The sequence below is a fragment of the Rhipicephalus microplus genome, chromosome X (genome assembly GCF_043290135.1).
Source record: "Rhipicephalus microplus isolate Deutch F79 chromosome X, USDA_Rmic, whole genome shotgun sequence".
Taxonomy (NCBI): Eukaryota; Metazoa; Arthropoda; class Arachnida; order Ixodida; family Ixodidae; genus Rhipicephalus; species Rhipicephalus microplus.
Genome location: NC_134710.1, coordinates 323,687,638 through 323,831,816, shown reverse-complemented (window position 1 = coordinate 323,831,816; position 144,179 = coordinate 323,687,638). Strand labels below are relative to the sequence as shown.

Here is a 144,179-nt window from a genome sequence, read left to right as displayed (position 1 = left end):
CCGGTGAGCGCCGGACAATTCCGCCAAACTCCACGAGGCAATTTTCTCCTTTAACTGATATTAAAGGAAATACACAATTTATTCAAAATGTTACTCATACATTAATGTGGCACAAAACAACAACACTGGAAGCACACCGAACCCGAAAAAACCCTGGACAGCCATGTCTTCAACGTTTTCAAACAAGTACACCTAAAAGAGTAAAAAAAAAACAATCACTAGCCCTTGTCTAGGTCAGGAAAAAAAAATATACCAGAGTTCTCGAGACATCCTCTCGCGTCAGGGGCATCGACTCAAGCCATCAGCGTTGCCATGAAGTACACCCTTTTTGTAGCGTATGTCAAACGTATATTGTTGCAAAACGAGGCTCCAACGCAGCAGGCAGCCGTTCTTAGAGGACATGGTCTGTAGCCAGGTGAAAGGACAATGGTCCACTTCCACAATTAACTTGCTTCCGGCAATATAACAAGCCAGTTTCTGGACTGCCCAAACCAAGCACGCACATTTCTTTTCGCTAGCGCTGTAAACCTGCTCGCGAAGGGTGAGTTTCCGGCTAACATAGAGGACGGGATGCTCTTCATCCCCCTCATCCCTTTGACTAAGAACTGCCCCCATGCCTCTATCACTAGGTTCGTATTGGACTATGAAAGGCCTCGAGTAGTCCGGTGAACTAAGCAAAGGTTGGCTTGACAAGGCCGCTTTCAAAACGCGGAAAGCTTTTTCTTTCTCCTCATCCCAGTCGACCATTTGGGACTCGGTCTTGCGCAACGCGTCAGTAAGAGCGCTGGCAATGTCGGAATATCTAGGGATGTACCTACGATAGTAACCAGCTATTTCAAGAAAAGCCCGAATATCGGTTTTCGTTTGGGGCTGGGGAAAGTCTCGGATAGCTGCCACTTTCATTTCAGAGGGACGGCGATGCCCTCGACCGATAACATGCCCGAGATAGAGTACCTCTGCTTGTGCTAGCTGACACTTGGGCGCCTTTACCGTTAAACCTGCTTCGCGTAGGCGTGTCAGTACTGCTCTCAAATGCGCCAAGTGTTCTGACCAGGACGAGGAAAACACGGCGACGTCGTCCAAGTAAGGCAATGCGAAGTCCTCTTGACCCCGCAAAACCTTATCCATTAAGGTTGAAAAACAGTAAGGCGCGTTCTTTAGGCCGAAACTCAGCACTTTAGGGTGGAATGTCCCCAATGGTGAAATAAATGCAGCGTACCGGCTCGCCCTCTCGGTGAGCGGCACCTGCCAGTAACCTCTCACTAGGTCTAGCGTTGAGATAAATTCCGCGCTGCTTAACCTCTCGACGCGTTCCTCAATGTGGGGTATTGGGTATGTCTGATTCTTAGTGATGAGGTTTAACTTACGATAGTCTATGCAAGGACGCAGATCTTTGCCGGGTACCTCCACAAGAATTAACGGGGAAGTGTAATCACTTTCACACGGCTCAATCACGCCCAATTCCAGAATCCTGTTAACCTCTGCTTTTATTAGCTCAAGCCGGCGAGGTGACACCCGATACGTCTTAGATCTTACCGGTTCCGACGAGGTAAGCTCTATGTCACGAGTGAGGACGGACGTCCGGCGTGGCTCGCTTAAAAATCTGTCCTGAAACTCGGTGAAGAGATCATGCAATTCCTGTTTTTGCTCCGTCGTCAGCTGCGCCTTCAGAACTAAGTCATCGATCTTTTGCTCGACTTTGACTTCACCAGATTCTGAAACAAATTCAGGAAATTCTGGTGGAACTTCTTCCGGAACATTCAACATCATGTTCACGATTGCCTCCCGTTCTTTATATGGCTTGACCAAATTGCTATGATACACATGGCGCACCTTACGACTTCCTGGTAATTTTACCACATAGTTGGTGTCAGACAATTTTTGAGTAATTTTGGCTGGGCCAACCTATTGCACTTCAAGCTTATTCTTTTGGGAGGGCCTCAGCAACATGACCCTGTCTCCTACAGCAAAGTGTCGCGCTTTAGCTGTTCGATCGTAGTAAAGCTTAGCCTTCTGCTGTGCTTTGGTCATCGCACTCTCGGTAAGTTCTTGGGCTTTTGTTAGACGATCCAACAAGCTGAGGACATATTCCACTACTACAGGATCATTACCCTGACCTTCCCACGTCTCTCTCAGCATACGAAGAGGAGATCGCAGTCTGCGGCCGTAAACAAGTTCCGCTGGCGTAAACCCTGTTGTCTCATGTGGTGCAGTTCTTAGTGCAAACATCGTTGCAGGTAAGCACATTTCCCAGTCAGTTTTTCGTTCAAAACATAAGGCTCTCAGCACTCGTTTCATCACGGAGTGAAGCTTCTCTGCCGAGTTTGATTGTGAATGGTAGACTGAACTGTGTATTAACTTTATACCACACTTCTCTAGGAAGGTTGTAGTTAAGGCACTAGTGAAAACGGTGCCCTGGTCCGACTGTATCTCTGCAGGAAAGCCTACACGGGCAAACACGGACAGAAGTGCGTTTACTATTTCTACGGAACTTAGCTCTTTTAGCGGGACCACCTCCGGAAATTTAGTAGCTGGGCAGATTACTGTCAGGATATGACGGTAGCCCGAGATTGTCTTGGGCAAGGGACTTACGGTGTCAATAACCAGCTGACGAAAGGGCTCCGTGATTACGGGCACCAGCTTCATTGGAAACTTCGCCTATCCGCTGGCTTACCCACTCGCTGACAAGCATCACAAGATTTTACAAATCTTTCTACATCCTTAAAACATCCGGGCCAATAGTACTCCTGCAAGAGACGACTTTTCGTCTTTACTCCTAAGTGGCCTGACCATGATCCTCCATGCACCAAATAAAGTAGGTCCGGGCGATACGCCTGAGGTACAATCAGCTGATCAAACTCCACTCCTCTCCTGTCCAGATATTTACGATAGAGTATGCCACCCCTTTCTTGGAATTTCACGTTCCGTTTGGCGACCCCTTCTTTCGAACTGTCTTGGAAATTCTTTAGAATTAGGTCACCCTTTTGTTCCGCTATTAAGGAGGAAGTGCTCACGCCCAGCAGCCGATTTAATTTATCCGATATTGGCGTGACACACAACTCCTTTGTATTTTCTTCCACTTGTAAGGGGTCACCCTCTGTGCTATCCTCTGTGCTACTAGGAAGTGGCTCTGTTGCCACGGCAACCTCTAGTTGCTCTATCATCGGGGTGTCAACCTCCACATCTAACTCTGGACTGGGTTCATTGTCGGTGTGAGGCTCGGTTGCCTCCGTGACTGTGGCTTTCGCGGCCAGTTCTCTCGCCTTTGATCTGGTTAGTGCCTGTACTATGCCCTCTCCCGACGTGAGGCCTTTCTCTATAAGCATTTGATCCGACTTATTTGAGAACAAGTAAGGATACTGAGGTGGGAGATTGGGCGACACCGCGTCTTCCGTCTCCAATGTGCCAAATGCAGCTGTAAGGACCACTTTAGCTACGGGAAGGCACTGACTGTTTGCCTCCACGGCTTGCCTAATCCAGGCACAGTCTCCGGAAAACTGCCCGGGTTGCACAAATGATGAATGAATGACGTCCATAGTGGCTGCGGAGTCTCTAAGAACCCGACACTGCTTGCCGTTCACGGTGAGGTCGTACATATAGGGCTCCAACAGTTTCATGCTCTTGTCGCCTTCATTTAAGGAGAAGAAAACCACTTTTGTCTTCGTGCAATGTACCGCAAAGTGCCCTGTTCCTTGGCAATTGAAGCAAGCTCCCGATTTCCTTGCCTCAAACCTCTTCTTGGCCTCTGCCGACGCCCCATGGTGAGGTACCCTCTTACCCTCATTCTTAGAAGTTTCCGCGAGACTGTTCGGCTCCTTTCTGAATGACGCCGCCTTTGGTCGTTGAAATCTTCCCTTCAGTTCCCCTCTAGGCTCTACGCTTGCCCCGAGAGCGCGGCGCCTAACGAATTCTTCCGCGAGGTCGGCGGCTTTCGCCACAGTGTTCACGTCTGGTCTGTCCTGTACCCAGAACCTCACATTTTCTGGCAATCTTTGGTAGAATTGTTCCAGACCAACACACTCAAGCACCCTGTCATGATCCCCATACGCCTTCGCCTTCTTAAGCCATTCCCCCGTGTTGGCCATTAACTTGTAGGCAAAATGCGGGCACGACTCACTTTTCTCATTTACGGCATCTCGAAACTTTTGGCGGAAGCCTTCAGCCGACAACCTATATTTCTTAAGAAGGCTCGATTTTACTTTACTGTATTCGTCGGCCTCTTCTTTCGTCAGGCGCGCGATTACTTCAGATGCCTCCCCCGGAAGTAGGTTGGGGCCATGTCTCCTGGTCAAAACCTTGCCTTTCGCAAGTTCTCTCAAAGTTGACGAGGAACAGCCCAATGTCTTCCCCTAGCTTGTACGATCTCATTAGGTCCGTCATATTGAACCTGACCCGCTCTGCTGTACCGGATACCTCGCTGCCTCCTGCTCTACTATTAGGGCTAATCTCTTGCTCGAGGTGCTTCATTTCAAGCTCGTGCTTTCGTATCTTATCTGTCTCGGCTTCTGCCGCTTTCCTTTCGGCCTCCGCCGCCTTTCTTTCGGCCTCTGCCGCTTGCCTCTCCTAAATCTCCTCAACACATTCTGACAGCTCGTCATTCTCCGCCCCCAATGCGAGAATCGCCTCTATCAGCTCTGGCTTTCTTTGAGAGTCTGACACCTCCAGATTCAACTCCCTTGCAAGTAGCAACAACATGGACTTTCGCAGGGATTTCAGATTCATGGCTGCCTCCAGTACCGCTGTCTCTGTTCCACAAAGATTCCTGTCCTGCAACTAATTAACCTTGACGGCAACGACAGCTCTAGATTCCTGCTTTGCATCAAGTTTTCCGTTAACTTAGTCTACAAATAAAGCTTCAGAAGCTCTTACACGCAATCCTGCCCTGTCACTGTTAACCTTGACGCCACTGACGGAAAGAGCTTAAACAAGCTATCACACAATTTCTGCCTGACGCAAGTTACCTGTTAATCCAATCACCAAGACAGCCACTCTCTACCAGCTTTTACTTAACACATAGAGTAAATGCCTGGTAAAATTTAACAGAGAAAGCCGGCACTCACCCAGTTAGCAGTCATGCCTTCAGCGTCGTGCCTCTCAGAAGTGCCGTTCGGTTCCCTCTGGAAGTCGATGAGCCCGTGTCATCCTTCTCCTGTCGTCCCGTTGTTGGACTTCGGGCTAACTCCGTCCAGTGGTCGCTTTCAGGGTTATCGGCATCCCACCGCTGCCACCAGTTGTTGGGACTCCGGGTCCTGCTGGTCTCGTTTTCGGTAGCTGACCCCGTCGCAAGATCCATCGTCTGACAATTCAGCGAGAAGAGGCGCCCGAAGGAACAACAGAGATTTGTTTACATGTTGAGAAGTAATCAACTGATCCAAAGAGAGAAGAGAGAGACATACAAAACGTCTTCGGAATTTTATAGTGCCGCGTTGCCAACACTGCGCGCATTGTACGCATCGTCAGCCAATACGGTGGCCCCGGCACCTCGGCCACGAGGGAGGGGAAATACACCTCACAACACATGGAGGGGCACAACCTAACACGATGCCCAAATATGGTCACGACGCCCTAAAAATGCCCAAACATGGTCATGAACGCACAGCACCATTGCGTTTCACACAGCAGATTCCGGAATTCTCCCGGCGAGGGAGAAGAGCCTGAATGGGGAGGTGGGGGTCGACGACACAGTCGGTCAGGAACCAGTTCTCCCCGCAACTCCTCTTGCTCGGTTCCTTAGCGAAAAACCAGTGCGTTGACCTTTGTTCTCGCTTGGCTGCAAGGCCGTCTCAGGTGCAGGCTATCCCGGGAATGCGTCGACGATCTCCCAGAGGGTTTCGCAAACCTTCGGAGAATCCCAATGCTGGGGCCGGTCGTAACAGTCTCTCAGGTGCAGGCTATCCCGGGAATGCGTCGACGATCTCCCACAGGGGTTCGCAAACCTTCGGAGAATCCCAATGCTGGGGCCGGTCGTAACAGTCTCTCAGGTGCAGGCTATCCCGGGAATGCGTCGACGATCTCCCAGAGGGGTTCGCAAACCTTCGGAGAATCCCAATGCTGGGGCCGGTCGTAACAAGGGTCACAACTTCGTGACGAGTGGCTTTGTGTGGAAGCCTTGGGTGAAGAAAGTCACCGCCGACATCGAGATCTCCGTCACTTAAGTAAGATGCGTAAATTATTATTTTTTTGCCGTGCATGCTAATATTTGTTTCTGTCCAGGTATAATCACTCCCAATGCGTTAACAAGCCCCGATTGACATCTAGTTCATGGCCAAAAGTGATGGCGAGGTCCTTGCCGGGCATTGTACACGCATGACCGGGAACGGCGAAACCTGCTCGCCTTTCACTGTGCTGTGATTCTACGTGGAGTACGGCGTACGTGCACGAGAAGAGCACTGCTCAGTTTAACACGTCTTACTTGAGTGACGATGATCACGGTGTCGGCGGTGACTTTCTTCACCTGCGGCTCTCACACCCAGTCACTCGTCACTAAGTTGTGGCCCTCGAAGGCCTTTGTCGACCTCAACTGCTCCAGCGTAATAAAACTCGTTCTCAGAACAAGAAATTCGTGACCATCGGAGCTGCCGACGCGTGGTCACAAGTCCGCGTCCCTTACACAGTCACCCGCACATAGCGTGAATGGACCCACTCAGCGAATTCTCGCCTCTTCTCACCACTCGAGGTCTTGGTACAGCGTTGCAGTGTAGTCTACCAGGGACGCTAACATCGTGCACGACACTCATTGGAGTTAAATTTGCGTTGCACTCGCACTCTATCACGCTTGCAAGCTACGCCAACGCTCGCAAACGTGACTGCGCTGGTGCACTCTCCGGCCGCCTATGAAAAAAAAAATGGCTGTGTATACTCATAGTGCATAGCCTCGCCACCGTTCGTGCAAGCTCCATATATGTATCAAAATATTGTACACTGGCATACGAGAGAAGTTCGGTGGATTAGCAGAATATTCTGTTGCGCACGCGTGTGTGTGTGGGCTGCATGTGCGTGTGTGTTTAGGTCTTAGCAGAACGTGCGAAGGTTCAACAGAAATGTTAGTCTCTGGCTTGAGCATATCTTAGCACACGTTCGAAGAGTCGCACCGTGATATGCTTGAACTTGGCCTATCAGACCTTGAAACTGTGTTTGTCTTTTGCCATTAAATTGAACGTCAGCCTTGTGAAAATTATTGTTGTGATCGACACCGGTGAGATCTGCTCCGGCGGGTACAAGCACGGCCGCTGGATCAAAGCGCACTTTGTGTTAGAAAAACTAGCCACCCTATTTACGAGGTGTCTCCTGATGGGAAGAGTATTGGAGCACGGCCGCTGGATCAAAGCACAATTTGTTCTCCATCTTTCAGCAGATCTGATGTTACCTGATCCTCACCAGCAGCTTTGCCTCTTTGCATGCTCTCCAAAGCTTTTCTGACTCCTTCTATCATTACTGGTGGGGTGTCATCTGGGTTACTGCAAGTTCTTATAGTATTAAGGTCGTGGTTGTCCTGGCTACTGTACAGATCTCTGTAAAACTCCTCCGTTATTTTAACTATCCTATCCATATTGGTAGTTATTTTGCCTCCTTTGTCCCTTAGTGCATATATCCAATTTTTCCCTATTCCAAGTTTCCTCTTCACTGTTTTGACGCTTCCTCCATTTTTCAGAGCATGTTCAATTCCCTCCATGTTATACCTTCTTACATCGAATACCTTACGCCTAGTAATCAACTTCGAAAGTTCTGCCAGTTCTATTTTGTCTGTTGTACTTGAAACTTTCATGCTTTGACGCTCTTTAATGAGGTTATTCGTCTCCTGGGACAGCTTGGCAGTGTTCTGTCTAAGTACCGTACCTCCAACTTCCACTGCACACTCCATAATGATACTCTTCAGATTATTATTCATTGCGTCAATGCTAAGGCTGGTTTCCTCAATAAGAGCTGAGCACCTGTTCTGAAGGGAGACTTTCAATTCCTATACTTTCCCTCACAGTGCTAGCTAATTGGTTCGCTTCTTGCGCATCAGTTTTTGTCGTTCCTTCTTCAAGTCTAGGTGAGTTCGAGACCGTACCATTCTATGGTCACTGCATCATACCCTGCCAACGACTTCCACATCTTGCACGATGCCTGGGTGTGCACTCATTATAAAGTCTATTCCGTTCTTACTTTCCCCATTAGGGCTCCTCCATGTCCACTTACGGTTTCCTCGTTTTCGGTAGAAGGTATTCAAAATCCATAAATTTTTGCGTTCTGCAAATTCTACTAGTAGCTCTCCTCTGGCATTTTTAGTACCGATGTCATAATCTCCTACTGCCTGGTCTCCAGCCTGCCTTTTCCCTATCTTTGTATTAAAGTCTGCCATCAGTATAGTATAGTGTGTTTTTACCTTACTCATTGCTGATTCCACGTCCGTCTTCATAGAAGCTTTCAACTGATGCGTCATCGTGGCTGGACGTAGACGCGTAAGGTTGTATCACCTTCATCTTGTATCTCTTATTGAGTTTAATTGCGATACCTACCACCCTTTAATTAATGATATAGTATTCCTCTATGTTTCCAGCTATGTTTCTGTGAATTAGGAACCCCACTCCCAGTACTCTTCTGTCAGCCATGCCTCGATAGCAAAGGACGTGCCCATTCTATAGCACCGTATAGGCCTCATCTGTCCTCCTAACCTCACTGAGTTCTATTATATCCCATTTAACACCCTCTAGTTCCTCGAGTAGTACAGCTAGGCTTCCCTCACTAGATAAGGTTCTAGTGTTAAACATTGCCAAGTTCAGGTTCCAATGGCGGCCTGTCTGGATCCAGAGATTCTTAGCACCCCCTGCTGCATTGCAGATCTTACCACCGCCGTGGTCAGTTGCTTCGCAGCTGCTGGGGACTGAGGGTCGTGAGTAAATTGACGTATGCATGTGGGAGGTAGTGGCCAGATACTGCACCAGGGTGGCCAACCCATCTCTGGTGAGAACCCTCCCCCCCCCCCCCCCTTAGCTCGAGTCCGTGGTGTCGCTACACACCAAACGCCTGCTTACGCAGACGCTCCTGCGTGTCCACTATGCTATGTAATAAACCCTGGAGATTTAGGAATGTAATATAAGCCACATTTATGTCCTGATGCATCTGAACATTGACTAGCTGAATGGCGTCTATTCTGCCTATCTTATTATAAAAGCGTTTTCATCTGTTTTCACTCTTGAAATGGTTACTCCTTTTCGAATCTTTAGTTCATTTCATAATTTATCTATTCTATGCAATAAATTTGTAGTCATCAGTAAAGATGGTATTTTTTCTTTAATTACAAACAATAAAAATGCTGCAAGTACGTATCTCCTTGTTTTTAGCCAAGATATAATAAAAATATATTTGGGAGTATTTTTGAAGCCTTTACTGCACTTTTTTTATTGATCATTATCCTTTTGCTGCATTCCTCGTGACTGGTGTGAAGCCAAGTTAGGCAATGTTCTAATCAGGCACCTGCCCTGATTCTCTAAACTACAGACCCATTCCTTTCACTTACACCTTTTCTAAGCTCCTCGAAGGCATCATTCAAACTCAAATAAATAATTATTTCAAAGAACATCAGGTTTAAATAGCACAGTTTCTGTAAGGAATGTCCTTGTGATCATCAGCTGACATAATTTACTCATGGCTTATTAATAGACACTGGCTTTCAAGTTGAAACCTTGTTTCCCAGTTTTTTCGATGCACTGATTGGGTCTCCGACCATAGGCCTGTATTCAATAACTATCCTCGGTGTTACCTCAAGTTTTTATTATCGGTTGTAAGCCTTTATTGCGCTTGATGTACAAAGTTGGCCAGTATTCGTGAACCAGTCTTGTTGTAGTTTTTTTACCTCCTTACCATTTTTGTGCCTTTATAACACAAGTAGAGAGTACAGAAGCTTGAGGAAAACTCGAGGAAAGGCCAAGGTTGGTTTGTGAATACGGGCCATAGACTCAGTAGTTAAAACAACTGAACATTCACACACACATCTTAGTATACGAGGGTTCCTCTGATATCGCAGTCAATTCACCTCTGTTAATGGCTCTAACTCTTCGACGGCTCAAGTAACATCTTGCACTCTGCAGGGAAGTTTCCTTGGTCCCCTGTTCTTTTCTAATATTTGTTAATGATTTGCCTAAATGTATTTTTTCTCAAACAGGACTTTTTCACTGATGACCACATTTGTAGTGTACTGAGCCATGAAAAGTAACTCTGGCTATCAGTTATTATAAAGCAACCTCTGTTCAATTAAAACTTTGTGCTAATCATGGCTACATTTCTAAATAAGTGTAAGGCTAAACTTGTCACGTTTACAAAAAGTTTCATGCTGCTTTCTGAACTTCACATACTCCTAATGACATAAATGTTGATTGAGCTTCCACTGACAACTATTTAAATGTTCATTCTATATTTGACCTGACATGGAACCGTCATACCTATTCCGCTTTGTAGTTGCCACTAACTCTCTGCCTCTCAAATTGTAATCTACAACATGCTCCTGCACAGATGCATAAACTCACCCACTTTACTTCAATTCATCCTAAAATATAGAGTATACTTCATAGATGTGGCACCTGGATTAGGCCTACATCATAGGTAACATCGATCTCTCCAGAAAAATGCAACAGATTTTATTTTTTTTCTGATTACTACCATTTCATTAGTGTGTCAGTCCTAAAGGCTTGAGCTAGTCTTCATAACCTTTACCATCATTGTACACTAGTTTGTTAACCTCTTTTTTATAAAATATACTGCCACTCAATACTTCATTGTTTTTCCAATCATATTTCCACATCACCATCGTCCTTTCAAAATTGAACACATAGCTTGCTGAACTTCCAACTTTGCTAAATCATTCATCCCTAAAATCATTATCGAGTTGAACTGGCTGCCTCCTTATATTGCAACTTAAATTAATACACTTAACTTTAATAAACTTATTAAAAGTATTACCCATTTGTAGGCTGTCTCACTAGAGCTTTTCTATTTTCGGAATTGCATATTTTGTATATTTTGTTTGTTATGTCACACCTTTTTAGGTGCTTGTTTGATGAGTATTGTTGTTCTGCTTTTTATTGATGCTACAGCTTATCTGTTTTTCCTTCCTCCTTATGTAATATATCCCTACAAGTAAGGGCCTTGAGGCGTTTCTTGCAATAAAATCAGTAAATGACAATTCTAGTGTACCAAAGTCTCCTTCCCTTTTAAATGAAACCGCTTTATCAATTTTTAGGCTGGTTAGTCATTATAAATAAAGTTTGTGAAGGTCTTTTTTATGCCATTTCTAAGCCTGAAGAAAAAAAAAGCAAGAAAATACTTTAGCCACAAAAAAATCATTTTTTATTCAAGAGAAGCGCTTGCATGTATAGGCTGGTGCACATGTATGCACTTATATTTTCAGAGGTGGTGCCGCTTCAGTGGCTCATACAGCACTCGCCTACTCGCCCAATAGATGCAGCTTTGATTAATCCAGGCACCACGGTTGGATTTCTGTAGAAATGAAATGCTAGAGAACCACGTCAGGTGGAATACTAGAGCACAATAAAGAACCCAATGGGGTTCCAATTGTCTGGAGCTTTCCAATACACTGTCTCGAAAAGGTCGTACTACTTTGTTAAAGTCTGTAAACTTAATTTAATTTAGAGGCAAAACTCTAAAGTAAATCATAACAGTACACTGATGAATTCATGCAATAAAAGTTTGGACACAGCATGTTAGAGCTGACGTGTCAGAATTAATGGTGCGAAAGTATTTGAAAAGTGCAAGTAATATTATGCAGTACAATTCAATTTGGTCTTTTGTTTGAAAAACTCTAGGGGAATATTTTATATTGTTTAAAATACAGCAAAATCTCGATAGTATCAAACAAACACGAGATAAAGGTATGATAAATATAATCCGCAATGCCAGAATTTATTAGATATAGACAGCAATCACTTATACTTTTTAAGGAGAGTCACCAGATATTTTAGGCCCATGGCAAAGTAGCTCCAGTGCGTTACATGCCACAAAAGTGCTACTGACATTCTTTTGGGCCCCAAATCTGAATGAAACATCGTAAATAGTGTAGTGCACATGTACGAGTGCATGTGTTATGTATTTATCACTGCATATATCATAGTTATCACCCAGTATCTGGAGTAACATGTCAGGCAAAAAGCCAGACAAACATCTCCAACTCTCCACTAAAATGATTCTCACCCTCCAACAACTTTTTGCAAAATCTGGCTTAAAAATCACCACATTTTTCTTTGTGTTTAAAACTTGCTCTTCTTGCTAATTTCTGTAGACGAAAACTTTCCTGCCTGTTCGTGCTAGTTTATAGCTTTTCGCCGACTCAGCTAGAGAGTATCAAACAACAATTTTCATTCAAAAGATGTCTACAGGATGCACTCGATAAAATGGTGTTTATGGCAAGCTAATGAGATAATGTAACTATAAATAAATTACTTTTTATGTATATAACCTCATTAAGGAATTTGGGCACGAGCCAAATTGAATAAATTTGTGAAATTCTATATTCACTGTAGAAGCATGTCAAAATAAAATGGCACAAATAATATGTCATAGCAGCCTGTTCAACATGCTATGAATTAAAAACAGTTAAGGTGCTCAAGATATATTGCCTGAAAAATAAATTTCAATTTCGCTTTTTTTTAAGAAAAAAGCTCAGTGTTCATTGAAAACCAACTTTGCTGGTCCCTTAGTGGACTAAAAGTATTCATAAAGTTATATATATTAGCTAAAGATATGTGAAGTATAGGGAAGTATTGTTTTTTGAACTCGAGAATACTTTATTTCTTTCAATTTTGTAACACTGTAAACTTTTCGACGATGTAATGCAAGTGGCAACACGCGTTCGCAACAGCAGCCTTCAGCCCAAGCTCACTGATCTGGGATGTAGGCAGTAAACTTGGCACTGTCTATGAATGAAATGGGGTTATCATTGGCATTTTATATCCAACAGAGGCAATACAAGCAATGTGGTCAGAGAGTGACAACATCCCAATGAGCCATCCAGCCATTACAGATTTACGATCATAACATGCTACTTTCTTCAGAGGGTTCTGCAAATGAAACAGGTGTGTTTTGTATAATTATATAACAATAAATTAAATAATATGCATTTAATAAGCCAGATAGAGCACTGGTTCCATTCACACAATATACTAATAAAAGCTGACCTTTTACAATTGTTTAACTTCAAATGCAATGCAATTCTTAGTGAACTTCTATGACTTTGAATCAATCAATCATAAAATCAAACAATCTCTCTCTTTCTCTCTCTCTCTCTCTCTCTCTCTCTCTCTCTCTATATATATATATATATATATATATATATATATATATATATATATATATATATATATATAGAAATTGGCTTGAGTGGACAAACGTGCGAAAACTTTTATTGCTCCTACGTTTCGGCCGGGGTCCGGCCTTCGTCAGGGAATCCCTGATGAAGGCCGGACCCCGGCTGAAACGTAGGAGCAATAAAAGTTTTCGCATGTTTGTCCGCTCAAGCCAATTTCTATTCATCACTGGATTCACAGAAGACACTCGCTGGATATATATATATATATATATATATATATATATATATATATATATATATATATATATATATATATATATATATATATATATATATATATATATATATATATATATATATTATATATTTATATATATACCTATCTATCTATCTATCTATCTATCTAGCCACCTACGACCTTGTGCACTCCTTACCATTTCATTAAAGAGATGTACACCCAAAAATTGGTATACATACCGTTATACATTGATTGGTACACTCGCTGCAGTTTCGTTATATAGATATACGCCAAATATGATATGACGAGATATTTTTGTACAAATAACATAAATTAAGGGTGTTGTATTGGGAAAACCATGACATGCATGTCACGAATGGGCTCACATACATGTCACGCTCTTGGTGTGCTTGCGGTTATTTTGCTATAGCTTGGTTTATACCAAAATTAATATGACGTGACCATAGGTCAGCAAAACTTATGCAGCTCATTCAGACTGAGGCTCACGGCTTGATCTGAGTTTGATTGAGTCGACTCGTGGATGAGTTCGTCAACCTATGAACGTGACTGCATGATGAACATAAAGAGCAAATGGTAACATGTAAATTATGACATACAATCATGCACCACGTGATTTACATGCCGGGCTCTTGGTGTGCTTGCGGCAATTTCGCTATCTTAATATACAGCGAAATTTGCATTGCATACCACTGTATGATGACCATAAATGACATTTCCCAACATGCAAATCATAATATTTACGTCTTAATTGTACAGCATGGTTTCCTCCTTCCTGGCGTCTTCGCATTATGCATCAATTCCTGTATACTGTGCATGGGATCTGCCTTTTCTTTTTCTTTTCAAGTAGAGCATCCTGCTCCTTGAGAGCCAAAGAATGTCATAAAACTAAAATATAGTCTAGCCTTATGACGCTGTTGTTTATGTTACAGTAACATGATGCACTGCGAGTGTCAACGAAAGCTACTGTGCATGCTCCTCACAGCAGCCAACCCATCAGTGGGGCCATGTGCATGTGTCAGGTTGTTAGAATGGCGTGTATGAATTGCTGTGTGAATATATATATAACAACTATATATATATATATATATATATATATATATATATATATATATATATATATATATATATATATATATATATATATATATATATATATATATATATATATATATATATATATATTTATATATATATATATATATATATATATAAATAAATATATATATATGCACCTGCAGCAATGTTTTTCAGTGTTCTGCTGTAACAATGCTTCAGAAACAGGCGGGAACTCTGGATTAGTGTCACCGTGTAAATTTACAGGTGATTTTGCGGGCACATTTATAAAGTACATGTAGCTATAGTTCGTAGTATGCTTCATGTAAATTAACTGATATTATTAATGTGCTGATCCGAATGGCAGCCGGTAATGTGATCTAGAGTCTGCAGTCTACATTTCTTTGTCGGAAATTCTTCAACCGCAGATCCAGCAATTTTCTCTCGTACACTGGGGCCATTTTAGATGCCAAGCATGTTATGGTCGAGTTCAATGCTGTGTGCGGCGTGACCACCTTTGCTGCGCATGCGCGTCCCCTCCCTGTCTCTCTTCTCTCCTACACTCGATCCCCCCTCTCTCGACTCGCACCACCGACGCAAGCAGCATCTGATAGCGAGTTCCTTGATAAAAAAAATGACTGCTAGCACTGCACAACCGTACACTGACCACCCCGTATTAGGTACTGGATATTGACCTCCAAGGTAGTGCTGGTGATAGATTTCTCTTGTGCGTTGTTGAACAATGAAAATGAGCAGAGTGCGCGTTATACTTAGTTAAAAGTGTACTGAGGGTCTCTGCATTTAATAAGAGTCTTGTGTCTCTCACCCATTAGCAGTGATTGGCATGTTACAGTAAGAAACATCGATCTATCACTGCGTGCTTAGCGCCTCGTCCCCAGGTTGATCTCCTGCGCAACGCCACGATGAGAGCCAGCGTCCACGGCGCCGCCTGTGTAAGCGTTAGCGCCCGCTGCTTCACACGTATGCGTGGTTCCCTTTAGTGGGAGAGAGTAATTTTTCTTCCACCATCAGTTTGTCTATCGGCGCAGATCGCAGACTGCGCAGCTCGTAAGCAGGAGCCGTACATTAGGAATAAGCCCTGCATGCCTGACCAAATGCATCGCGTACCACGAGATTTTAAATATTTATTCCCCATCTGCAGCAGTTAACCTAAACAGCACTGCGCGCGCAATCAAAGCCACGCCACGTCAATCTATCTATATAACTCTGTGACAGCTAAGACATCATGTGCAAAGATGGCACGTGGCTAAGTTATTCAAGGACTCATGCAAAATCAACTTGCGATCAACCAGCTATAGTTGATTGATTTGTGGGGTTTAACGTCCCAAAACCACCATATGATTATGAGAGACGCCGTAGTGGAGGGCTCCGGAAATTTCGACCACCTGGGGTTCTTTAACGTGCGCCCAAATCTGAGCACACGGGCCTACAACATTTCCGCCTCCATCGGAAATGCAGCCGCCGCAGCCGGGAATCGAACCCGCGACCTGCGGGTCAGCAGCCGAGTACCTTAGCCACTAGACCACCGCGGCGGGGCCAACCAGCTATAGTTTCCAAAGTGAGCAATTAAATTAATGTAACAGCTATTATCACATCATGTATTGCCTCTCACTCACATAATAGCCTGCCAAATGTGAGCAGCTTTAATACACCAACAGGTCGGTACGATGAATAAGGCATATATCCTTTGATTGCTGCACATCATTTACTTATAGGCTTTACCGCAATGCTTTCGCAATGCAGAGAAGCTTAATCATCTTTTGCTAATTGTCTTTTTGTCTGTTTGAAAATGACGCACCAATATGTATATTTGGTCTGAGCAGTCGCAAATGCTTATGTTTGTTTGATGCACAAGTGGCCTGTGCATGCGTTCATTCGTATCATGTAATGCTTTTCTGCTCACGCTGGCTTTACCGCAGTGCTTTTTTGATGCAATGAAGCTTGATCATATTTTAGTATTTGTCCTTTTGTTTGCCTGAAACGGACGTGCCGAGATGCACATTTGGCCTGAGCAGTCGCAAATGCTTATATTTGTTTGATGCACAAGTGGCCTGTGCATGCGTTCATTTCGTATCATGTAATGCTCTTCTGCTCACGCTGGCTTTACCACAGTGCTTTCACAAGGCAGTGATGCTTGACCATACTTGCTTTTATGTGTATTGCGACTTATCAAAGTTTTGTAATAGCTCAACTGTTGACGCTAGAAGTGATGCATTCTATGTGAAAGTTTTATACTAAACTTCGGGGATTCATGCTTTCATAAAGTTTTCACAATATATCAGTAAGGTCGAGTTGGAAACTATGCATTCTTGGAAAACGGCCACGAACACGACGGAGACACGAGATGAAAAAGACTCAGTACTTCGCCTTTGTCTTGTGCCTCCGTCGTTTTCACGTTCATTTTCAAAGTATCTATCAAAATGCTGACAACGCTGTTTCACTGCCACCAACCTTTGGCGTGTAAGAAAGGGAGCTAAATTTTCTCTCAGCTTGTAAACCAAGCAATCGCGGCTACTTGATGTGCGATAAATAAAAGACCAAAATTAAGAATGACCAGCTGATATTGATAACAGGTGCTCATAGCAGCACTTTTTTTGCTGTGCACTTGAGTTTCTGTCTTATGTAATGTTATGGTTGGTGAATACACAAGGACACTACTACAACCAAGAAAAATTTTACTAACATTTATTTGTAAAATAACTGCTACAAAATAGAATTCTGATCCCCTTCTTAGTAGTTGCATAATTTAGCTGGAAGAAGACAGCGCCATCCAACTTCCTGACGAATTGACAACAGGGTGAGTCCGCAATGTACTGGACCTGTACAAGATGAAGAAAACATACAAAAAACAACAGATAAATCAAAGAGTCTAAAGAATGGCACCTGAAACTTTCAACTTGCCCATCACAGCAGTGAAAAGACTCCTGTTGTCATATGTATTTTCTGCCTGTTGGTTCGCGGGCACAAGTGCCAGTCTTGTTTATTAATAGAAGCTGCTTAGCACCACTTCATTGCAAGACTTTTCTCTATACGCCACCCGAGAACGCGCTCTGTAGCAGTCAGGCTCCGCCTTGAGACTTATGGCAGTTTGACGTTAATGTGGGCAATATATACACAGACTTTGGTTGCCTAATTTGTAGCAAACTCATTGTGAGCAAATTTCTTAATTAAATTCATAAAATATTTGAATGTAATGTAACACCAAAATTCTGAGGTTTTAGAACATTACAAACTCAGCCTGCCTACATTAACAATCCCAATGCCACAGGCATGCAAGAACTGCTTGCATAATCATGAATCAACTAAACCATTTTGATATATTGACAGGTTTTCAAAAATGACTATTTTTGAAAATTTGATATTCATATTTTTCTCCTAAAGGGCAAGTTACTGTTGCTGAAAAGAAAAAAAAAGCAAATCATATACAATGTCTGATACTTTTTTTTACAGTTTACAGCTGCACATGGTAAAAGGCTGCATGCATGAGTGTTTGTTGTGCCATTCATAGTATTATTTCCGAAATCCTTATTCAGTTGACATTTTGCGATCAGCCTGTAAATTTTCTTGTTTTTTTATTTTTCATTCTGTGCATTAGATATGAATATATTTTAGTTCAGGAAAATTTGCTCAACGAAGGGAAGTTTTTCTACTTTTGGCAAAAAAAACAAAACAAAGCAAGAACAAGATCTAGAACTTTTATGAAAGAGACAGGTTTGAGGTTTGACGTGATGAGAAGTCAATAAAGAAGGAATGCCAAAAAAAGGATTCTCTCAACAAAGGAATTTGGTTCGTCGGGGTAACATACATTTGGCAATGTTTTTATGTACTCCTAGTTAACGCTCCACCACTAGCTTACAACAAGGGAGAAAAATAAGGTGGTGCATGCAGAAAGTTAACTGGTCACATAACGTGAAAATTTGACCCAGAACAAGAGAAGGAACAAAGACGAGTGCTCACCTCCAACAAGATTCATCTTGAAGAGCAAACATATATACTCTTAAAATGGAAAATACAGACAAATCATTCAAAAAGCCCACAACTGCCATGCACGAAAACCTTACATCCTCAGGAAAGACAATTCGTTTTGACAAATCCTTAGAGAGCGAGTGAGAGAAAGTACTGATGTAGTTCAGCTCTAGTCTACAAATCTTTTCCGCCATGACAATTTCTCTTGGTTTTTTTCCCCAATAATAATGGTGTAACACAAATATGGTTTGGAGCCACACCTGCTGCAGTGCAAGGCCAAGAAACAATTGCGACCATTCTTGAGGTTACAAGCGTGTTCATTGCAGCACGTGTGGCAGCAAAATGATTTTGCACGACATCATTATTGCTGGAAGAAAAAACAACAAATAAAATGACAAGAGAAATTATCGAGGTAAAGAGGATTTGTAGACAAGAGCTGAACTGCGTCAGCACTCTGTCTCGGGCTTTGTCAAAACAAATTGTCTTTTTTGAAAATGTAAGATATTTGCGCATGGCAGTTGTGGGCGTCTTGAATGATTTGCCTGATTTTCACATTTCAGGAGTATATATGTGTTTGCTCTTCAAGATAAATCTTCTTGGAAGTGAGCACTCGTGTTTGTTTCTTCTCTTGTCCTGGGTCAAATTTTTGTGCTATGTGATCAGTTATGCATTACCAACATGCCTAACTTCATACTTTCGATCCCTGAAGTGAGTCCTTAAAAGGCCACTCACCAGGTCCCATAACAAATTTTAGTTAGACTGTGGAAGTTGTTGTGTATCTAACGGAGAGCACTATACCACAAAAAGTTTTTCAATCGGTTCATTACGAGCTGAGAAAACAGTTTCTTCTTTTTTTAACAGCAGGAAACAAGGATGAAAGGAGGCAAGCTCAAAACCCTTGCCACTCCCCCGTGTAGCCTTCACAAGCCAAATCTCTTTCCTACCCTCTCCAGCATCCAACCAACCAAGAGGTCACGTGCACATGACTTGCTCAAACAAGCCCAACCCTCGAGCGCGCGAGCGGTGTTGTTTTGTTGACCAGCCTTGTTTTGTGTCTACTGCCTGTTTTTGTGAGATTGTTTGGAAACGCTGGCTTTGATGCGGTTGAAAAGATGATCATAATGAGTGCTCGAATGCGCAGGACCATTAATTTCTTTTCCAGGACAGGCGTCTGCTTGATGCAGTAACCGCGGAGACACGAACGCAAGCGAAACGCCAGCACATTATCTTGTCGTCTCGTTGCGATTCACGGGGAAAAGAAATGAAAAAGACAAACACATCCTCCTATTGCGTCTCAATATGTATCCCAAGTTTTATTAATCTCTTCAAGCAACAAATTACATTAACTATGCATGTCACGTTACATAATTTCCGCCATGTCACGTGCCACTGTTGGCAGCGTCAGAGCACAGTCGTCTACATAGAGGACCAACGTCACTGCACTGCTGTGTATGTAGGGAGATTCATACGTGCACATCATACCCTCATTTTCTGGGGGTGCGACCCGTAAAGAAAGGGGGAGAAGCGTTCGTCTTGAAATCTGACCCATTTCCGCGGCGCATAGAGTTGCAATGTTTGGCAGACGTGACCATAAACTCCCGATGTACGCATTGCACGTCAGCTCAAAATCGTCAAACCCGGTGAGTGGCCCTTTAAAGAAAAGCAAAAATTATAGGAGGAAACATGAAGAATAGTTAGAAATGTTGCCATATGTCTACACCAAAATGGAATGCTATTATTAATTAGGAGAATGTATCTTTTCCTTGGCAACCAGCAAACATGATTTAGAACACACGAATACTTTTTTGTCCAAGTTAGCTGCTAAAGAGCCGAGACAAGCTCCGTGAAATCCTCTTGAACAGCCTGCACAAGTAATGTCCAATACTACCCCACTATATTATGGTTGCCGGCAGACACAATGTAACTTGTAAATACTATCTCTTGGCTGTACGCGAGCAGTCATGGAGTTTATGAGGGGAAAGTCTTCGATCATACCATTCTGTATGCATTGCAGCAAATGTTTGCGTAGCATAACTTGGTAAAGGTTTAAAGTTTCTGGTTTTCTGCCTGACGCTATATAATACATGTTAGCAATTGCAAACAAGCCACAGTCAAGTGTGTTGCACTGGTTTCGTGCCTACATTGTTTGAATGGGTAATGTTGGCGATTGTAATTTTAGAATATGACAGATTTGCCTAACAGCGTCAGGAGGGGTATTTTGATCAATTGAATCATATATGAAGACTGTGTTTTTTTCCGCACCAACATTTGTTACTGTAAGCCAATGATTGGGGTTCTGAACATGCAAGGTTTGAACGAAAGGGCCTTTGATTTGAGTGAATTGTAAACATCGGCCCAGTAAGACATCTTGAAAGCCGACACTAGTAGGATATTTTTTCGGAATTAAATACTGTGCGACATTGATTACGCTATCTGATATGGAGGTGCCCTGTACCAGAACATTTAAATCTGCATCTGAAAGAGAATACCATTTGTAGACATTTAGCATGTCTACTTTAACCGTCGCAAGGCCTACCTTTTTTACTTGATTTGGGAAAAATTTACGCTTGACAGCTCTCACTTTTTTTGGCCGCCCCTTCTTGCTTTAACCAAAGGTACCACAAGTTTTGTACTGTTAGAATGCCCAAGATAACTTGTGGCAGTAGTTTGTGCTAACTAAGCTGGTGCAGCCTTTATGGCTGCTGAAGTTTGGTTACGAGGAAATGTGGTTAAATTTCTGAAGAAAGCCTCGCAGGACAAAAGTTTTTCCATTAACTCCTTCTCAACACAATTAGAGAATACGTTAGCCACGGTTTTCGACATTTCGCAAAGGCTTCTATTAGCATAAGTATACTTCTCTTGTGCAGTGCCAAGCTTCACACAGGGTGGTGACTGAATGCTGCCTGTTACCACTGGTGTGGCACTAGTGGTTGTGCAGCTGTCACTCAGGAAATGATCCTTGCACCACCTGTCTGGTATGCAAGCCTTGTCGAAAATATCTTGCTTAGTAAGGTCGCGCACTGCTAAAATATGTGCACAAGGCAGAGTGTACTGGTTGTAAAAAGCACATGTGCAAGAAGTCAAGCACAATGAAACACTGTACTGTGATCTTGGTGAAACTACAACAAAAGAATTAAAAGTGGAAGTGACTTGATAACTTACATTTTTAAACTTCTCATACTGCTCTAGTACTTAACTTGTAGCCTCAGAAGTGCAATTACGGGACAATTCTAGCTGAAATGGGTCATTGAAATCATTTATGTTTAGGTTCAGCTTCATTTCTTTAAGCTTAGAGAACTGTAGAGATAAAGAATCATTATCAATGTACCCTACCAATGCTTCTATTGCTTGAACCAAATGCATGCTTGAAGAGAGATAATTTTTAATTTTTTGATTGTGGCACTCAATGCGATTATTAGTAATATTACCAAATGTAGGAAGGGCTTGCCGATATGCATGTACCCACATTTCCTTACACAAGTGCCAGTTATGCATATATTAAGAAATGAAATCTGTGCAAGTCATAGCTTGGAGGTCAGCAAGCTTATCGAAGTAGTCTTGCTCAGTGGGGGAATAAACTAAGCTTTTTTAAGAGAGGAAGCAACTGATCACGTTGCTGTCTAGCTTTTTCATTAACCTTTTGCTGGAAACAATGCAACACATGCCACATACACAAAAGTATGATAGAATTAGGAAGAATACTGGTTAAAATGCGCAGTTCATTGAGATCTTTATCAATCATCACTACTTCGCAAGCAGACACAACAAATGGGTTGAAATCTACAAACTTTGTGAACATGGGCTCAAGAATTTCAGTCATCTCATTTCGTAAGAAGGCATAACACACAGGTCTCCCACGACCACCTTGAACTAATATAGAGTAAAGAATATAACCCTCAATATTCACTTTATACGTTCCATCAATAAATAGAATCTCTGGATACTTTTCCAAAATCTCACGCGTGTGCATCATTTGAAGAAGTATGAATTGCAGGTTATTATTTTGATTCATTTCATAGTAAATAACCCAGTTTGGATTATTTTTAGCAAGGTCTCTACCTTCTCTAAAACCATTTCGCCAAGAGCCTGCTCATTGCGGATAGGAATAGAAAATCGTTGCTTGTAATTATTAATGTCCTTTGTAGTTAACTTCTTAGAAGATTTCCGCTCGACCAAGTTTTTAAAATTCTTTGTGCCAATATTACATTTAGCTAAGTCAAAGAATTCTTTTTCTCCATAATTCAGGAGCCTCTTCTGAGGATACAAATCATAACATTCTGTGGGATGGTTATGCTTAGCCTGTAGTTTAGTTATCTTGTAGTGCAGAGTAGGCGATTTACATAGGCTTACCGATACCAGAGTCCTTCCGATACTGTCATTTCACAGCCAGTACCATTGTAAGCTTGCTTTGGTCGCTTTCCTATCCCCCTGGGCTTCATTGTGCGATCGTGAATGCAGCTATATTTGATCCTAATATACTCGAAGTCCTTATCTTCTGATGTGAATGGACTTTTATTACTCTTATTTATCATGACGACATGCCTGCCCTCCCTGCACCACTCATCAAAGCTTTTCTTAAAAGAAAGAAAGTTATGAAATGTTGCATTTAAATAAACTTTGCTACCCCCCCATATAGTGTATTTACTGGGTTATTGAGGACAGTTGGGTTGGCACCAGTGTTTACACAAATAGCCTGGGCACCAGGGCTGGCAGGCCTGCTTCTGGATGTCAAAGCAGCCTCACAATACTTGTACTGCACAGCTGCAGTGCACCCAGCTTCCATAGGGTCACCAGCCTCTGTGCCAGGATCGCGCTCAATTCGCATGCAATCCCGAGTCAGTGCTGGTAGATGGCTTTTGCAGACTGAAACCTCGTTCACAGCGTCATTCGTGACAGATTCACAGTGAGTCACGGAACTAACTGAGCAGTCTTTCAACTGCTTGCTAGGAACACGCTGCACCTTTTTAAAACTATCACGAATGACGTTGTGCGAGACACTGGCTCGTCCTTCAGGCTTTCTACCACAGACAGCGGAAGAAGCAGACTGAATCTGTTTCTGGCTCACAACTGCTGTCATAGGTGAAGTGGACCTGATGGACTTAGCAGCTGTCACAGCAAGAACTTTGCCTTCACTGTCTGCACACAGTTTAGAGCTCTGTTCTTGCTTGTGCAGTGCCGCAGCCTTCCGCCGGCTCTTCTTTGACTGCACCAGTTTCCACTCACCGTCGCCACACTGGCCGACAGCCTGTGGCACAGCTGCTTTTCCAGCACTGGGCTCCTCTTCCCCCACAGAAGAGCGCACAAGAGCACTCTCATGCTCCTGTGAGGCTCTCCTTATTTTCCTGTCACAAGTGGTGCTTGCACCTCGACTAGGGATCATTGGCTGAACAGGCCTCTCCTCAGTGTTTCCCTTGCATGGTACACTTGTGCCATGAAAAATGGGGGAAGGCAGGCTGTCCCAGGTCCACCAAGCCTTGCTTCGCTTGCAGCGAACGCGGACACCGCCAACGAGCGTAAAGCCAATACCATGAATGGTACTGGCCAGTTGGTCAGTGTCGTGTCTCTGCATGAGAGCACTGCTGGTTTTCCAGACAGGAGCTGGTGCAGTGGAAGGTCCACCTACTGCTGGAGAATATTGAACTGCATGCATACCAAGTGCAGGAAAATCGACTTCCAAGTTGATGGCAAAGTGCTCCTGCCGAGCCCCCCTCTTCCATGCAGATGCCTTGGACTCCTTGTAGGACTGTTGGATGCGTCTCCTCTCTAGATGGGTGGACAAGGCGCAGGCCTCCCGGTGCAGGAAGTCTGCCAGCACCTTGTTGCCAAGCCGGCTGCGGTGGACATCATCCCTGCTCAGGAATCCAGGCCAGCTGTCCACAAGACCATCCAGGATAGTGAAGCCCCTCTCCAGGCAAAGCTGTGCGAGTGCGGCATTCACATTCCTGTAGTGGTTATTCAAATGACCAACATCAGACAACTGTTCCCCTTCGCGGTACAGATTCTGCCCCCGAGGAAGAATGGCAGAAAAAGCTACATGCAACATGGGATTGCTTTCGATGATTCCCTGAGCGAGCTGGCGATATTTGTCCATGCACATGTTGACACTGTCAACAGTGTTGTTTGTGCCAACATGTACAATGACAACATCAAAACTGGCCAGCTTGTCAGCAATCATTGAGAGCAAGTGCTCAATCCTTATTTCTCTGTGTGCGGCAACGCTAACAGACCCGCCACGGCGCGATGGAAAATACTGGTGTAATGGTTAAGGACGTTCGTCACTATGTTTGTTTATAGCGGACGAGAAAGGATTAACATGAACAATTTATTTGATGGCATGGGTGGAACGGCTGACGGCGCACGGATACGCTATCGTGTGCAGCGCCGTTGAGTCGGACGTCGCGGCCAACCCAGCAGTCATGGTCGCAACTCTTGAGGTCCAGGATCAGGCCACGGCTCACGAGGACCACACCCGGTAGGCCTCGCCCGCGAACCTGCTCCCGGCCACTGCACCCAGGCAGGAGCCGTTCAGCAGGCCCCGTCCTTGGACCTTGTACAAGCCGACGGACTCGACCCCAAACAGACACACCGGAGCTCGACCAGGCCGACACGTATGGGTCTCACGTCCGGCCCAGGAACGCTGCCAGGAACTCGTCCTCTCGAGCGGCGCACCGCTTCGTCTGCCTTCGTGGCCTCAACCCTCGAGTTCTTTTTCACCTCCCGTGCGTAGCCGTTCCACGTGTGGGTTCTGGCCAGCCCTGCACCGTCTGTGCCGTGCTGAAATACTGCTTGACACAGCTGTGGTCCAGCAGCTCAGTCACCGGCGTTCCTCGCCTTGGCCAGAGCACCGCCAGGTACCCTTGGGTGCACAGCTCATGAGCTCGCGGCCCACGTCCGAGTCTGGCGCGTCGCTCGGTACGGCTCGGCACCACTCGGCGACCCTCGATTCAGCCAGAACTCCCCTGGCAACTGGATCCTCGGCCACCCTGAACCTCGCCCGGCTCCGTGGTCCTCCGTACACACGCTCGCGTCTCGCCCGGCAGAACGTCTCGCTCGATCCTTGCCGATGTACGCCGCTCTGGTGACACCGGCGCTTGATGGCAAGGGTGCGGCTACGGAGCAGTCAACCCGCGTCGGAGACGCGATGCTCCATGCGGGGAATGGCCATCCCGTCCAGCGAAGAGCGTGCGCCGAGACGCGATGCTCGGCGCAACCATGACCATTAGCCAGGCCACGTACATTGCTGTGCCAAACGTCTGACCACGGAGACGCCTCGCCGAGATCCGCGATGCCCTCAACAAGGAAGAGAACAGCAGGCCAGGCCGCGCCCCGAGATGCAGTACTCGTGCCGGCAATGCCGCCCCAGCTGGTGGTTGGACGACAGCAGCGTGGACGGCCGCGTTCCCTGGCCGGAACCTGGATCACCTGCGTCCGACGCTTCGGCCCGCTGTCTTCCGTCTGCCGCTGCTTCGGCTCGTTTCTAGCCACAAAGCTTACCGCCACGTAATGGTCACACGTGGCCCAATCGTGGCACGCCACCTCTATGGTCCACCACAGGTCATTAGCTGATTGGCTGACCTCACGCGCACATTACACGCGCCTCGCCCCGCACTTCCGTCGTTGTCGTTTTCTTCACTCATCACAACTTGTCCACGTATTTCACCATCGAATCGCCAGCTACTAACACACGCGTCATGTTGCGCACACTTTCAATTCAGAATTATACCATGAAAAAAAAAGAAACAAGAAAGTGAATATTTGATCTAAAACACGGCTGTCAATTATGCAAATGCACTACGACACAGATACGAAGCACGTTAACACGAATGACCAAAGAAAGGGCCGCGTACAGATACTGCTAAATCAGCCTATACGCGAAAAATCACAAAAATACGTATTGGGATGGATATAAACCACGTTAGTAAATATAAAATAGCAGTGAAAATGAGCGGTTGAGCTTAGATGAAGATGATGTTCGAGGCTTGCGAATATGTAGCAGAACAAGGCCTGTAGACAGCTCGCAGAAGTAGCAACCAGCCGTACTCCAGCAGCAGCAGCAGCAGCAAGTGAGCGTCTGCTGAGCAGCTGAGTCACGTTCCGATTCGGTAAATTCGAACAACGCGCTAAATCGAAAACGACGTATGTCGTGACGATTTTTGTGACGTCACTTCCGTGCGGTGCAGGAGCCGTTTTTGTGTGAGGGTGGCTCGTGCGCCGCGCGGCGCAGCAGCACAGAACACCTACCAGGATTCGCTCGCAGGATTTCAAGCTGGACGGTTGTGCCCTCGTGATCTCTGACGCCAGCGTAGCTCCCGCCGACTGGTTCGCCCTCCGCGGTCTCCTGACGCCGTGTCAAGCTGGACGCTTGTGCCCTCGCGATCTCTGACGCCAGCGTAGCTCCCGCCGACTGTTTCGCCCTCCGCGGTCTCCTGACGCCGTGTCTACCAAGATTCGCTCGCAGGATTTCAAGCAGGACGGTTGTGCCCTCGCGATCTCTGACGCCAGCGTAGCTTCCGCCGACTGGTTCGCCCTCCGCGGTCTCCTGACACCGTGCAGCTCTCGCATTGTGGCACCCCGCCCTTGGACTGCTTCGACCGGATCCCCACTTTCCTATCTCCTTCTTTTTCCATCGCTTGCCTGTCTTCTTCTTCGTCTATTTTCCTTCTATTCTTTTTATCCCTCCTTCCCTCACCCCTATAAGGCACTGCGCCGTGTCGCCTGAAGGCAGACAAAAATTAGGTGCCTTTTTCCTCTTTTTTCTAACCACTACCACCACCACACATACCAGGGATCTGCGAATCGGCATGGCGAGCCAGCGGGCCGGGTGCCCGGTCGGACAGTGGAAACAGTTCTGCTAGTGGACTAAGTGAAGGTGAGCTATGCGTTTTAATATTTTCGCTGGAGGATTCGTCTTTCGACTGTAGCGGGTAGCAATGAAATTTTAGTTCTTTAGAGTACAGAGACAATACTGAAATTTTGCATTAGCACAAGAAGCCTTCAATTGTGGGAACGAATCCTCGCGTTTTACGAGCCAGAACCATGGTATGGACGGATAGAATCACACCCGTCTAGAGCAGTGGAGCACATAGCTCTCGACGTTGTTGTTGGCCGCAGTTTCTACCTCGCGTTAGCTACAAGCTTCCGTTCATGCTTGAAGTAGAGCCCAAGGGCCTAGCATGCGGCATGGCCATGCTTGGAGTCGTTGCGCCTTCTGTGTTTGCACACTTCTCACACCCAGCCAGTGTGTGGGTATGTGCGTCACGTCATTGGTGGCTGGTTATGTGTATGAATGTGCCGGGTGTTTGCGCTCAAGAACATCATTTTGGAGAGCACAGTCTTGTTACTCTTCCATTTCTTTGCTCCCGCGAAGAACTTGGAACGCTTCTTTCCGCTCGACCGGCTTCTGTCGACCCCTAACATCAGGGGCGTATCCAGGGGGTGGCACACCAGGCATGTGTGCCCCCCCCCCCATAAATTGTTTTTTTTTCATTGCTTAGAGTGCAAGAAATGATCATTTCAAGAGGGTGCCGCCCCCAAAATCAGAGGGCTCCCCTCCTCCCTCCGAAAAAAATATCTGGCCACGCCTTTGCTAAACTTTGACTGTTTATTTGAAACAACTAGCCAGCAGATATATCTTTGCGTACGTGCATCGATATCAACAATTATTGGCCCCAATCGCGTATTGAAGAGCTGGTTTCTTTCGAAAAGCTGGTCACACTCGTATCAAAAAGGCTTCCTTTTGTCATTGCTTGTTCAAACAGCGCGCCTAACCTAAACCTGCTTTATGCCAGTTCAAAAAGAAAAAAAGAAACTGCTTGAATGAGAAGCTGCCTTAATTGTTTGCGTCTTTTGTGTTGCAAGTTGCTTTAAAACTTTGGTTGAAGTAAGCAATAATTATTATATGAAACATCAATTTTACTCGTGGGTGCACTTGTATTCGGTAGAGCGGCGACATTATGAACGGCTGACTGTTTTCTTTTTTGTCATCCTCGCCCGTTACGGCTCCAGCGCGATCAATGTGAACGTTTAAAGCGCGCGTATAGAGGAGTTCCAGCATCTCTTGTAGGAAACAAATTTAAACGGTTAGTCATTAGCCGTGACTCTCATAAGCACTGTTAGAACGCACTGTCGTGCTCGCAACGGTGCTGAACAATATTACTTGGTAACACTACGGACGTGGTTGGCGTCGTTTCTTTTTCTTTTAGACGTGTTTTAGGTGTTCTTTCTTTTAGACGAAATCTGAATGTCGTCGAAAGGTGCGGGGTCGGCGTAAAGCTGCGTCATATAACCAGGGATTTTAATACATTATTTCTAAGGGGATTTCGCCGGGACCTAGCAGATTTGTTGCAAAATGCGGGTTGTCGTGAAACTGGGCGATTATAATCGAAATTCCACTGTATTTAATTAGCCATTTTCATGTCTGTGTGCTTTGACTTGTAAATTGATTCATCCCGTATAGAACGGTGTAGATTTGACCTCGCGCAGCAGTTTCCAAGCTTTTTGAATATCTGAAATGGTTGAGCGACCACCCCAGAAGGGCATCGTTCTTGCATCTGAATCCTTAACCAGGACAAATAATTCCTGAACTGAATGCCTTATCTTATGAGAAGACTGAGGTAAAAAAATTTTTAGGGTTGAAAACTCCTTATGGTCGAGGCTTGTCTGTTGGCGTTGTGCGCTGTAGCCGCCGCTCATTATGATGGTGATGATGGTGATGCTGCAGATGGTGATGAACAGGTGCGTTTCAGACCTCACATTCTCTTTCTGCCACCACGGCAAAGCACATGCAAGGCACCCACTATACGCCATGTCTATGGCGCTGATGATGATGATGATGATGATCACGGACGATGACTGGCTTGTTCAGTATATGACGTCTCGATATGCTCTACGATGCATTTCGTATGACTGGAAACAACCAACAACCTCCAGGGGAAAGTGCGCATACCTTGTGTTCGTTAACTTCAGGCTAGATTCAATACCACAGAGCAACACAGAACAGTAATAATGAAGCCAAAACGAAATTCATAACTCAACACAACATGCCAGTTATGACCAGTAAACATTAGCGGAACTGTCACCACCTTGTGACTCATTTACATGTGTGATTGGTCAATGTCACAGGCGATTAACGGTAACACGGAATGATCCCACTGCGTCGCCAACTCATCATCATTCACTTCATTGATATGTTGAGAGCTTTTCTTAACTTTGTACTGTAAACGGGTAGATTTTTTTCGTCAGACAGGGCCCGAATATGCTGGAAGCCAATTAAACGGTTTTCAAGCTGTTAAAGAACAAACGTGGGCAAACGGTAGACCCTCAGTAAATAGAAATTTATCAAACGGGATTGCTTCTCAAATAAAACTGTCTCTTACATGATTAGTTTCATTGGTGACTTCTGCACCCATGTTCATTTCTCATTTAATGGAACTCTAGTTAAATGGAACATAATCGTGATGTCTTCAGGTTTTGTTTTACACGAGTCATCAGTGTTTTGTCCTAGAACCATTTAAGATGTGTTATGTTGTATTTAAGTCCCGAGTGTCGCGAATTCGTGACGGACTGAGACTTCTAGCACGTAAGTCTCGAAATGTGTGCAGGCATTAATGCCAGCTTGGAAGTACTCACGGGGAATGTAGCTTTCAGCATGAAAAATATAGCATCTCGTCTAAGGTATTTCATGCTAGAATCAATTGTTTTTTAGTTGATGACTGAGAGCGCACAGTGTGTGCAACAGCTCTCGCTTGTTTTTCTTGGCTTGTTTATTTAGTGTGTACGCACACAGGAGGTGGCAGATGTCATGATACAATGTTTTGAAGCATGTTTTTGCTGCGAGGTCCTTGCTTTTGTGGCACATCGAGAATTCGTGAGATACATAAAGGTATGCATTAAAGTGGCACGTTAGATAATTTAAGTGTGGAATCATTTAAAGGGTGCTATTTAAGGCTGGAAAATACAAGAATTTGTGATTGTGCTTCGCAGTTTCAAAATTCAGCAATTAAAGGGTTAAAGAAAAGTAATGGCTTTGTATCACTGCCTGCGCATGTCATTTCGTGAGGACAGTGTGCATGAATGTGTTGTCAGTCCAAATCCTCTTCAACGTGCAGTTTCTTTGATGCAATCGTTATGCCACATCACACTTTCTGTTCCTGTTATGCGCAGCTGTCGTGGAACCGGTCATCTCTGGCATTTACGTGAACGACTCTAAAGTATCCTGGGACTTCGCTCCGTTTCCTCGATCATCGAGAGACCCAAAGATTGGTTGCAGAACAAGCTCTTGTAATTGGAAAGATTGTATCACAAGACCCTCGTCCAAAGAGTTCTATCAGCTGGCTTTCGCATAGTAGGAGTGTTTGTTGTTTCCTTTGGCTTTTTCGTGAACATCTTCAGACACTGCGTGTATTTAGTTCGTTTACAAACTAAAGAACATGCTAAAAAAAGTACTACAAACGTACACTGCTGTAGTCTTTGCTCTCGCACTACTGCTTTTGTCCCATTTTGTGCGACTAATACCGGTGTAACAAGGGTACATCAAATCGTAATCAGGGCGATCCAGATCAGTTTTTTGATCGCAATCAATTTTATGACCGCTGTTACACGGCTCAAGCTAATGCGGTTCAAGCTTGGGTTAAATGAAATGCTCCAGGTGGCATTTGCTTGCCGTTTAACATGCCACTGTCAAAACTCGGCGTAGGGTATATCTATAGAGCCCTTTATCAGCAATGTTATTCGTGCAAGAGCCGCTCAAATGCCAAAAAATTTGCGTGTCACTACAATACTAATTTCATAAATCCATAATTTGATAAAATTTTCCTAGCACTTGCCTGTAAGGCTGTGTGAAATTCTTAACCTTCACTTTTACTTTTGATGGCTCCCACTCGTAGCCGTATAGTCACAGTGAAGCGTCAATCTCGTTGTACGTGCCAGTGTTTCACTTCTGGCACCTCAAGTCTATTCCAGTCGCTTCTGCCAGCGGTCAATTGCTGTAAATGTCTCTTTATTCAACCACTAAGAGCGCGTACATTGCGACGCAGTCTTGCGACACTCATAACCAGTTTGCTTTGAGGTGCTCAAACGTTGGTTAGTCGGTGGTGGGTCGCTTCCTGCCAAGTTGGCAAAGTGTGGTTGTAGGGTCATCGGTAGCCTAGCATGTAGCACACGTTTTTGGGCGCACCTAGAGATCACAGCAGATACCATAGTTGTGTTTTTAAACCATTGTGAGAAAAGATAGCTACAAAACATTTATGGCGTGCACCGGTGGCTCAGGGACAGCTTGCAGAATATAGTGCGGTCAATCATCGAAGATGACTTAAGTCCAACAAAGAAGCTGTCTCCAAACAGTGTACGTGTATGTAAACTGCGAAAGGCCAAGTGCCCTACCTTTTTTTTGCATTAGCACATTTTTTGCTCCTCCCGAAAAAGTTTTCATAAAATTTACCCCATGTAATAAGCGCACTCCCCAACCTTGCTCCGATTTTTCGAGAAAAATGTGTGTTCATTACGCGAGTAAATAAGGTATGGGCTGAAGGCAACCATCGACTGCTTGTCGTCTGCTTGTCGTCTGCTTCTCCTGTAAATACATGTGGTCATGCGAATCCTAAAATATGGAATACTTCAGATGTTTTTCTAATTTAAACAGTTTAGGATTTGCTTTTTTTATAAACTATAATCTAGCTGACTTCAAGTGTTTTTATAGAACTATGTTCGATTTTCTTGTTTATTGTGCTTTCAACAAGCTGGGCTAGAGGGTGCAGACCACAGCAGAATCGCAATCTCTCAGGCAGATTGCGATGATTGGATCGCGCTACTCTTGATCCGGTCATGCCTGATCATGATTAAAAATGACCGTGTAGGAGCACCTGATATGGATCATGGTTAATCCGGATCAATGCTGTTCGCGATTAAAAGTGCCCGTGTGACACCAGTATAACAATGTGCGGTATGAAAAAAAAAAACTTATTGCGATTGCTTATTGCATTGCTTATTGCCATTGCTGTCTTCCAGCCCGAGCCCATTGGGGTCCTCCCCTTGGCTAAACAAGAGTACAAGCTGCTCGAAGACCTGTTGTTCGTAATGCTGGTATGTTCCACCTTTTAATGCTTTTAATGCGATAATGTGAAAAAACTTGTTAAAAATTGCAGTGTTGGTTTCAGTGGTAGGGTCTTTGGTTGCGATGAAAAAAACTGCGTGAGCCATGCGTGAAAATTTTATGTTGGGTGCGTATAAAGGTATGCGCCAGGGGGTGTGTACACTTAGTTTACCACACAGTTTAGATCTCCACCCTGGTGTAGCCTGCGCTAGCATGGAGATACCACTAACTGTTCAAGGCGAAGATTTACAATCCCTCTATTCTTGTACGCTTTTGTAGCTTTTGAAAGCTTCTTCACCCATTTGTAGCAATGACTCTGAGTGCGCTTTAAATGTACAAAAAATGGAGATTGTTGTTAGTCTGTTTCAAACATGTTCATAGTCTTTGCTAATTCTGCCTGGTGGGACGCTGGGCAGCTTGCGAGCTATTGTGCATGCTTTTTGTTCTTTCTAAAACATTGCTTTCTTTTTATTTGAATGTCTGTTTCTGATTTCTTCTCTGATGTTGCTCTTGCTGCCATGTGTGCTGTATTTTCTAGCGTATAACCCGCATTATAACCCACACAGGAAATTAAAAAAAATTATTTAGGATTCAAAGTTTAAAGGGACACTGAAGTCAAATAACAATTTACGTCACAGTGAAAGCTTAATGTATGACATCTAAATTGAAAATATTATCAACAGGGCCCTACTTACTGAGAAAATGAGGTAAATGCTTAAGAACACATGCGCCGCAGTAAGACATTCTCAAAATGATCCCCATGACATTGGACGGACCGCCTACAACTACTCACTAGTAATCGATCTAGCTGCACTAAATGAAGAACCTTACGGTCATCCATCAAGAGACGCAATAAAATGCTGCCTCTTCATTTCTGTTTGAATCACGGAAAAAAGAACCATTGGACGTTGCTATGTGAAAAGGCGCGAGTTCAAAAAATTCAATTTTTGCGTAGTTACACTGGACAGGTGGTGCCATCTAGCGGGGCACGGTTGAATAAAAAAACATCTGAAATCTTGCAGCCAATGGTGGGATATTGATCAGTGACCATTGTTGCTGCTGTGGCTCCCGCTGCTTTTGGTTTGCTGCTACTAGCGCAGCAAAATTGGGCAACGTGCACGGCAACAGTGACGTGAGTCAGTCCGGTCGGTTCGCTTCTTGAGGAGGGCAATTTGAAGTGTGCTAACCCGATGCGGACCACTTCAACATGATTTTATTTCAAAGTAAGCTCTTCCTTGACACAAAAGTAACACTACGATTTTTCTGGACCGCCATTGCAACAATCAACGTAGACATAATAGTAGCCTTTAGTGTCCCTTTAAACAAAAAATGTCAAGGTTGGCCTGCAAAGGTGGCTTCGCAGTAATGTTTTATCCCTATGTCAGGAACGTAGCTTCGCGGCAATACGCAAGGTTCACATTCAAAACGTTTTCCTCGAATCGTTCTCGAGGGTGCGTGTTATACATGAAAAAATACTGTATTGGGGTTCAGCTTATCAACTCTAACAAGTGCATTCATGTATTAGTGGTTTTTCTCTTGCTATGTGATGTGGAACTCTATCCTGTGTTTTCACTTGTGCAACCTGACCAGAGTTTTTACATATACTCTCACACCATCTTTATTAGGGTGTCGACGCTATTTATATCCGGGCTCAGCCGCTGCAGAGTCCCCATGCAGAGCGTAGCTTCACGATCGACGAATCGGCGGGTGAGTTGCACTGCATTTCTAATGAGCTGGCAATCACTGAACTGGTGATTTAGTAGTGGCGCTTGTGAATGTAGGGGCCTCACTTATCTTGAAGACTTTGTTACTTTAGCCTAGGTGGTTCTGCATAATTTGGAGCAAATGGCAGCACTTCTTGTCTCAAACTATGTGTATATCCCTCTGGTGCGGTTAATTCAGTGTCATACTAGCTCTTGTCAGATTTCCTTTTTTCCCCACCATTTTTTCTGTTTACCTTTAGTCTTTAAAGGTAAAGGTTTCGCTTCAGGCACTGCTTGCGTACAATTGTATGTACCGTATGCGTGTGAACTGTTACATACTTAACTTGAAATGTGGAATTTTTAGATTTTGTTTACAATCACTATTGGCGCGTTTTTTTTTCAGTGTCATTTGGAGCAAAACTTGTTATGAAAAAGTGATTTTGAGTTTTTATTATTTTAAACATTCATTATTATCAAAAGAGATCTACTCAAATGTTAAGGTCAATAGGAGTTGCAAGTGTGTTGGTCCAGGCATTATGAGAAATGCATGGAAGCGTGTGGATTTTTCTAAAGTTTATCGTTGTCACTTCAAGTCTCTTTGCCAGATTTTGTGCGAAAGGTTATTGAAAAGTTGCACAGTAAAGACACCAAACCGAGTTCGCTGTTGCCATATGCGCACAGAAGGCGAAATTGCTATGTTTAGAAAATGACTGCTTGAAAGTTATCTTCGAAGCTGTCTGAAATTTTTCACTAGTTTTGAAAGCCGGAAAGCTTGGGGATTACATGAATTCATGGACTGACACTTGCATGAATGCTGAACAATCACAAGTGTGCAGGCTTTTCACTCACTTGTTACAACCACTTTATCAATGTTGTCCAAGGAAATGTGGATCACTTTTGCATAGGCTTGTGCGAATAGTGAATTTGAGGTTCGAAGCTAATAGTGATTTTGATCGAATAATTTCAAATTGAATTCGAATGATATCTAGGACATATGGTATAGAAAAGTACTAATCACATACTGCATGTTTTGCAATATTCATAAAGGCACTCATGAATTGGTGGCAGAGTTTCTAACAGAGGTGCTAAGAAAATATAATGAAGATTCAAAGTAGGCTCCCAATTTTTTGCAGGTTTTGCATGTTGGTAGCTCCAGGAATTTGGACAGCTAATACAAAAAAATAACCACTTTCTTGTGCGTGAAAGTTTGTAGAGACATAGAAAAATACTTGCAGAAATAAAATATGTCAATTAAAAAAAAATGAATATTTTTGTCACTTTTCGGTCCCAAAGACCAGGCCACCCCCTAAAGATAGCTTTAGCAGTGATGAAATACTTCCACATTAACGTAGTTGTCCGTGAAGACCAAAGACCTGCAGTGATCTGTATTGTCTAAAAAGCAGCCTGTATAATTCTATTTGCAGTAAATCCTTCGCTAGCAGCACTGTGCACCACATTCTGTGTGCCCATTTGTGCCCATACCCTAACGTGCGTCGGGTTTCTACCAGGAGCGTTAGTGTTCGTATCATTTTCTCTTCTTACTTCGTCTCAACCGCAGACTCATCCCTGAAGGAAATGGTGAAGAAGATTCTGCGCCTCTGTAGCTACCACTCAACAGTGGTCCGGTTTATAGAAGGTGAGAATTGCTTGTCTCGCAGTTGCTCCCCGTTCGTGGGAAATATTTTCGAGGTTGGCTTCAATTTATCACTCTTGATACATTTATAAAGGAATAGCAATGAAAAGAGACAAAAAAATGTTCCATTTATGGTGAGGGCAGCAGGGTAAAAGCTGCAATATCTGCAGCTTGACTAACTCCCGCTGCTTCGTCACAATGGCAGCAACATACGGTCTAGAAAAAGTTTAGTTTAAGCAGGCATTTGGACTCGCATTTTCACTTCTAACGACGGTGCGGCTGCATCGGTTAGCATCTGATCACGCAGCCTACAAGTCAGCAGTGAAGTCTTATAACCACCAGACCACCGTGGGCGGTGAATGTTGTTATATTTGCACTTGTATTGGGATTGCATAGGGATTCTCCATTACAATAAAATGCTCTTCTTACAGTAAAATAAATTAGGCAATTATGAGACTAAGGGACCTGAAAGGGGACGGCAAGGCAACTTGCTTCCGCAGAGAAACTAATCTACGTTTTTCACATTGAACAATGCCTTCAGCACGTTCAAACTTATCAGTCGTTTAATGTTTGTGTTCAATCATTTAAGAAATCGCAACCTTTCCTCCTACCAGAGAAGCAAGAGCGCGGCCAGGGCATGGTGAACCAGGCTGTGGCGGCTTGTATGCGCGAGCTGCTGGAGGATTACACCATCCTGGTCATCCAGTTAGAGCACAAGCTGGTCAGCCAGGGTGCATTGACCCTGCACAAGTGCTGGTATTACGTCCAGCCTTCTTTGGCCTACATGGCAGTGTTGGCCACGTGTGCTCGGGTCATCTGGGAGGTGAGCCTTTTGAGTCTTTTAGTCGTGTAGAGCAACGCTTTTATAAGTTAAATGTTGGTGTCGGCACTGGGGTACTTCGAAGCTTGTTATAGCAAAGTTGCATCTTACATAAAAATGTTGGTAAATGTTTGTTACATGAAAATAAATGTTTGTTGCATGTACAGGTGCATGACGCGCCGTCGGTGCAGTTGCCCTTTGCATGGCCTCAGAGATGGTGGGCGCGTGGTGTGTTTCTATGCCACGGACCTGCCATGTTGAAGGCTGTGCGCTTTGTTTTTTGCTATGTTTCCTTGCTGCTCTGCTTGCGTGACACTATAAGTAAAGTTTTTGCTTGCCTGCATTTTAAAGGTGGTGCTCTGCCCCCGAAAGGTGCGCCTTTAAAATTTCTATTGATGTCATCCAAGCTCGCGCTGCTCGCAACGGTTTAGCATGGTTGTGAACCTATGTTATGACTTTTATTGAGTCATTATTTTGTGATATAATGACATAATTTAATGTTGTTTCAATCTTCAACGGCACAGATTTTCACACCTTAATAAAATGAATAAGTACATTAAAAATGTTTTTTGAGAAAAAAAGTTGGTGGTGGGTGCATTACGCATGTAATTACTATATTTAAATAGGTGAAGTGAGAAGCAAAGGATCAGAGAGGACAAGGATGTTAGTTGTAAGTTCCTCAACTTTGTAACTAACTAGTTAAACTAAGTTATTGATAAAAAGCAACTAGTTACTGGTAATGCATTACTAATAACTAGTTAGTGCCGAAGACTGGGTTATACGCACTGCTTTTTGTTTTGTTTTGTAAAGTGCGAACTTGGCGTGGGCGTTACACGAGAAAATATCTGGTACTTATTCCACCCTTTTTCAGGGCAAGTGTTATGGAGGCAATACATTGGGTGCCTTGCACAAGCGAGCCACTTCACTGACCGGGTGAGTTGCTTTATTTTTTAAAAATAATTTTTGTTGGCTGAAAGTTGTTCAGAGAGTGAAATCTTGGTAAAAACGTTTCAAGAGGGAACTGCATATTGCTGTATGCATGTGTCCAACAAGCATGTGTCCAATAAGTTTTGCTGCTTTCTCTCCTTTGATGACAAGTGTGAATGCTGTTTAAGGGGAGACGTGGGTCTTGAAAAATTTTTTTTATTATCTTTCTGAATTGAATGAAACATAATACACCTTATTCAGTTTTTTCTGGCAGATTCCAAATCTCTAAAATTTTCTATAGCTGCATCAGAACAGAAGATACTAAATTTTAATAATACACAAACAACATATTTCTTACGGGGCTTTTTGGTGATTTCACCATGTTAAACACAAAAGCAAAGCATATATACAGATTGCCAGAGAGCTGGTCTAGCCAGTGATGCTAATTTTATTGATTGCAACATTCTGCAAATGTAAAATAAATGAATACAAACGTGAGTGAAAACGTTCTGCCTTATATTGTTTACTATAATCATGAATTACAAATTGGTTAAGAACATATAGAAGGAAATCAATAGCATCACCGGCTAGATCTATGCAATACGACTGCATTGGTATCAAACTTGTTATTGTGAGTCAACAAAAACATGTCAAAACGTGCCCTAAGGCTACTTGTTACATCTAAAATCGTGAAACTGAAAAAAATGCATTTGAAGTTTTAGTTTTCCAAAAATTTATGTGGTATTGCAACATAACTGTATAAAGGGATCATTATGTAGCTTTGCCCTTCAGTAATAAGATAATGTCATATGTTACCGATAAGGCATCAGCGAGGTGCCCATACATTCTTATTGTTAAACGTCGACCCTGCCTCCGCGCCCCTCTAGTTGCCGCTCTTTCCGACCGCTTTTGTTACGCACCCCTCCGTTCTTTGTCTCCCCGCTACTCTCAGCATTCGGCATTGCCAGACGAGGCCCGTGTTTTCACACTGCCACCGATTTTTCGAAGACCGGTCGGCCATCTACCCAGTTTTTGATCGCTGGTACTGTCGTTCACGTCGCCGGCCTGGAGTGACCATACATACCATTTGTCAACATCGTCGGCCACCGACTGTATCCGATAGTCTGCGTCTACTGCACGCACGTATGCTACCCCACTGACTCTGATAATTTACGATTCGTTTCGTGTTTAGGACTTGTTCTCGCTCACTTCGCACTCGGCTCACAGCATACCTTTCGCTTGCGTGCGGAAGCGCGAAAACGGCTATTAGCGCGGAATGAATCGCGAAATATCGCAGTTTGTGAGGCTACAGAAACCAGTCGGCACCACAAAACGATTTTTTGACCACGGCCACCGATTCTTCGAACGTCGCCACGCGCACCGATTCAGGCGGCCATGCACTCTTTCGAAGTTTCTCTGCGTGCGAGTTTTGTGGATCTTTCAAGCAAGCTACCCAACCTGCCTCCTTCCCTTGTGTTTTGGTTTTCAAGGTTGCCCTTCCGGCGCATCCTCCCATTTCTTTATCGCAACTCCTTGCCTTTCTCTCGCGAGTCTGCTCACCTCTGTTGATCACAACCCCTTCGCTCGTCTCCAACGCTTCGCGACGCCCCCCACGCTGGCTCGAATGAGTTTAGTTTTCTGACTGGAAACTGGCCCAGACCTGTTCCACGCATTCTGGCATGTGTGTCGCGTGTGCGCGTCTTGCTCACTCTTGATGTGCGTGTGTAGTGACGGGAGGACTAGCACGCTTTCTTTTCCCCTGTCGCTCAACAAAACGTCGAAAGTGTGACCGCTTGGCTTGAGCATAATCCGCGCGTTAGGTGCCGCGTTGCGGAGTGCTTGCTCATAGCTGTTGACCACCTAGCAGCCATTGCCGCTTCGGGCGTACCGCTATTCAGCTGTGTAGATGGTGAATATTTTGTGGGCGGCGGTAATGGCGACATGCGCGCGAAACTGTTTTCGCGAGGCCGGCTTCGTCAACGTCGGGCCCGATGCAGAGCCTGAAGCTTCTGAACAGGATCACTTCGGGGGAGATTTGTGACTGTGCGTCGTCGACTCCGACATGGGAGAGCGGGTAAAACATCTGTTGCGATAGTTTCATTACAGCCGATGATGATGCCGTGCATGAATTAGGGCATTGTGAATGAAGTACGTGCCAAGAGCGATTTGGAGGAATCGAACTGTGAGAACGATGACACTTTGGAGCCCGTCCCTCATGCAGCTTTTGCCATGGGCCTCGGGGAACAAGCACGCTGCCGTTTGAAATAAACTAGAGACCGCCCTTATCGCTTCTGCTCTTCGAAACACGTGCATCACGGACTTTTTTAGGCAAGAAGTTTGTGTTTTTACTCACAACTGTCTTAAAAGTTGTGTTTCATTTACTATGAACTTCGGGATACAGCGAATGAATGCCGTGTCACGCTCAGGTTCGTTATAAGCGGGCTCGACCGTATAAGTGACGCTGTTGATGCATTTCTAGTCATCCTAAGTGAAGCAAATCGCTCATTGTGCATGCCGCATGCCTGAGCATGCCATCACGAGTTTCATCGAGTCCTCTTTTCTTCGCTCCTTGGACACTGTCGCCGCAGTCGGTGCAAATCATAAGTCCGAGAAGGTAATTAAACACACTCAAATGTACGATAGAGAATCCTGTTCCACTATCACTGAAGTTTCCCTGTTTTATGTCGACGCCGAGAAGTTCAAATTTTCGTTCAGTGTCCAACTTGACGCCAAGTGCTTTTTCACGTCGGCCGCACTTGCTGCACTCTGGATATTTTCTTCAGTTGATAAGAAATCGTTATCGACACGTTTTCTGATAACTGCAGGCTTGGGCCTACAAAATATACACACTACACATGCCAAGTTGCGTTTTTGTACACAAACTGCCAACAGACGATCGCCGATGCGTTCCGCGACAGCACTCGAGGCATGGCTAAACGAGGCACACGCGCTAGATGTAGTGGGCTGTGGTGTTATTAGTGGTGCTGTCAACAGGCAATTCCGCAATTATGACGAGTTCTGTGCTGGCATTCCAAGCATCCACGGTGAATGCAGCTGCGTGTTCAATTCATCTAGCAGCTATTGCGGGATATGCCTCGCCGAATTTTGTTTGGCATTTCATGGCCACAGTCGTTTCTTGCCGAATACACAGCGTGTAGTTTTCTTCAGAACGTCTTCGGAAATTTGAGCAGCTCAATAATCGCAGTAGTTAAAACATGGTAGTATACTAACTTGCGAACCTGAAGGTCACGGAGCAGCCGAAAGCCCGAGCAGAGCGAGTGAAGGATCACGCAAGAGAGACCGGGGAAAAAAAAGCTAAACAAACGCGACGAACCAATAGAAGGCCAGCACCTCAGGGGAGCGCGTGCTTTGACGAATCACGTGCGCGCAAACGACCTTTGGAAAAGGAGTGGTAGCATCACTCTCGCTGCACCGGCGACAATTTGAAGATAGGGAAAAGCCACACAAAGAAAGCAGCTTCAAAAACACTAAGATGACTGTGCTCGGTCGCCGTGTACACAAGTTACGAGCGTGCGAACTTCGAACATAATTAGCCAATTTTCGGTCATTTCACTTCCACCTAGGCATGTAAAACGCTGTTTTTTAAATAATTCTAGATTGAATACAGCTTTCAGATTTCGCCGGGAGATTTTTAAATTTTGAACTTTGCGATACTGCACTTATTCAAAAATCCACTTTTTTGCTATTTTTCGCCATTTCAAACTTGAGTGAAAAAACCATGGCCCTTTGCTAAGAGACAATGAAGGCAGGGTATCTCAAAAGATCATGGACTTTTTTTCAGCAAGTAATAGTTGACCCCAATAAAGTTCTTGTTCATCTTCATGATCAGCTTTAACTGGTTTTTGGTTCATACGAATTTTGAATGATACGAATATTTTGATTGCTCCCTTTAAATTTGTATCATCAAGAGTCTACTGTAACACTGAACCACAGTGCTTTTTACAATATTCAGTACATCCGAAATGACGTCTTCAAGAAAGAACCTAGCATACGAGCCTAGCTAAGTACCCTTTCAGGGCATTGCACCTGCCCTCGCCCTGTTAGCAACTCTACCCCATCGTATGGACCCGACGCATAGAACAGTCGCCGCTCGCAGGTGGTAGGTAAAGATTTGGGCGGTTGTACATCACATGGCACGGGATTCGTAATTGTCTTTTTTCAAGCCAGACATTGGGTAAGCGTTCATATTTCACTCGGCGCATTGTTTAATGGACCTATGCTATTTCTGCGCATCCGAACGCAGTTTCGACAGTATCGTGTATCTCTATCTCTAATTAGCGCTGGGGACACACGGCCAGTAGCTTGCACAGGCCTGTCTTCGTCTCATTTTTTTTTCTTCATTAGTACGTCCCTAAGCTTCATAGGCATGACATGTTTAAAGCATTTTCTTGTGATGCACCTTATGCATCCACAATACATTAATACATAACCGTGAAAGAAAAGTCTGTAGTTCACAATCTACAACAATTTAGTCCTTTTTGAGATAGGTGTAGATATGCAGTATCGCTAGAGCACCCTGCAGAAATGACCAATATATACAAGATATGGGAGAGCTCCTTCAAAAGGCAAAATTAAGTGGCATTTCGTACAATCTATTTCCCACCCTCCTTCTTTCTACCTATTGTTTTCACCCTTTTGAAGTGAATTTTCGTGAATGCAGACCATTAGCTTGATGCGAATACGAAACCTCATTATTGTGGAACAAGACAAGAACTTTGACGCTGACAGTGTGAGTGCACAAAGCAGACCATGCATGTCCACGTCGCTGACTAACCTCCAGGAGCTGTGAAAGGCCACAAGAAAGAGAAGTCTTTGTAGAAGGAGAAATTCGGCCTTGTTGGTAGAAACTTAGGCTATGTTTAGTGCAGAGTGACAATAGGCACATCGTGTTACCCTCAGCGCGATAGGGCATTAAAGAGGGGGTACACAGTACATGATCGCTAATGGCATACTGACAGGTATCAGGTACAATAACAAAGAATGTACAAAAAATATTAAAAAACAAGCATTAGACACAAACCTAACATTCTTAATGACAACGCAAACACGTAGCATGAAACATAACATAATGCCTTCGAAACTAATTAAAAGGGATAACAAAGGGAAGAATAATTTTTCTATCATCAGTGAATTACTTTCACAATTTCTAAATAACCACGACCACCATCACAAGATTCTCTGCAAGTGTAAACATGTGCAAAAAAAGAAATGCGGGGGGATGACACCATATTTAAATTCATGCAGCAGATGTCGCGAAATAGATTGACGGAATCTTCAGTGGCCTTTGTAGATCCTAGTAATTAACATGAACTAAATTGACCTCTGAGCGGCCGATAGACTTAACTTGGCCAAGTTTCAAGATGATTTTAAAAGCCAGTGCCCCCAAAGTATGGCGAATTCAGCTTGAAATTCAATACTCCACATGGAGATTGCAGCACAAAATTCAGGAATGGAACTTCGAACTTGATTTTATCTTCTTTGATTGATTGCTTGATTGATTTGTGGGGTTTAACGTCCCAAAACCACCATATGATTATGAGAGACGCCGTAGTGGAGGGCTCCGGAAATTTGGACCACCTGGGGTTCTTTAGCGTGCACCCAAATCTGAGCACACGGGCCTCGACATTTCCGCCTCCATCGGAAATGCAGCCGCCGCAGCCGGGGTTTGAACCCGCGACCTGCGGGTCAGCAGCCGAGTACCTTAGCCACTAGACCACCGCGGCGGGGCTGATTTTATCTTCTATCAATAAACTTATGATGGTGTAATGAATGACATTCGAGTTTACAGAAAACACTTTGTTATTCTGAATGAAGTCAGTGCTTCACTTCAGTGTCCCTTGTTGGGACTCCGGGTCCTGCCGGTCTCGTTTTCGGTAGCTGGCCCCGTCGCAGGATCCGTCGTCGGACAATTCAGCGAGAAGAAGCGCCCGAACGAACGACAGAGATATATTTACATGTTGAGAAGTGATTAACTGATTCAAAGAGAGAAGAGAGAGAGACATACAAAACGTCTTCGCATTTTATAGCGCTGCGTTGCCAACACTGGGCGCATTGTCCGCATCGTCAGCCAATACGGTAGCCCCGGCACCTCGGCCACGAGGGAGGGGAAATACACCTCACAGCACATGGAGGGGCACAACCTAACACGATGCCCAAATATGGTCACGGCGCCCTAAAGATGCCCAAACATGGTCATGAACGCACAGAAGATTCCGGAATTCTCCCGGCGAGGGGGAAGAGCCTGAATGGGGAGGCGGGGGTCGACGACACAGTCGGTCAGGAACCAGTTCTCCCCGCAACTCCTCTTGCTCGGTTCCTTAGCGCAAAACCAGTGCGTTGACCTTTGTTCTCGCTTGGCTGCAAGGCCGTCACAGGTGCAGGCTATCCCGGGAATGCGTCGACGATCTCCCAGAGGGTTTCGCGAACCTTCGGATAATCCCAATGCTGGGGCCGGTCGTAACAGTCACTTTGTTCTCGCTTGGCTGCAAGGCCGTCTCAGGTGCAGGCTATCCCGGAAATGCGTCGACGATCTCCCTGAGGGGTTCGCCAACCTTCGGAGAATCCCAATGCTGGGGCCGGTCGTAAGACCCTTTATGAATTGAGCAATGTCCAAGCCTGGCCCGACCCAAGCCCGCCGCCTCAAACCCGTGCCCAGCCCTAAGCCTAGAGCTTCTGGCACGGACCCTCCTTGAAACCTACTTTACCTGGGCACAAGCCGGCCCACGACTCGACGCTCAGCTTGACCCAAGCCTGCCACCTCGGACCCAGGCCAGTCTTTAGTCCCGAAGCTTCAGGCCTTAGCTGCACTCAGGCCCACCTTGAAACCTATTTTACCCAGGCTGGGCCGGACTGGGTAAAGTAGGTATCAAGCTGGGCCGGAATGAGGCAGAGGCATGAAGCTCTGGCTGGGTCAGGTAAAGTGGGTTTCAAAGCAGGCTCAAGCCGGGCACGGGCCTCAAGCTCTGGGTGCCACCTCGTGAATAAGTCGTACGAACGGGAAATGCGTCGGCTCTGTTTGAAGTTCATTTTCAAGAATATCTTCCTGGCGACCTCATGCAATGATGGGAACTTGTTGCTAACTGCACGACAGTCAAGCCTATACTAGACTTTAGCCTGCGAGTGCAATTTTCAGAGCCTTACGGTGTTCACAAGATCATCCGCGAGACCCGCTGCGCTAACTCTAACAAGCTGGGGACTCGTCGGACGAAACGACGCCCCGCTCGACAACAGATGGCGAGCGTCTCTTTGAGCGTTGCAGCTGACGAAAGGCACCTATCACCCCTTCGCTCCACGGACAACACGATGGATACAGAGACCAGCCAAGACGCCGCGACATTCGAGAAAGTGAATGAGAAGGATCACAACGCACAGTTATGGATATCTATTGCAAAGCGAGCAAACAAGCACAGACAACCGCAGTCTCAAACCGCACCGAAGCAAGAACAGACCAGAACTTCATCTGAGCCGGCTCCACGCCAAAGTCGTCTTGAGACGTGTCTACCCAGATTACCACCTCTACCTGCCAAGAACTACAAGACCCCAATCCGACCCCACGGAGGATTTAATGTGGGCAAAGTTAGTCCAAAGACGCTACTTCTCGCCGCAGCCCAAGAAGCAAAGTTAGCAAGTGTGAAGCCTGGAATGAAGCTCAGTGTTGATGAAAATCAAAACGTTCTAACTATAAGCACCTCATCGGAGAACGTTGCCTCGGCACTAGGAAAAATCCCCAAAACTAGTGTGTGCAGCAACTTACGACATCACCTCATATGGTATTGCGCCCGATTATTCCTGCAAAGGGGTGTCGTCCATAGAATAGGCAAAGATACCACACCAGAAGACTCGAGTTGAAGTACCGGGCTAAGAAGTCCTCATGTGCAGATGCTCGGCAACTCCAGCGCAACGCTGCTCACATTTTGTGGCAAGAGGGTCCAATTCTTTGTCAACGCACACGGGCAGGCTTTTCTTTGCTACCTCTACAAACGGACTATTCCCCAATGCACGATGTGTTGTAAGACAGGACACCACGATGTGTGCCCACAACCTGCAGAGAATCCGAAATGTCCAGTGTGCGGGTACATCAACAAACAACCACGAATGCCACCCTCTCTGCATGCTTTGCAGAGGTGACCACCCAACAGCTGCCAAACAGACTCAAACCATCCCGGCCAGCTCCATTCAACCGAAAGGATTAGTCACCATCCCCCAGCCCTGAACGCTAGAGCAGCTCGTCCAGGAGTGCAGCCGGCCGAAAGAGTCGTCCCAGTAAGAAGTCGGGGGGCTCAGAGGAAACTTGTCGTCGCGGAGCGCTTCTGATGGCTGGCAAGGAGCTCCAGGCAGACGCAAAGAAGGGATTACACATGATCAAGGCCCGCATAGCGCTCCTCGCCAGAAAGCACCAATGATAAGCTGGGCAGAGCAGTTTCCTCCTCTCCCTCCCTCTTCACATCTTTCCCCCTTTCTCACAGAAACACCAACGCAGCAAAGAACACAGCAACCCATGTCAGTGGGCACCCAGCTTCACCCTCACACGCAACTAACTACGGTGTGCACAAACTATTGCACACGAGAGGCATTGAACGGAATGGCTACTTCTTTAAGGACATTGTTTACTGCTATGATGCCGGTAGAACTGCAGAAAATGAAGGATACTGTTATGACAGAATCAACAGTGCCACCCCAACAATTAATTCAGCCGGCTCTGAAACCCGCTGTCCAGCAGATTGTAGCGGATGTTAAACAACTGATAGCGGTGGCGCTCGACCACCTATCTACTACTCTACCTGCACCTAACGCTCCACCTCTATAACGCGCAAAACACAGCAAACACATCCTTATATAGGCCCTTCCAGCTTCATATCACCGTCCAGAAAATCCGCTCCTCTACACTGATGCAGCACGGTACCCAGTGAATTCAGCCACGTGTTTAGCAGATAGAGATGAGACTCTCGCGTGGCGTCTGCCACTCTACGCACTACAGACAGTAGTTCTGCAGAAGAGGGAGCTCTTGCTCCTGCAAATATTCACGCTACAACATTCTTGCATGGCTCTCCTGTCAGCACAGTGACAGACCCACAAGCTGCTTGCCGCGACCTCGCTCTAGGACTTGTGGCTGCCCATATGCACAGAATCCTTTCTTTTGTCTCTCTGTCCGCATTACGCCCGGTGCGTATGGTCTAGACTCTTGGACACGTCTCTCTCCATGGTAATGAACACGTTCATGCGGTTGCCCGAGGTCTGACTGGCCGGGCACCATTGGAAGAGCTGTCCAACCCAGACAATGCTCCATCAGAACTTCTAAGCTACATTGCGACGCTTGATTACTACTGACAGAGCCGTTATAAATGTCCTTGTCCGTCACTTAACAGAGCAGATGCTGCCGCTTGGCGGCAACTGCAGACCAATTCATTTCCGTGCTTACACATGCTAAATCGTTTTTATCTAACTCTGTACCCCTCCTACTGTCCCTTCTGCGGCTCTGTACCGACAGTATACTATTCTACATGGGAATGCTCTGCTCCATTGGGTGTTCCTCCCATCCCCTACCCCACACCTGCTTCTTGGAAGTCTGCACTGCTCAGCTTACGCAAGCAAGAACAGCAACAGCTGGTCCAGCGGGCTCGCAGGGTCGCGCAAGGCATTGGAGCTCTGCACTGAAGGCCCCACCCAACGAGGGCTCTCGGTATAGACACTAGCCAATAAACGTTTATTCTCTGTCTCTGGGCTTACGGCTGAACCCGGGTATGAGGTGGCGAGCTCATGTTGGGCACGGCTTGGACATTGCTCATTTCATAAAGGGACGCTGAAGTGAAACCACTGACTTTGTTTAGTCTGACTGGCCCGGCATTTTCGGGTGGGCCCGAGCACGTGCAGTGCTCTAACCTGCCGCAGCAATTTTCTTCCCACGACTTAAGGCTGGTGAGCCTAGTGTGCAACTTCAAATCTATAAGTGGCTGTTCTGTCGTAGAGGGCGTAATGTTAAAGTAATTCTGTTGTAAATTTATGTGCACATTTATTAGCACTTTTTGTCAGGATTACATGACGTCATGCATGTACACATTGCCTCGTAATTGTATCTTTGTTCTTGCTTGTGGAACTGTGACATCTACGATAAGCAGCATTTAATGCCAATGAGAGTTAGATTAAATTGCATTGAACGAAATCTTTAGTCTGAGATAACAAACCAAAAAAACCACATGTTTGTACGTATCGGAGAACCTAGTGCATCTGGCACGTGTGCGATGGAGAATTGGTAATCTGCCGGGAGCTGCCATGGTTATGGTGCTTGGCTGCTGACCCGAAGGTCACGAGTTATATTCCTGCTGTTGCGGTTATATTTTGGTGGGGGTGAAAAGATGGGTGGCCCACTACGAAATGCCAGGGCTCGATAAATGACACAAGATAGTCAAAATTTCTCGTCTTTAGGCACATAAATCCCCAGATGTATAAAGGAAATTGGTAATTAGGAAGTAGATATGGCATGCGGCTGCCATTAAGCTTGTGTGGGACAGACGGCACCCGTCGCTGGAACCGCTGTCCTATGATCGGCTTCGTAGTCTTCTCTCTCTCAAGTATGCGCCCGAGCCTGATCACTGTTTCGTCATCGCTACACTAGATACAATTTGTGCCCCAGTGAAGAGAAAGAATTAGGGAGTGAAGTATAGGAGGTGGATCGATATTTGTTTTGTACAACGAATCAAAATTCACTGATTGCCGTACAAGTGTAGTTTACTGGATCCCTTCCAGCTGTGGCCGCTTCTAAATTAACCAGACATTATTGGAACACAAGATTTTCCTAACTGGATGCTCACAGTCTAATTTTTCTTTACATTTTTGAGAATATAAGTGCGCGTCAATGTTTGATAAATGCGCAATTCTGGGTGTATGGGAGGCGATGTTCTCGGTGTTTGCAACGATGCAAGTCCCCCTGACAAGGGCTTGTCCTAGAATGGGTGCCAAGACCTTCTCCGGCATATCAATAATAGTGGTAGCTTGCATGTGAGCCAACAGTCCATTAATTTAGTAATCTTTCACGTATATCTTGCATGCCAAGTTGATTGGTTCACATAAAGCGTGAGCATGTGTTGATAAGCTTTCCTGTCTCTTTTCTGCCTTTTTTAATGTGTGCAGGACATTTTGCCTGTATCAGCGGGATCAACGCATGAAAGCAGCTAGGTGTGATGTAAAAATCCATTTATTGCACACACACTGACATGAATAAGTACAATGAAGTATAGAGCTAACGATAGGCAGCTAGGTCCTCAGAACAAAATAATTAGCAAGGTATACCATAACCACATTCTACGGGTGTCCATAGTTCACTCTTGTTTGCTTGTCGGCTAAGAGCTGAACTTTATGCTCACTCTCAGCTACTTACAGTGGACCTCAGTCACGCTTACATCAATCCTTCGCTCACCGCGTCCATCGGTACAGACATCCTCACTGGTCTAGAAGGGCACTGCGCCCACAATGGGAGTTGAGAAAATGTCATTCCCTTTGTGAGTGGGATTGGTGCAGGCAGGCACTCCAGGCACTTCCAGCCCACTCGGACCTGTGTGCTTGTGGCGTGGCAGGCGGGTGGCTGCAAGCCCGGGCTTGTTCGAAGCCGCTCACTGCACCGCCAGCTGTCTGGATGACCGGAGCAGGAAGTCGGCAGCTTGCTGAGGTGGCAACGTGGGCGGCTCTCAGTGTTGCAGTCCTGGAGTCAGGCTGCCCAAGACCCAGGCTGCCTCGACTATCAGTAGTTTTCTCCACCGTCCTGGCCAATCTAGTTATTCGCACGTGCGTGCCTTCCAGTTTGGTGGACCCGCACGCCCTCTTATTTTCTCGTCTTTCAATTTCTTTTCGTGCACTCATTCTGTGCCTTGCTTTTCTTCTTTGTCTTCTGCCATTTTCCTTGTCATCCCTGACTCTAGGCTTTTATGGCGGCCTGACTTCTTGTACCCGTGTTTGAACGCCTTGTCTTTTAGAATATGTACGTACCACCTATACCTGGGCTCTCTTATTCTGTAAGAATGTTAATTTTCATTGTAATGGTTCACTTGAAGGTGTGCTGTTTGAAAGGCTGAATGAGAATTATATAACAGCTTATTTGATAGCATATTTTTCTTTACCCAACTGGTAAGATATATATATTCATGTGACAGGCTATCTTTTAAGCCTTAGTATAGTGTCACTCTCTCTCACACGCTGACCTCCAATGTTGCACCTTTCATTTGCCAACAGTGACACCAAGGCAAAGGAGATCTGCCTATATCTAGCCAAAGCGGTGAGTGGATTCTTTTTCCTGTTTTGTTATATCAGTGTAAGTGCTCACCTTACTGGCAAGTTCTTGTTGGTATGCTGACATAATCGAAAATCCGAGCACGAGAAGACAAGGGTGCGTATTTCAATTACATTCAGTTGTGACACTTGTCTTGTCTTTTCTAGTGTTTGTCATTATCTCTCGCATTTTTAATTACGCCTCGATCACTATGAAAACCGGAATGCAGTTTGACCCCCGTCGCTCGACTTTCAGCCACAGTAAATTAGAAAATTTTAAATATAACAATAAATCAAATAAATATGCACATGCGACAGCCAAAGTATTAGGACACCTTTACCATGAAAGAAATGTGACTACGAATAGCACACAGTGTGAATGATGCCTATTCGCATGTGCGTTTAAGGGCTAGTTCAACGTGGCAGAAAGCGAAAAGATGGGCTCAAGAGTTGCCTTTGTCCAAATTCGCAACTGTGTTGATAGTCTTCATTAAGATGCACTCTATGGTCACCGGTTGCAATCGTGACACGAGCTATCTGCAGCCTGTGTCTCTAGGTGCAGATATTCTGTGGTCTGGCACCAAAACAAATTTAGTTTTTTTATTGCAGCATGTCTTGTGATCCTTCAGCATCCACCAGTAGTGAATGCTTTTGTGACGCATTCGAGAGTACAACTTGCGATTGCCTTTTTTTCTTGTTTCCGTCTTTTTTTCCTTTCACTCCTAGGCATCTGTACCATACTTCAACATGCTGGAGGGCTGGGTGTACAGGGGGCGCATCAACGACCCATTTAAGGAGGTGGGTGCTTTCCTTTGTTTGCTTGCTTTTGTTTTTCTGGTGAAGCTTTCTATGACTAGTAAGTTTAAAGTAGTGGCATTTTACGTTGAAATCTAGTAGTTCTGGTGGCCGCTGTGGTCTAGTGGCTATGGGGCTCTGCTGACAACGCTAAGGTTGCGGGATTGAATCCCAGTAGCGGCGGCTGAACTTTCGGTGTAGGCAAAATGTTTAAAGCCCATGTACTTAAGTTTAGGTGCACGTTAATGAACCCTAGGTGGTCGAAATTTCCAAAGCCCTCCACTACAGCATCTCATAAACATATTGTGGGGGTTTGGAACATTAAATCCCAAAAAAGAGGAAGATAAAGCGAAAATTCTGGCACTCGCAAGCAGACAAAATAGTGGCCCTCGGGGGTTTGCTATGTATATGCTTTTTGAATGTGCGGTTTCCCAGTAATTTTTGCTATCATTATAGGCCAACTGCAACCAAATTGGGCACTCCGCAAAAAGTCAATATATAGGTAGTCCAGCTAGAGGTAGTGCTGCCTGCCAAATGTCGCCTTCGAAATACTAGCGCTTACTTTAGAAAGAAGCTTGCAAACGACGGCATTTTCGAGACCGAAAATAAAAAAGACGCCATTACGGCTGACCGGAAGTGACGTAAATGGCAGAAAAATAGTCTGCTCCACGCTCCTCGAGCACGCACATCACGGACGCGCCTCTTAGTGTGTGTTTTTTCTATATTAACTTAAGAAAGCTGCGTCAACATGCCTCTTATCAAACGCTGGTTCGGGCTTCCTACTGGTGGGTTTGCATTGTCTGACTCCTGTATTCAGAAACGCTGCTCGACTTGAACTTGACTTGCCATCAACTTCAATGTAGCACGAATGCGTTTTGAACGTGCTGTCTTTAGGTGGTGCCGAGGCAGTGCAAACGCACAGACGCGTTTATATCGTGCTGCATTTAAAAGCGGTCTCAACGCAAGAAAGAGCAATTCAGCGGCAGGTAGGATTGCTCCCACGGAGAGACGCAACAACATTCTGTAGTAATCGTCATATCCGGTTATGTCCGATTTGCCTGGGCACACCGCTAGAGCTCTGCGTTGTCTGCTTGCTGGCAATTAGAGCACCAATTATAAATTAAATACGCGACTACAAGATTTTTCACTGTCATTATTGTAACTTACCGTATATGTACTTCATATTTATGGCCGTTTCTGCCCAAGTAACATTTCGTTGCAGTTGGCCTTTAATTGTGCGCCTGCGAGCGTTTGGCTGCTTCTTATATGGCATATTGGTTTTTTACTAAGGTGACCAGCCACGCTCGGACCTCGTTACAATGAAGTTGCATCTCACAGAAAATTAATTTTTTTATATCTGAAAATTCGTTTAAAGGTATATATTTAACCCTGTATCTGTTGAAAGAGAAATTTTTATTTGCTTTCTTATAACCAATGTTTTGTTATATCAGGGTTAATTATATTAAGGTTCACCTTTGCCTAGATGGGAACACATTACCGTTGTTGTTTCCTGCGACAACTAAAGTATGGCGCAGCCAAGCGTGCAGATGAATGTCCGATTTCCAGCACTGAAGAAGGAAAAAGTTTGGAGGGAGCATTGTGCAATGCAGTAGGAAGAATGAAAGGTATATTAGGCCAGGCACATGCATTCCAAGCTCTCCCAACAAGTGCTTGTCGGTTTCTCTGTTGAACGTTTTGCTGCAGGCTCAATGAATTTTATGCTTTGTTGCTGAGCTACGAGGATGACATGCTGAGTGTATCTTTTTGTGTCTCTCTCCTCCTTTCAGTTCCTGGTTAGGGACAAGGTTCTCGTGAAGAAGGAAGACATGTCCACCGACAAGTATCCTTGCACAGTGGTTTTCCCTCTCTTGTCTTCGTTCTCTTCTCTGTGAGGCAGTGAACTACATTTGGGCATGGCAGGAGCGCAAGGAGTGCTCCTGAAACACTCCAGCATTGTCCAGAGTCGATCTGTAAAACAGGCAAAGAGACACAGCATCTCCCACTATCTCGGTGATCGCCAAAATTTAAAAAATGCAACATGGGGCAGCAGTAAATATGGCTGACGACCTTCTGTTGTCATCGTCATCATCGTCGTTGTCATCATCAGCTTATTAGTAAACATCACACAGATCATGTGAGCAGAAGGGAGTAATAAAGAAATAAAGGAAACGTTTCAATGATTATGCTTGAAATAAGGCTACGCTGTTCTGGTTTGCCCTCGTGTACACCAGTGTATAAAGTTTCCTAAACTTAACTAGAGGGGACCCTGGCACTGCGATCATTCAACCACCATATGGGAATCCTGGGTAGTACACAACTTTACTTTGTGCTCACAGCTTTGAACACACTTGTGGCTTTGTTTATTGCTGTGTTTTGGTTTTGTTTTGTATAAAAGGACTATTGCGAACTTTGTGACCCGATTTTAACTCGTGCACCTAAAAAGGTCGAGGGGGTGAAGTGTAACTGCCGAACCGTTACTCAACTTTGTCTTGTGGGAAAGCGGATTTGGGCTGCAAAGAGTCAAACTGGGCCCGAAAGAACAGAGATTCGACAAATTTGCGTACTGCCCATCATTCTCATGCTCTCTAAAGCTCTGTGCGATGCATCTCCCATAGAAACTAGCACCAGAGTTCTAAGGTACTTGCGCTCAAACCCCAATATAACGAATGCGAATATTAGGAAATGCTGTTTACAACGAAGTAAATGAAAAATAGTCTTGCAATAGGGAAGGGAATAAGTCTTTATGATAAATTTTTGGATATAAGGAACTTATTTTCGTGGAAGATGCGATTTTGTGAGGTTTGAGTGTACAGGAAACTCTATGCACTCGTGTAATTACAGCTTCCCTGCCGATCTTCGTGGCACGGAACTAGCTGCAATTCTTTAGCCTTCTTGACTGGTATGCTGCGACAGTTACTGGAACAGCCGGTACGCTCTTTGCCTCGAGATGACTCCAGACTTCCTGAGGCCACTGGAGGATCGCATTCTCACGACGGGAAAATACCAGAATGTCATTCTGCAATGCGGTAAGCTGTGCTTTACTGGCTAAACAGTGAATGTAACTGGTCTGTCGTGTCCTGCCCTACTTTTTTTTCATGCAACATTTTGCTGTACACGTATGACGGTGGACTGACTGGTAGCTTTGCATATAAGACATTGTGCAGTTGCTTGTTTTTATAGGGGGCGAAGAGCTACAGCATCCCTGTACTTTGATTTAACTGCACATTAAGGAAACATATGTTTGAAATTAATATGGAATCCTCGGAAATCAGAGTGACTCATAATCTTAATGTGGTTTCGGACTCTGAAACTACAGAGTCGAAAGTGCTTATGGTAAGTACATCTCCATCTAGCTCAATGAGCTGTCCTACTAAGTTGTCCTTACTTCTAGAAGTGTGAGAGGGTTTTACATGTTGTATCCTATATAATGGTGTGCCGTCAGTATAGACCTCGTAGATTTCACCGTGGTCATGTGTTGGGTGTGTTGGTTGCTGCATGGAGTTCTCTCATTTGGGGCATTAGACATATGTTTATGAAGCAGAAGCCGAGGGATGGCACACCGGGCTCATCCCTTGCCCACCCCCCTCAAGAAATGTTTTTACGACAGAGTGTTGAGAGCGAAAAATGACCATTTCAAAGAAGTGCCGCCTCCTTCCCCCCTTCCAATATTGAGGTACCACTCTAGAAAAAATTTCTGGCTGTGCCCCTGTAGCTAACATAAGACACGTGGAGACAGTCCGCATGAAGCATTTGATTCAATGCAACTCGCGCAGGCCAGAGAACAGCATTGTGTGCGAGTGATGAGCAGCTCCGGTACTCGCTGGATGAGCGTGACTACACCGAGAAGATTGACAAAGTGTATCACGAAGCAAGCCGCCTGCTTCTCAACCTCCTTATGGACAAGGTGGACCTGATGGGACGCCTCAGGTGGGTGGCAGAGTCCTCGCTTTCTTCGTCCTGTCTGCGACATCATTGCCGCTGCATGCGAGGCCTTAGAAACACCCTTGAAAGTGTTGTGGCCCAATGTGCCTAAAAAGAAACACTCTAAAATATAGCACCTTGTTACTATTTATTTTTAGTGCAATATGTAACTTATGACCTACTTATGGCTGATACCTTGTTTGCACTAGTGCACGTTGGTTATTTAAAGATGTGTTTAGAGTGCCAAGTCCTATTTTCGGTTTCAAGGAGCACAGAGCTAGGCAGAGGCAGTTCCGAGGGCAAGGTAAACACATCTGGCCTAGTGGCCACGCAAAACTGACGTGGGCACCATGCACGACATGATATCAATCAACCCGCCAAGCCCTCTCAGTTTGTGGGAGTGCTCAGCGGCTGCGAGCACTCAGACCATAGAAGAAAAGGAAAAAGATGACCGAGGGCAGTTGGGGCTGAGCTCTAAAGCAGTAAACGTGTCGGTTGGTGTCTCCTCTTCGTCTCTCAGAAGTTTCTGGGTCTGCCACAGCCCGAAACCTCGCAAGATATTAACCGGTTATTTTATCATTTCAAGCACCTAAGAATGGTATTGCCGAATGATAGAGTTCTAGGGGCAGTGGCGTTCTACTGCCGACTTGGAAGTTGTGGGTCATTGATTGATTGATTTGTGGGGTTTAACGTCCCAAAACCACCATATAATATGAGATGCAAAAAGTTGTGGGTCATATCTCGACTGTGAAGGCGACATTTTTGATGGAGGCAAAATTACTTCAAGCCCGTGTACTTAGATTTAGGTGCACATTGGAGAACCCCAGGTGGTCGAAATTTTGAGAGCCCTTCACTACGGCGTCGCATAACCTCATCTTGGTTTTGGGTCATTAAACCCCAGCAATTATTACAAGAATAGCATTGCAGAATGAGAGAGAAAAAAATGCCATTATGCTATGAGATGCAGTCGTGCAAAGAATGTTGTATGTGAAATTAGTTTATAATTACACAAATTATGTCCCAAGTTCACTTTCAATACTGTTGCCTCTGTATAGGGTAATTGACTTACAGGCAGTCGTATTTTTTTCATGACGTTCTGGACCCCGCTATGCAACTACGTTGACATGTTACATGGAAGTGGTGATTGACTGAATTATTCATTCATGCTGGTGAGAGCTTCCCAACCTCTCCTGTTTGAGTTCATCGGAGGCCATTGTCTGTTAGTTTTTGGCTCGATTCTTGCCTTTCATGCTTCTCTCCGCTACTGCAGGTCAATGAAGCACTTCCTCCTAATGGATCAGGGTGACTTTGTGGTCCAGTTCATGGACATGGCGGAGGAGGAACTCTGCCAGAATATCGATGACATCGATCCCACCCGCCTGGAGGTGCTGCTGCAGCTGGCCCTCTCCACCAGCTCGGTTAGCAACGATCGGCACAAAGAGTGCGTCAAGTGAGTATCATGATTGGACCAAAATTTTCCGGCAGGACTTCCTCTGTGAAAGTAACTTTACTTTTCATAAAAAGTAAATTTGAGTTTAAGGGATACTGCACAACAGTTCGAAAAAAAAATGACGAAAGCAATACAATTCTAATTGTCAGGCACAAGCTTTTACGAACAGTTTATTTGTATTTGTTTAACGATATGGAGCAAGCTTAGAACTGCGCGTTGACAGCCATGACGGTGTCTCCGCAATGAAAGCAGGTTGCATGCCTTCCTGTCTTGCTACTTGCCTTCCTTCTACTCTCCTTCAATCTCCTTCAAATCCCTTGTCTCATACTTCCACAAGGGCACTTAGAAGTATCTTACTCCAGAGAATTGTTTACTGCCAGTGCTGTCTGTACCTGCCCCGCCGCGGTGGTCTAGTGGCTAAGGTACTCGGCTGCTGACCCGCAGGTTGCGGGTTCAAATCCCGGCTGCGGCGGCTGCATTCCCGATGGAGGCGGAAATGTTGTAGGCCCGTGTACTCAGATTTGGGTGCACGTTAAAGAACCCCAGGTGGTCAAAATTTCCGGAGCCCTCCACTACGGCGTCTCTCATAATCATATGGTGGTTTTGGGACGTTAAACCCGACAAATCTATCAAGTGCTGTCTGTACCGCTCTAATAGCGTAGTGAGAATGGAGTTGGTGGCGTGGCTGATGGCTAGCGTGGTTGACATGCCCATTTCCGAAGACTTTAGAATCTTCTCCTCTAGTTCAAAGCATTGACGCTACATTCAGAAGTCAGTAAATAATGAATTATATTTATGAACTTATTCTAGTTCTTGGCTGACGTGAAGGTCTCTACAGATTTCAGCACCCAATCTTTCAGTCAGGCTGGAAATCATGGCTGCGCCAATTTTTTAATATACCTTTAACAAAGTTTCGATATGACTAGGTAAGCTGCCAAGTTTACTGACTTCGCTGTCTTCGCTTTAACTGTATACAATCTAACCCAGCAGGACTTGACCACATATGCTAAAATGTCATGTGTCCTAGAGATCTATAATTAGTGCACACACCCGTGTAGCTAACTTGACCCACTTTTTTTCGCATATCCTTGACGCAAATGTCACGGAGGATGGAGGGACAAACCACCGGAAGACAGTGGCGAGAAAAAAAAATTGTGCGTCGACCGACCAAAGCCCTTGCTATACTGCAAGTTTTAGAAAGCTTATTTGCAGAAAAAGCAATTTAAATTGTGCAGAAGGTTGTGCATTGTGTGCAAAAGGAGCTTTTCTTGTACAAGGGTGAGGGGCAGCAGTAGAAAATTACAATGATTTTGAGAAATGTTTTTTTGTTCTTACACCTCTTTATGCAGTTGTCAGCCTCATTTTATGCTGGATTCGGATAGCACATTTTCCCAGATCGTATGTTTATTTTTCATGTTTTTTTTAATGTTTCATTGAGGTTTTACATACCGCACATGCATCAGTGTGACAGTTGCCTTGGATTGTCACGGCTGCATAACTATGACGTATACATTAACTTCTCCCGAAGTACTATTGCTGTAGCACTTGAGAATCTTGATCTATCACGTTAATGTCTCGTGAATGAAAGCCACGTGTGTATCGAGTGTATGTGGCTTACATTCGGGATTCTATGGGGTGCGATTGTCATGTGTGGGGCTGCCGGATGTGTGCATTTGTATGGAATGCTGTACTCTGCACTAGAATCATATCTGTTGTCTCGGAGGTTTTCTATGTGTGATGTTCATGCAAATACACTCGAACCTCAATATAAAGAAACCAGATGTAACGAAATGTTGGCTATAATGAAGTAAATAAAGAATGGCCTGGCAGTATCTGTCTTTTTTGGAATATATCTTTTTAGCGAATTTTCGAATATAATGAAGATTTGAATATAACGGAACATAGCGGCACTTTAGAGTCACGCTGAAGACACCCCACCACATGCAAGCCACGTAGCTGACAGTTGCCAGCATTCATCCAATTCAAAACACCGGTTATAACTTATAAATAACGAAGTAAATTAATAGTCTTAAATTTATTAGTAAATTAATAGTGTTAATGCATCTTTATAAGGAATTTCTGGATATAACACTTATTTTGCTGTAAGATGCTACTTCTTTATAATGAGGTTTGAGTGTGTGTCAGCGATAAGACGAAAAATTCGTGAATGCAGTTTCATTAGTCGAAGTTTTTGTAGGCAGTCTTGTCTTCCTTCGAGCTATAGGCTTGAAGCAGGCTAGACAGTTTGTCGAAACACCATTTTCGGTGGCACTCGGTTCTCACAAATTTTTGGTCTCTTCAGCTTTGTCTTCCCCTGAACATACCGTATTTACTTGCGTAATGAACCCACCTTTTTTTTTCAGAAAAGTTGATGAAAATTCAGGGGGAGGGCTCATTACGTGGGAGAAAACAGTCAGGGGAGTTATAACAGCGAAATTTTCGCATGACGGCTTTGCTTGTTTTGACCCGTCAAATGCACGACAAATTTTTTTTTGTATCTCGAAGCTCTTCCTGTGTCATTCCGTAACTAAAGTGCACAGATCAACGCCAAAGTGTTGTCCAGCCGCTCGGTTCAACGCCCCAGCGAATGCAGTCTGTAACCAGCCACGCAGCTAGCGTACCGGCCGAATGTGCCCTGCGCAGCAGGTGTCCCAACTAAGTTCATAATGACAAACCTGACAACAAAACTGCAGCGTTGGATGGCGGCGCATAAACGTTGCAGTAGATAATGCAGGTGCAGGACGCTCAGTCTGTGTGGTAGGTGTGGTTGCGCTTTGCATGGCCCCGAAAATGGCGGGCATGCAGCGTGCTTCTACACCGCGCACCCGCCTTTTGGAGGTCACCCGCTTTATTTTTTGCCATGGAGGAAGAAATTTTTCCTCCATGTTTTTTGCTTTGTTTTTGTGCCACTGTGCTCAACAAAGAGGTTTCTCTTGCATTTGACAGATGGCGCTTTGCCGCAAACAGCACTACTTTCAAACTGATGTCATCCCCTCTCGCGCTGCTCGCAACTGTTTAGCACGGTTACGAAACTGCTTTGACTTCTATGGCGTTATTTTGCGATATAATGGCTTCATGTAACATTTCTTCGAATGTCGATAGCACTATCATACCAAAATAAAATAAACAGGTACATTAAAATCTTTTTTTCCTTTTTTCAAGGACCAAGTGGGGGGGGGGGGGGGTTGAGTTCGTTATGCTAGTGGGTTCATTGCGAGTAAATACAGCACATCTGCCTTTTCTGAATACCTGCGTGAGGGTCACATGTGACAGTAACGCTACTCTTTTGGGAACTTTAGCACTTTTCGACAAGTGCACATGTATGTCATTAGCGCTTGCCTCACAGCCAAGGTAGACTCGTATATATTCAAACTTCCTTATAACAAGGTCACAGCTGTCACGAAAGTACTTTATTGTATACACAAATTGCTTAGAAATGAATATTCGTAACACAAAGTTGTTCTTTACTTACTTCAATATAAATGATAATTCATTATATTGGAATTTCTTATATTGAGGTTTGAGTGTATACGATAATTTTGAACAGTTCTAATTTGTGCAAGAATGTTCTCTACAACATGCATTTGCACTTGTCATGCAGGCACCAGATCCTGGAGAGCAGCCTTGCCTCCCAGATTGAGAAGCTGATGGGTGGCTCGCCTGGTAAGTGTGCCTTGTTTGTAGTGGTGGGCTCTAATGAGCTTTTTTGGAAATTGTGTGAGCTGTCAGGACTCTGTGCGTTACAACACTTGAGCATTCAGTTGCAAGGGTAGAGCTCAACAGTTTGTTTAGGTGGTATTCACCTCCGAGCAACCCTGTTCTCCCGCGGCCTACGCTTTGGCTATCCGCACAGCATGCGAACAATGCGGAGAAGGCACTACTTCCGGCCACCATAGCTAGAGCCATGTACACACGTGTGCCTCTGCGTGATACTAAAGTTGAGTCGTTTTTTGCGCCCACCATCCGTTATCGCCTTTGATTGTGCCATATTTGTGTGCAGCCATCGCACAAAATGGAAGGGTGACGAGTCTGAAAACTCAAAACCGGTTAAATTTTATTCTTTGCCGAAGGTTGTTCGCGGTCATGTAACCGTACACTGCAGGTTGCGGCGAAGCGTCGTGGCGAGCGATTCAGCCGTCTTCGCCAGGCTGATTTTTAACAAGGCTGTGGGGTGAGTGCTTGAGAGTGGTTGACCTGCGAATGGAAACTCAGTTGAGTTCGGATTCTGACAGCTTTGAGTAATTCAAATGTGAACGAGACATGAAAACAAAGAAATTACAATAATGCAGTAAATGCTGTGAGTTTCGATGCTCTGCCAGAAGACGTCTGCGAAAAGCACAACACAGCAGAGTACTCAAGGTTGAATTATTCATACTTATACATTCGGGTACTCTGTGAGCTTAAATAAAAGGCACACGCTTTTGTTTTTCTCGCTAAAATGACCTGGCTCAGTACACTTAAGTGTCAAAGTACAGGTGGCTTGTAATTTTGGTCTAGTTAATAATTTAATGCACTAGATACTTTTCATTTGATTGATCAGTTATGGGTGAGCCAACCACGTCCAAACTTCAGAATTGTGTGCATGCATTGGTGTTTTCGTGTGCAAGTTTGTAAGCGCTGTTAGCCCAGCGCTTCGTAAAATATTGTTAGCTTCGTAAACTAGATTCGTAAAATATCGGACTAGTATCAAGTTCATGGGTAAACTCTGCTTTAGCGCTTGCATATAGAATATAACTTCAGATTAACTTAACTTTGCATACACAGCGACGCAGTCACCGTCACTTTTCAGTGAAGGTTCGTGGACAAACCCACTAGTAAAGCATCCAATGATTTCATTGCTTTGAGTCATTCGTAGGTCACAAAACTTGTTGTATATGCACCAAACAGTCCTTTATGTCTCGAAAGTGCCACCTTCGAAGCAAGTGTGGTGTCAAATGCGGCCTCCTAGCTCGTCAGAATGAGCGGGTCAATGCGCAGTGCAGAGAGCCACTTTGTCTGTGTATCACTGTTTAGCAATAATGTCTAATTTCTTCGCGTACACGCTCAAGCGAGCCTAGCATGCATCGCCCATTGCTGCAGCAGCTTCACTCACAAATGTTTAATCTCGTGCCTTCTAAATCCAATTGAAATGAAACAGGAGCAACATGCCCGCAGTAACTTGTGTGCACCTGTTCGAACCACCGGACTTGACTGTCGGTATGCCGCCGGCCGCCGCAATGGTGGCCTTCAAAATGGTGGCCACGCGGTTGCCAGCACAGCTGGCGCACTTTTCGCTGCCGTGCCTGCCAAGCTAATGTCACGTGAATACAATTTATAACGTTGGGACATGAAGGGTAGCATAGGACAAAAAAAACTTAACGAATACGCAGCCACTCTGTCACTTACAAGCTACTTTTCTACGTAAACCGTTTGAGCCGGCGTCCATCTACATTTGCACTAATTTTAGTTTTGTGTAACTGGCAGTTTTTAGGTTTTACACGACTTGTTTACTCTAACGAATCTAACTATTATATTATCAGTATGACTGTTTTGTGCTACAACCTAAAAGTGACCTGCTAATGGGAGCAAAGTTACTTATTTTGTACTCAGTTTACTTGCAGAAGGCTTGAGTTACCTCGGGGATTTTTTTCATCGTAAATTATAAAAAGTGAACAAAATGCTTATTTGGCTACTAGTGCCGATACATTCTTTGTTTAATCTGTGATTAATCTTACAATCCACATCAGTTCAATATTGTCCTTAAGGTTTGCTTTGTAGTTGGTATGTCTGCTTTATAGCGGTTGTGTTCTTGCATGTGCAGTGATTGTACGCTAGTTTGTTGTTGTGATTATGGTGTATTCAGTTTTGTATAGGGCCACCCTGGGCATTTTTTCTCTCGTTGCATGGCAGACAAGAATGCTTCGACTGGTGTGGTGGTCGGGCATGAGGCGTTCACGCTGAGCTACGATGTTGAGTGGCCCCTTAACCTCGTCCTCACCAGTTCGGTAAGAACTTAAGCTTCCTGTTTTATACAAGGGGTTCTGTTCTGGGACCTAGATTTTTTTTTTCTGATCTATATTGTAACTCTTTGCAACTTGCATTATGATTGACCGTCTCTGAATGTGAAATTTACATATGATGCTGAGGTTCAGGATATCGAATTAAAAGCAAATGTAGTGTGAGAATAAATTCTTGTTTTTTACAGGAATCGGTTGTAATTAACACATAATTAAATAATATGTTGTGGAGTAAGCCGTGCCATAGTTTGTAACTAATCAAATTCAATTAGCCACTCAAACTATATGCGATAGTTATCTGCTGGCAGTGAGCACTCCTTAAGGGGGCACACAGGTCTTAGAAGGCCAAAAATCGCTAAAATATCAACTCTTTGAAGCTGAAATTTTTGAAATCTGCGCCTATTTTTGCACTTACCTGAGATGTTTCTAGCTTCTCGCGTCATTATTTCTGGCGCAAAATCAATTTATAACATCCCTGTGAGATGAATGTGAGCACAAATTGATGCTAAAATTGCACTTTTTCCGCACCAAACTGTTGCCGTTACACACTAGCTATCGTGTTCATCTTGGCCTCGTTTGGAAGGGTCGTTCTTCGTCTTCAATTTCCCGCCACCGCTGGCTCACCTTGCTCATTGATTTTTTAGCAAAAATGCGTCATCGAGAAGCACTAGCGCACGATTCAATTGGCTGCTTGGGGCACGTGACCAAATTTAGGCATCCGATTGGCCAAGGGGTGCTTTTGGCGTCTGCTTCATCATTGTGACGCGCACGGACATGCGCCATTTTGTCATGGTGCTACTGACTGCTTGCGGCAGTAAAGAAGTTCCGTGCTACAGTAATTTTTGAAGCAGGTGTGGCAGTGGTTTGTTCGCTGTGAACTTCAGAAATATCCCCGCTGTGGCTCAGGACGAGGATAACGAACTCGACGCTGTCAACGGCGGTCGCCGAGTCACCGGTGTAGGCCTAACACACGTAAAAGCCCGTTGGCTGCCGACAACGTTACTGAGAACGGCTGTTTTGCAGCCTCATCAGTTAGAGGACGGCAAGTAAAAAGCAGAAGTGAAGCTACCAAAGATATCAATCTTTGTAGTGACTGAACGGAAGTGCAGTCTTATCGCTAAACTCGCCGATGTTGTGCCTGACGAAAGGACCTTGAACTGCGCGACGGGTCGTCAAAGTAGAGTAAGCCGCGCGTCGACCAACAACAGAAAGTCAATCCGTTCGCAGTGAACATGCTCGCGGCCCTCGCAATGGAGGCTACTGGCAACAGGTAGACTGCTTTTAACGACGTGTTCGCAACGTTGTCGCAATCTCCGCTCGAAAATGCGGCAGTCTTACGTGAAAAGGAAACTAACACCTCGGCACTCATGTAGCCTCAAAATTGATGAGCGAGGGAGCAACTTTGGTTCGCGACATTTACGGGTAACTTAATCTGGACAAGCCGGAAAACATCGCCACGTTATTCGACGAATCGTGGTTGACGCACGCACATTTGTCGCACATCGCCGTCAGTACAGTCACCGAACTGGTAAGCCGACACGCGGCAGACGGGCACATGGCGACAACTTGCTACAGGACTAGAAGAAACGACACGCTGGCACAAACAATCAGCCCTATTACATTCCTGGTGCATATTTACTGACTAAAAGTATGTGTGCCATGATATTTTTTCCTCGGAATGGTGACATTAAGTTTCAACAGTATTATTCTCGAAGCACAGATTTTGACCACTTTCTTTTGCTTGTTCAATAAAAGTGGACCTAGGACAGCTAGAGCTGTAATTGTTTTTGCATAATGTAGCTAAATCTGCACAAAAAACAATGCTGGGAGCTTATTTTTAATGGGCAGCTTCATTTTTTTATATTAATATAAAAATTTCTGTATTTCGTTACATGCAATGAACTTTACTTTGCTGTAATTCGAGAGGTACTTGTTCAATTTTCGATCAGCTTGCAGCATTGCACTCCTTAAGCTTTCTAGCATTCATTTATATGTCAATGGCTATGTAATTATAAGTGCATACATTTTTACAGTTGAAAATGTCAGAATTTTTTGTTTTCTTCATTTTCTCAAAATGGCAATTTTGTACACCCTGCATGAAAAACTGCAATATATATGAAACTATTACAGATAGCAGAATATTTTATTTTGCAGCATGAAGCTGTATGTTTGGAGCACACTACATAGGAAGCAAATTTTGATTTTTCTTGATGCAAGTTTTTCAAACTAGTCTTTTGTGTGACCACACAATGGCCACATTCAGGGCTGTGAAGTTTAGTGCACTGTAAAGTAAGAAATTATGACCCATTCAAAAACGTGCTTCTTATGTTGCATGTCTTATGCTTTCTACTGTCAATCCCTGTTATAAATTTTTGACAGGTGGTTATTTTTATATTATGGTAAGAACAATAAAAATTGTTATCTTGATTATATAATTACCTAATGAAGCTACAGAAAAAATAACTACATTTTTAGAATCCAGAGAACAAACTAAGTAAGCATGCCAACTTCTGTCACACTTGCTTCAAAAATAATTGAGAGAGCCCTAAGAACCATGTCCCCCCTAAAATGTGACAGAATTATTTTGGAATTCCTGCGGAAAAGCCTCGCATCCAAGATTTCATAAAATAGATTCGCAAAAGCGATTGTGCGTGCCAAAATGTTTCAAACGCAAGTAATATGAAGGAACTTAGGGCAACAGGAGGGCTTATTTTTTTAACATTATCTTGGTGTTCGCGGTGGCTTTGTTGACAGCAGTGCACAGAAATGGTAAAAGCAAGTTGCATCTTTAAATGAGGACCTCATGTTGTGAAGGGCTGGGAGTGGATTGTGAGTGAGGGTTGTAAGTGGGGTGTGAGTGGATTGTGAGTGAGGGCTGTAAGTGGGCTGTGAGTGGCTACCACTGTGGGAGGGCTGCAAGTGGGCTGTGTGTGGCTGCCAGTGTGAGGGCTGTGAGTGGATTGAGTGAAGGCTGTAAATGGGCTGGAAGTGTGAGCGGATTGAGTGAGGGCTGTGAGAGGCTGCCAGTGTGAGGGGGCTGTAAGTGGACTGTGAGTGGCTGCCAGTGTGAGAGGGCTGTGAGGGCTGTAAGTGGGGTGTGAATGGATCGAGTGAGGGCTTTAAGTGGGCTGTGAATGGATTGTGAGTGAGGGCTGTAAGTAGGCTGTGAGTGGCTACCACTGTAGGACTGCTGTAAGTGGAATGTGAGTAGCTGCCAGTGTGAGAGGGCTGTGAGTGGATTGTGAGTGAGGGCTGTAAGTGGGCTGTGACTGAATTGTGAGTGGGGGCTGTAAGCGGGCTGTGAGTGGCTACGACTGTGGGAGAACTGTGAGCGGATTGTGAGTGTGGGCTGTGAGTGGCTGCCAGTGTGAGAGGGCTGTTAGCGGATTGTGAGTGAGGGCTGTGAGTAGACTGTGAGTGACTGCCAGTGTGAGAGGGCTGTGAGTAAGGGCTGTAAGTGGTTGCTAAGTGGACTATGAGGGAGTGCTGTAAGTGAATGTGGAAGGGCTGTAAGTGGGCTGTGTATGTGAGATGGCTGTGAATGCATTGTGAAGGCATATTTGGAACTGCTGCATAGTTTGTTTGTTGAACTGCTGTCTGTTGGTTGAACTGCTATCTTGTTTAACATCATGAGTGCAATGTGACAGGCATGTACAATTTTCCTCAGCTCAATATCGCTTACAAAACAGAAATCCGTAGCCTCACGAGCTCAAACCTGGTGCCTGGCTTCAAGTTGTTTGTATATTAACTACCACATAATATTTTCTTATTTAAGATTACATTCAAGTGAAGGAAGTGCATTTAGTAATGGAAGTATGGGTAGTGAAAACCACACAATCTTGCAACTCGTGATGCCATGTGCTCCCGTATTGCAAGTCATATTGAATGTGACTGTACATTATTACCGAACTGATGGCATTGATAAAAAACTAGTGTCTCTGTCAGTGTGGCTACCAAAGGTTTGTGTCACGCACAGATGTTCTGCTCATGACGTGAGGTTGTTCTGGAGCCCTTGATTTTACAAAACCTCCTCCTGTTATATCGCATGGTGAAAATTTTTGCAATTAAAAATGGATAAAATCGATTCTGAATCGTGCACGGCACGCCTCTTTTCGCTGGTGTCCACAGTATGCCCTTCTTTTCAGAGCCTCGGCTGCTACCAGATGGTATTCCGGTACCTCTTCTACCTGACGCACGTTGAGCGTGTGCTGTCTAAGTGAGTCCTAGTTTTCTGCTCACTTTTTTTTGTGTGCTCACCACCACCTTTAGGCAGGCTGTGGGAATCTCAACTGCTGAGGAGACAACCTTTGACGGGCTCGGGGCAGCTGTCGTCGTGTGACCTGGTGAACACATGTTGAGCTTGGAGCCGCTTGTGCTGCAGCAAAGGCTGTGTGTGGAGTTCAACTGTATTATTGCACTTGCTTTCTTTTGTTTACACAAGTGCCTCACGGGTTCCATGTAGGAAGATTGAGTGAGGGTACATTTTAAGGGTGGATGCGGCATTTTGGGACCGAAAATTGGCCAGAAAATTGTTTTCGCGGACCTTTTTTTTGCATTCCCGACATCATTGCGCCCCTATTTACAAAATTTCATAGCCAAATACCATCAACTTTTATCGTTATTCAGCTTTAAAAAAACTGAGGACGGGCATCATGCTCTTCAAATTGAGTGCAAGTAGCGCAGATTTTGGCTCTATGATACGTGGGAACTATACGCTCGATCAGCGCCATTTTGGTCTTGTTTGAAAGAGTGTGTGTACAGCTGTTCTTTTTTATTCAGTAAGCAACATTGAGCATTACTTTGAATAAAAAAACAGGGCCTCAAAGACAAAGAGCAGCGCTCACTGCCATTTGTTTAACGGGGCACGGGACTAAATTGGCGCTTTTCAGTTGGCTGGAAGCTGGCGGCTTATGCCTGCATGCGCGACCCGATGCCATTTTGAAATGGTTACCGTTGTGACGCCTCGAAATTGGCAGAGCCTTCGGAAGTTATTTATCATATCGGCATGCCCCCAAAGGCAAAGAGGTATCGCACCGTGCATGCATTTGGTCGCAGGAAGCGCAAAGGTCGCGGGAGAAAGTCTACGTAGTCATCAGAGCCCTTGGTTGACTCCGACAAACAATGTGTCGACGCTCTGCGGCCGTTCAGCCATGGTGTGACTGAGCGCGTTGCCTCCGACGACAATAACGGTGAAGCAAACTCCGGGGGACTATGAATCGGCGCCAAGGTGCTGACAAACGTTGAAGTCAAAGAAAATTGTGCCCGTGAGAAAGCGATGCTCGAGTGGCTTTCATCGACGCCAGCAACAGCACTGAAAATTGACTCTTTCATCTCAAGTTGTAGCGAGGCAACCACACAGGACTTTGACAACAGCACTCCTTATCTACTTGTGCATCTAGATATGCTAAACGCGATAATTGGTGCCTTGTGCTGCAAAACTTGCCACGGACCAGCTACGATCGTCAGAAGGGATCGTGACTATGGACTGGCTGTGAAAGTGTTAGTGCAGTGTGAAATGAGCCCCAAGTGTGAAAGGAGACAACGGGCATCTCTCACAGCGGTATGCACCACAAGATGTTTCAGTGGCATTCGAAAAATACGTTGGCCTCCGCTGCAACGCAAACGGCTGAGCCTGCTATGAGTGAATGTGCGGAGAAGGTTGCTAGAATTTATGATGACTTGTGCTTCGGCCACCGGGACAATATTGTCGTTAGCTACGACGGCACATGGAAATTAGGAGGCAATTTTTCTCACATCGGCGTCGGCATAGTTATTGACTTATTGACTAAATAAGCAGTAAAATCTACACAAGCTTTCCAAATTTGATTGAGGTATTCAAAAAAAATGAGTTTTTGGGAAGTGTAGCGTCTCCCCTTAAGAGGAAAGTGAAAAAGTAAATATTGTAACGCGGACTGAAAGAGCGTGGAAGAAGAGATCGGACGCACTCGAGCGATGGTGATTCGGCAGTGAGGGTAGAGCGCTGACATTTTGCATTGTAAATAGACCCATCACATCGGTAACAGCTTTGGTGGAGTGGTGCTGGGTGACTTGCCATCCTGGATCCCGCAGCAGAAGTTCTTCGAAGAAGCAGATGCTTAGCTGGCCTACCCCCGGACAACATCAGCATGAACGACGACACAGCGATCCCATCGACGTCCTACGCTGCTGCATCCACCAGTGCCATCGACACAGCACAAGGTGGCCGTCGACCTCGGCAACCAGACTACTGGGCACTTGAGCCACGAATTTTCTCAGGTAAAACTGACGAAGACGTGGACGCTTAGCTAAAACACTTCGACAGAGTGAGCCGCTACTACGAATGGGGTGCACTGGCGAAGCGCGTGAACGTAGTATTCTTCCTTGCCAGGACAGCCTTGCTTTGGTTGAGCAAACGCTGTCAAGCAAACGCTGTCAAAAGCTGAGCAAACGCTGTCACGTAGGGCTCATTTGCCCGGCGAGACGTGCACAACCTACATTGAAGAAGTGTTGAAACTTTGCGGGATTGTCAACGTAAATATGTCTGACGAAGACAAAGTCGGTCATTTGTTAAAAAGCATCGCCGAGGACGTGTAGAATTTTTCGATAACAAATGAAAACTTGAACACTCCTTCGATTTTCAGGCAGCAGTGTCGCGCATTCGAGGCGTTGAAGACCCGAAGAATTTTACCCAAGTTCGGGCGCTTGGACAATGTTCCCATTGTCGCAAGTATGGACGTCGCCACCTGCGAAGACATTTCCTTCCTCGCACGTCGGGTAGTTCGAGAAGAGCTCGTACGACTTCAAGCAGGTGGCGTTCACCACCAATGCTCGTTCGCCGCGTGCCCCGAACCACCTCCCTACTGGATGCGAGAGCGTCACGTCGAAAACCGACCACGCACAGAGACTGCAGATTTTACCTCGCGGCTTCAGTTTTCCCCGACGGGTCGTGGCCCCCACCGGATGTCATCATCACGTGCCGCTGCGGACCTCCGACCGTCGTCAACCAGGCCTCTACCAGAAGATTACTATGCATCATCACAAAATGTTCCTGCGGAGCTCGACCCGTCTCCGCGTACTTCTGCCACCTCTGCTCCTGCTAATGTAAGTCGACAAGTCCTCGTTTGCTACACATGTGGTCTCCCAGGGCATATTTCGCGCTTCTGTCCCAGACGTCCGCCTGCACCGCCACGTTTTTCGATGTATCCGGTTCGTATGTACGAAACGCCTGTGCCGCCACGTTTTTAGACGCACCCGCCTCCTATGCACGAAACCTGGACTTCTCACTCGGCCTACCACCGTCCCCGACAGCAATGGCCTAACGAATTTCGCAGCGAGTCCCCCGCCTCCGAGAGAAACCTGACGCTGCCTCCTACATGGTCCAGCCGGTCACCGTCTCCGCGTCGTCGGTCACCTTCCCCGCATCAGCTGGGCAACTAACTGGTGCGACCGATGGAGGTGCGGTCGTGGGACGGTCAGTTTCGCCAATTCCTCCTTCTGCTGTGATGTTTATGAACAAAGTGCGTGTGTGTATAGACGGTGTAGATACTCTTGCTCTTGTAGACACTGGTGCTGCTGTTTCGGTATGAGCCTCGTTTCAAACATCGTTTCTTGGGTCACAAATTATGTTCGCGTGGAATCGCAAAGAAACTTTTCGTTGAGTTGGAGGCGAAGCATTATGCCCTGTTGGTATTTGTTCAGTTGTACTCACGATTGGTGGACAAAATTTCCGAGTTGAATTCACTGTACTGGCTCGCGCAACTCATGACATCATTTTAGGGATAGACCTCCTTCATGAATGCGGCGCTACGCTTGACTGTGGAACTGGAGAGATTCTTCTACAAAGCACGTTGCCCGCTGCAATAGTTGACGATTTTCCGACTCTGCCAATCGATGCTCTTTTGTTGTCTGAAGATGTGACGATCCCTGGTCGGACAGCAGTGTTTGTACCCGTATGCTCTTCTCATGTCGACTAAGGACCCTGCACTGGACTTGTGGAGGCTGATCTTGCAAACGCCATCAAGAAGAATGTGCTGGTCCCACGGTCTGTCCTTACAGCCATCGACGGACATGCTTGCTTGTGGGCGCTCAACGCAGCCTCGGAGCCTGTTGTTCTACCAGCCCGATTCAAAATGAGAACGTTCGAGGAGCAGGCCACAATTGACGTCAGAATGGTCTCTGAGTCTCCAGCTATCAGTCAGACTGCGCCCAACTACTCAGCCGAGATTAAACGTATGATCAATAAGTCGTTGCCTTCTTCCGAGCAGAATGTCCTTGAGGAGGTACTTACACGCTACGCGGGAGTCTTTGATTTCGCTCAAAACAAGCGTACCATGTTGCCCGAATCCCGTATGCACCACCGCATCAACACGGGAGATGCTACACCGACACGCCAGAAACCCTATCGCGTATCCCCGTCAGAGAGGCAAGTGATCGCCGATCAGGTCGACGACATGCTGCAGAAAGGCGTTATTCAAGAGTCAAGCAGTCCCTGGGCAGCTCCTGTTATATTGGTAAAAAGAAAGACAACTCTTGACGATTTTGTATAGACTACCGTCGTCTCAACGCCGTCACAAAGAAAGACGTGTATCCGCTACCACGCATCGACGTTGCTGTTGATTGTCTGCACTCGGCCGCATAGTTTTCGCCCGTCGACCTAAGGTCTGGATACTGGCAAATACCAATGCATCCGTCTGACAAAGAGAAGACTGCTTTTGTCACGCCTGATGGATTATTTGTATTCAACGTTATGCCGTTTGGCTTATGCAATGCCCCAGCTACCTTCGAGCGATTCATGGACTCCATCCTTCGCGGTCTCAAATGGGAGATATGTATGTGTTATCTCGATGATGTAATTATTTTTGGCAAGACATTCTACGAGCACAACCATCGGCTTAGCATTGTTCTAGATTGCGTCAAACAAGCTGGTCTCGTTTTAAACGCAAAGAAGTGTCATTTTGGTGAGCGTCAAGCCCTTGTGCTTGGATATCTAGTCGACAGGGACGGTATACGACCAGACCCGCACAAAATCAGTGCTGTCCGAGACTTCAAGCAACCGATGTCTTTGAAGGATCTCCGTAGCTTCGTGGGCCTGTGTTCTTATTTTCGTCGGTTTATCAAAGACTTCGCCCAGCTTGCTCATCCCATGACAGAGTTGCTCCGCAAAAACACCCCATTCCGATGGTGGACCATTGAGTGTGAAGCTGCTTTCGAGCAGCTGAAGTATTTGCTTACTTCCGGGCCCCTCTTGTGCCATTTCAACCCGGAGGCACTCACGGAACTGCATACAAATGCTAGTGGTATCGGTGTTGGTGCCGTGCTAGTTCAATATCACGACAGCCGGCAGCACGTCGTGGCGTATGCAAGTCGTACTTTGACTAAGGCGGAAAGGAATTATACGGTCACCGAACTGGAATGTCTTGCAGTTGTTTTCGCCGTCCAAAAGTTGAGACCTTATTTGTACGGCCGGCAGTTCAAGATCGTCACAGATCATCATTCGCTTTGTTCGCTTGTCGGACTACGTGACCCAGCTGGTCGGTTGGCTCGCTGGGCCTTACGGCTTCAAGAATATAATTATTCTGTGACCTACAAGAGTGGTCGATGTCACGCAGATGCAGACTGCTTATCTCTTCTTCCATCTCCGACTGTGGATGATGATGATTTCGACAACTACCTGGCCGCAATTTCATCCAACTTCCCAAATTCGGATGTCTTCCGTCACGAGCAACAGCATGACCCTTTGCTGAAACCAATGATTGCTGTGGCTCATAGCTCTAAACGCGCCACGTCATTCGTGATTCATGACGCCCTACTTTATCGCAAGAATTACTCCAGCCATGGTTCCACACTACTCCTCGTCGTGCCAGAATGCCTGTGTCTTGCGGTATTCCAAGCCATGCACGATGACAACACGTCTGGGCACCTTGGATTTGCCCAAACGCTTGACCGTATCCGACAACGTTTTTACTGGCCTTGACTCTGGAAGACCACCAAGCACTACGTCGCAAGTTGTGATGTCTGCCAACGCCACAAACAACCTACCACACCATCGGCCGGCCCACTGCAGCCGGTTAAGCCACCGACATCAGCATTCGAAAAAGTCGGCATAGATTTACTGGGCCCTTTCCCCAAGTCTACCACCGGCGGCCGCTAGATTATTGTGTGCGTAGATTACCTGACGCAGTATACTGAAACGATGGTGGTTGCTTCAGCCACATCATCTGATGTGTCATGGTTTCTTCTACACTCGATCATACTTCGTCACGGGGCCCCTTGTGTGGTGATCAGTGATCGTGGCCGACAGTTTACCGCTGACGTTTTCGAAGAGTTGCTACGCCTTTGTGGGTGTCAGTATCGCCATTCCATGCCATACCACCCTCAGACCAACGGCCTCACTGAGCGCACCAATCGTACCATCATCAACATGCTTTCAATGTACGTCGCCGCGGATCACCTTTTGTTACATGCGCCTTTAATACCGCGAAACACTAAGTCACAGGTTATACGCCTTTCTTTCTTCTCTATGCTCGTCATACCCAAAGTTTCCTTGACACCATACTTCCATTTTCGACGAACAAAAACGCCAGTGTCGCGCAGACTTTGTGTCGCGCCGAAGAAGCTCGTCGACTTGCTCGGCTCCGAACTCTTTCCGCCCACGCTCGCGCGAAAGACCGTTACGACGCAAAACACCCGCCCGTGACTTTCGCTACAGGTGATTTGGTCTGGCTGTGGACGCCTGTTCGAAAGAAGGGACTTTGCCAGAAGTTTCTTTCTAAGTACTCGGGATCATTCGTCATTACTCAGTGCTTAAGTAACATCACTTACGCTGTTGCGAAAGTGACAGCTCAGAACCGGCGTTCGCGCAAGACGCAAATTGTGCACATTGCCCGATTGAAGCCCTACAACAACCGATCGCTTCTACTTGCTCGGTGAGCTTTGTCTGGCCCGGAGGGAAATGTAACGCGGACTGAAAGAGCGAGGAAGAAAAGGAGATCGGACGCGCTCGAGCGATGGTGATTCGGCAGTTACGGTAGAGCGCTGATATTTTTCACTGTAAATAAACCCATCACATCCGTAACAATATTATGCCTTTACACCAAGTCTTGGTTAAACAAATTAAAACAAAGTGAACCTGAAATTATATTGTGCAATGTAAACGGAGTTAAATTAGCATTGAATACAACTGAGAAATGTTTGATATAAAATGACAGCAAGAAAATAAAAGGGCATTGAGTGTTAAACAATGATCAGGGCAACATAGGGGGTTCAAGAATCGGAAACAGGCTGCAGTGCATAGATGATACACAGTTCTAGTGCTCAAAGGGCAGGGTTTCAAGCAACCTCTTAGAAATGTCAGTATCATGGACGATAGCTGTATTCTGGAAGATTGTTTATATATCTACAGTGGCACATCGTAAGGCAGGAAAATAGACGTTTATGTGATCATATATATTCGTAAAACGGAGGTTATCTTGCAGCCAATGGGAAGATTGACGATTCCGTAGAGTGACAAAAAAACTTTAGGCTTAATGAGTACAACAAAAAATTAAAGGGAGACTAAAGCAAAATAACAGTTCATGTCAAAGTGAGAGGTCAGTGTGTGAGAAGGTCTGAATCGCGAATAAACTCAATAACAGTGCTCAACTAGTCGAGAAATCAAGGTAAAAATTGGGGGCCCTTTGAGCTTGGCCTTTAAGTGTTGAACACGATAGCAATGTTCTGTGTCAAGTGCGCACTTCAAACACTTGGTGTATGAAATATTTTTGAGCTTGCTGTAGTGTATGAAATATTTTTGAGCTTGCTGTGCACCCACTACGTGGCCTTAAGGGTGTAGTAGTGTGTGTGCCTTTCGTAGTGGGTGACTGGCTTTAAGCTATTAAGTCATTATGATAATGTCATGTTCTGATGCCCGATGGCAATGTACGTTTGTACCACGCATTAGGGCAATATTTCATGTATTGCGAAGCGTGTACACGATGTGTGTTTGTAAAGCATGAAAGTTACTTTTGCAGCATTGCCAAGCAGGAGGAGGAGGAGGATTAAAAGTTTATTTTGCCAAGCAGGGAAAGTTATTTTCACAGTATTCACAAGCAGAGGTGCGGCTGTGCCGTAGAAGACCCACTTGCCACGCAAACGACCTGGGTTCGATGTCGACTCAGACCCAGATTTGTTTATTTTATTTGCATTTTCTCGATTTTTCGGTCATGCAAAGATGCTCGATCTTTAGGTCACACAAAGATGATGATTTTTCCCTCACTATTAATGCTGACAACGAGGTCCGAATTTCTGTGAAATGAGCTTTTTAATGCTATCACAACAAAATTCAATTAAGTGAGCTGTGTATTACTTATGGTAGGCTGCTGTAAATGCTGTGGCAGTGTTGCTGGCCCACAAAGCATAATTATTTACAGCATTATCAATAAAATTACAGTAGAATCTCTATGATACTTACGGTTCATGCAAATTTCGCGCTACGAATATTTAAATTTTCTTCGGATGGAATACATTATACATAATACGCCTTGATTCTGTATTGTACGAACGGGTTCTCCAGTTACAGCGGATAATACAAACGAGCGATTGACCGCTGCACACAAACGGAGCAATGCGGCGTTTTCTGTGGGAAGTGCCCATTGTCACCGGGCCTCGAAGGGAGTAAACGCAGCAAAACTCACCGGAATTGTCCCCTCTTCACAGTCTAAGTCGCCTGTAAACTACGCTGCGAGGCTGACGCGAAAAAATCTGCCAGAGACCAGTTTTTCTGCCATACTATAGCAGATCGCCTATTCGCTTTATGGTTTGGGCTACACTGGCTGCACTACGTCTCAAACCATGTGATGTAAACATTCGGCTGCAAATTCAACATAGCGAAAACGGCGTTGGCGGTGGCTCGCGTCGGCGCATTCGTAAACTACCTGTGCAGCACGACAAAGCTCACGGCCTTGACAAGGACGCGTTCATAGAGAGACTAGTTGGGATTAGGATCGCTGTGAACACCTGATGTAGAAGGTGTGGTTGCAGCAAGTTTGCATGCCCTAACGTGTCTTGCTCGTTTTTGTATCACCGGTGAAATCCTTCTGCCAGTGAGCCCGCTCGTGTTTTTTCTGCTGGCATATCCCCCAAAACAACATATGGACCGGTAGAAACTGTTTCTTTTGATTGCTTTGCATGCCTAACCAGAGCTCGGTACGAATTTGAAGGCTCAGGAAATGGGCAAAACGGAATGAATGCTCAAGCTGCGAAGGCAGCTGTAGTAGGCAGGACTAGTGGGAACAATTTTTGAAGCGCATGGATGTGGCTTTGAGCCCGCTCCACTTCCGCGGCAAGCCAGCTGTGAAACAATTCATCGTAAATTGGAACTTCCAGCCAAACAATTTCGATACAGCTAAGGATGTAATGAAGCAGTTCAATCTGTCATCGCTACGTGGCCTGCCAACGAAAAGCACGTAACAATCTGCGTTCACATTTACATCTAGAGAAATTTACGCAAATGTAACGCTCGCATTTGTTGTTAATCATGAAGCTGCAAGAAGTTGTTACAAGAACTAAAGAACAGATTAATGCGACTGGCTTCAGCATAGTAATAAGTACGCAGAAATCGAGTTTTCTGAACAAACGCGCTCATTTGGAAATTACTATAATGTCAATACTCTCGTAAAAGCTTGGGCTGCGGGCGGACGATTTAGGAATTAAGAGAACTAATATTAGCTGTTTTGTTATTTTTAGGTTATTTCTTCAGTGCTGATTATTAAAAAGCTATTCAATAAATAATCTGTATTTCAAATATTTTAAACGTGAAGCAGCTCTTTGACTAGCCTGTGCAATGCTTGTCCCCATCTGCGCCGCGCTCCCCTAGCCACAGTTGTTGGGGCAGTGCCAAGTAGGTTACATCTTCCCTCGCCCTGCGCGTGCGTTGACTTCACTCTCTCTAGCCTGTCACTGCTCGCCACGTATCATCTCTCTTGCTTCATCTTCTCCACTGCTCGCAACGTTTGAACAGTCTTTTTGCGATGAAACTTGCAGGAAACCCAGCCCGCCTCCTGTCTTTGCATTTCAAACATTCTCTTGAGTTAATGCTACACAGTCTAGCGTCAAACCGTTCTTCCAGCACCCGTGTGGATGCCCGTTTCAACCTGGTCAATGCTGTGCGCACCGCTGCTGCATCGCATTCCATCAGAGTCTCCCTGCAGGGAGATGGTCCACAATTTTTTCTTATATGTACTATTCGATCTGTATACTGAATCGAATACAGTTTCATTAGATTTGTCATTTCAAACTTTTGTATATTTGTATACCCGTAACACTGTTTTACGTTCCAGCTTCCGTGTGTAACCATCTGTATGCAGTGCTTTGGCAGGGTTTTTTTTCTTTATTAATCTAATTAAGTAGCATTTTCCTGCCATAATTTGTTTGGTGTTTCATTGGCACTATAGTCAGCCAATATACTCTCTTCTAGAGTCTGGGTGCACGACAAAGCAGCCAAGCGGTGGTCGGCATCGTACCCGGTAGTGGCGTTCGGGCTGCACCACCGAATGATGCACTTCGTGAAGACCCTGCAGTTCGTCACCGTGGATGTCATTGAACCCAGCTGGCACGTATTTCAGGATCGTGTGCAGAAGGTGCAGTCTGACTACCTTATCTTTTTCAACAGCATTCAAGAACTAGTCATCGTTTGTGTTTAATACGTGTCGCGTACCCTTTGTAAGACATTTGTATAGGTTGCGCTAGAACTTCGATATTGCAAATGCAGATATAACGAAGTATCGTTTATAATGAAGCGAATTAAGAATAGTCTTGCAACAGTCATTGTTTGACATTTAAGTTTATAAGAAATTTTTGGATATAACAAACCTATTTTTGTAAAGATTTTCGTTTTAATGAAGTTTGAGTGTAATATAAACTGATGATTCAAACATTTGCCTAATTCAAACTTCAAGCTCTTGCTTTGCTAGCTGGGTTTTCAGTGAACTCTAAAGTTGCTCAACTGAAACTTCTCCATTTCATAAAGTTGATGAAGTCGTACTCCTTTGCTTGTCCGGGTTGGAAAATATCTGCTGCAGTCATTGCTTCTAGCTAAACATTTACATTTTTACATGAATACCAGTCACAAGCACAGTGATTGCCTATTTACATAGCAGCTTAGCAAAGCAAAGTTCACGCACCTGCAACTACATGCTAAGTGACAAAGAATGGGAAACTGACTGTTCGGCCTTAGTCTATCGTGTTCAGAATGCTCGTCACTTTCATTGCAGCACAGTTATGTCAGATTTGGAACCAAGTTTCGGAACCAGTTGTTATGGGAAACGGCTCTTTTTATGCCTTTATTATACACGTGGGCATGCATTGTATACTAGTGAACGGTATGGTTGTTAATGTCTAAAGAATATATCATTCAGCACTGTGTTATTGCTGCAGCTGCGATAGAGGAGTAATTGAGCAAGGTACTGGACTCATTTCTGCAACCTTTGTAAGAGTGTGTGGGGTACAGTCGAACAATATAACAAGCACAAATATAATTATCAGTTATAACGAAGTGAGTACAAAATAGCTATAAATCGGGAATATATGTTTATAATGAATTTTTTGATATAACAAAGTATTTTTATGGCATGTGTGAATGTGTGCAGTAAACAGCTGTGTGTGCCAGTGCGGGCTTCGTAACCGTGTCGCCGTTAAAATACAGAAATCATCATAACAGCCTCACCCTTTCCTCGTAGGTCCAGACGATAGACGAGGTGTTCGAGCTACACACGGACCTGGTAGACTCGTTTGTCAGCCTCTGCATGCTGACCAGCCACCAGGTCTTCAAGCTCATTCACAAAATGTTGCAGGAGTGCCTTCGGTTTGCCTCCTTCATGGTGGTCAGTACGACTTGTTTCACATGCGCCACTTTTACGTTCGCGCTTCGGAGTTGGTGTATAACTTCATGCAATGATGCCGTGAATATCAAATTTTTCGAATACGAATCGGATACAGATACATAGCTCCGAATACGAATCGAATATCCAATAACCCATAGATGTGGTTTTTTCATTAGTAATTTTCTACTTTATGGCATAATTATGTCCGAAAGGGTACACTTGTTATCTGTGAGAGCTTGTTACTGCACAAAAAATCGCCACCATCTGTACTTGCCATTAAGCATGTGACTAGGTCAAGTAGTTGAGCTTGTGACTCTGACGTTTTGGGCTTAATTCAAATGTTGAAGAAACTTCTTATCTTTACTTTTTAACGTAGTATCACTTTATTACGGAAAAAAATGTTTTTGCACCTGTCATAATGAATAGTGAATACGAGGTCGCTAGTTTGGTTTCTGCCATAGCAGCCACGTTCAGGTGAGGCGAAATGTCAATTATTCAATCAATCAAAATCTTTTATTTTCTTCATTTCGTACACAAGGTTAAAAAGGGACAACTGGAGAAAAAGCCGAACCTTCATCGGCCTGACAAAACTCCGGTCACTCAGGCAGACAACGGTAAAGTTTTTCTTGGTACAACAGTAAAAAACTTGTTACACAAACAGCATAGTGGGGTAGGATAATACATAACATTTTATTTGTGTACAAATATCTTGTAAATGAAAATGTAATGAATGAATTTAAAACAAGCATGTAGAGACTGCGGAATAAAACTGAAAGAAACCTCATGTAACATAGAAAGTTCAATAACAGAAGCATACAATCAAAAGTCACTCGGATTTGTTTTATGCTGTTTCATGTTTTTATGTTGCTTTTTGTTGATAACCTGCTGTAAGAATGGGTCTAGCATTTTAGTCTTGTTTAGTGTTAGAACATTAAGATTTTTTCTTGAAATGCTCAATTAGGAAAGGCAGTGTGACAAAGGCGCTGTTTTCCATAATTTGTGCGGGAAAACAAAGTTCGCCACACAGCCTGTTGGCAATATGAACATATACTTTTATTTTCTTCTTGATTGGAGAGGGCTAGAAATTAATCTAGCTTTCGTAGCAAAGCATTCTTGTAGCTTTGTAGTGTCTTTAGTTTGCATCATCATCATCAGCCCGACTACGTCCACTGCTGGATAAAGGCCTCTCCCATGGTCCGCCAGTCAACTCGGTCCTGTGCTTGCTGCTGCCAATTTATACCTGCAAACCTCTTAGTCTCATCTGCCCGCCTAACTTCTGTCTCCCCCTAACCCGCATGCCTTCTCTAGGAATCCAGTTAGTTACCCTTAATGACCAGCGGTTATCCTGTCTACGTGCTACATGCCCGGTCCATATCCATTTCCTCTTTTTGATTTCAACTATGATATCCTTAACCCCCGTTTGTTCCCTAATCCACTCTGCCCTCTTCTTGTCTCTTAAGGTTACACCTGCCATTTTTCTTTCTATTGCTCGCTGCGTCGTCCTCAACTTAAGCTGAACCCTCTTTATGTCTCCGGGTTTCTGCTCCGTAGCTAAGTACTGGCAAGATGCAGCTGTTATATATCTTTCTTTTGAGGGATAGTGGAAATATACCTATCTTGATTTGAGAGTGCTTGCCAAATGTGCTCCACCCCATTCTTATTCTTCTTTTTACTTCGATCTCGTGGTTCGGCTTCGTGGTTATTACCTGCCCTAAGTAGACATAGTCCTTTACAACTTCAAGTGCACTATTACCTATCTCGAAGCGCTGCTCTTTTCCAATGTTGTTATACATCACTTTCGTTTTCTGTAGATTAATTTGAAGACCTACCTTTCTGCTGTCCTTGTCTAACTCCGTGATCATGAGATGCAATTCATCCCCCGAGTTACTCAGCAATGCAATGTCATCGGCAAAGTGCAGCTTACTTAGGTACTCTCTATTAACTCCTATCTATAACTCTTCCCATTCTAGGTCTCTGAAAATGTCCTGTAAGCAGGCAGTAAATAGCATTGGGGAGACTGTATCCCCTTGCCTTACACCCTTTTTGATTGGTATTCTGTTGCTTTCTTCATGAAGGACTATGGTAGCCATTGAGCCGCTGTAGGTTTTTTCTAGGATGTTTGTATATGCGTCGTCGACGCCCTGATTCCATAGTGTCTGCATGACTGCTGGTATTTCTACTGAATCAAACGCCTTCTTGTAATCTGTGAAGGCTATGTATAGTGATTGGCTATATTCTGAGCATTCCTCTATTACCTGATTTATAGTATCAATGTGGTCGATTATTGAGTAGCCTGTTCGAAATCCTACTTGTTGCTTTGCTTGATTGAATTCTTATGTTGCCTTAATTCTGTTAGCAATTACCTTAGTTAATAGCTTGTGTACTACGGAGAGCAAGCTGATCGGCCTGTGATTCTTCAAGTCCGTGTCATCTACTTATGCATTAGGATGATGTTAGCATTCTTCCAAAATTCTGGTACTCTTCCCGTCAGGAAACACCTCGTAAACAGGGTGGCTAGTTTTTCTAACACAATCTGTCCTCCATATTTCAGCAGATCTGATGTTACCTGATCCTCATCAGCAGCTTTGCCTCTTTGCATGCTCCCCAAGGCTCTGACTTCTATCATTACTGGTGGGGTGTCATCTTGGTTACTGCTAGTCGTATAGTATTAAGGTCGTGGTTTTCCCGGCTACTGTACAGATCTCCATAAAACTCCTCCGCTATTTAATTTATCCTATTCATATTGGCAGTTATTTTGCCGTCTTTGTCCTTTAGTGCACACATCCGATTTTCGCCCATCGCAAGTTTCCTCTTCACTGCTTTGACGCTTCCTCCATTCTTCAGAGCGTGTTCAATTCTCTCCATGTTATACCTTCTTACATCGCATACCTTACGCTTATTAATCAACTTTGAAAGCTTTGACAGTTCTATTTTGTCTGTTGTACTTGAGACTTTCATGTTTTGACGCTTCTTAATGAGATTCTTCGTTTTTTGGGAAAGCTTGCCAGTGTCCTGTCTAACTACCCTGCCTCCAACTTCCACTGCACACTCAGTAATGATACTCATCCGATTATCATTCATTGCGTCTGCACTAAGGTTGGTTTCCTCGATAAGAGCCGAGTACCTGTTCAGAAGCGGGACTCTGAATTCTTGTGCTTTCCCTCTGAGTGCTTGCTCATTGATTGGCTTCTTGCGTATCAGTTTATCGTTCCTTCTTCAAGCCTAGGCTAATTCTGGACCGTACCATTCTATGGTCACTGCATCGTACCTTGCCAAGCACTTCATTATCCCGCACGATGCCTGGGTGTGCACTCATTATAAAGTCTATCTCGTTTTTATTTTCGCCATTAGGGCTCCTCCATGTCCATTTAGGGTTCCCTCGCTTTCAGTAGAAGGTACTCAAAATCCGTAAATTATTGCGTTCTGCGAACTCTACTAGTAGCGATTCTTTGGCGTTTCTAGTACCGATGCCATAATATCCTACTGCCTGGTCTCAAGCCTGCTTTTTCCCTACCTTTGCATTAAAGTCTCCCATCAGTAGAGTATATTGTGTTTTTACCTTACTCATTGCCAATTCCACGCCTTCATAGAAGCTTTCAACTGACGCGTCATCATGGCTGGATGTAGGCGCATAAGCCTGTACCACCTTCATCTTTTATCTCTTATTGAGTTTAATTACGACACCTACCACCCTTTCATTAATGCTTTAGTATTCCTCTATGTTGCCAGCTATGTTTCTGTGAATTAGGAACCCCACTCAGAGTTCTCTTCTGTCAGCCAAGCCCCAATAGCAAAGGACGTGTCCATTCTGTAGCACCAAATAGGCCTCATCTGTCCTGCTTACCTCACTGAGCCCTATTATATCCCATTTAACACCCTCTAGCTCCTGAAATAGTACAGCTAGACTTGCCTCACTAAATAAGGTTCTTGTGTGAAACGTTACCAAGTTAAGGTTCCAATGGCGGCCTGTCCAGATCTAGAGATTCTTAGCACCCTCTGCTGCTTTGCAGATCTGACCGCCGCCATGGTCAGTAGCTTGGCAGCTGCTGGGTACTGAGAGCCGCGAGCTATTTGACGTATGCATGTGGGAGGTAGTGGCCAGGTACTGCACCAAGGGGGCCAATCCTTTTCTGGTGAGGGAGTGCGTTACCGGCGGTGGTCACCGGTGAGGCCGCACCCCAGGCCTCTTAATGCAGTTCCACCACCACACGGATTTTATTTTTTTTTCTCCGGTTGGGAACCGCGAGGCACTGGGATTCGTACCACAGACCTCTTGGATGCGAGGCTAATGTTCTAACCACTTCGCCATCGCTGCCGTTTTAGTTTGCATGTCACCTCATTATATTATTCGAAATTGTCGGAAAAGTTGTTCGGCATGTTTGGAGAAAGGAAAATTTGCTTTGGCTCTAATTTTCTTTTGAAGTGTTTCCAGCATCTGTACGTTTTGTGCTGCAGTGAGTGAGCAATAACTGAGGTGTGAATGAAAAAATAAGCATGATAAATGAGACGCTTGATTACAGAAGGTAATACATTTTGATTGCGATTTAAGACACCGATAACTTTCTTTACTTTTGAACCAACATTGTCAGCATGTTCATTCCAGGACATGCGCGAAGTGAATGTAACGCAGAGTGTGTCATAGTGGTAGTATCTGTAATCGTGTACGGACCTTGGACAATGTTACCCTGCACTCTTTTTGTAGAGTGATAAAAAGGAGGAAGATTTCGAGGTGCAGATGAACCGCTACCAGCGGAAGTTCCACCACCAACTGAGTGCTCTGCGTAAAAAGCTGCTTGAAAGAGGTGCTTCATCTCGGGCGAGCCTTGAGACCAATCTTGCCGAGATGCTGTATCGGTAAGTCGAGAGAAGCTGTTCTGTTCACTGCGAAAGTTTAGACAGTATCACTCTGCTTTTGTGTGCAGAAGCTACCCGAACTTTTGAAATGGCTTTTTTCGCACCCAGCTCTTCATTTATTTATGACGGAGTATATAGCTACTCAGTTTCTTATAAGAAAGTTCATTATATCCGTATATCACTTCTTTATATCCGAATATTCTTTATAAATGTTTTTTATAACAATACTCGAGGCAATGTTCTTCGTCCTTTATCTCGTTATAACAAATAATTTATTATACCCAAATTCGTAATATCGAAATTTGAGTTTGTGACTACAAAACTTGAACGCTCGTGGTGCTAAGTTCAGGTGCACTATAAAAAACCTTGTGTCATCATAATTAAATTTAAATTTCTACGGCATGTTGTACTTTCGACCCCCAAATTACAAGGACCTATGTACATTCAAACCTATATATAACAAATTCGAATATAACAAAATATTGGTTATAACACAGTAAATGAAAAATGGTCTTGTAACTATTATTGCAAATTTTGGGATATAACGAACTTATTGTTGTGTAGATGCAACTTTAATTGAGAGTAAAAATTTGTTCACATTTCAACTTGCCTCCAGCATTCGCCTCATGCTGGAAGGCCTTAAAATCACTGGCAGTGGTGATGTTAAAAAAATGCAACCGTAGGGCTGAGCACTTCGTACCGCGGAGGTTTTCTCCAGCGAACTGTTCCTACCGTGAAATGGGAAAGAAAAAGTTTTTATCAAAGAGATATCTCTGGTGACTTGACAAGTCAAATAGCCTAATAGATCGTTGGAATTCTCCATCTAATTTTATTGAAAACATTGATCATGACAGTTCTTCGCTATTAAATGTGACTGGGTCTTTCATAGAGAACGTATGTCGCTGATGAATTAATAAGCTACAATTGCCGTGTCACAGTTGCCCCGATTTTATAGTCTGATGACTATTAACATGTTAGAAGGAACTGGTATGTTATTGAATGTCTAAAACCAGTTTTTTTTTGTCTAACAGTGGAGCTTAGTGTACGCAGTTAGTGATAAAGTTTGTCACCACAGTCGCTGACTGGTGGCCACAAGCTGAATTTTGGAATTGATAGAACAGCGTAAAACTTGGTGTTTTCTAGACTCAAACATGTAACAGCAAGCAGTTACACTCAGACTTCCATCTCACGGATCCGGATATAACAAAATATCTGTTATAACAAGGCAAATGAAGAACCTTCCTGCAGCAGACAGCCTTAGGAAGAAACCTTTACAACGAATTTTTAGATGTAACGAACCGATGTTTATGCAGGATTCAACCATGTTATGAGGTTTGAGTGTACATCCCTTTTCTCTAACCCTGTGAGGCATTCCGTAAATGTTGGCATGGAAAAATGTTTTTTTTCTAGTTTCATCTAGTGGTGACGAAAGACTCGAGATTCGTAGAGATCTAGATTAGTTCAACTTCACAAGTTTGTTTTACAGGAGTCCACTCTGTTGTCATTTAACTGTTCCGTAAGCTCTTCAACATTCCACTTTCAGTGACCAACGTCGAAACTGGTACACTTGAACCTTATAACAGAGTTGCTTCTTACACATATGTTTGTTGTGTCCGAAAATTTGTTATAAAAGTATATTTTTAACACTATATCTTTTGCAAGACCACTTCATAGTTTCCTTTATTATAACTGATATTTTGTTTTATGCGGGTTCTTTATATCAAGGTATGAGTGCATCTGTTAAATCCTCAGCAAGCACCCCTACCTGGGCATGCACAATTTATTCCTTTTTTGTGACACTTGGAATACAGTTGCGCCCCTTTATAAAATACCACTAACTCTTTCGCTACTGCAGAAAACCGGGTCTTTTCATTAAGTCTGAAATACATTTGTTCTGGCTAGATACTAGCACCTCATTTACATTGTTTGGTACCAAAATGTAGCTAAATAAACACTTGTTGTCAATAACATGAATGTTGTACATATATTTATTATATATAATAATGAAAAAAAATGTTTGTACAGAAAATTTTATACATTGATAGCACATTGAACACTTTCAAAAGGAGGATAACGTGACAAAAGTTTGGTTAAAAAAATTCAGAATATACAATTTGTGACTAGTACTCATGTTGCAACAAGTGTACACAAGTTTCAAAAACTTATTGCTAAAAACTGTTTTTTTCCAGAAAAAAAAAGTTTGTGAGAGTGCGCTTCGTGCCATTCTCGAAATCAGTCTCTTGTCGGGATGAAACAGATAGACCCCGCATGGCTGACACAAAACTGCTGTTTTCATCTGTGTCATTCTCTTGTCGTAGCAGCGCTTGAAATTTAGACACTTTTCTTGCACCTGGGGCTTGTGTGAGCTGGTCAAAACCAAACTTTCTTGACAGCTCATCTGTTTCGGGGTGGCCCCTCCGGTGTGCCTCGAAAAGAACAAAACTATTCCAGATGGCAGAGTCGATGCAGGGAAACAACAGTGTCTTTCACCATCTCGCACATTTCATAAACAGGTTACATGATGCCATGAGTTGATCTGACCTGTCAACACCAAGCATGCCCGTGTTGTATTCTTCAATCAAGAGCGGCTTCCTGAAAGGAATCTTGGTCTACCTGCCTGCGCTCGTTACTTTCGCCATCGCAATAACATGTTTTGTTTGCTGCTTTGCTGTGCTCAAGTTTACCGCATGCTTGTCTTTTCAATGCAGGTACAGCACTTCACGGTATCGCATCCAGCGAATGTCTCCTCGAGTTTCTCTTTTTTCCTAGATTGTCTTTCGGCTGGGAGGGGAATCCGCGGTGATCTTTGCGCGTCGTTTCGCATAACAGTTTTTTTAGCTCAATTTGGTGTACAAACAGAGGTGTTCACATGTAGAATTTATCAACGTAGGTGACGTATCCTTGATCTAAATACTATGAGTCGCAGAGGTGCGTTACGTGATAGGCCAGTTCCTTTGGGCTGGGTGTTTCTCTCTTCCCGGTAGAAACTCTGGGTTCTCATACACTCAAGGACATGTTGCACTAATTCAGAGTTTTTACCCCCATTTGACCCCCTTGTCATGCATACACTGATGGAATAATGATCGTCCTTTCAACTTGACCATTCTCTCGTTCAAGCACAAGTTGCGGCACGGCTGAAAAAGCTGGAAAGACGCGTCAGTTATGTGCTGCAGTAGGCTTGCTATCCTGTGCCGCTTGCCATCGCAGACGGGGTCTGTCTGCTCAATGTGCATCACACTTAAAAAGGCAAGGAACTCAAAGAAACGACTCCTGGGCATGATCTTCGGAGGAATGAGGCCCGAAAATAACTCCAAGGTGTTTCAATAAAGATGGAGGCGAGGCAACTCAACTGTTCCCGTGTAGATGAAGACTCCAGTACACTTCATTGCTTCATCAGGACTTGAGTTTTTCCACGAACCATCTCTTTCCGCGTACGTCTGCTTCTCTAAGATATGGGTCCGTGCATATTTGTTCGTGTGGTTGTAGGTCATATTGATCGGCTGCGTGGTAAAAAAACAACTGAAAGAAATCGATGGCCCAGACGAAGCACCGTGCATTACTTCAGAGCGCACAGCCGGCTTCGACCCCTGGGTTTTGTCTCGGCAGAAGCTGTATGCGCTTGACAGACGCGGGCGAGTGGTCATGTCTGTATGACGTTGAGACCCTAAAACAAGCGAAATTGCAGTAAGTACACACTCCGTCACTCATAACCACTGTTAATCAACAAAATGTGCGCCTCACATTCAGCACACAGCTGATGGGCGCTGTGGCTTGACGTGACGGATTCTCGTCATTGGTGCTGAACAACGATGAGTCAACGTGTTCTCCAGACTCACTGCTGCTTATATCCTGAAAATTGACTGATGATGCGCTGGATTCGCGAGAAACACGTTGTCTTTTGGGACGACGCCATGATCGGCGCGCTCACGCGGCTATCTGAAAACTTCCTGCGGGGAGAGAAAACTCCCCCATAGCAAAACACAAGCAAACCATTGTGGATCCCTTCATGCATTTCCTCCTTTCATGCGTAGATGGTGTTGGGCGCTCTTAAACTGTGCGACAACTCGAGCATTTAAACTTTAAATGCATCGTTCAAATTGAGCGATTTAAATAGGTGCGGTAGGGAAGAAGTTAAATGCAAAGTCTAGAGTTCCCCAATTATTATTTGCCCGACGAGAGCAAATAAAAACAAAGAACGCATGTGTAGTCAATGAGGCATTTAGAAGCACGGTGTTTCGTTCTTTATTCTTAGCGGCTCTTGCACCACCACCTAGAATTTCGATTCCTGACCATACCCCCCCCCCCCCCCCTCAGATCTTGTTGTACACTCAAACCTGTGCATAACGAACACGAATATAATGAAATATTGATTATAGAAATGAAAAATAGTCTTGTAATAGCTAGTATTAGAAGTATACCTTTATAACGAATTTTTGAATGTAGAAAACTTATTTTTTTGTAAGATCCAACTTTGTTATAAGGAGGTATGAGTGTATTATCTTTCACCATAGGAGTGCTTGCTTAGGATCTAATATTTTTCAGAATTTTGCAGTATTTCTTTACTCTGCAACAGTGTAACTCAATAGATTTCCCTATATCGCAAGATGCGATTCTATTTTTGCAAAAACATGAATCGGGTTAGCATAAATTTTTCATCTTAAGTTAATGGGTATAAATTGCTATAAATGGTGAGTTAAATTACGATGACGACATTTTTTGTTGCAGCAGAACATTGAGTGCCTTGAAAAAAATGCTCTGTAAATTTCACGCATTTGACAGTCAGTTCCCCTCAAGTCACTCCTGAAAGGGCTTACAGTTTCACGATCTCTTTGCAGGATCGATTTCCACTGCTTCTATTCGAGTACTACCCAGTAATCGAGTGGGGCCTGCAGAAACACTCTTACGGTAGGCGGCAGCGTGAACAAAAGGCGCTCTACGTGCTTTACATGTAAACTTTGTACCTACACTTTGTAATTTCTCTACTTTGTCGCGTTTTCATTTACAGATGCAGTATGATGGTTTTTGTTGCTGTCCGATGCATCACTGGCCACATACGGTGACAGCACGAAAGCAGTTGGCTGTGTGTAAACTGGTATATAACGTGCCATTGGAGGAATGTTTAGTAGAACATTAGTGCACACAAATTTGTCATTGCAGGGTTTAGTGTGCGTTTTGTACTGCATCTATCGTCCTTTTTTTTCCTGTTACGTTGACATCAACTGTGTGTACAACTTCAAAGCTTTAGTTAGAATATCTATACATATTAGTGCATAAAGCTGAAGTAATGCCATTGTAAATGAAGTGGTGCCATTGTAGTTGCACGCATTGAAGTGCCATTGAATGAAGCAGCACTAGGCTGTGCAACATTGGGCTGCCCCCAAACTCATTACATGAGCTTGTCGGGTCATCGTATTTCAAGTTCCGAGCACCTGGTGTTTTTCTCTCAATTTGCTCGCACCAGTAATAACTCGTTTGAGTGAAACATACACCGCTTAAAATGAGGTTGTGCACGTATTTAGTGTTTCCAGGATCGTTCGGAACTGATAAAGTTACCTTTTATTGGTTAATGCTCAGCAGCAATAAGGTCTCAACAATTAAAAATTGGTCACTTCACTCTTGTAGGCATGTGGTTTGTTGTTACCGTGCTGCATTGTTAGCTGCACATCTGTGGCCGGTACTCACTACAGTATAACCTCGTTACAACAGACCTTCATAGTGAAGAGGATTTGGTCTGTTGTAAAAGGAGTCTGTACAATCCATGTACTGTTAAAACAGACATTTACGTAAACATGTAATGAGTCTGTTATAACAGGAGAGAATTGAAAGTCACAAACATAGTCAAATAACGGATTTATTAAATGTTTTGAAAGAAGCTAGTCAGCTTTGCCTGTACTGTGTGGCGGACAGCTTTAGACACTATACGTGTCTCCACCATGACGAGTGTGTTCATTTCATCTGAAGTCGTGGCCTGTTTAAAATAGTTTTTGAGCCCTTGAATATAGTCCAACGCCTGAGAAGTTGTGACCTCCTCTGTGACAATCCCTGAGTTGCCTTCTTCATTTTGTTCTTCTTGCTCAGCATTAGGCACTTGGCGAATTTGGGCTACAATCTCTTCATCTGTCAGCTGCTCTGAGCGGACCAAGTCATCATCTGCAGTGACGTAATCTGAAAACTGCTGGCTACCAAAGGCCTCCTCCACAGCGAACCACACACCAGGATCTGGTTGGTCTTTTTGTGGCAAGCAGTCTGTGCAGTCGCTGTCAACTCGGAAACCTGCTTTCCTAAAGCAATTCTTTACGATTCCTGGCTGAATCTGCGCCCATACAGTTGACAGCACCTGCACGGCAAATTTCAGGTCGATCATTGAGTCCCGCTTCTGCTGCATGCCAAAAAGCAAACGCTCAGCAAGGCGTGAGTGGTACCGTGACTTCACTTAGTGCACAGTACCTTGGTCAATCGGCTGAGCTTTTGACGTTGTGTTCGGTGGAAAGTACGCCACCTTCGTTGCATGAAGCCCGGGAAGCTGCATATGGCTTGAGCAATGGTCCAGGAATAGTATCACAGTCCTTTTCTGCTTCACTATCTTGCTGTCAAAATCGAGTAGCCATTTGTTAAAAATATCTTTTGTCATCCAAGCACTTTTGTTGGAGTGCCAGTCCACGGGAACGTGCATATTGCGCATGCACCGTGGTCTTCTCGACTTCCCTATCACCAGGAGTTTTTCTTTCTCGCTCCCGTCTATATTGCAGCAGAAGAGAACGCTAATGCGCTCCTTAGATTTCTTGCCGCCGTGGCATGTGTCATCGCCAAAACAAAAAGTCTTGCCTGGTTTTAACTTATAAAAAATGCCGCTTTCATCGGCATTGAATACATCCCGCGGTGCGTAGCCTTCAAGGTGTGCAGGTAGAACATCTGCTATCCGGTTGGCTGCAACAGTGTCGTCGACGCTGGCAGACTCTCCAGAAAGGCACTTAAACGCGATGGCATGCCTAGATTTAAATCTGCTCAGCCAGCCTTCGCTGCACTGGAACTGTTCTTGGTTAAGAACAACGGCAAGTTGCTCCGCACGTTTTCGTAGCAGCAGTCTGTTAACGGGTATATTTCGCGAACGGGCGTCACGAAGCCACATCAGCAGGGCCTCTTCAATGTCAGGATATGAAGCTTCGCGGAGCCGGAACCTCTTGGGTTGCAAGTCACCTGAGACTTTCTTCGCCAAGACTGCCTCTTTGGCGTTGATGATAGTGCTAACCGTCTGCTTCGACAAGCCGTAGGCCATGGCGACGTCCACCTGCTTCTTTCCCTTCTCAACTTGCTCGATGATATCAAGCTTGTCTTTAAGGGAAATCTGCTTGCGCTTTGTTGCTTTGTGACGCACGGCGTTGGCTGATGCGTTCGGCTCCATCGGTTCCATCACACCACGATCACGTCCGCAATGCACAGAGGCCAACAGGATACACAATGACAAACCACGAGGCCAAACAGCCCCAACTGCCCCAATTGAACAAAGCGAAGTACACGGCGCCAGGGGGCCAGCAGCGCCTGCGCCGGGCCGAGCATAAGCGCCACTAAACCTTTTATTCCGAGAGGGGCCGCTGCCAAGCGCATGCTTTCTATTTATTTTTCACTTTGACCACAGTTTTATGCAAGTGGTCACTATTGTCCGTTACGAGTCTAACTAAGATTTTTTTATGTTTTATCTTTATGTTATTTTGACAACATTGCAATCATTGCAAATTATGGCTCGCTAAATGTAACAGAAGTCGAAGTCAGCCCCGGCAGCCAGATCAATCCAAGCCAAGCGCGGCCTCCCTGAAATGGCCGCCGTTTGTGTTGACACTGCCGGCGTGCTTTTCCCGTGCCGCAACTATGCCTAGCAATTCCTGAAATCGGAAACAACTGAATCTCGGATGTCCGTGATAGAAAAGTCCGCTGTAAAGGAGGCCTGACCACCTTGCTGGCGTCACAATTTAGTCAATTATATCCGAATGTCCATTATACCCGAGTCCGTTGTAAACGAAGCTCAATCAACGGAAAAGATAGGGAGATCAGCATAACGCCGCGAATTGGTACGTAGTATCTGAATGTCCGTTGTACCAAAGTCCGTTGTAACGAGGTTATACTGTAGTGCCAAGAAAATGGGTTGCCATATTTCGGCCACATGTTTTAAATTTCTTTAGTTGGTTTTACTGAACTTACGATGGGCTTTTGATAACCTCTCTGCACACTACTTATTCTGTTTATAACTCTCACATTTATTTTGACATCCATTTTTTATTCTGCTTAGACCATAAAAAAATTGTCCATGGAAGAAAGCATAACTAAGTCTCGTTGGGAAGCCTACTTGAGAGAGGTGGATCTTTCTGGTAAAACAGTTTGCGATTCTCTGTGCTCAAAGCATTCACAAAAATTTGCTAATAGATATAAAAAACGCCGGGGGGCATTAGTTAGTTGTATAAATAATAGCTCATTGACAAGTTGTAACTGGCACATTTTACAGCTAAGCAAAAATTTCAGGTTCATTTTTCTGGTTCATCATTTCATTTCACCATATTTTGGATTCTTGTGAAAATGGGGCTGCAGGTGTTCAGACTCTACTACAGCTGATCTCTGAGCCTTCATTTTTCTTTAACCTCTGTAAAACTTGACATCTAATCATTAGAGCAAAGGAGGTGATAGTGGTATGACATGGATTGATCAGTGGTCTTAAAAACTGACATCAGTTTTTGACTGTCTCAAAAGTTTGCCTGAAAAGGATTCGGTTTATTTTTTTATCTGTGTCTTGCAGTGTGGGATGGATACCATTTGGAACAATGTTAAGTGCAGTGGTGTTGTTTTGTTTTGTAACACAATTGTATAGTTGCAGTGCTAGCCTAAGAGTTAAGCTTTGTTAAGAAGTTGACTGTAGTAGTTCGTAATTAAAGTTACAGCCACAGCATCTGGTTTTCGTGTCGCTATATTCATCGTGAATTGCACTGAACGTGCTGTGGTAGTGGGTTACTTTGTCACTTGGGCCAGGAAAGGCAAAGCCTGTAGAAAAACAGTCTTGTCATAAATGAGAAACTTATGCACTTCAGGCTACACATTAGAAATTCGGCGGACACACTATATTGTGCAATCTTCCACAGACAATGCTTGTAACGACTTGTTCAGAATGCAAAATGATTGGCCTAAGTTTTGGACATAATAGCACAATAGGAAATGATATTACTGTTTGTTGACTTCACCCCTGTTACCGATGTTGTCTTTTTTGCATATCAGTGCGTGCCATCATGACCAGTTGTAAGTGGGTGTTTGAGGCTTACGCCATGCATTTGATCTCGTTACCTTTGGGTGGAGTAGGAACAGTTGGAAGGAATGTGCACTGTCTGGTACTACCAAGTGGGCATTGTTGAGTGTACGGGTCAGTTTGACCCCTTTATTACAATAAACACATTGAAATGATTCTGCTTTGTCTTGGTGAATAACTTTTTTTCTTGAGTATGTGAGGTATTCAGACATGTACAGTACTCGTAAACCAAAACACGGAAGTTTAGAACTTGTTGTTTCCAGCATGTAAACAATGTGTGATATCGGCGTAATATTGGCTCAAAAGGGACACGCTCTTGCAATGCCACAGCTGCGGTGAGGGCTCTAGTTATTATAGGGCTACATATCGGTCTCAAGAAATGTGAAGAAACTTAAAAAGAAATAAATGAACTAAACGTCGGGGTCCTCTTGGGTGGAGGGTCTCTATTGCAGAAATACTGCGTGTGTGATCACATGTATTGAAAATTGCCAAGCCTTTTTTTAACATTTCCACAGCAGTCTCAAGTTATACAAGTAAGCGCTGCCCTAATGCGTAGACTATAATGTAGCGCTAAGCTTGTCTGCACAAGTTTTGGTATACGTACCACATCAATAAAATATTTGCCTCACTCATGCTGAATGATATAGAATTATCATGTTTGCACAGTAAAAGGCTACGAGTAGTTATGTTGTATATGCTCACAAAATTTAATTATTCAAAATACCATGTAATCTCGAAAAATAAAGAAATTGAAGCTTTCTAAAGGTTATCGGCTTGCCGTTTTCCTCAAAATGGTCCCAAAATTGAAATCCTTACAATGTGAAGCAACGTCACATATACAAAACATAGAGAATTTTTCATTGGGGGCTTGCCATTTTCGCTCTAAATGGTGTCGAAATTTAATTGTTGATGTTGTGATGAAACTCGGAAAAATAAAAGCTGTCCGAAAGCTATAGGCTACTCATTTTCTCTCGAAATTGCCTTAAAAATGAATTATCAGTATTTGACGCAACCTCAAAAAATGAAAATTTTCAAGTGTCTCAAAAACTTGCCGGTTTGAATAAAGTTGTTTCTCTCTTTCTCTACTGGCCATGAGAACAAGCAGAGTCGCCGCCTGGTGGAAACTGTCCATAGAGGCGAAGTGTGGCTTGCTCCGTGCGTCTCCTGCTAGCCACGTAGTGTTTCTATGTGCACGTGGTATGTCATGCACGTTTCCAAAGTGTGGTTTGTCCGGTAAGGTCGGCACGAGTGCAACTTTTCTACGTATGCCTAAAATGACATACGAAGCCATTTGGTCTTGCACTCGACAATCTTATTACAATGCATTAGCAGCCAAGCAACTTTCCAGAGTGCTATTTATTGTCATCGTACCCTCCTTTCACCAGAATAATTTCAGAGTGGGTGTCTCTTTCTGTTTCAAGCACACCGCGAAATGCTCTTGGTATGCTCCCAAACATTAGGACTATTAAATGCTGTGTGATTGCAGCGTGTTGCAGTGACTCGGTTGTAAAAAAAAACGCACAAAAACACTCCAGGCCATGCACTTGAGCGCTGTTCGTAAGTGTTAAACTACAGCACTGTAGTTTATCGATCATAGAAGGAGCCTTAGTTGTGTTTATCTAGCCGTGGGGTACCACTACATAGGAATATTACTATCACATAAACTGTTAGATTTCGGTGCTTACACTGTACTTACAAAGTTACTGTACGCAACTGTCTGCTTAGATTTAAGAATGTTTTAAAGCCCAGACGTTGAAAATTAATTCAGACTGCATGCTATTTTATATATGATGTCGTATAATTTCACTGTATATTTCATCTTTTTTACAATGGTTTCAGCGTGTGTGTCATTGTTAGTGACCAACGAAAGGCAGTGGCAATTTTTTCTGGAAAAAAAAAAACATGCTTATTCCATTAACCAGGCCTTTGTTGTAGCACGTGGTAAACGCAGTGTAGGGCAAAGCACCATCAGTCACTAAAATTCTTGACCAGACTTGTAGACTGTCCCCCATGCAGATGATGAAGATGTAAATAAGTAGTTCAGTCACGCTACACTAGTGCATAGCAAATCGCGTACAAACAACACAGAAAAGGCGTGGTTTAGTGCTAAAGCGTGAAGAGAATCGCCTAGGGCGACCATTCCTGTGAAAGGCAGAATGCGCTTTACTCGCGGTTAATGTTAACATCGCATAGGCGTTGTGCACCGATTCAGTAGAGAAGAGCATACATATTAACTGTAAACTGTAGTCAACGCGTTTTATCTGCCGACAATCGGCCCAAACCGCACGCAACGAAGTGCCGCTGTGTGTATTGTCAGAGTTGCCAGGTGTCGCCGAGTAAACAAGCAAACATTCACACCAAAACAATCCCAAAGAAAGTGGCAGCGCTTTTTCGAATAAGCCCAAATTAAGCGAAAGTTGAAATGTTTCTATTCTTAAAAATTGTTTTCAAAAAATGAAATACTACGAATACATGAATACATCTGAAAGGTGTACAAACATTCATGTTTCATAACGAAAGTGGGTGCATGAATTAAGGCATGAATATTTCTAGCTTTATACACACCATCATTTTCACTGACATCTGGCAGATTAGGATAAGCTATGGAGTTTCTGGTGACTGGACGTAACCAGTTCTTTAGCTGCGCTTCTTTTTCCCACTCCTAACAATACTTTTACCGTACTTTTACCCTTTTGAAACCATAGAAAATCACCACTACAGCACGAGAGCACACAAGAAATTAACACATTGGATAAGCGCACACTAACAACTGATCTTTATTCACAAAAAAAACCACAACATATACTCTTTCTTCGCACCTCATGAACACTGCGCATGAGCGAATTCGCAGGGTACAATCATTCACATCGTACAATCATTCACTTAAACTGATGCAACCATTAGTGTATATTGTCTAATCATCACACCATAAGGACATCATGTCTCATAAGGACATAAGCGTCAGTCACCCTTTAATTTCGCTGAATGATAAAGAAATTGAATAAAGAATGAAGAACAACATATAGGGCCTCGAAAAGTCCAAAAAAGTACCTGTACAGTGGTGGGGAAATAAGGTTCGGAAAGAGGATAGAGATAGAGAGATATAAAATAAATCGGAAAAAAATTCACATGCACACACATTCAGGGCGTTCCGATCACAGTCGTTTGGACAGGCCGGTTGAACGCAAGAAGTGCAGGAGCGCCTTCACAGCCTTCTTCTGCGACATAAAGTCCTGTAGGTAGCGCAGGATTCTTTCTTCCGAAAGAGTCTGGTTGTTCAGTTCGTCTAGTGCATTGCAGGGTGACTGTCTCTTCGAGCAGTATTGTGGGCATTCACACAGAATATGCCAAGTCGTTTCGTCACTGCCGCAATGGTCGCATGCAGCAGTGTCAAGCATTCCTATGCGGAACGCGTACGCATTGGCAAGTGCGACACCCAACCGTAATCTCCAAGCATATTAACGTCTCGTCGGCAAAAATCCGGAGTAAGTCGAAGACTGAGAGTTGGGTCAAAAGTACCTACGTGATCGTGCTTGGGTGAAGTGTCTCTTTCCATTGCGACGTGGTGCGCTTGCGAGCGAGCATGTGGAGTTTCCGTGCAGCGTCAGTTCTCGAGAGCGGAATCGATATTTGATCGCTTTCAGTATGGGCAGAACGGGCAGCTCGATTGGGCCGTTGATTGCTAATTATTCCACAGTAATTTGGAAGCCATTGAAAGGCTATTTCAAGTCCTTCCTCAATGAAATGGTCAGTCTTTTCTGCAATCTCGAATGTCAGTTGTGCGTACGAGCCGGGGCGTAAAGGTGATGGAAGGGATTGCAGTGCCGCCTTGAGTCACTGAAAATATTCCATTTTTGTGGCTGTTGATCGCTCATGAATGGAAATGCGGCACGTAGAGCTGTGAGTTCTGCTCCCGTTGATGTCGTAAGGTGGGAGGTCTTGAATTTTCTTGTCGTGTCTTTTATCGGTATAACAAATGATGCCGTTGAACTTTTCTATACAACAGAGCCGTCGATGTATACGTGTATACAGCCTTGATACGTCTCGTATAATAAGAGCAGATCAAGCTGTCTAAGAGCAGGTGACGACAATCTGCTTTTTTTCTGGATGCCAGGTATAGTTAGCCTGATCTTAGCCTGAGTCAGGCACTAAGGAGGAGTCGAAGGCCTGGCGGCGGGTGTGAAGCATGTTGGCATATGCGGTTACCGTTTGGCAAAATGACGAACGTGGTCAGTCTGCTGATACAAAAGCTAGGTGTTGGCAGAATGTCCGAGCAATATGCCTAGTGTGTCCCGAGTGCCTCAACGTCGATATGTGTCGTGATCAGGTGGTCACCGGCGATTGCTATAGTAGCCATTGTCGATGCACTACGAGGCAGCTGAGGCAAATACGGAGTGCCTCGGACTGAACACTGTTACGTTCGTAGGCTTGTTTTGCTTGCATTGGTCAATGCCGGTAAGCTGTACCGCAGGAAACCGAGGAAAAAAGTACCCTGTACAGCTGTAGCATTGTACTGGGTGACATTCCCCAAGTCTTCCCTGCAAAGAACTTGAGTAGATTGCAGATGTCTATAACTCTTTTTTCATGTACGAAACGTGATCGCTCCATGATAGATTCCTGTCAATTATGACACCCAAAAACTTGTGCGAGCTAACGTATGGTACACTTTGACCTTGTGTGTGAAAGCTACGAGGGTGCATTTCTCGGAAGAAATATCCAAGCCTCAATTTCGGAGGTAACGTAATGTTTCAGTGGCAGCTTTCTGACATCTCGCTCGCAACTTCAGGCGTGTTACAGCCTATGCCCAAACGCAGATATCATCTGCATACACTGATAGCCTGGCTGTGCTTGGCAGATGCTCAGTAAGAGCAATTAGCATAAGATTGAACAGCACAGGGCTGAGTACGCCACGCTCGGGAATGACACGGTGGCTGTAATGTGGAGCACCGTCTTCAGTGCTCACAAAGAAGGATTGCATTGATAAATAAATAAGTATCCAGCTATACATACGACCACGTACTCCTACATCTTCGAGAGTGGTAACGCGTAACGTTGTCATACGCCCATTTGACGTCTAGAAACAAAAATGCTCAGAGACTCCTACTTTCTTTCTTGTGTTGGACGTAAGTGACCAAGTTGTCACTACGTTGTCAATCGATGATTGATCATGCCGAAATCTTGCCATGGCATCTGGGTAGATGTTGCACTCCAAGTACCACTCCAGGCGTCCTAAGATCATCACCTCCATAACTTTGCCTACACAACTGCCCTATGTGATCGGACGATAGGATGAGAGCTCCAACAATGACTTGCCTGGCTTCAGAAGTGGAACTAGGCGACTTGTCTTCCAGCTTGTCAGAGGCGTCTAATATTGCCAGGATTTGCTGTACGACTCCAGGAGCGGGATTCTCGCGCATTCACCCAGATGACAGAGGGCCCTATAAGAAATTGTATCGGGCCCTGAAATTTCTCAAAGGCTATATGTATGCGATTACTCTCAAGATGATGTCGAAATTGAGTTATTCAAAACGCGAGTGAACCTCGGAAAATAACAAAAAATAGCAGCCTTCTGAAGGCCATAGGCTCGCCATTTTGTCTGAAAATTGCCCTAATATTATTTTTCAGCATGGGATACAACCTCGAAACATCGAAATTAGGCTTTCGATTTTTTCTCAAAGATCGTGTGCCAAGGCTTAGACATACAAATTCACCATTTCTATTGAAAGATGGGCTGCATAATGTATGCAACAACCTTTACACCGTCTTATCATGCCGTGGCAAAATAGCCGAGTCGGTAAGATGGTAAGCTCTAAACCGAAAGGTCGGTTGTTCACATCCCGGTGCCAGTAGGGGTAAAACAAACAAATAAAACAAAACAGGGCGATGTGGTGAAGGGCACTGATGTGCTTCAGTGCGTTGCTTATTTTTTTATTTGACCTGCAGTACGTTGCGCAGAGCAAGTTTGTGTATCCTGTGTCGAAGCAGTAGCCCAGTGCGTAGGGTGCTCGGCTCATAATCTAAACGTTGATGGTTCGAATTACAGAGCGGCTAGTGCCGGAACACCAGGGTGTCATCCAGATACATAAGTGCCAACCCTGAAATGCACGTAATGCCGCATAATAAACATAAAATATGGACTGCCACGCTGCAGGTGGGGCTCACAGGCATTATAAAAAAACGGCCATCAAATAAAATGGCGCTTTTATTTTTCGTGATACAAGCATTTTGTTTTTCAAAACAAGGGGCCACGAGCTACGGTGGCTCTGGACTTGCCGAAGGTCCAGGGTACCCAATAGCCGCCATGTAGCTCAAGCTACCTCTTTGAGCGTGATAAGCTTCACTGTGCCGTAGCACAACTGCGAAGCGCTCGCCGTTAACCCCGAGAAATCCCCAGGGCGAGGGTTGTATCACTGTGGATTGAGCCAGGTCCGGGTACAAAATCCCTCTTGCCTTTGAATCCGGTGGCTTTCCGACCGGTGACCGGTACGGCGTTGAACCCGGCACCTCCCACATTAGAAGCAGACGCTCATATCATTATGCTACCTCTGTGGTGGGAACTGCGGTGACAAAATATCGTAGTCAATTTCGTCAATGCGACCAAACGTTGGAGTAAAATTTTAAATTATTTAGGAATACTTTTTTGCAATGCGGCTGACAATGACATTTGAACCCGTGTCCTTCCGATTACTAAACAAGCACTTTAACCACTCGGATACTGCTATGGTTGGGTAAGACGGTTTAAAACTAAGTCTGTACATTATGCTGCCGCAGTTTTTGTGTCTCTGCCTCGGGGCAAGCAATGTTTTCTCGCGCCCGTAAAGACAGAGGTTGAACGCATACCAATTCAAGACGCGACAGATGTTGAAAAATAGGAAAATACAAGATTTCCGGAGCTTCTAAAGTCGCCATTTTCTCTCAAATCGGCCCTGAAAATGAAATGTCAACAGATGACCCAACCTTGAAAACTTGTAAATTTCCTTTTTTCACAAAATCCTGCCGAATGAAAATGCACTAAAACGCGACAGAACGTTGAAAAAAAAATTGACGCTCTCCGAGGGCTATAACGTCGTCATTCTGTTTCAAAAAAGCCCTAAAAAGGATTTATCTCCATTCGACGCAACCTTGAATTATCTAAAATTTCCAAAGGTCTTGCTCCTTTTTCTCAAAATCATGCCGAATATAGATGATTTCAAACGCGACAAAACGCCGAAAAGGCGAGAGGTAGAAGCTTTCCGAGGGCTAAAAAGTCGTCATTTTGTCTCAAAAAGGTCCTAAATATGATTTATCAGCATTCGACGCAACCTTGAAAAAATGAAAAATTTGCCACTTTTTCTTAAAATCATGCCGAATGTAAATGATTTGAAACGTGACAAAACGTTAAAATATCGAAATATAGAAGCTCTCCGAAGGCTATAAAGTCGTCATTTTGCCTCAAAAAGGCGCTGAAAATTGTACCATTATGGTATACCTCTACCATTATGCTCATACCATTATGCTACCTCTGTGGTGGGAACTTCAGTGACAAATTATTGTAGTCAATTTCGTCAATACGACCAAACTTCAAAAAATAAAATTTTAAATCCGTTAAGGAATACTTTTTCGCAGTGAGGGGACTTCGGGATTTGAACCCCTGCCTCATCGATTACGAAACAAGCGCTCTACCACTCGGCTACTACCACTTTTTTTTTCTTTATTAACTCGGCTACTACCACGGTTCGGTAAGACGGTTTAAAACTATGTCTGTATATTATGCTGCCGCAGTTTTTGTGTCCCTGCCTGCCGCAGTTTTTGTGTCCACAAAAACACACACAATGTTTTCTGGCGTCCGTAAAGACAGATGTTGAACGCATAACAATTCAAGAAGTGACAGATGTTGAAAAATTCTTTATTCAAAGGTTACTCATTGCAAAAAGGCGTTACAGCAGGGGGGTTACAGAAACGACATAAACAATTCTTCATTCTTACGGCACACTTGCATAGTAGACAATCCAATCCACTCTTTAACAGTTCTAACAAAAATGAATTCATGAACAGGGGGTTACAGAAACGACATAAACAATTCTTTGTTCTTACAGCACACTTGCATAGTAGACAATCCATTCCACTCTTTAACAGTTCTAACAAAAAATGAATTGGCGAACAGGTTCGTCCTGGTGCGTAATTCTCTTATTTTAAAAACATGGTCAGTTCTAGATGAATGGTAATGAGGTTCCTTAAAGTATTTTTCTTTATTAATTTCTGTTTTATCAATATATATCTGAAAAAAGAACTTCAGTAGCAGCTTTTGCCGACGCGAGGAAAGCAGTTCCCACCCAAGCTCATTCTTTATCTGAGTGCAGCTCTCCCCTCTCTTGTACCGTCCGAAAATGAACCTGGCCGCCCGGTTTTTAATTTTTTCAATTTTATCAATCAATGTGGCTTGCGAAGGATCCCACACGGCACAAGCGTATTCCACTATAGGTCGCATGCATGTTAAATAGGCTGTCTTTTTTAAGTTCAGTTCCGAAGTTTTTAAGTTACGTTGGATAAAGTTTGCCTTTCCAGCTTTACAAACCACATCATCTACATGCGCATTCCACGGATGACAAGACTACCCCTAGGTATTTATCACTATCTGCTCTTTTTAGACGTTCATTGTTTAAAGTATACTCTGTTTGCATAGGTTTCCGCTTCTTTGCAAAAGAGACATGGACACACTTTTTATTATTTAGGTTCATTTTCCACGTACAGAACCAATCTTGAGCACGTTGCAAATCAGTTTGCAGTTGGGTAAGGTCTCTGTCATTCTTTACTTGTCTATACACAACACAATCGTCTCCAAACAATCTAATATGTGATGAAATACCTGCTGAACTATCATTTATGTAAACTAAAAATAAATGCGGCCCTAAAACTGGACCCTGTGGAATTCCCGGTGTCACATCAACATAATCAGAGCTTTTGCTGTTTAAGATGACGCATTGCCGGCGCTGGCACAAATAATTTTCAATCCAATTTAGGACAGCACAATCTATATTTAGTAAGTTAAGTTTGTTGCAAAGGAGTGAATGCGTTACCTTGTCGAATGCCTTGCGGAAATCTATGAAGATGCAGTCAGTTTGCCTGAATCAATGGTGGATACCAGATCATGATAAAATTCAACTAGTTGTGTGCTGCACGACAACCCCTTTCGAAACCCATGTTGAACATTAGTTAGTATATTGTTTTCAGTGAGGTGTTTCATTATTCCAGAGTACAGAATGTGTTCCATTACCTTGCACACTATTGATGTTAAAGAGATTGGTCTGTAATTCCCAGCATCCTTTTTCGATCCCCCCTTGTGGATTGGTACAACATAGGCAGTTTTCCAATCAACGATCGTGAGCGCGCTATGAGCGTAGCATGTGCCATGTTTTACATGATACGCATATCATGATTACCATATTTGGATGTGTCGGTTATCCTTGTCGTCCATTCACGTCACGTAATGCCAATTGGAATATGTGAAGCTAGCGAAACGGCCACGAGCGCATCATGGGCGTGGTATATAGTCATATTTCTACATGACACGAATGTTATGATTATCCTGTTTGCGCGTGTCATATATCTTCGCCATTCATTCACATCACGTAACACCAAATTTGGTACATGTGAAGCTAGCGAAAAGGCCGCGAGTGCAATAAGAGTGTAGCAGGAAGTCATGTTTTATATGTGACGCTTGTCTTGATTATCATGTTAGGACATCTCATTTTTTTCGTCGTCCGTTCGCGTTAGGTAATACCAAATTTGGTAAATATGAAGCTAGCAAAACGGCCACGAGAACATCATGAGTGTGGCATGTAGTCATGTTCTTACATGATACGCATGTAATGATTATCATGTTTGTACCAGTCATATATCCCTTCGTCAATTATTCACATCACATGATACTAAACTTGCTAAGTGTGAAGCTAGCGAAACGGCCGTGAGCGCGCTATGAGCTTGGCATGTAATCATACTTTTTACAACACGCATGTAATAGTTAGCGTGTTTTTACGTGTCATTTATCTTCGTCGTCTATTCGATTCCCGTACTACTTAGTTTATAATATTTGAAACTAGTGAAACGGCTGCGAGCGCGCTATGAGCGTAGCATCTAGTCATGTTTACATGACAGGCATATCTTGATTACCATGTTGGAACGTGTTATTTACCTTCGCATCCATTCACGTCCCGTAATACCAAGGTTGGTATACGTAAAGCTAGCGAAACGGCTGCGAGCGCATCATGAGCGTAGCCTGTAGTCTTGTTTTACATGACACACATGTCATGATTTCCACGTTAGGGTGGACCCATTATGTTCACCATGCAGTCATGTGATACCACATCATTTTTGCAAAAAATATATGTTGTGTTAACAGAGCACCGAAAGAGCAGCAAAACCATGACATGTATATTATGACATTCCTGCCATACGTCATGATTTTCATTTTATGACTAGTCACTTAAGTGCATCATATAGTTTTGTTATGTTATAAAAATTTTGTTGTAGATCCCATATTAGAAACGGTCAGGAGGAAGAACAGGGGGAAAGGAAAGGCAGGGATGTCAACCAGTCTGGAGCGACCGGTATACTACCCTACACTGGGGACAGGGATGAGGGAGCTAGAAAGATGGAAAAAGGGAAAGAGAGGAAATCTCGCACACGCGCTGGGTTCACAAATGCTGATGACTTGGAACATGTTGATGCGCACTAACTGACGAAAGTCTGAAAAGGCGTGGTTTTAGTCCACTGGAGTTGCACTGAATGATGGACGCTTCCTTGACTTCTTAGAAATGATGGCGATCGTTAGTGATATTTCTACTCGAGCGATTCAAGTATTGGGCTTAAGGCGTCCAGTACTTTGAGAGCGCTTCGAGCATACGTGGTCCTCATGATCTTCCGGATGGCATCCAAGATCTTCCGGATGACATCCATGTGAGAACGAAGCATAGTAATGACTGTGCCATCTTATGTGTGTCATCAGCGGTTGGTGAAGACCCCTGAGTGGGCGTGGTCTTCTGACGTTCTATGGTTAGCGGATGACTTGGAAGAATAGGCCATTCCTCTGTAGAGAGAGTCCTCTCCACAGTATTCTTGGAATTTGTTGGTCCTGTTGCGGCTTGAGATATTGGCGCAGCAGTAGAGGTGGCGCTCTCGTTTCTAGCTTGCGTAGCCTTTGAGGTCGAACGATGGCACCGACGCCGCTGCTGACGCCGGACTGTTTCGGCGGCATTCCTGTTGGTCGAATTGTCTGTGACCGTTTGTTTAAGCAGCGCTCGCTCCTTCTTAATTCGAGGACAGTCTTTCGATGAGGCAGTGTCTGAGCCAATACAGTTACCGCATTTAAAAAAATGTGGATTGACATGCATCTTCCGAATGAGGCTCTGCGCACCGGGGGCATCGTAGCGAGTTCGGGCACACGCCCTTGACGTGACCTAGTTTAAAGCAACGGCCAGGAGAGCTAAATGTGGTTGGCGGCTAGATAGATAGATAAATAGAAAGATACACGCTCAACTCAAAGTTGCCCCACCACAGCGGTCTAGTGGCTAAGGTACTCGGCTGCTGACCCGCAGGTCGCGGGTTCAAATCCCGGCTGTGGCGGCTGCAATTCCGATGGAGGCGGAAATGTTTTAGGCCCGTGTACTCAGATTTGGGTGCACGTTAAAGAACCACAGGTAGTCAAAATTTCCGGAGCCCTCCACTACGGCGTCTCTCATAATCATATGGTGGTTTTAGGACGTTAAACTCCACAAATCAACTCAAAGTTGCCGAAGTTCGCTGAGAAATGCTTCGCATTTAAAAAGGCAGCACACTTATTGTACATCAGTTTTTTTAAGCTCCGCCTGAAAGAGCACGACGAAACAAAGTAAAGCATGCTATGTGGCACTTCTTAGCCTTAAGGCACGTTCACACCGGACCCGAAGCACGCAAGCGGGCAAGCGTATTTTCAAAGTGGACAGGCAGCGAGACCGAGTGACTATTCAGAGAACCGCGTTACCTTCTGCCCGCTTCGCCACGGGGTGAAGCAATGCACCTGTCTACGGAGGCAGTGTAGCCATCTTCCTGCATTATGCGATTCAGCGCGTGCTCTTCAAGGGTCCTGATCAGCTTTGGCGAAAGCGGTCAAATTTTTCGTGCGGAGAAATTTTTTCTGGGCGCCATCCGGGCAAGGAAGCGCGCGTTTTCTGCCTTTGCGGATAATATGTGTCCGCTTTCCAGATCCACCTCTCCGCTATCTGTATTCGCGCTTGGTGTGAAGGCCCCTTAGTTTGATTTCATCGTGCTCGTCCAAGGGGGCTATTTTGGACATAGTAAAAATCCGCCGTGTTGTTGAATTTTGCCATTGGTCAAGTCTCATTGGCTCAGAGGGCCCCAAGGCGTCTCCTATTGGCCTAAAATTCCGTCATTACGAAATTAGGCCAAATGATGGAATTTCTAAGGGTCCACAATAGCACCTCAGTTCATAGGGTTTCCAACAATATTTACTAGAGGGAATTGTGGTGCTACGATTGTTCAGCCACTTTGGTAATGATATAAATCATATAAATTTGCTCAGTCTTTCTTTTTGTGACTTCAAAAGCACTTGTGCCTTTGTTTATTGTTGTGTATTAACATCGTAGCAGTTTAAGTTTCTCGCTGGGACGAGAAGTGCGAACACAAATTGTCATCACCATGAACAGACCGAGGCTTTCTTCTTTGTCTTCATCTTCTTCTTGAACTTCTGCTTTGGTTCAGCGTGGGATGCAATAAATGTGATGGGCGAGATAAGAAGTACAAAGAGAAACAAAGAGATTGAAAGACACACTCAAAAGAGAGAGAAAACAACAAAGAAAGATGCAAAGAGAAGAAAGGTGGAAAGAGGGAATGAAATAAAGAGAGAGAAAGACAGCATGCCATAACCAAGTAGAGCTCAATATAGCAATGATATGGGATAGGAAAGAGCAGGTGAGAAGTCAAGAGGGGTGGAGGGGAGGGTGTGAGCTACGGAATAGCTATACTGTATATGGCATAATAATAATGTGTGGGAAAGGTCAGTGAGAGTGAGGAGGTGAAATGGTAAAGCGTATCATAGCGATGTACCTACGTATAGTAAAGTATACCAGGGGGTAATCTGTAAGATAGTACATGAAGGAATGGGAAATGGAAGTGAATATGAGGAAGAGAAAAAAGAGGAAGGAGCTAGAGAAGGACGTCCATTTCTCAGTTTTTGCACCACTAGGTCGTATAGCTACCCCAATTATTTGTTGCTTTTTTCACATTAAAGAATGAGTTGTCAGCTGATTTAGATTGGTCAGCACAAAAAGGGTAAAAATGATTAGTTGGGACTACTGAAATTTCTTAATAATTACGAGCTTTAGAAGCCAAAAAGTCACATAGAGCCGACAGAGCAAAGCTATAAATCAAATCAACGGGAATGATGTCTACAGTCATCATTCCCATGCTGGCTGAAGTGCCATGCGTTGGGATCCCCTATACGTCATAAAGGCACTAGCGCCAGATTTCAAATATCTCTTTAGTGTGCCGCTATGAAATTCTGTGATTCAGACGGTTTCATCTTGTTTTTTATCTGTAATCTGTGGCATGCCTTATACCTAAAAATATCAAATGGTATATTGACGCTGTTCTGAACAAATCGCTCGTATATTGAAGTGACCTTAACATAGTGAAAACTCGAAGAATGCGCGATACCGTAAGTCGCGAACTTTCACATATGCAGCGATCCTGTGTTTCTCTTTCTTTTTTTGTATGTATTTATATAGCTATTCTTGCTCAACCTCGTCTTACCTGCGTTGCGCCTTGCTTACCCTCACTAGGTTTATTTATTTTGAAGCTAAGATTTCGTGGGCTTTGGCAGGTAACCGCTCTTCAGCTGTTGGTTCGAAAAACACCGCTCTGGAGCTCCCTCTAGGTGCCAGGTGTTGCTGACACATTCACCTGTACATATTCCAAGATTGCCTTCCCGGCACTGCACCCACGATAACGGACGAATTTTCATTCCTTTCTTCTTAGTGGAGCCAGATGTCGGACAAGGCGCTGCTCTTATAACACCGTTGGCTCTTTGCGCCTTTACCTTAATTCACCACTATTGGAATTGGCCAGACTATTCTGAGTTTTTCAAAATATCACGAATAAATATCAAACGGTGGGGAAGCATGCGAGGGGTCATGCTCCTTTTTCCACCGATACTGTGGTGCGGTGTTCAATCGCTTGCCTTTCTTATTTGGTAATTTTATTGATTTCACACCACCAATCTGAAGTGATGTCTTTGGTGTCGCTCTGTTATTAATTTCTAGATAACTGTTGGTGTTGGGAACAATTACATTTTTATAAACACCAACGCTATCCTTCATGTAACGCTTAAATTTTACCAACCTGTTATAAAAGTGGCCCTACTCTGAACTTCCAATCCCGTGTTCATATTGCCGGCCATGCTGGAGAACCTACATGCCGCATACGTGCCGACGTGTGCAAAAAGAATTCATCCAAAATTTCATGCACGATACCGTATTCTGCGTAGTTCTTTTCCCTGTCCATTACCAATCAACAGAGTTGCAACTTTTTTTTCACAGGCACCTGCGTAGCAAATACTCAGGGGTGACTTATTTGTACTGCATACCGGTTTAAACGTGTTTCACTAATTGCGTCGAGGTCACCGCGTGCTCGAATGAGAAGGACGCATTGAAGACGGCAGACAAGTGCTGACTCGCAACTTGCCTAAAGAGCAATTTTTAGCGTGTTAGGGAAATACAATTTTGCAGTCCCACAAACCCAATCGTTGCCGCGACACTATAGTTAATCAGGGAGGAAATGCCCGAAAAAAAAATGCGGGTTGACACGCCACCTTGAGATTCCAGCACCCTTCACCGCGATGTCATATATTTTGAAGGTGTCTACAAGCTATAAGTAGCTTTTAATCTATAAAAATGAAGTACGTTATAATGTATAAATGTCATCGGTATAGCACACGATGTTAGATAAAATTTTATAGAGCTAGTGTAAAAAAATTAGCGAGAAATACGTTGTGAAACTTTTCATGTAATGTGCAGAGATTTTCACGCAATATTTAAAAATGATACTTCAACGTTGGTTTTCTCCACTAATAATGAAATTATGATAGAAAACATATAGCTTTAGGGTTCTCAGAGGGCAGTTTGTCAATCTAAACGAAGTCCCTGTTTTTCTTGAGTGTCCTTTTAAGGCACAAGGTAAGCCCTGTACGTTCCTTTCATTTCTAAGTATGCTGAGGAACCATTTTTTTCTGTAACTGAAATAGGATATTCATTAATTACATATATACTTTTCTCTTCACAAATTTTGCGCCCTTATGACTGTACTAGATCGAGTGTTCTCTGTTTAATAATACTGTTTTGATGAATTTATTACTACTAACTTTCGAGTTAATATGCATACTTTAAAATTTGTAACACAAGAACTATGAACTGAATCGATTGAATCCTGGAGTTGTTGTTGTATGCGCTTATACAAAGTACAAAAAAAATAATAAACTGGTTATCTTGCAATACATATGGAATAATGGTACCTATGTAATAAAAACACGGTTTTGATATAATCGAGCTTACAGTGAGAAACCACCTGAAAAGCAAACATCTTTCGCTACAAACACTTTAAGTCATTTATTTCGTAGGTACGCGCTTGGTAATCAATGCCGAGGTCATTTTTCACTTTGAGCTTGTCATCTTTCTTGCCTGGCTTCTTTTGCAAGCTATAGTGCTGCTCTATCCAAAATCAGTCGACTATCAGTCGACTGATTATGGATAGAGCACTTGTTTAGGGATAGAGCAAACAGCCTGGCAAAAACATGCTTTTGTTCTAATAATATCAGAATTTCAGAACGGGTGATACTACCATCACAAACGAAGAAACTGCATAAAATGTCACAATCCTTCAGACTCTGAAGCCTAAACAAAAACAGCAAAGGCTCTGCAATATCAATCCAATTAGCTCATCAGTTGCATCATACAGTTTGCACGGGCAGTTTTGCCTAGTTGCGCGCAACAAATAATATCCATGACCATTAGAGCATGTCCACTATCAACCTGCGCGAGATTTTCCTCGAAAGTTTTTTGAAATGGGGAGATGTCTGATGATTAAAAGCTTGCTGCTTCAGCGTTCGACACCTCAGAACGTAGACGAAATTCGCACAATTCAAGAGAACATTATAGGTTGCTGCGAACTTTGCACTTGCTGAAGACCGTCTTTACTCTCGGTATCTGAACTTATCAACAGGCACGTGAGACGCAAGATGCAATGAAGGTAGGAGTAAAAATTGTTCGAACGAACGTACTCCGAAGAACAAATGCGAATAAAAAGACAATTGTTATAGCAAGAAATCAGGATGACGGACAAGAAGACAAGAAGAAGACGAAGTCCCTTTGTCGTCGTTCTTATCTCGCGCTATAACAATCGTCATGTCATACCACCTAGCCCAAACCGCCACGCGAATAAAAAGGTTCAGATTGCCCTAGGTGAAACATCATGTATGCCAAAGTTACCCGTATTTTTTGTACACAGCTTACCCAAACAAGCACGTTGCCTTTCGTTAAAAAAAGGGGCTTTTATTCATTTAGTAAAATGGACCGTAAGCACGGAGCGCACATGAGGCGGTTGTCCGGTGGTATACCCCCGGACAAACGTAGTGATTCAGCACGTATACGTGTTTATTCACTACAGAAACTGATACGCAATAAGCCAGTCAATGAGCTAGCACTGTGAGGAAAAGTACAAGAATTTAGAGTCACGCTTCAGAATAGGTACTCGGCTCTTAGTGAACAAACCAACCTTAGTAGATACAATGAATGATAATCTGACGAGTATCATTACGGAGTGTGCAGTGGAAGTTTGAGGCAGGGTAGTTAGACAGGAGACTGGCAAGCTTTTCTACGAAACAAATAATCTCATTAAGAAGCGTCAAAATATGAAAGTCTCAAGTACAACAGACAAAATAGAACTGTCAAAGCTTTCAAAGTTGATAAATAAGCGTAAGGTATCCGATGTAAGAAGGTATAACATGGAGAGAATTGAACGCGCTCTGAAAAACGGAGGAAGCTTCAAAGCAGGGAAGAGGAAACTTGGGATAGGAAAAAATCGGATGTATTCACTAAGGGACAAAGAAGGCAAAATAACTACCAATACGGATAGGATATTTAAAATAGCGGAGGAGTTTTACAGAGATCTGTACAGTAGCTGGGACAACCACGACCTTTCTACTATAGAACTAGCAGTAACCCAGATGACACCCCACCAGTAATGATAGAAGTCAGTAAAGCCTTGGAGAGCATACAAAAAAGCAAAGCTGCTGCTGAGGATTAGGTAAAATCAGAACTGCTGAAAGATGGAGGACAGATTGCGTTAGAAAAACTAGTCACCCTGTTTGCGAGGTGTCTCCTGATGGGAAGAGTACCAGTCTTAGAAGAATGAGAACATCATCTTAATCCATAAGAAAGGAGATGACAAGGACTTGAAGAATTACAGGCCGATCAGATTGCTCTCCGTAAAATACAAGCTATCTACAAAAGTAATTGCTAACAAGGTTAAGAAAACGCTAGTACTCGATCAACCATAGGAACAAGCAGGATTTCGAACAGACTACTGAACAATCGACCACATTCATACTATCAATCAGGTAATAGAGAAATGCTCAGAATATAACCGACCACTATACATAGCCTTCATAGATTACGAGAAGGCATTTGATTCAGTAGAAATATCAGCAGTCACGCAGACACTGCGTAATCAGGCCGTCGATGAAGCATCTGTAAACATCCTGGAAGAAATCTACAGGGGATCAACTGCTGCCATAGTGCTTCATAAAGAAAGCAACAGAATACCAATCAAGAAGGGTGTAAGGTAGAGGTATACAATATCCCCATTGCCATTTACCGCGTGCATACATGTGGTATTCAGAGGCCTAAAATAAGAACAGTTAGGGATAAGAGTTAATGGAGACTACCTTAGTAAGCAGCGCTTCGCCGATGACATTGCATTGCTGAGTAACTCAGTGGACGAATTGCAACACATGCTTACGGAGTTAGACAAGGAGAGCAGAAAGGTGGGTCTTAAAATTAATCTGCTGAAAACGAAAGTAATGTACAACAACCTCGGAAGAGAGCAGCGCTTCGAGATAGGTAATAGTGCACTTCAAGTTGTAAAAGACTATGTCTCCTTAGGACAGGTAATAACCGCGGAGCCGAACTACGAGAATGAAGTAACTAGAAGAATAAGAATGGGGTGGAGGCACATTTGGCAAACACTCTCAAATTATGACAGGTAGATTTCCACAATCCCTCAAGACGAAGATATATAACAGCTGTATCTTGCCGGTACTTAGCTACGGAGCAGAAATCTGGAGACTCACAAAAAGGGTTTAGCTTAAATTGTGCACGATGCAGCGAGCAATGGAAAGAAAAATGGTAGGTGTAACCTTGAGAGACAAGAAGAGAGCAGAGTGGATTAGAGAACAAACGGGGATTAATGATATCATAGTTGAAATCAAGAAGAGGAAATGGACATGGGCCGGGCATGTAGTGCGTAGACAGGACAATCGCTGGTCATTAAGGGTAACTAAATGGATTCCCAGAGAAGGCAAGAGAGTCGAGGGGAGACAAAAGGTTAGGTGGGCAGATAAGATGAAGAAGTTTGCGGGTGTAAATTGGCAGCAGCAAGCACAGGACCGAGTTAACTAGCGGAACATGGCAGAGGCCTGTGTCCTGCAGTGGCCGTAGTCAGGCTGATGATGATGATGACGATGATGATGATGATGATGACGTCTTTACTCACTACTTGTTCTTGGAAAAACGGGACTTTATCGACGCACACACGCACAAAAAAGGCTTTCTGAAAAACAAGGATTTGTAAAATATTCACAAGTGAAGATACCAAATCGCAAAAAAATAAGATTTTGCCTTATCCTGTGCCAGTAACATGACTGCGTCCGTGCCCCTTTGCGCATGTACAGATGGGAACCTGAACATAGTTATTAACTCACCCGGACTTTGAGCTGTAGTGTACTAAGTTTTGCTACTATGTAACAAAAAACTGTAAGGCGTGGGCCAGTCATGAAATTCAGACCTGCAGACAGCTGATTCCACGCCCATACTATGAAACATTATAGCCGAATGGCACCCACCGTTCACTGCGGGCAGGTCCTTTAATCGGAAGTAATATGCGGAGACCCAGTTATCGACAGGTTCGACCACATGGTGCACTTGTGCAAGTGTTGGTGCTCGATAGATAAAGAGGCAGGTACACTTTAGCTTGTATACTATGGCTTTTCCCTACGGATATCATACCCTGATCCAGGTATCAAACATTTATTTTTTATGCACGTCTTTTGTTTGTATCACGCATTAAATACACTCTCAAGGTTGCAGTACAGAGCCACTTTGCCAATCTGTACGCGTATTCTTCCTGTGTCCATCTACGACTAGCTATTCTCTCTATACCAACGCTTCTTTCTATGAAAGCGTTAGCTTATACCTGTCCGAAAGCGGTTTACTTTAAGTTTTCTTCGCATTTTCGTTAGTATGATTCATAAGCGTCACTGATGTTTAATTCAGGCTGTCCGCCAATGAACTCGTGCTAAGGAAGAACAAAAATATTAATCAAAACAATACCCTCGGAGGATGCTTGAGCTTCGCGTTGAAAAGTAGAACGCGATAGCGTATTTTGGCCTCGTGTTAATCACCTTCTCAATGTTAGCCTGGCTTCCGTTTTATGTGCATGCCGCAACAGTGCCGGTTCTGGCAGATATTCTAAGTTTCAGTTTCATTTGTGTGTCCTTTACTGGCTATTCGTATATTTATCATTAGCTTCGACGACGTCAGCTTAAGCTGATGCTGGAAAATCTTTCCTTTGAGAATTTTCGGACATCATCGACGTTTGTAGAAATTGAAGAAGAACATCACTGAAGGAAGTGACTTCTTCCAAGATCACATATCAGATATGACAACAAAAAATGTACTGATTAGGATAATACAGGTAATATATGTTTTGGAACCAAAGCAAAAAACAAAAAAAATAATATGCCCAGGGGCAGACTTTCGAAAAAAAAAAACACAAGTTCCCCCCTAAAAAAAGGAAAACATGACATACGTATCAAAAAGCAAGATCAGACAACGCTAAACCTACTTTGCGAAAAAAAAATACACCTTAAAACGCGGTGTGTCGTGAATAGCGGTAGCTGATTGTGGCAGTAAATTTTATTAGTATGCGGTTCTTAGAATGAAGGCCTGCGAAGAGGTTACGGTTCTGCAGTGACGAACATGAACATTTTGTAGGTAGGCTATCCTAGGTGATATGAATAAGGGGTTTTAAAAAAAGTATTCATGAAGGTCGTTGTTGTGATAAAAAAGTTTAGAAAAGAGACCGAGCCAGGCTATTTTACACCGAATGGCGAGTTCAGAAAGGTGAAGCAGGGACTTCACCGGGTAGCACTGGCCGTGTGGTTACAATTGCACAAAATAGAATGAACTTCACTTCTCTGGACTGCTTAAGTTTAAAGCTCGATCAATGCAGTGACACTTCATTTTTAATTGTTCTCAATCTAGAGAAGAAATCTATATTCTCCGGCAGCTGTCCAAGAAGTTCAGTGTTGTCATTAACTTGAGTTAGAGAAACCAACGTCACTTCGAACCCGATATAGCAAAGTTTTTTTCTGAAATAAACAGGTCAGAATGTACCATTTTCAATATTTTAGTTTTGACTCAGGCGGATTTTTTTTCGAGGATGCGGTCTATTGCCGTCAAGTTAAAATGGGTAGCCGCCCTGGTCACGAACGTACCTTTATTTTGACAAAACTTCACGTCACGCCCACGCACGGAACAATGTAGTTAAGATTGGGAGGGTGGAAGTGATTCTGGTGGCTCAGATGAACACAGCGATGCGGTGAAGGATTGAACAAGCCCGGTTGCTCAGTTCCTGGTGAACTTCAGTTTATTACACGCTGACACTTATGTATAATCAAAGGCCGGGACAGCCCCTAAATGAACCGCACAGTAAGCACTGCGATGTATTACGTCGGCGTTACTTGCCAAGTCCTTAGTATTCTTCACACATTGACACCAACTTCTCGATGTAGTATCAAACTCTGGATTAGAGTCGGAACCAAGCACGACCTCTGTCCACGCTTCCTGATCTCGTACTCGAGTACTAAGCTTCTCTCCTCTCCATTTCTCTTCATTAAAGACTTCTCGTCTTATCTGAGACTGCCTCGTGGAGCGAACCCCCTGTTGATACTCCACCAATGCAGCAAACCACTCTCTTTTCCTCACGGACGTGTCTCCGCCTCTGCGTTTCCACACTTGGCTCTCCTCATCCTCTAAGAAGTCAGCTAAAGAAGAACTTCGTCATTTTTTCAACGTACAGCTTAAAAATATTTTTGCGCCACAACGACTCTGGCTAGACAGATGGTCGGCTGTCTCGAGTTAGTGCACAAAATGCTGCCGTCTGTCCACACCTAGTGTCAACACTCCGCCACATTATTCTGTCGGGAGCGTTTTCGTGACAGAGACCACTTGTTTCTCAGACTGGCTCACCGTGAAAACGCTTCCACTATGCGGGCGACTCACCAGCACAAGGTGTGGTTATAGTGCCTAGAATATACTGGCTAGTGTGCTGAGCGGAGGAGTTCACAATGGGAGGAAACGGCAGCGCCGGTAATGCCTTCCAACTTTGGCCGGCAGGCGGCGCCCCTTGTCGCTAAGGTCCGGCCAGGCAAAATGATCATGGATATGTGTGAAAGGCTTGATTTGATCATTTGCGACAGTACCGAGAAGTGTGAACGGCAAATAAAATGGGAGGTAGGAAGGCTGCAGTCGACGATAGATTATGCACTGATGTCACATAGGATGTATGATAAGCTCAGGGGAATGCACATAGATGAAGGTGGCTCCAGAAGTCTGGGTAGTGATCACAAACGTATCAAGCTAAGTTTTGGAAGAGCAGTGAAAGTGGGAAGGAGACAAGATGAGCAACTACAGGAAAATTTTTATTCAGAAACGCAAATTGAAATGGCCACTAAACAAATTCAGAAAGTAAGCATGAAGGATAATAAGACAGTATGGACATACACGAATATAATTAGACTCTTTGAGCTAGAGCTTGCTAAGACGCGTAACAAGTCACCGCGGAAAAGAAGACACATACCCAAAAGTTGGTGGGATGAGGAAGTTAACAGAGCCATAGCAAAACGTCAGGAAGCCTCTAGAGAACACAGACATGCTAAGCATCTTGGTGAACCGACAGATGATGTTGAAAGAAAGTGGGAAACGTTTCTAAGCTGTAGAAGGGCTGCATCCCTTCTGATAAATGAAAAGATTGGAAGAAAGGGAGCTCAGTGGCTGGCAGAAGTACATAAAAAAGATAGAAAGGCAGCTGCGAAATTTTGGAACCATCTAAACTCCCTAAGAAATGAGACGAGCCTAGAGCAGAGTTTTATAACTACAGCCCAAGGTGCCAGGCTAGAAGGGGACGAAGCTATTGAATATATGAGAACAAGGGTGACAGAAAAATTTCAACAAAGAAGTACTTTATGCACCACAATAGACAAGGACGAATCAAGTGGTGCAATGGCTCCATTTTCACAACGAGAGTGGGAAAGGGCTGAGAAAAGGGTTCCTAGTAGTACATCAACAGGCCCAGATGGCATTCCGAATAGGCTGATAAAGACATTAGGTCCGAAGTCTAAGCAGGCTTTGAGAGAAGCAGTGAGCAAAATAATAATCAATGGTGAAGTTCCCGATGGATGGAAACTTAACAGGATGAGCATGATCTATAAAGAAAAGGGGGACAAAGCTGACATAAACAACTACCATCCTGTAACAGTGACATCAGTGGTCTACAGGCTGGCGATGCAGATTATAAAGGAAAGACTGCAGGCATGGATAGAAGATGAGGGGGTGCTGGGAGAACTGCATAATGGGTTTCGGAAACACAGGAGGTTGGAAGACAATCTGTTTTCACTGACGCAGTGCATCGAAATAGCAGAAAAAGAACACAGGCCCCTGTGGCTAGCATTCTTGAATATCAAGGGAGTGTACGATAGCGTGGTTCAAGAGGAATTGTGGGGAATACTGAACACACTAGGCGTGGAACATGTAGTCACTAATCTTTTAAAGGGTATCCATAAAGGTAACAAGGTAGTTATAAAGTGGGAAAAACAGGTATCCAAGCCTGCAGAGGTAAAACGGGGGCTTAGGCAGGGGTGCCCCCTGTCACCCTTATTATTCATAATGTACCTACAAGGATTAGAGGCAAAATTAGAGGGAAGTGGGCTGGGCTTCAACCTCTCTTTAGTCAAACAAGGAAAACTTATTGATCAGGCACTACCAGCATTAATGTACGCAGATGATATAGTGCTAATTGCCAACAACAAGGAAGATTTGCAGAAATTGATGGACATCTGCGGTAATGAGGGAGATAGGTTAGATTTTAGATTCAGTAAGAAAAATCAGCAGTCATGATTTTCAGTGACAACGAAGGTAGTGAGTTTAAAATACAGGACGTCACGCTAAAGATAACAGATAAATACAAATATCTGGGCGTATGGATATGCAATGGGACCGAGTACCTGAGGGAACACGAAATATACGTGACGACTAAAGGTAACAGGAATGCAGCAGTGATGAAAAATAGGGCACTGTGGAATTACAATTGGTATGATGTTGTGAGAGGAATATAGAAAGGGGTCATGGTTCCTTGGCTGACGTTCGGCAATGCGGTCATGTGCATGAGATCAGAAGTTCAAGCAAGATTAGAAATTAAGCAACGTGGAATAGGTAGGCTTGCTTTAGGAGCTCACGGGAATACACCAAATCAGGGAGTACAAGGTGATATGGGATGGACATCATTTGAGGGCAGGGAAGCTAGCAGCAAGATAAATTTTGAGAAGCAATTGAGAGAAATGAAGCAGGAGCGTTGGGCTAGGAAGGTTTTCAGCTACTTGTACATGAAGAATATCGATACAAAATGAAGGAAGCGAACCAGGAAGTTGACTGGTAAATAGAAAACAGCAGGGGGCCAAACCAAAAAGAACTATCGGTTAAAAAGAAAGTGAAGGAAACGGAGACATGTGGAAAATGGGCATGATTAAGAAGTCCGCACTAGAGATCTATCAAACTTTGAGCAGGAAATTGCCAAGGATGGGATCTATGATGATACTCGGGGTAGTTCTCTACTGTTTGAGGCAAGGACGGGAGTACTGCGAACCAAGACATATCGGGCCAAATACGAAGGGGTAGACACAGTATGCAGTGCGTGTGGAGAGGAAGAAGAAACTGTCGAACACTTGATAATGTTCTGTAAAGGGCTTCACCCTATAGTTCAGGATGATGGCGCAGAGTTTTTCAAAGCACTGGGGTTTAGGTACCGGGAGGGCAAAATAGACCTTAAGCGGGTAGAATTAACTAGAAGGAGTTTTCTGATTGGTGGCTGAAGTCAAGGCACGAGTGAAAATTAAACCCTTCAGTGCTAAGTACGAATCCTCAACCTCACAATTAAAAAAAACCTAGTTTTTGGTCCAATAAGTATTACAGTTAGGTGGCGGTAGCCACTGCGAGATCTAAAGGGTATGGCGTCCGTCCATCCATCCATCCATCCATCCATCCATCCATCCATCCATCCATCCATCCATCCATCCATCCATCCATCCATCCATCCATCCATCCATCCATCCATCCATCCATCCATCCATCCATCCATCCATCCATCCATCCATCCATCCATCCATCCATCCATCCAACCTCTTCCATCACATTTTTCATTACCTCCTCGAGGCCGCACGCGATATCATCGCAAGCCTCTTCCACCTTTGCCCTGTACATTGTCCAATTAACTCTTTTGTTAGTTGATGAGTAGGAAGTTGCAAAACCTGTGACCTTCAGATACGTTGGAATATGATCACTGCCGTGAGTCTCAATATCAGTGAACCATCGCATTTGTTGGGTAAATTGCCGTGACACCAATGCAAGATCCAAGCAACTGCTATATCTCGGACCACGCAAATACGTTGGACTGCCGTCATTCATAACGGTAAGTTCGTGTCTTGAGGCGAATTCACCAAGTTTCCGGCCTCTGGAATCAATATTTGTGCTTCCCCAAAGCAAGTGATGAGCATGAAAGTCCCCAATCACAATCCAAGGTCCAGGTGTAGCGGTCAAGATGTCATGTAGTCTTTCACCATCGAACTGACCAGATGATGAGATGTATGCGCAGATAAGCGTGAAGGCTACCTTCTTCTTTGCAACGCGGAGGCATACGTGTTGATTTCCGTTATGGGGTAGCACCAAATGTGGAATGTAGTTTAAATCTGTGCGTATATATATAATTACTTTGCTGGGCTCACCACAAGTCGATGAAGTCAAGGCTTCGTAGCCAGAAAGCTTTATCGCTTTTGACATATTAGGTTCACATATTACTAATATAGGAAATCTGTTGCGGAAAACGTAATGTCGAAAACATGAGATCCGTGATTTAAGTCTTCTGGCATTCCACTGTAAAACTGTCGCACTACGTACTTCATCTCGGAATGAAGGCAGTGAAGGAGCCATTTTGTCTATGCGAAGTTGGCAAGCACTGGACTCAGGGCATCCAATACTTGCACTGCGCATCGTGCTGTAGGCGTGTTCGTGTTGCCTATAAGCGTGCGAATGGCATTGATGAGAGACTTTATCATCGTCAAAATTTCTCGGTCACACTCTGTCACCTCATCTTGGCGAGACGCAGAAAGTGGTGCTACTGGTGCACGTTCCAGTTTTTATGCAGGGGTTATCCTTGGAAGTGATGGCCATGCTTCTTCCAGAGCCTCCTTTTCAGGGGCAGCATTCTCAGTGCACGTGTTCCTTATGTCCGGCGGTGGTGGTGAAGCCGATTCAACGGAAGGAGGCTTTACAGAAGACTTGATACTGTGGGCAGGCTTTCTAGATGAGCGTCTGCGACGATAACGATGTCGCCTGACGACAGCAACCACTTCTCGGTGAGTCGAACGGTCCCTCACCATTTTCTTCAGAACCGAAATCTACTGCCTTATTTTTGGACACTCTTTTGATGTGGCGTCGTGGGGCCCTTGGCAATTGGGGCAATTATAGGAATTAACCTTACAGTTGTCGCAGAGTGTGGTGCACCACAACGAGAACATGTTGTAGGATTTCCACAGACGGCGCTCACATGACCGAATTTCTGACATTTTCGGCACTGAAGTGGCTTAGGGACAAATGGCCGCACAGCATGTCGGAAATGACCCACCTTAACATGTGTCGGCAAGCAACCACTCTTAAAGTCCATATTCACACATCTCGACTTTCCTAGACGGCACACCTGTAGTATTTGGGGCCCATCATTAGCAGGCTTAATAAGAATCGGCAGATCTTCGTTCGAGATGGTCACATCGATGTCATATATGACGCCTGTAGTTGCCTGATTTCCTAGCGGAATGATAGTGTGAACATTCATGCCGCCAAGGAGGGTAACTTTGCTCAGTGAATTTAACGCTGACGCTTGAGCGGCGTCCACTGCTACAACATTTTTTCGGGGATTCACTCTGATATCCTTAATACTGTTCGGCAACAGTGCCTCGGGCTCAGAAGATACAGCTTGACTGTTCAGTAGCCTCATGTTGATGGATGGTTGCGTAGGCAAGAATAGGACGGTGTACCTCGGCGGGCTTTGAGGGGCCCTCCCAGCAGATGCGTCCATGGATGCCTTGAGCATACTCCGCTTTGCTTTCTGGCTCATGGCGGTCACGTATTCGTCGTCGGAGCTCTCGACGCTCTCGGCAGTGTCAATGAGGGTAGCCTCGCTGTCACTGGAAAGGCAGTTTCACTTCCTTGAGGCTGCCGGCACTCTCACCGGCAACTCGGGTGGGCGTGCAGATGAGTCCATTTCCATCGCCGTCGAAAAAGGAACTATGCTCCCCGTATAACTGCGAAAATAAGTGAAAAGTCTGAAGATGAACGGCACACACTCAGCTACAGCCATAATCCCAGAGAAGGTGTCTCCTGTGCCGTCGGACGTGACTTGCAAAATGGGAGTGGCTCAAGCTGACCCAGACATGCGTCTTTTATGCGAAGTATTTTGAGGACATCTACTTAAAACAACCTTTAATGCTAGATCGCCAGAGAGAGACCGCGGCTGAACCCCGACGCACCAATGCTATTTGACAACTACCCTAAACGCCTTCAGCGTAAAAAGGTACGGAATAGCAAAGTGCGAAATATTTGTGACCATACTATCGCTAAACGGCAAAGTGCAGTGCCGTACAGATGTCAGCAGTGGGTCATCAAGCACACATTGCAGGGCCTGCGTTGCCAGCGTTCAGTCCACTGTGCTTCAAGCTCAGTGCTCAGCCACGTGGCTGTGTTCATAACACCGTGCTTCAAGCTCAACAACTTTTCTGCAAGCTTTCAATCCCTATGACATGGAAAATGTTGACCGAAGCGCAAGCTGGCTCCACTGCCTACACGCGCTATCGCGGAAACAACAACGTTGCTGCGCTATTTATTGAAGTAATGGTGACGTTGAAGTTGTGATGCCCAACGTGGTTCACTACTAGCTGCAACATATTTCCGTGGAAAAGAAAGTGGCAAGCACGTGCGTGGGATACAAATAAAGCTGAAGAATTGATCAAGAAATCTGCATCACAGATTCTGTGTGGCGGATTTGGCCTGAAACCAGATTCAGGAAAGCTTGCCGAATTTACGAAACTGTATTTTTTTGAAAGTGTCAGCTTAGTGTTTATAGCTGCGCGCAGTGCAAATATGTACGAAGACTCGTGCAATACAGACTGCGCAGAAAAAAGCGTGCAACACGCTGTCAGTCTGCAACAAAACAATCAGTCAATGTATCTTGCGCGAAAACAAAACGGGCCACTGTACAGCAGCAAGTGGCTTGCATGAAAGTCCAGAACGAGGCACTGAATAAATCACCAGTGCAAGAAAGAGTGGCAATCCCCCTCAAAATTCGAAACTTGCTGTGAAGATCTGCTTTCTTGCTGCGCCCGATGACAGTCTGTGAAAGACATGCCTTACGATGAGAACTGGGCAGTCGAGTGCCTTTTGATGCGAATGCGCAGCCCGAGAATATGGGCGCCTGCGCAAGGAAAATATATTTGTTTTGCCGGGGCGAGAAAAATACATTTGTTTTGCCGGGGTGAGCTTGCTTTCAAAAATATGTGCAGTGGTTTAAAGGTACTTTTAGAATCAATTGAAATATATTTTCTGCCATGAAAAAAAAAAACTGGCAGATAAATTCTTTTAGCCGCCACGATGGCCTTCTCATCGACCAGCCCTGGACAAACTATCTGCTCGCGATTGACAATAAAGTAGCCGCATGATCGGACTACCTCGGTACATAGAGTATACCCTTTGCATGATGGTGCATCATACCGAGTGTGATAAGCCGCTAACTAAATAAAATATCACGGCGACTAAGTGGTGTAAATAGCAGTTGACTAGATAAAGGTTGAGTAAAATCATTGCGTTGGAAACAAAGCGAAATGGCCGGGACGAAGACTAAAAAAAATTGGCCCGAATCTACATGTGACACTCTAAATGTCGTCGAAAGACGATAGTTTTGCGTCTGGAAATAGTCAACGAAACGTTTATTTTATGTTCTGCGCAAGAAAACCGGTAAATGGTATTCTGCAGGCGCTGCGTTAGAGTGCCTCGAGCGTGTGGCGGAGGCGAACGAGCGCATCTAGGCACGTTAGACACAAGTGCCAGCTGGCAGTTGTCTTCGAAAACGATGACGTGCAGCCCGCGGAGAAAGATGCGCGACAGTCTCGGAGTTGATAAGGTGCAGAACGCAAAGCGACGGGCAGGTGCAACCACCGTGACGTGGTAGCAAAGCGTCGGAAACACCTTTTTGAGCATCGCGTTGCACTGTAAGCGCAGCGCGATTAAGCGCTACATTCCTTAGAAGTACTTGTGTGTGCCTCTTCTTGTATAAAGGCAGACATAGAAAACATCGAAGCGTTGTTGTGGCGCCTCAGATGTGCGCAATAGTTGCTTTTTAATTGACAATCCCACAAATATGAACGCTAAACCTTGAGCAATATTGGTGGGCGCTGCGGATGGGGTTGGCCGTTTGGTGACGTTTGAGGTATCGTTTAGGCGGACAAATAGACAAATGTACAGACACACAGACAGACCCAATTTTTTTTTGTCGAAGGTCCCCAAGAAAGACTATCGTCTTTAAAAAGAAAAGCAAGCGCTGTTGCTCAGTTCCGCGTGGCGCGGTATTTAACGCAGTAAGATAAACTAAGTGGGAGCAAGCGGCGAGGACACCCTTAATCAGGAACGTTTGACTCCGAACGTTCTCGAGTAGCTGCGAAAAATTGGGAGTTTTACTGTTCGCGATTGAAATTGCCATGAGCCACTATTACGACATGATTTCTCGCATCTAATGTGTCAGCCTTAGCTCATAATTTTCAAAAGGCAGCTTTTGTAAGCCATAGTACAATAAATGTGGCTCCTCGTATTTGGACTTGGTCGTTACAAGCACCGAGTCGCGAAAACAAGCACACGACTTGAGATACCTGTGTGTGGAACGCTTCGTCATTTTGTCATTCCGAACCAGCAGAGAATTATCTTGAGGCTTTATTTGGCACTAATAAGCTTTTTTTTTCGTCCGGTCAAGTCTGTCAAGTGTATTAAAAAGCAGCGAAGAAGACTGGATTCGCTACAGAAAGGGCTCTGCTACGCTACTCATAGCGGACTCGCTCTCTGGATTTCGTGCCGACCGGTTGTGCCCCTGCGATCTCCGACGACAGCGCAGCTCTGGCTGACTGGGCTCACCCTTACGCCAACTCCTGACCCCGACAAAAGCTCTCGCCGAGTGGTGCCCCGTTCTCGGACTCCTGTGATCGTGTGCTTCTTTCCTATTTTCTCCTTACTTCCGGTTGTCGCTGCCCCTGCACCACTCTTTCTCCTTCCTTTTTCTCTATCTCTATGCCTTTTATTCCTCTCCTTTTAATCCCTCCTTACCCCCACCCCTCGTGAGCTACTGTTGAAGTGTCTTCCCCCTGGTGGACAGTTACGGGGCTCAATTTTGTCTTTATTTCCATGGATGACAAAGGTAAATGACACGTCCAAACATGATAAATATGACGTGTGTGTCATGTAAAACATCGCTACATGCTACACTCATAGTGCCCTCGTGGGTGTTTAGCTAACTTCACATATACCAAATTTGGTATTACTTAACGTGAATAGACAACATTCAAACACGATAATTATGACATTCGTGTCATGTAAAACATGACTACATGCTACGCTCATAGCATGCCCACGGCCATTTCGCTAGCTGCACATATATCAAATTTGGTGTCACGTGACGGGAATAGACGACGAAGGTAAATGACACGTCCAAACATCATAACATTGACATGAAAGTCATGAATGGCATAATTTAGGTCCGCCTTGTAGCATTGTGCTGATTTTAAAGTGGCACATCATCTTTCCTCATTCGTGCTTCGCATATCATCGATTCTCACTGTACGTGTTATCTGCCATTTTTTGTGCTGTTCACGCATAATTTTCGTGGATTGCTTCACAAAAAATAGTTTTTTGGAATTCTGCGCAGCACCTTCTCGAGAAAATTGTTTCTTAGCCCAAAAAAGTTTGTCGTCGCTTGGGTTGTGAGGTTTTCTCTGTTCCGGTACATGTATTTGAATTCACTGCAAAAGTGAGATTTTGTGAAAAGTGCAGTTATGTTTAGGATTGTTGTGTGTGGCGTTCACGAATCGCTGAATGCTCGATCAAACCCAATGGGAGAGAAAGGGTGAATCTAAAAAAATGTTTGTTAGCTCAAGTTAGGTCGTAATTAATTAGTAAACACACCTGCGTCGTTAACAGCTTGCATGGCACCCAAAATCGATTTGTTTTTGCTGCGGCAACTGCTTGTGGCTGTTTTTCGTGAAAGAGCGATGTGAGGTACATAGGCGAAACTTTGTGTGAAGGTGGGAAAGAAAACGTAGCCAACATTTTTTCATTCAGTTCATGCCGAAGTAAAGCCCTGTGGACACTACAGCTGTGTTGCGTTGTGCACTCCATGCGAAGTTGTGTGCATTTATGGCAGTTTTACTGTCCTGTGGGTCTTGTTTTAATGTTTCCTATTTGTTTATTTCTTGTGTGTAATTTATACTCGATATGACAGCTGTATATCCGTGTCTTGCAGCGCAACGAACCTGTATAGTCAGCTGTGGGCGATGGGGGTTTTTGGAACACCAGTAAATAGAAGCTTCTCTTGAACAAAATGAGTGCATCAAGTCGTGTCGCCGTATGCATGCCTCCAGTGAGTGTACACAGCGAAACTCGTGGCTTAATATTAGTTCTTCGAAACTTTACCATATGGTATTGCCTGCAGGTATCTCTTAGGGAATGTAAGTCCGCGATATGCATGAGAAAATAGGTCGGAAGAATGTTAAGGAAAAAGTAGAGAGGAAAAAAAATGGATAGTGGGGCAAAATAAGGACACTCTGCAGTAGTGTGCAGAAAGCTGGGACATGAATTGGCGGGTTTTGTTTCACTTATTCAGTTTGAAGAAAAAAAACTCATTGAAAAATACAAGTCTAAGGCCGAATTAAAAATATGGTAATAAAAATAATTTTTTTTGTCTTCCAGCTGAGCGGCGCACAGTTCACCACCTTTTTATACAGTGGACGGTCAGAGAATCATCCATCTATTGGTAAAACACCTCGGTAGAGTTCTAGCAGTGATTGGTTTTGGATGAATGTAAGACCGTGCTTCTTGCTCTCTGTAGTATACAAGCTATTTACAAAGGTAATTGCTAACAGAGTAAAGAAAACATTAGAATTCAATCAACCAAAGCAACAAGCAGAATTTCGAACAGGCTACTCAACAATCGACCACATTGATACTATAAATCAGGTAATAGAGAAATGCTCAGAATATAGCCAATCACTATACATAGCCTTCATAGATTACGAGAAGGCGTTTGATTCAGTAGAAATATCAGCCGTCATGCAGACACTGCGGAATCAGGGCGTCGATAAAGTATATATAAACACCCTGGAAGAAATCTACAGGGGATCAACTGCTACCATAGTGCTTCATAAAGAAAGCAACAGAATACCAATCAAGAAAGGTGTAAGGCAGGGGGACACAATCTCCCCAATGCTACTTACCGCGTGCTCAAAGGAGGTTTTCAGAAGCCTAAAATGGGAGCAGTTTGGGATAAGAGTTAAGGGAGAGTACCTTAGTAACCTTCGCTTTGCTGATGACATTGCGTTGCTGAGTAACTCAGGGGACGAATTTCAAATCATGATTACGGAGTTAGACAAGGAGAGCAGAAAGGTGGGTCTTAAAATTAATCTGCAGAAAACAAAAGTAATGTACAATAACCTCGGAAAAGAGGGGCGCTTCGAGATAGGTCATAGTGCACTTCAAGTTGCAGAAGGCTATGCCTACTTAGGGCAGGTAATTACCTCGGAGCCGAACCACGAGATTGAAGTAACAAGAAGAATAAGAATTGGGTGGAGCACATTTGGCAAGCCCTCTCAAATTATGACAGGTAGATTGCAACTATCCCTCAAGAGGAAGGTATATAACAGCTGTATCTTGCCGGTACTTAGCTACGGAGCAAAAACCTGAAGACTTACAATAAGGGTTCAGCCTAAATGGAGGACGACGCTGCGAGCAATGGAAAGAAATATGGAAGGTGTAACCTCAAGAGACAAGAAGAGACCAGAGTGGAGTAGGGAACAAACGGGGGTTAAGGATATCATAGCTGAAATCAAGAAGAAGAAATGGACATGGGCCGGGCATGTAGCGCGTGGACAGGATAACCGCTGGTCATTAAGGGTAACTAACTGGATTACCAGAGAAGGCAAGCGTGTTAGGGGGAGACAGAAGGTTAGGTGGGCAGATGAGATTAAGACGTTTGCGGGTATAAATTGGCAGCAGCAAGCACAGGACCGGGATAACTGGCGGAACATGGGAGAGGCCTTTGTCCTGCAGTGGACGTAGTCAGGCTGCTGCTGCTGATGATGATGATGACCGTGCTTTTGTACAAAGCAATGCAATGATGGGTACGTATCGCCTCACGCGTGCTCTCGAGGCAGCGTGAGCTCGAGTACTTGCATGTGGCTAATCGAGCTTTCCCTCATCACTCTGTGAACAATGAAACGCCTTCATCGCGAGCACTTTGTTATGAGGAAGATTCGCTGGCCAACTCCAACATGCAAAGCTTTTATATGTGCTCGTCAGTACGAAGATTTCTTTGTAAACTTCGCCGAGCTTTTTCAACCGTGACTGCAGCCGAGTATGTCGCTGTTTTATACCCTACTGACCGAAGGTAGGGTTATTAGAGGAGCTAAAGGAGGAAACAGTCATGCACAGCTGTATGCGCGAGTAACAAAGTCTGCAATAGGCGTAAAAGACTGCAACAGCACAGAGCATCGCTGAGGCGGGATGGAGGGCACCGCAGAAGAAAGGTGGCCGAGTGCCGCACATGTATTTTTTCTGCGGCCATGGAAGCCCTGCCGGCGCGCTCTTAGGCGCTCCCGCATGGGGACGCCAGGTTTTCGAAATAATTGGCACACGAACCAAGCTTGCCTCATCAAATCCATACAATGCTAGTTTGGTTCAAAGGTTCAAAGAAGTTTTTACCAACATGGGACCTAAAGGAAGCTTGCCAAAATGAGAATAAAGCGAATAAAAACAAACACCACGCCGAGCAGGAGCGACTTCTATTTGTGGAGAAATAAAACCAATGAGACATGTTTGATCCGCTGCCAGTTCCTTAGGTGTGTTTGTGGAAGTCGTGCGGCGACAGCCGACCTTCTATACTTTTGCTTGCACCGTAGCATCTGTAGGTCCAATAGCAATGCGGCGGCTGCATTTCCGATGAAGGCGGAAATGTTGTAGGCCCGTGTACTCAGATTTGGGTGCACGTTAAAGAACCCCAGGTGGTCAAAATTTCCGGAGCCCTCCACTACGGCGTCTCTCATAATCAAATGGTGGTTTTGGGACGTTAAACCCTACGAATCAAGGTCCAATAGCAAGAAATGATATGTTAATTTTTTTCTTTACGAACATGATTGCTTGACTATTGAGACAAGATGTAGACTCAGCGTGCGTGATCTCTTTGAGGGCAGTTATTTACGAACGTGTGTAATTATTTGGCTCTTTATTGTGCTATGTATATCTTGCCCATTTCGGTGTCATCTCACCGACAATGATACATTGCTGTGCAGCCATGCGAGTTCTACCCAGTGAAAACTGTTCGTGTTTCATTTCACGAGTTTTACGTCGATGAACAATGAAGTAGTGTTTAAATGATAAATATATGTTTTCAGGTGTAATTAACAAATTGCTATAAATCATAGTCAGATGTGAGTGCTTTCTCAGAAGCGCTCATGTTCAAGGATGGCATGGCGAGTAAAAAAATGAGCAAGGGTGTAATCTGTAGATTTACTCACGCTTTTCGAAGACTATCCATCTTTATTGGTACGTAAAGCACTTCCTCCGCATCTAATAGCGCTTTTTAAAGTAGCTGAATACTTTGCGGGGCTGCCGCGGGCTAGGGTCTAGTGCCACATCTTCAGGAAAAAAAAAATCTTGTGCAACTTTCTTCCATTGAGGTCTCCCGTGTTGTTTACACACACGAGGGAGCAGGATCCTTACTCGTTCGCCCTTCCTAAAGCTTTTATGTTTTTTTAATCTAAATCAATGTGTTCCTATAGGTTGACACTGAGTTCCATAACAGCAAGTAAGCTCTTCGCTCGATTGTCATTGGAGAAGTGCGTGGCATAAATGCCGACAGAAATATCGTAGGCGAACTTCCGGTTCTGCATGTTAGGAAAGCCGAGGAGAACAGCGGACAGGTGCTGCTTAGGCGGCAGACCTGATCATTACGCCGACACATACATGGTAACAAGCTTCGAAAAAGGTCTGCGAAGAACCCAGCTCCAGTAAAAGTTTGAACAAATAAGCAACGAAAGGACAAGACAGGAAGCACAGAACTGACGGCGCACTACGCAAGTACGATGAAGGGAAGGAGAGAAACAGGAAAGAGTGAACTTCAAACCAGGTTTCAAGTTAGCGCACGTATTTTGTCCGTTTTTTTCCGTCATAATGTGGCCTATGCGGTAAAAATTCTTATCTTGTGTTGCCAACAAGGCCGGATTTCTTCCCTTGTGAAGTTAGCGCTCCAAAAAAAAAAAAAAGGAAAGATGTTGAGAAGTGAGGAAACCGCTTAGGAGGGACGGCGGCGCTCCCGTGTCATGTACCGCCGTCAAGAACGCTTACGCGCCGTGGAGAGGTGCAACGCTACGAAAGGTAGCGAAACTTCTTGCAATAGATACGCTCGCACCCATAAACAGATGAATAGTTTTGCCACTCGTTAGGTGACTTTTCTCTATTTTAGGCTGAACAATAAACGAAGATGCTTTGTGTCTTGGAAATAAATAAACTCTGCTATTTACACGTAGGTCAGTAGGTTGCTTTGGTTAATCTATAGCGTCTCTTAGTTTTTGCGTCGTCGCGTCGTGGTTTCCACGATTAATTGTGGTAGCACCGAACCGGAGTCAATCACGGAAGCCACGTTTACGACAAGGAAATGCAAACGTGAGACACGCGAGCTTACCTATTTTGGTGACCAAACTTCGTGCATAGCTTCCTCCGCGTTGCACAAATAGTGTATGGAGCCGCAACCTTTCATATCGCCACAGACCGCGCATGGTTGTTTCGCCCAAAGCACGACTGAAGGCACAACAGTACGGTATAGCACATGTGCGACGTCATGGGATTTTGCTTCATGTTTCGCGGGCTTTCTTTAAGCCACCGCAAGGCACCACCGCTCAACAAGTACGTTGCCAAGACAAAATCTGATCGGTAGTTTTGTAGGGCCCTTTACAACGTAACGAAACGCATTTGGACCTAAACGGAATAATAAACAAATATTAATTATTCTTATCTCATTCACTGAACAAAAACAGTATAAAATTTCCTTACCAGCGTCTCAGGATGGCAATTTGTGTGTAGTTATTTCATGCAATTGAGGTTGGCCACTTTTTTTTAACATTTGATATTTGTTACGGGAAACATGGGATATTTTCTCATTATTATACCGAAACGTTCAGACTCAATACCTTTGCGTATGGTCTGACATGTAGCTGTTAGTGACCTTTGCTATACGGGTAGTTTCGCTTGCCGTCAGGTTCGACAGCAGCGTCACCTTCAAGCTAATCTTCAAGTTGATCAAGATATGCCATCTCCTGTGTGCGTGTGGTCCACCCATTCACTAACGTCTCTCATTTGTGCAACTCCCCGCGCAGCAGACAAAGCTACTGGCAAAAAGTTGGTAACATTAAATGCAATGATCGCTATTGCATGACGCAAAACGAAAAGAAAGTAGCCGGGAGGTCCTGCAATCTATAGGCACTGTCCTCTAAAGCTTTCCACAAGTGACAGTATATATTGTCTTATCAAATACTATAGCGGACAATAGAAGGGAAACTATAGTGATGCGATGCACATAAAATGTGACTCTCCGGATCTCTCCTCAAGAGAATTTACCTGCATGAAGAGTACCATGCGTGCATACACCGCATTACTTATACGTGTTTGTGGTCTTAATAATAGGCGTGAACATCGCGACAATTAACTAAAAGACAGATGAAGAAATATAGCTCACGGACATGTGGATTGTCATCTCAGTCTTCCTGCTTCCTTGCAGCCTGGCGTCAACGATGTAGGCTTGATAAAGAAAAGCATCGTCAACGCCATCTTGCCGATGTAAGGTTCCTGTACTTACTATCAGAGTAGTTCGAATAATCCAGAGAGACAGAAATCTATCGGCCCTTTGTCGTTCACTACTTACTGGTTTTCTCTGATTTCGATCATTCTATCGATGTTGCAAGTGACGCAACATTTCCGTGTTGGACATTGCATACCTTGAATCAGTTCAGTACCTCAAACAAATCGCAGCAGCACTTTTGTTGCCCCCCCCTTTCCCAGTACAAGTAGCCCTTGGTCAAATATATACGGGTCGTGAAACTTGGGACGAAAAGTGTCGAAAACCTATTGCCACAAGCATGAACGCCCACCGACGTTTAAAACGTGACTAGGTGAGGAGGGCATAAATAACGAAAACCAAAACTCAATATCATATATTTATTCTCACATACTCGTAATCTTTTATATGTCAAAGTTAATTATAATTTTACTTCATAATTTTTCCGACAGTTGGCTAAATGGTTGATTGCCTCAAGTTTTGGTCAAGTGTCGTAAATTGGGGGTATATACAGACCATCTGCTATAGAGCTTGTGTTTAGTTCGGCGGAATGCCAGGTCAACGAGGCATCACTCTAACAAGGTGCTTGATTGGGCTGGTTGGTGCTGCATGGTAGACGAAGAAAGTGCTGTTTTGTGCTGAAAGTGCTCGTTTGCACAGTTAAGCACTTTCTTCGTCTACGAGGCACCCCTCAGTTTCGCGTGGTGGTTTCGTGCGTACATTCCCTAGTTAATTTATTTGCTTATGTGCTTTTCACTGGCGTGACATTTCGGAGCTGATATAACTGACAGAATGGGTAAATAGACGCGCTTGAGACTTTCGACTGTGCTGGGTGGCACACGACCAGCGTGCCTTCGTCTTTGCATTATTTCCATGTAATAAAGAAAAAAAAAGCACCGGCATGGCTCGAGCTGGTACCCAGCGGACCCCGATTCGAGCCTCAATGAGTCATTGGTAGTAGTTTTTTTTCTATTTTCGTGTGACAGGGGTTACGGACACCGGCGGCGGCGGCGGGCAACTGCTGCTCTGTGCGAGACTTGTGTTGTGATCTCACAACAGCTTCCGCTGTAAAACAGTTTATGTATGGAGGCAGGGAGGTTGAGAAACCTGTGCAATGGAGAGTGAAAAAAAAGAAGAAAATGAGACATGAAAAGTAGTAGAACACAGGACACGTGTCTCGTTTTTTTTTTCGTACTAACCCTAAACTATGCAGCCCTATAATTGATTGATAGATTGATACGAGGTGTTTAACGTCCCAAAACCACCGTATGATTATGAGAGACGCCATAGTGGAGGGCTCCGTAGATTTCGACCCCCTGGGGCTCTTTAACGTGCACCCAAACCTCAGGTGAGCACACGGGCCTACAAAATTTCTACCTCTATCGGAAATGCCGCCGCCACAGCCTGGATTCAATCCCATGACCTGCGGGTCAGCAGCCGAGTATCTTAGCCACTAGACCACGGAGGAGGGACAGCCGTGTCAATTCATCCAACGTTTCCCTCTCGTGATAACCGAAAGAAATCTCTGGTGACATTTTGCACAGAAGATGTACCATTGGTTTCAATTACAACGAAAGCTGTTACGAGATCAAAAGTCGAGTCACGTGCTGCCGTAGTTGTCCGCCACCGCCGCCGGTGTCCGTAACCACAACGCACCAAATTAGAAAAAAGAAAACCTATTACCAATGACATAGTGGGGCTTGAGCCCGGGTTCACTGGGCGTCAGCCCAGTACTCTACCACTGAGCCAGACGCTTGTAATAGTCGCTGCAGCGCAATACTTTCTTCCTGCCCTTTTCTTTGTGCCTCACTTTTATTACCTCATTTTGCCTACATTTGTACTTTTAATCATTTTTCGCATTCCCATGCAATAAATACAGTCTTTTTGTCATAAAAAAGCCTTTTTCATTTATTCTTGACGCAAATCTGCTTTTTCTGTCTCAATTTACTCTCGTACTTTTTGCTCCCGTGGTACTTCACTTGCTTCAGTTAACACACGCCTGCGAAGAAATGCTGTACTTTGCCCAGTTCCCAGGTTAGCTTTGAAAAAAAAAGTTTTATACCTTGCGTAACGTTCTGCTACACTAACTAACGGCAAGGTTACTTTTAGCAGAGCGTGTGATGAAAAAAACGGGTTTTGGTGAAGTGGCTCGAAAAAATCGCGAGCCCAAACACGTCTGTGTTAATATATTCGACTTACAGGTTGCCACGGGATTACATGTGTCGCTAACTACAAAATTTCCGGTGACATGCAGTCAGGCTAGCCAGATTGGCTACTTTTGAAGGGCCACGCTGCAAAAAATGACATTGGCTACTTGGATACTTTTCGGCTATTGTTGTGCGCTGACATAAACAGCCAATGTAAGCTAAAACTATCACTCGGTAACCCTCGGTGTAGGCGCTTTTTTTTCACTCTGTACACCGGGAGTAATTAGTTGTGCCCAAAACGTGTTCAGGCCGCCAGATTTTAGCAATAATAATGGAACTAATATAAATTAGGCAGCACTGTAATGTACGTAGCTGGTGGGGGACTCGTTCAGGCTTTCTAGCCGTCATCCGCCTAACACGCTAATGCTCCGAACTGCATATATGTGGTGCCACCCTAGGCGAACGTTGGCGAAAAGTAGATGCGCATGACTCATGAAAGCCTTGCGCACAGCGCACACATGCTGCTGTTTTCGCAGTCATTTTTAATTCTGGTTCAATATTACCACTGCCAGTCAGTCGTGACGTTTGTTATGGCGACTATTTAGTGTTTGGAAATGACGTGCCCATGTTTTATCACAGTGTGCACGCATGATGCACTACACGCGTTTCTTACATGAATACGTCTAGCTGCTGTTTACGTGAAATGTTAACGCATAGACATTAAAAAAACATTCGCATGCAAAGAGCCCAACCAGTCTTGTTCTTCCAGTGACTCTAGCCGCAGAGTGCACATCGCGTCATCTTTTTTGGAGTGAATACGATGAATGCTGTGAAAACCTTGCCAAGAGACGTAAATGGTTGCCCCGAGCTCGTACTGAGAAGCAAGTACGGCGAATTTGTCAATTTGAGGATGTGAGCGCCGACATGCCAGCAATAGAATTCTGGAGCGAAGTATAGACCTACTAGGATTACTCAGATGCTAATCCTATGCGAGACATTGCAGACAGGGCAATCACACATTTTCTTTTCTCTAAATCTAACTCAGAAGTGGAGGGAGTTTTTTCTGTTGCACCTCAGGGTGCACGTAAAAGAACCCCAGGTGGTCTAAATTTCCGGAGCCCTCCACTACGGCGTCTCTCATAATCATATAGTGGTTTTGGGACGTTAAACCCCACGTATCAATCAATCAATCAATCAATCAATCAATCAATCAATCAATCAATCAATCAATCAATCAATCAATCTGTTGCACCTCATACAAAAAGCAACTTAAGAAATCGAAGGTTGCACGAACTTCTCACGATCATCAGGGTCTAGACCTAAAGGTGTTACAAGCTCTACACTAGCATGATTAAAACAAGTGCGGTACATTTATTAAATACTTTGCTCACTCTACGGTACCAGTGCATCGGAGCGTGCTGGCTCAAGTAAACTTGATTATGTACACTTCACTGTCGATGCAATATTGACAACCAACTTTCTATAGTCAAAATGCGTCCTCGAGCAAGTCACCTGATTTGTTTTTTACCCCATTTTGATGTGATGAACATTGCTGTGATGTATATTTTTGTATTTTTTAGTGTCAGACCGCAGTGATACTTCAACGAACTGAAATCACCCTTGTGTATTTTTTTGGCTCTAAAATAAAATACCGGCTACTGGTTGGGTACTGTTCTGGCAACCTTTGCTGATATTGTGGCTCTTTTTCCTTTCGGTGATCTGGCAACTCTGCATGCAGTGTTCGTAGGGTGATCCAAGTAAAACCCATCTACCCACCTGTCGAATACGCTGTCGGTCGCTCACCTAAAGCAAAACGTGCAGCGTGCTTCGAATACAGAATGTGCTTGTGGGCACATTGTCCATGCATCACTTATATACCGCTGTTGTCTTTAGCAATAAATATGGCGGGTCTATTTGCTCTAGAGCCGTAGGGCCGTACTTCAGTGGCACGTGAAAAGTAAGTGTTGTTCGTATAATACCCGAACTTTGTATATTATAGTTTGCTTGACTCATTTGGCTCGCAAATAGACACGTCTGTGCTGTAGAGATGTAAGCTTTAAATAAACGCAACAGCTTGGGGTTTTACGAACAAACCTAACCCCCTTTTTAGGACCATCTATTACTGATGTCACAATCTCCATATTGTGACCACTAAAAAAAAACCTGGTAACAAAAGAAACAATTTGGCATCGCTAAAGTTCCCCCAATAGCAAAGAGTCGTTTCCTAGTCATATTTATCTATTTATTCTTTTCATATCTTTATTTGGGTATTTCAATAAAGTGCCCCGCGAAGGCGGCAAAAGGAGAGTGCGTTTTCTGACGTGGTCTACTCATCCTGAGATACTTTGAGCGGTACAGAAAAACCACAGAAATATTCAAGAACATGCATACACATAATCAATAAGCGAGGAACACTGCACAGTAGGATAAATATCAGTCAAAGTTTCAAATAAAGCTGTTTCTTAGTAATAAATGTAAAAGGATTTGTCATCAGCACTATTAACATATGTTGAAATACACACATATAAAGTGCAATATTTTGAGCACATTCCCATTACCTATTTTGAGCACATTCACTGTACAAGTTTGTTCAAATTATTATATTCGTAATTAGCTTGCTATATTGTGCAATGTTTGTATTCTCTATAGCGTGTTCAATTAGATCAGAAGTTTTTTGAACACTAGAACAATGTGGTTATGAATTTACTGCAGTACAGCACAGTTAGTCCGACAGATTAACCCGAACAGCGAAACAGTACGCTGATTATATGTAACGTATCTGCTAAAATATGTATCATAGAAACTTTCAAACTTATTTTTTAATTATTTTATAGATTAACATGGCTAGTATTGTTCTTTATCAGTCTGTTAAGGGCAGTATAATATACGCACAAAAAAGAGACATATTTGTGGGGAACCGAAGCAGTTAGCAGACGTAGTGCACATTTTGGAGAATAAATTCACCATTTGTTGGGTACACGTACCCCAGACCAGAATGCAATAAATGATTTGCGAAGGGATAAATGAAAAGCACAGGCGCCGTTTAACTCTTCCTGGAAGTAGACGCTGCCAGTCTCGTAATAAAGCGATCGACCTTGATATCTTTAATCGAAAGTTATCCACATGCTCGAGCCAACTAAGGCCGCTTTAAAAGCATACGACCAGGAATTGAGTTTCGTTTCTCCGTGCAATATTTCAGCTTTGAAAATTAAAAAGATAGCATGCACGATATACGATTTTTTTGCTGGACGAGCATGAATTTAGTTTATTTTATATTTAATTCTAACTGGTTGAATCTAAGGCATAACTTAAGCTTTGGCTGAAATGGCAGTTCAGTAAAGATTTGTTTAACGATGCCTGTTCGCACAAGTGGCCTCATGTGGTAGTGTCAAAACGTGCCGCCACATTTAAAATCTAAAGTGAATGTGCGGTTTGACGTGCCGAAACCACTATCAGCTTATGAGGTATGTATAATGAAGAAGGCTCCGAAATAATTTAAGACTCCTGGTTATTTTTTAATGGGCATATTTCCGGAACCCTCTCTATGGAGTCTCTCATAATCATATGGTTGTTTTGGGACGTTAAACCCTACATATCAATCAATTATTAACTGGACCATAAATATAAACACGTGATTCGTTTTCGCTTTTCAACCTCTTTTTAAACAGTCGTAGTGGCTGCAATCAAACGCACAAAATCAAGCTCAGCAGTGCAGCGTTTCTGCTGCGGCTGGTAAAAGCTGTCAAAGTTTGCCGGCTATAAGTAACAGCGGCTGCCTGTTATGCATTTTTCTAATCCCATAGGTCAAGCAACGAAGAGCTTGTAGAATTACCCCATAGGTCAACGGGGAAGCTGCTAGCTTAGGCAACTCTTGGTGCACCCTACACACACAGCTATACCGTGGCAATCCATTAGCTTGCGTTATCCATAGAATCAGCTAGTAGTAGAACTGATCGGCCAAACGGGTGGAATTGTTGTATTCAATAAAATTTCATTTGGGCCTAGTTCTCTGGATAAAATATATCTGAATTAGATATCTCTCAATTAAAATTAACAGCGCAAACACAGAAGAAGCCCCGTAATGAAAAGAAACGACACACGGGAGTGCTACCAACTGGTTTATTCCTTTATTTGTCAATGCAATGTTGTATGCAAATACTTCGTTTGCAATGTTGTATTCACTTTGGCACGACAGACATGCCTTGGCCATGGCCAAATCAGGCCGTCTTCATAGCTGAAGCGGAAAGGGCTGGGTTAGCAAACACTATAGCAGGCACAAGAGTTCTTTCGCGCCTGCGCCCAGGATACGGGTAGTTATAGGTTTCACATGTCACTTCATGACTATAATTTCGTGTCGAAGTGTGTTGGGCGCGAACTTTCGTGAGAGTAAATGGCATGCGGAAGTCTATCTTCACAATTGCAGGACTCAAAAATGGAAGTTGCCTTCATCCACCGCGTGGTCGAGGGCGAAGTCGGCTACCAAGGCATTCCTTTCTGGAGCCGTCTGTAGGGAAGCTACCAAGAAACTCGAAAGAAAAGCATTCGACCATCGCATCATCACCTGGTTCCCGGCCGACGTAGGATCTGGAGTTGAGGGACTTTCCAACGTCAATGAATTGGCCCATGCTCGATCGCGAGCTCTCATTTGCCACACCGGGATCTTCGAGGTCACAGTGGGTGGGGCCCGCGACGGGTCTGGTGCGATAGTAGCTGAGACAGAAGTCACTGAACCCTCTCCCTCACCCCTGCTTTAGAGACACACTATCCACCGTTAAGAACGCCACAAAGCATTATAAACTCGATCAAAGAAAGGAAAAAAATCAATTTTTATCCCGCGGAACGCAACAAGGTTGCACACCTGGCTCAGTCCCACGTAGAGACCGACCGGCAAGCTGAGCTTGCCGGCCACCTCGCGGGCCCACCGGATAGCCGTGGGCTGATCACTAAGATGAGTGCTAATTAAAGCATCTCGCACTCCTCATAGGTAAAGATTGAGTCCATGGCTTGGCCCGTGCTGAGTATATGCTCTAATGTGGCTGTCACATGACGAGCACAGGTCGCTCGGGAAAACGTCAGGGTATACGTATGTCGTCGTGAAACGGGCATTTCCCTCGGCCCACTGAAGCCTATTACGTCCTTGTCAGTTACGCTTAGATTACAGCAAACTTACTCGTATCCCAGCCTTTCGACATGTATAGTGGTTTTGCGGAGGTCTCCCTTTATTGTCGCGGCTGCGGCAGATACAACACTTTCAAACCGACACTAAATAGAAACAATTAGTTGATTTAGATTGATAAACTGCACTATGAGAACTCTAATTGCACATGTTTTACTATCGGGTCTATCCACGCGAAACGTCCCAGCTATTTTGGTGACCGTCTCAAATGTATTAAAAAAATTGTTGTGATTTACTGCATTGAAAAAAAATGAAACAGCAGAATATTTTCGAGAGAAAAAAATTTTGGTCATGTGGCTGCCTTCTAAACATCTCGAAATGCTGTTAAGGTGTTGTTTGTACGAAAAAAATATTTTTACAAGTAGTGCTTCATCTTTCTATATAAAATTCAGTCTACATGTTACGTAAAGTTTCTTGCGTAAGGTCTTTGAAGCTCAGTAATACTGGTGCAATTATATTGGCACATACGCCTTCAAGAATTTAGCGAAAATGTGCTATATTTGGATTTTTTTTGTAATACTGCAATTTTTATGAATATTTTGTAGTGAATATTTACTTCACAGAAGGTATATTTTATGGTAAAATTACTTTTTACCGCTCAAACTGCTAAAACTTACAAGAAAAAATTACGAATTTCGCAAAATTGTCATTTTCGTCCATATTTCGATGCAATTTGTGCCATGTGGTGGTCAAATTAAAAATCACCTTTATGCATAAATCAAAAGCAAATAAGCATTTCTATTATTATGGCAAAGCTTATCATTACATTTTTTAAGGAAAAAAATATTTTTCGAACTGTCCTTTTTGACGGCAATGGGAATTCCAAGGTGGCAGCTGTCATACGACCAAATGTAAAGATAGGCGTCAACGGTAAAGTTCAAAAATAATTTTCTTTCTTGAAACAAAAATGTAACAATAGGATTTGCCACATACAAAAAAATGTTTATTCGCTTTTGATTTATACATAAAGATGATTTTTAAGACCACTGTATGGTGCGAATTTTGTCTTAATATGGACAAAAATGGCGATTCTGGGAAATTAGTGATTTTTCTCGTAAAATTTATCAGCTTTAGAGGCATAAATTATTTTTAATTTAAAATACAACTTCACTGAAGTGATGGTGTATTTACCACATTGACTACTCGGATATTCATACAAAGTGCAGTATTGCAATAAAGAAAGTGCAAACATTACACATTTTTGCTAAATTCTTCAAGGCGTATCTGCCAGCAAAGTTGCACTAATATTACTAAGCTTCAAAAACCCTACTTAAGAACTTACTTAACATGTAGACAGAATTCGGTATAGAAAGAAAGAGCAGTAATTGGAAAAAAATTCACAAGCAAAACCAAAATGATATTTCAGGAAGATTAGAAGGCAGCCACGTGAACAAACATTTTTATTATAAGAAATGTTCGGCCGTATCACTGTTTTCGAAGCAGTAAATGAACATCTTTAGAAAGCCTTTCAGATGGTCACCAAAACGTCTGGAACGATTGACGTAGAATGACCTTATCATAAGTTCATTATTAGATGCGAAGCAGCTCTTTGACCAGCCTGTGTAACGCTGTCCCTCCATCCACACTACTCCCGTCGTAGCAGGTGTTGCAGGTGTTGGAGCGGTGCCAAGTAGCTCGTGTCCGCCTAGGCAGCGTGCGGTGACGTCTCGCTTTCTCGGCTGCCGCACACTCGCCGCGTGTCAGCTCTCGCTCGCTTCACTCTCCACTGCTCGCAACGCTCGGGCCCACTCCTCACGTGGGCATCATCTCGCCCGCGCCACCTCTCTCCATTTGTCGGCGAGAAGAAGCCGTGAACCGGCCGGTGAGCACGCTGCGTGTGCCTCGAGAATCTCGCGGTGCCGACAATTTAGACAGTGTGCTACTGCTTGCCGCGCAATCGGGCCGACGGGTGGGACGCCATAGCGGCATGCTTCCTGCTAGTGTGTGCGTACATTTCGCGACTGTCACCGGCGTGGCGAGGGTTAGCGAAGCCGATCGCGTTCTCGAATGGCGACGTCAACGCTGACGAGGCGTGAGCCGGGGAATCTTAACGCAAGCGTCGGCAGCGGAAGACCAGCGACACCGACGAGGGGCGAGTCGAAAACACCGATCGCGTTCGAGAATACAGATGGCACGCGGGTAACACCAATGAGACGCGAGCCAAAGAAGCCGAATGCAAGCGTCTTCAACGTCTCCTGCTTCCCATGTCTTTGCGTTTCAAACAAGCGTTTACTCAAGTAAACGCTACAGTGAGTTTCGCTTCAAGCCGTTTTTCAAGCACCCGTGTCGGCGCCTGTTTTAACTTGGTAAACGCTCTGTGGACCGCTACTGCTTCGCATCCTATTAGGGTTCCCTTTAAGGAGATGGTCGTTAGTTTTTATTAATCAGCGAGATAATGCAAAGTGGCGAAGGGCAGGTGTAAAGACCCTTGCCTCGCTCGTTCGGATGCCCTGGCTCCCGTACGTTGTGCTACGGGGCATGGTCACCCGGCGCAGGCGCTTATTCCGTGAGAGAGGCGTAGTTTGTACGTCTTGTGCTTGGACCGCTGATCAAACACAAAGAACAACCACTGTTGCTTTGCGCTCATCCTGCGTATGATGGTGCGTTCATTTCATGCGTGCGTCGATTTTGAGCAACGCTCTTGATATGTCGAGCTGTGCAAGTTGTTAGCTGTCGATCGTCCCGTGTGTGTTCTTTTCGTGCGTTCTTTGGGCTTGAGCAGAGCGCTGCCAATTTCAAACTGCTCCTCTCCCATGCCTGCCCGGAGGGCAGGCAAGAGAGAGGAGAGCCTGATCAGGCTCATACAATCCTTCAATGTCAGTCACGTTGCGCATGTTGCAGCCTACCACAGATGGCTGCAACATGAACGCAACAAAATCAACGCCATCATCAGAAGATCGTACAAGACGGCGCTGGGCCTGTTCAAGTCCATGAGCATGACTCGCCTCTGACAACTCGGGATACACAACACGTTCGAGAAAATGGCCCAAGTGCAACGAACCACTTAACTGGAGCAGCTGTCCACGACCGAAGCCGGTAGGAGGATATTGCAGGATCTGGGAATAGGATGCCTGAGTGTAGCAGAGATGAAGCTCCCCTTGCCAGAATATGTCCGACGCCTGATTAGAACCGACCCCATTCCGAAGAACATGAATTCTGAGTACCACAAGGGAAGATGGGTGGTGAGGGTCAGGGCTATTTATCATCGACTTGCACGCCAACGACGCGCACGCGAGGTACGTGGACGCGGCTCAATACCAATAGAACACCTTCGCAGCGGCCGTCATCGAGGCGTCGACCAGCTCAACAAGGACGGCTGTGAGCGTGAAAAATTCCAGAGCGGAACAAGCGGAAGAGGCGACCATCGCCCTGGCCATCACCGACACAACCTTCTACACGGTGCTGAGTGCCTCTTGACAGGCGGTGCAAAACTTCGACAAAGGCCAAATCTGTAGAGAGGCCGAGCGTATATTGCGTGCGGCCAAAAATCAAGACAGAAAAATAGGAATTAAGTGGTTCCCGGCGCACGTGGGCGACACGTCAACACGCAATGACAACCACAACGAGACGGCACACGCAGCGGTGCGAGTGCTAACCGATCGCGCTCCGGCGAATGACCGTCCAACGTGGTTGGAAGCCAAGGACCACATGACGCACTACAACGACATCACGAAAGCATTCCACATTTCATTGAACGAGGGTCTCGTAATGGCAGACTTGGTGTGTTTAGGTTGTATAAGAGGGACAATTAATGAGCTGCCCGCTCATAATAAGTTCACGTGCTACGTGACGCCAAACATCGCATAAGAGTGTTTTCACACTCGTCGTTTGGCTTATAGATGGCGCTGACTGTCACTCCTACTTCTAAATTCACATATAAATCCAAAAAAGTGGATGGAGGGAAGGCCGCTGTGGTAGTTCAGTGGTTAGAGCATCGAACGCGTTATTCGATGGTCGTAGGTTCGATTCCTGCTCACGGCTGGTTATTTTTTCATCCACTTTTCTTTCTTCTTATTTACATTCCATTGGTTCTAATAACTTCCCCTGTACACTCCTTGGCATTACTGTCAGATCTCATTAATATTGTGCTAAAAAACGGAAAAACGAGCCCTTAGGTATACACTTCTTTCCCTTATTTCATTGAACGAGGGTCTCGTAATGGCAGACTTGGTGTGTTTAGGTTGTATAAGAGGGACAATTAATGAGCTGCCCGTTCATAATGAGTTCACGTGCTACGTGACGCCAAACATGCCCATAAGAGTGTTTTCACACTCGTCGTTTGGCTTATAGATGGCGCTGACTGTCACTCCTACATCTAAATTCACATATAAACCCAAAAAAGTGGATGGAGGGAAGGCCGCTGTGGTAGCTCAGTGGTTAGAATTGAACGCGTTATTCGAAGGTCGTAGGTTCGATTCCTGCTCACGGCTGGCTATCTTTTTAATCCACTTTTCTTTCTTATTTACATTCCATTGGTTCTAATAACTTCCCCTGTACATTCCTTGGCATTACTGTCTGTTAGATCTCATAATATTGTGTTAAAACACGGAAAAACGAGCCCTTAGGTATACACTTCTTTCCCTTATTTCATTGAACGAGGGTCTCGTAATGGCAGACTTGGTGTGTTTAGGTTGTATAAGAGGGACAATTAATGAGCTGCCCGCTCCTAATAAGTTCACGTGCTACGTGACGCCAAACATGCGCATAAGAGTGTTTTCACACTCGTCGTTTGGCTTATAGATGGCGCTGACTGTCACTCCTACTTCTAAATTCACATATAAACCCAAAAAAGCGGATGGAGGGAAAGCCGCTGTGGTAGCTCAGTGGTTAGAGCATCGAATGCGTTATTCGAAGGTCGTAGGGTAGATTCCTGGTCACGGCTGGTTATTTTTTCATCCACTTTTCTTTCTTCTTATTTACATTCCATTGGTTCTAATAACTTCCCCTGTACATTCCTTGGCATTACTGTCTGTTAGATCTCCTTAATATTGTGTTAAAGCATGAAAAAACGAGCCCTTAGGTATACACTTCTTTCCCTTATACATATATATGTATATATATATATATATATATATATATATATATTATGAGCTTTGAGAGGAGTGCAATATAGGCCACAACACACAATTAACAACTATTTATTTGTTTAATTCTTCTGGACCACCAGCCGAAACTGTTAGGATTATATAAATAAATAATTGGTTTGTTTCCTTTATTATACTACTCTCGAAGTTTAAAATTTTAATGTCTTATACGGTAGCGAAAAGAAGCTCTGTTCACACACACACACATGTATTTATATATATATATATATATATATATATATATATATATATATATATATATATATATATATATATATATATATATATATATATATATATATATATATATATATATATATATATATATATATATATATATATATATATATATAATGCTTGAGTGTGTATTTCACCTTAAATGTCAGTTGTTAATGCGAGCGCTAAATAGAACCAGTCATTCCAGGACGGACGCTTAGTTTGTTCATGATAGAGCCCGGTTTCGTGCAAGCGGCGGCCGCATTCTCTACATATATATTCCCAGATGTGGTCCTCGCAAAAGCTGCGCCGTTTTATAGCTTTACTTCAATAATGTGATAAAAACTGTACCTATTAGGTTGCGTAGAGGTCAGGCAATTTTTCTTTTTGTTGTTTTCAAAGAATAAAAAAAAGCAGCCGTTGATGGTTCGGTCACTTCATACAAAACCATGAGCTGATATTCAAGAAAAAGCTGTGCTACGACCGGACGAAATTTCCTCTCTGCATTCAGCGTTATTTCTTCTTGTCAATCGCTTTAGCCGTCAAATACAACGACCGCAAGAAAACTGCTTTGATGTACACCTATTTTGTACCAATACCAGCTAGAACTTCAGGACGCCACGATTTAGCGGTCGTGATGTGCCACACCATTTGTTGTGAGATGTGACTTCATCCGCTTCTGTCACAGTTACACCGAGAAATAACAAAGGAAACTTTTGGAGAAGACGTTTTGTTTGCACTCCGGTTGCAATCACTGCTGCGAGAATTGCGGGTTGGCGAGAGAGAGGAAGATTATTCTGATTATTTTTTTTGGTATGTGTACACAAACATACAAGGACACAGAGTAAATAAGGAGGTTTAAGGCTGTCAAACACCACCTAGAGGGGAGCGGTGCCTGTTTACGCTTTCAGACAAAATGAAGACGAAAAAAAAGGAAAGGAAAATGAAAAGGAAAAGAAAGAAGGAAGTAAACATTTGAAGCCGCGTGTGAAGCGTTGTTTGTTTGGGCGCTTGCTTGTTAACAACGGAACAAATTGGGGAGCGTAGCATTTACGCCCGAAGCTCACTTCCTAAGTGCTCTGTGTTGCTTTCGTGGTGGCCTATTTCTCATTGTGAGCAGCCGCGTTCAAACAAAGTTCTGTTGGTTACATACTGCGAGTCAATCATTTTCGAAGGCATAATTTTTTGTGTGCACGCTGATGTGCTGAGCGATGGGTGACATAATTGTCAATCAGAATGGACATCAATTATTCAAGAATAGCATTGCGCGTGTTAAAAATTGGTACTTGCTGGCAATTGGTCCGACGCTTGACTAACTTACCGCGACAGCAGCCTATCCTTGCACGCAACGTTTTGATCTTTAGCTGCCCTTTTGCCTGTCGGGATGTCTGAAATACACGCACGTCACCATATTAGAAGCGTATTTGAATGTTTTGAGACATTGTAACAGTAACGTAGTGACTAGTGTGTCACGCTCCGGTGTCCTTGTTTCCTCCCATGTAGACACAAGTTACCAATACTATAGTGTACTACACTATACTGCGTAGTGTGTCCAGAACAAGGTACACTTCATGCGGTCGCTTGAAGTGGTGAGTGTTGACAGGTTGAGCAGGTGTGTGGTGGCGCTGTAGTAGCGTAGGCTAGGGAAGACAGACATGCTAAGCAGCGGGGTGAACCGACAGATGATGTTGAAAGAAAATGGGCAAACTTTCTAAGCTGTAGAAGAGATGCATCCCTTCTGATCAATGAAAAGATTAGAAGGAAGGGAGCTCAGTGGCTGGCAGAAGTACATAAAAAGATAGAAAGGCAGCTGCTAAATTTTGGAACCATCTAAACTCCCTAAAAAATGAGACGAGCCTAGAGCAGAGTTTTTTAACTACAGCCCAAGGTGCTAGGCTAGAAGGGGACGAAGCTATTGAATATATAAGAACAAGGGTGACAGAAAAATTTCAACAAAGAAGTACTTTATGCACCACAATAGACAAGGACGAATCAAGTGGTGCAATGGCTCCATTTTCACAACAAGAGTGGGAAAGGGCTGAGAAAAGGGTTCCTAGCAGTGCATCAACAGGCCCAGATGGCATTCCTATTATGCTGATAAAGACATTAGGTCCGAAGTCTAAGCAGGCTTTGAGAGAGGCAGTGAGCAAAATAATAATCGATGGCGAAGTTCCCGATGGATGGAAACTTAGCAAGATGAGCATGTTCTATAAAGGAAAGGGGGAAAAAGCTGACATAAACAACTACCGTCCTATAACAGTGACATCAGTGGTCTACAGGCTGGCGATGCAGATTATAAAGGAAAGACTGCAGGCATGGATAGAGGATGAGGGGGTACTGGAGGAACTGCAGAATGGGTTTCGGAAACACAGGAGGTTGGGAGACAATCTGTTCTCACTGATGCAGTGTATCGAAATAGCAGAAAAGGAACACAGACCCCTGTGGCGAGCATTCTTGGATATCAAGGGAGCGTACGATAGCGTGGTTCAAGAGGAATTGTGGGGAATAGTGGACACACTAGGCGTGGAAGATGTAGTCACTAATCTTTTAAAGAATATATATAAAGGTAACAAGGTAGTTATAAAGTGGGAAAAACA

General features: G+C 44.2%; 2 protein-coding genes across 2 annotated transcripts; one reads left to right on the top strand and one right to left on the bottom strand.

Annotated features, from left to right (window-relative positions):
* The first annotated feature begins 29,246 nt into the window (after nucleotides 1–29,246).
* LOC119162357 (gamma-tubulin complex component 2-like) lies at nucleotides 29,247–87,965 on the top strand. Its single transcript, XM_075876670.1, has 19 exons — nucleotides 29,247–29,336; nucleotides 32,607–32,681; nucleotides 34,317–34,398; nucleotides 35,953–36,030; nucleotides 36,642–36,850; nucleotides 37,719–37,780; nucleotides 50,018–50,060; nucleotides 50,780–50,851; nucleotides 52,636–52,688; nucleotides 53,762–53,878; nucleotides 54,629–54,775; nucleotides 56,040–56,219; nucleotides 59,821–59,888; nucleotides 62,109–62,203; nucleotides 66,361–66,431; nucleotides 76,647–76,809; nucleotides 77,908–78,051; nucleotides 82,754–82,905; nucleotides 87,911–87,965. Exons 1-19 carry the CDS (start codon nucleotides 29,247–29,249, stop codon nucleotides 87,963–87,965), a joined length of 1,956 nt encoding a protein of 651 aa, XP_075732785.1.
* Nucleotides 87,966–89,338: 1,373 nt separating this feature from the next.
* Nucleotides 89,339–90,307, bottom strand: LOC119185508 (tigger transposable element-derived protein 6). Its single transcript, XM_037434493.2, has one exon. It carries the CDS (start codon nucleotides 90,305–90,307, stop codon nucleotides 89,339–89,341), a length of 969 nt encoding a protein of 322 aa, XP_037290390.2.
* Between the last annotated feature and the right edge of the window lie 53,872 nt (nucleotides 90,308–144,179).

What these genes read in the sequence shown, in the direction of transcription:
- LOC119185508 (XM_037434493.2), bottom strand. Translation starts at nt 90,307, where the DNA reads ATGGAGCCGAACGCATCAGCCAACGCCGTGCGTCACAAAGCAACAAAG.
- LOC119162357 (XM_075876670.1), top strand. Translation starts at nt 29,247, where the DNA reads ATGGTCGAGGCTTGTCTGTTGGCGTTGTGCGCTGTAGCCGCCGCTCAT. An exon ending in GCCTATATCTAGCCAAAGCG is followed by an intron (nt 50,061 to 50,779) that starts GTGAGTGGATTC and finishes TTTCACTCCTAG; the next exon opens with GCATCTGTACCATACTTCAA. An exon ending in GGTTTGCCTCCTTCATGGTG is followed by an intron (nt 78,052 to 82,753) that starts GTCAGTACGACT and finishes CTCTTTTTGTAG; the next exon opens with AGTGATAAAAAGGAGGAAGA.